The 107,559-nt window shown below is 42.6% G+C and overlaps 3 protein-coding genes across 3 annotated transcripts in view; 1 reads left to right on the top strand and 2 right to left on the bottom strand.

Moving 5' to 3' along the window:
- Nucleotides 1–12,259, bottom strand: part of ak5 (adenylate kinase 5) — a 57,251-nt gene extending 44,992 nt beyond the window's left edge. Inside the window, exons 1-5 of the mRNA XM_061084231.1 lie at nt 12,200–12,259; nt 10,852–11,038; nt 8,565–8,732; nt 4,678–4,850; nt 1,485–1,598 (exon numbers count right to left, since the gene is read on the bottom strand). Coding sequence (XP_060940214.1) covers nt 1,485–1,598; nt 4,678–4,850; nt 8,565–8,732; nt 10,852–11,038; nt 12,200–12,259 — 702 coding nt within the window. The remainder of the gene's footprint in view (nt 1–1,484; nt 1,599–4,677; nt 4,851–8,564; nt 8,733–10,851; nt 11,039–12,199) is intronic.
- A 4,141-nt stretch (nt 12,260–16,400) lies between these two features.
- On the top strand, nt 16,401–41,095 carry pigk (phosphatidylinositol glycan anchor biosynthesis, class K). The gene is made up of 11 exons (XM_061084248.1): nt 16,401–16,510; nt 16,707–16,760; nt 16,862–16,953; nt 18,714–18,849; nt 20,047–20,158; nt 20,334–20,430; nt 22,366–22,483; nt 22,684–22,794; nt 24,493–24,668; nt 29,326–29,401; nt 40,948–41,095. Exons 1-11 carry the CDS (start codon nt 16,451–16,453, stop codon nt 41,062–41,064), a joined length of 1,149 nt encoding a protein of 382 aa, XP_060940231.1. The 5' UTR covers nt 16,401–16,450; the 3' UTR covers nt 41,065–41,095.
- A 5,847-nt stretch (nt 41,096–46,942) lies between these two features.
- Nucleotides 46,943–90,621, bottom strand: st6galnac5a (ST6 (alpha-N-acetyl-neuraminyl-2,3-beta-galactosyl-1,3)-N-acetylgalactosaminide alpha-2,6-sialyltransferase 5a). The gene is made up of 5 exons (XM_061084570.1): nt 90,607–90,621; nt 88,971–89,195; nt 61,596–62,008; nt 53,123–53,230; nt 46,943–47,204 (listed from the first exon to the last, which is right to left on the bottom strand). Exons 1-5 carry the CDS (start codon nt 90,619–90,621, stop codon nt 46,943–46,945), a joined length of 1,023 nt encoding a protein of 340 aa, XP_060940553.1.
- Between the last annotated feature and the right edge of the window lie 16,938 nt (nt 90,622–107,559).

Below are 107,559 nucleotides of genomic sequence, written 5' to 3'. Positions count from 1 at the left end.
TAGTGAGACCTTTTCGCTTCCATATAGCTTTATCAAAAGAATGATCATGAAATTACACTTTTCTTCATTATGAATATGAATGAAAAACGTCTAAATTATATATTTACTTTGAATCAGTGGATTTATTTAGTCTGTACACATTTGTTATTTATTATTCGGTGGTGAGAGCAGACTTTCTCTCCAGAGGAGCCATGAATATTTGATTCAGGCTCATTCTGTACTGATAATATTTAAGTGGAGCAATACCTTAGCGGGCTAATCTAAATATAGTTAATATGTACGTACAGTGTGGTGTAATTATAAGACTCCCCTGTGTGTTTTAACAGTCTGGTTATGTCACTACAACATACAGCGAATGTTAAATGTAATAATGGGATAGTTGCTTTGTGGTTTGCTTGTTTAAAACTGGCTTTGGTCTCCAATCAGAACAAAAGTTAACGGTGCAACTTCGATCGTTAAACGTCAGTCGGCTGCTGCCATGGAAACACAAATATGACATGTTTGAAAAATGACAGTGTGCACGATAACTCATGTGTCGCGATGTGATGAGAATTCAAATTTCAAAAATGCAAATTGCATGCAGAAGTATTACATTCTAATTTCTATTAGTCCAGACTTTGATTGGCTCCAATTAGAGAGTAGGAGACAAAGCTTCTAAACTAAACTTGTATAACTGATTAAACATGTATAATTTGTCAAAGAGTCTGAATGACCTCACAATGACCTCCAGACGTTTCTGATATCCAACACCCGGCATCAAACCCCGATCCGACTCAACCAGAGCTGCCATCCTCACATGACACACTGCTGCAGCTGGAGTGTGTGTGTGTGTGTGTGTGTGTTGGATGTACAGATAAGAGCTTTTGCTGCATCACAAAGTAACAACAGTGTCTCTGAGACCGGTTCAGATCCTACAAGAGAAACATCATGTGCTCCAATGTGGGATGGATGTGTTGCCATCATGTTAGCAACGCAACCCGATTGTGACGTTCTTCCGGCCCAGCAGGGACACAGTGGGTGGATGAGATTCTACAGCCAACAAAACAACACGATATCACAAGAATGAGTCAAAAGCCTCTCCTGAACGGCTCCCTCCATCCACCATGTTGTTGTCACCGAGAGAGAAGTTGCATAAGTGATTCACGGCTCTTTTGTGTGTGAAAACAACACAACAGTTGTGACACCCCCTCTGAAATAATTGGACAGACCCTGCGTCTAGAACAAATCTGAAAAATGGGTAAAATGGATGGACTGTATTTTTTAAAAACGACTTTCTAGTGTCATCGCCCGCCCAGAGTGCTCGAGTGACTTCCACCCATACATTCACACGGCGCTTATATAAACTGTGTATCACTCATCCAGCTCAGCCGTCTGCTGCAGCTCGCCTGAGGACCCTTCTGGATGAGACGGGGGGGCGGGGTGGGGGGGTTCAACCACCCGTGAACGACCCGCTCTACCTCCCGAGCCACAGCTGTGCCACTCACCTGGTCCTCGAAGGACAAGGCCTGTCCCACGTCTCGAGGGAAGCCGTCTATGACGATACCGTGAGCGTCCGGGATCTTCATGATCTTCTGCTTGATCTCAGTTATCGTTGTCTCCTGAGGAAACGACAAAACAAAAACAAGGTTCAGGATCAGCGTCGCTTGGTGCCTCGGTTTGTGTTTACATGTTTAAAGGGCAATAAAAAACGATTTTCTCTGCTTGATAAACCACTGTTTACCACATGTGTGATCATTACAATTATCTCGACAATTAGCCAGATGCTTGGAGTTCGGGCTAATTGAGGATTCCACAAATTTAGCATTTTAACTTTGTCACATTGCAATTGCCAAAACCATGGGGGGGCAGTTTGCTTAGAGTTTCTTACAGTCTGCTTATAATAAAGTTGCTTTTCAATCAAAACCATGAGAGACATAATACGTTTGTTTTAATTAAAAAGCCCTTTGGAAATTAAGCTGATTTACAGAAATAAACACTGTGAAAATGATAGAAATCTAAAAGCTTAATTATACATAATAACATAATTCGCCTGTTATCCAGTTGCACTTTAATATTTCTGAACGCAGCAGAAGGATTGTCTGGAGTGCACCCGGGGGCAGAGAGTCTTAGCTTCTTTCATCATCGTTTACTTCCTCGTGGCTGGAGGAGGTCAACGCGTACGGATGTATTTCTCCAGGCAGAACGCATCATGCGATATGGCAGAGATACGTGAGCAGCGCTGCGGTCTAAAAATAACAACCGTGGTCGTGGCCAAACGCTGAGTAACACAGACATTTAATTTCCCTTCTAACCGCAGATCGGGAGCAGCCGGGATTAGAGCCGGTCTCAGCTCCATCAAGAAGATTAATGTACGCAGGTAAAGACAAAATGAGAAAAGCTCATCGAAGAAAAGCCGTGTGGTGTCTGAGCTCTCGCAGGAACACAAGACATCGGAAGATCATCTCCGACTCCGATAGAGACGACTTGTCCACAACAACACGGCAGCAATCACACAGACACACAACAGAGTCGTCGTTAGATCCCAAATCTCTCCCTGGTTCCCACTTCACTTCCCCCCCCCACACGCTGCACACTCAGCACTTTACTTAATACTGAGCTGCAAAATGAGATCTGGGACACTTATGAACCATCATCAGGTTTAATGCAACACTGGCTGGTTTGCAAAAAGAATATGAGCCACATTGCAGTCAGTTGATTTCATTGTTAATAATCTGCCAATATGTTTCTCGAGTAACTATTGTTTTATTAATAAAATGTTAAATTAAAAATACGATTTTGTGTTTGAATTTCCCACAGCCCATGATGACACATTTACTGTCCTAAAACCCCTTAGGACAGTAAATGGAGGAAGTGGACTCTATGGCGGTTGACACAGACTTGACATGACAGCAGGTTTCATTTTTTGTTTTCTGTTTCGAGTTGTCGACGTTGTTGATGACTTGTATTGTTGTACTTATTGTTGAATAAAAAGAAAATGGTAAAAACAAAAAAAATCCATAGGAATCTAAAACGACCAAATATTTGTCATTTTTTATTAAAAGAATTATCTGTTTTATTTCGAGGGAGTTTCTGTTACTGTGCTCTTACGCTAATTGTCCTGGAAATATGATAATCTTAAGCCTCTGGTACGATACTTCTCATTTCCCACGTGGCCACCCTGATCCCAGTTCAACACTACATCTCCCATGATGCAGCTCTTCTAACTGTCTATTGTAATGGAAAGTTCCATTGATCAATGTCTTACCACTGTGAAGAATGTCTTCTACTGTTTTGACTGTTTTCTGAGCACTTAGCTGATACAACATCGATGTCTTCCACCTCCTGTTGACCTATATTTGTCTGGGTTTGATTCCTCTTTGTGTAACAGTGATGCCAGACAGCAGACGGTTTGTGTGTCTGCTTTCTGTTTTGTTTCCTGTTTATCACATTGTATAAGAATCCCTTCCTTTTTACCTTCTCCTGGTTGCACTCTGAGTCATGTTGCTGTCTGGCTGTGTAAACCTCTGCAGAGATAATAATTAAACCTCTAAAGACAACTCCGATCTGACAAACTCATTATTTCAAATCTCCTGATAAATTTCCACGACACTATCACCTGGTCAGCACGTCATGCACTCACTCCATGGAGCTGCACTGTATTAGAGATTAGACGTTTCTAAAGATAGAGACGCAAGAGCACAACCCGTCTTTAATTTGAGACCAGTCAGAAATCCAAACGCCTCTCGTCAGAAGTCGACTGTCGTTGTCTGACAGTCGATGAAATGATGTTGTGTACTTGCTGCACTCAGACTCACAGATGAGCACGGTCACCGTTACTCAGGCTACAAGAGGAAATGCACGGAGGATTTCTCTCCTCGAGTGTTTGCCCTCTTGTTAAGAGGAAGATGGGAAAATGAATGCAGCTCTCATCCTTACATAAGCTTACAGATTTCATAATCAAGCCTATCTTAACAAACAATGGACTGTAACTACTCATTTGGCTCATTCCATCCATATTGAGGTGCAGGGTTATTGTTTGGTCCTTTCTTTGTCCTTGGATATGTCAAGTTGAAATGAGTCTTTACCTGTAAATGTGATGAAGTACAGTATTCGCCTTCGTTCAGTCTTAAATTCAGTAGAGAGCTGAAAAGCACTTCTAGTTCACATTCCTTACAAAGTTACTTTATTTCTGTTTGAGGTATTATTTCGTTTTTACTTGTATGCCCCTGTACATTTCAGGAAGAAAAATCTAAAATGGTGGTACCAGCTACAGTGTAATCTTTTGCCTTGATTTGCCTTTCTTTACCAGGAGACTGAATTTTCCTTTTTTGTTTTTTAATGCGATTTAACTTGCACTCTGTGTGAATTTCAAACCGCAAAAAGGCGCCGGGTGTCAACATCAGACCATTTCTAATCTGATGTTATATATATACGTTGAATTGAGAAACGTGAGGTGTTTACTACGTGTTGGAATCAGCCTCCATCATTGTCTTGCAGGGATTATGCTAATGAGCAGCATCCCTCTCCCAGCATGTGATATGGATGCTGATAATTAGCCCCTTATTACAGTCCCGCTGTGATAATGACCCACGAGTGACTGGACACTCAGCGCTGATCCCTCCACTCATCTCCTCCCCCCCTCTACACACACACACACACACACACTCCCACCCCTCGCCTCCTCTGTTTCTCTGCTACCTGCGGTGCCAGCTCGCCATTGGTGATGATTTTTGCAATCAGGCTCCACTTCCTGTTGCTGGTGGCGTTGTGGATCATCTTCTTCCTCAGCAGCTCGCCCACCGACACGTACACGAAGCCGTAGCGCTCGGCGATCTTCAGGCTCTGTGTTCCCTTGCCGCTGCCAGGGCCACCTGGGCACAGAGGGAGAGCTGTTGATGTTTTGGGAGAGAGAGTACGTGTGTGTGTGTGTGTGTGTGTATGTGTGTGTGTGTGTGTGTGTGTGTGTGTGTGTGTGTGTGTGTGTGTGTGGGAATGTGTGAGTGTGAAACGTTAGGCGTGTGGGTGTGTTAGCGGAGGCGCTGGTGTGTATGACTGAGAGAAAGTCAGACTGTTCCTGTGTGTGTGTGTGTGTTGATGAGAGGAACAGGTACGTGTGAACCTCCTACATTCGCTAACAAATCCTAGTTTTCTCTCTTTTATTCCGGCGATGAAAGCTGATCGTGCAGAGGAGTGATGAACGGGAGGAAGATGAATCGTTTGAGAAATATGAACACGACTCATCTAAATGTCAATTCTTTGCTGTTACACAACAGAATTAAAACAAAATGGTAAGTTTTAAAGTTTAAAAAAACCGAAGCGACATATACGATCATTTTGAAATCACCCTCACCACAGGGAATCCAACTCAATTCAGTATCTTAATGGTGGTGAGCGGTGTGAGGCTGTCACTTAGTGAAAGGCCTGTTCGCAGGTAAGTGCCTCTAAAAGCCATTTGACGACCGGAATGCTGCTTCGCTGATTGACACACGAGTTTCCTTCCAGGATTTCAGAGTTCCTCCTGTCACCATAGAAATGACAACCGCTCGGAAACTGATTCCGGTGGAAAAGCACGGCCAGGCCGAGGTGAGGAGAGAGCCTGGGAACAAGCTGTGCTCATCGGTAATCCAGTCCTCCAGTCCTGGGGCTGCTGTCAGAAATGGATGGATGGATCTAAATGAGAATCTGGAGGTCTCACAGCCAAGTGATGATAATTGTCCTCACAAGATCTGCTGATTTGCAAGTGTTGAGCTGGTGTTTGGCTTCAAGTGCTAAAATCTGTTCAGTCCAAGTCAACCTTTGTGCTATAGACTGTAAATAAAGATGGATGACGCGACTCCTCCTCCTCCAATTATGCCGAAATGAAGCCAAAATATTCCGGATACAAGCGTCGCTATCTAAAGGCTCTTATATACTACTACGTGTCCGTTTCTTGGAGAGGGCTCCACGAGGGGGCAAAGAGTCTTTTTGATTTTTACTTCTCCGACACAGTACGTCGGAAAAAATTCATCGCCAAACCCATAGGTGGCGCAACGGAAGACGAGCTCAGAGAAGCCTACCCCATTTGGGAAGAAGAAGTCCACGTGTGTCTGTTTACATGTTAGCCTGCCTCCCACACACTGAACCATGGCAACTAACAGAACTAAATAAAGTGACACCCAGCGGGTCAAAATGCTGATGTAATTGTTTCTTAGCGCAGCGGTTCCCAGGTCTTGTTTCCGAACTGTGTTGCTGATTCCACAGCTTGAATCTGCTTGAGGCTACATGTAGCTAGAAGCTAACCGGAGCTAGCTCCCCTCCCAGCTTCCACACACAGTCAGCAGGGACTCCCGACACTAACTACTATCCAGTGTTTGCTTCTAACCTGACGGTATTATAGAAACAGTGTCATGATAGAAGTGGAATTAAAGTCGTGACGGCGGGTTCTTGCACTGTTACCACCGCAGTTAGCATGGTGGCTAGCCTAGCCCGCTAGCCTAGCCTGCTAGCGCTGTTTTGAAAGCTCGTTATAACCGTATGTGACCGTGCACACATGCCGTCAGTGCTCTAACGAGCCACCGTCAGCCGGACAACTCCGCTGGCTTAACACACACGTCACATTAATCGTAGAATCATAGTTGTGTTCGTGTTTGTTGCTACAAGTAAACAGGAAGTTTGAGGTCCGGTAATACGGAAATGACGTCATACGGAAATGATGTCGTTCGCGGACCAATCACAGCCAAGAGCTGTCCGTGGGGTCTCCGAAATAAACACGTACAGTTAGAAAAATCAGACGTGTACGAAAAGCTCTCCGAGGCGCTCGGAGAGGGCGTTCCACGACGGATAGGACGGTCTTATCTGTCCGTAATAGAAAAAACGGAGAGGCATAAATTGGCCTTAAGGAGCCGGTAGAGTAAATCCCAACGTTACACACTCTACCAATCATGAGTCTGTCTCAGCTGTCAGTCATGACGTGTCACCTTGTTTTTAAAGCATCAAATAACTTTCAAAACAAAACAACTTTTCACGAACATCAGTGAGAGAAGAACGACCTGAAATGACAGGAACCATCTTTTAACCTCAACCCTTAAAGGGGGTTTCTGAGATCCGTCTTTCCCCAGAGTGGGACAGATGGACAGGCAGACAGACGGACAGATTGATGGGGGGGGGGGGGCAGATGGATGAACAGCCTGCAGACCAAATATCTGAGGTCTGCTGCTGCTGCTGCTGCAAAACCACCAATAGATCAAATTAAATATTCCAATGTAATGTAATATGTATTTAAAAGCAATTTATCATAGAGCCTGGTGGGTTTTGTTGTTTAGCGTTCGAGCCCATGGGTTAGGGTTAGATGGGAAGTGGCTTCGTGCTGAGAGGAAACAACCGACCTCCACATCACAGAACGTGTGTGAACCATAGATTTATATATAAAGACTAGATGTCTCGTCTGCGTTGCCGGCCAACGGAGCCAGACGTCCGCACATGGCGGCCATCTTGCTAGGGGGCAGCTCGCTCACCCATAACATTGTGTTGGTAGTGGTAAATAACCATAACTTGCTCAATTTTCAACCGATTTTTAAACGGTCTGGTTTGTTATAAACGTCAGAGATGTAGTTACTGCATACTTATGAATAATTATGTTATTTTCTAAAAAAAAAATGAATAATTTATGCAGTGTCATAACTACATCTCTGACGTTTATAACAAACCAGATCGTTTAAAAATCGGTTGTAAATTGAGCAAGTTATGGTTATTTACCACTACCAACACAATGTTATGGGTGAGCGAGATGCCCCCTAGCAAGATGGCCGCCATGTGCGGACGTCTGGCTCCGTCGAACGAGACATCTAGTCTTTATATATAAATCTATGGTGTGACCATCCCAGGTAAACAACATAAAGCCACACACAGAGAACTGATGGAGGTTAAATCGCTCTGAAAAGACTCTGAGGTCATATTCCTGCTTATTTAAAGTATTTTAAAGAGCGTTTATAAATAGCCGCCTCCTCTCTCCAGTGGCATTACTCTTATTATGCAGCTGCCGTGCTTAATTTATGAGTTTAATGAATGTGTCTGACAGGGTAATGCACGGGCGCATGGAGGAAATCAGATTAGGAGAGCGTGAGTGTCACAACACGCAACCAGATCCCCCCCGATGATACTCAGGGAGAGAGGTGAGGCTACGTTCAAATACCAGGAAACATCCTTATCGTAAGCTAACCCTGATCTAACCTTAAACATGTCCTCCCCTTGTAATGTAATGATTTACATCCTTGAGACTTGCTTATGCCGCCTTAATGGGATCGTGTAAACAGCTCTGAGGTCCCCAGAACATGGGTAATACCTGGAACACACACACACACACACACACACACACACACTCCCCCAGCTGTTCCCATCCAGGCTGTGTATTTTTAGATAATCAGTAAAGAAAACATAAACTTCTATTCTGTATTCTTGACCTTTTTACATTCATGTATCAGGCTTCGTTATCTCGTGGAAAACATCCAAGGAATCCAGATGAGGGCTTATCAGTGTTTCCTCATTTGTGTTGTGTGAGGTTGGATACTTGAAGTTGTGATGTTGTGTTGGTTGTGTTGCTGCTTTACCGATGACCAGGATGATTTTGGGCCGTGGTCTCGACGGGTCGAACACCTCGTACTCCTCGATGAGCTCCGCCGTCTCCGACAGGTCCGAGTCGCTCTCGATGGAGAACTGGCTGATGGGGGGGAGGCGGTCGTAGCGTCTGTAGGGGAAGTTGGGACTGTCGGGCAACACTGTGGCACACACACAAACACACAAACACACACACGTACAAAAGGTTTAAATGACAACAAATGGAACCATCATTTAGTTCTGTCAGCTACAGGTGCAGCTGTCAGTGTATTTCAACTGTTGACAATCCCATTTCACAACAAACCCGTTAAAAAAAACAAAAATCCTTCACAGAAATTCTTCACGTGTGATGAATTCAGAGACGATTCATTCTCAGTTACACATCTGTCTCTTGTGAGGAACTCGATTAAAACACGTTCAACAAAGATAGAAATCCTCCGTGCATGTTTTTCCACAGGAGCAGCAATTATCGCGATCCTGTGTAGTTTAATTATAGCGCTGATGCACAATTCCAGCGGTGACACCACACGCATCAGTCACTAGAAATGTGGATTTGTTGAATCGAAAGAAAACAGAGGAGCAATTCAGTGCAAACGATTTGGCAAAACACTTCAAAAACTGTTGCAGAGATGAAAAGTATTTAGTAAAACACTGAAATGTGCTAATTCAATCAATCAATCAAATTTGATTTGTATAGCCCATATTCACAAATCATCATTTGTCTCATAGGGCTTTAACATGGTGTGACATCCTCTGTCCTTAACCCTCAACAAGAGTCAGGAAAAACTACTAAAAAACCCTTTTAACAGGTAAAAATACGTAGAAACCTCAGAGAGACACATGTGAGGATCCCTCTCCCAGGACGGACTGAAGTGCAATAGATGTCAAGTGTAGGAAAACATCATCTAGATTAAAGTTTTTTAGCAGCATTGATAGGGTAAATATTTTGAAGGATAACTTCAATACGGTATTTCAAGCAGTCCTGCTGCAATCCTAGTCTAGCTAGTGCAGCTAATGCCTCCTCCCTCCGTCTTACTTTTATCCCGGAGACATTTCTGACTCAGACAATCAGGAGGATGACTTGCGAGAGAAGAGGCAGCTGCTTTTTCTTCCAGCAGATGTTTTTAAAACTCTGAGCTCGTAGCGCATTGGAAATCTCTCCCCCCCCCCCCCGATGAGGCTGTGGCTCCCAGCAGCTAAACCCTGCAGCTGGCAAACCTCACAGGCATCGTTTGCACAATATAACGAGAAGCAGGATGAGGGTGGATCTCAAAAAACAGGAGTCCTGTGTGTGTGTTGTGAATCCTGTTTGTGAGCCCGGAGGCTTCTGTTGAACAAACAGTATCTCCGTGCAGCTGCATGCTGGGAGAGACACGCCTGTAAACAAGCTTCTTATTAATGCACACATGACTTTATTAGCCCGGCCGAGGAGGTGCTCTCTCTCTCTTCTTCATGCGAAAACAACTGAACGGATTTTCCACAAAACTTGAAGTTATTTTTAGCGACATTGTCTCAAACTTCCCAGAGAATAATTCATGGATCTTGATGAAAACATCTGACATATTTAGGGAACTTATATCTATGAGTGAGTGTAATTTGGTGCATCTTGATTGAAGGAGAATGTTGAAGCCTTGACGGTAAAGCTAAAATCTAAATTACCCCTATCATGTCGCTGAATGAACAAACAATGCCATCAATAAATTATGCAAATAGTTTGTTAGCAAACGGGAGAACTTTGCTTTGCTTTGCAAATTAGAAACCAGTTTTGCATGTGCAGTGCCAGCTACGCCTACTGTACAGATCAGGATCACTGCCAAGATGAATCATTCATTTCGTGGACTCTGAATTTTTCTTTTAACTGTATCATAACAGACGATAAATGCACTGCTCGTCTCAGGCAGCACAGGGATCCGGGAGGTTCCACCTGTGATCTGCACGCTGGATTCTGTCCGCGAACACGAGGAGGTGTTGTGGACATGTTGTGTTTGTGGGCGTTCTGGCTTCTGGCTCTGAATCTGTGTGAGAGAAGTGATGCACGCAGCTGAGCCTCTCGAAAAAAAACAAAAAACTCCAGCCACTGAAGGATGAAATAACAACAACTCTTATCTCGTCTGGCTCTAAAAACTCTGCTGGTGCTTCCAAGATCAACAGTTTTAACAATGCTGCTGCGACTGAGCTCATTCGGCTGCAGCACAAAACCTCAACAGGCGTTTTCCTGTTGAAACAATGAGCTATTATGGTCTTGATACATTACACTTGGGAGATTAGCTTCATGCTCACCGTTTCTGAAGAGGGACCTGCGTGATTGGCCCCCGTTGAGCGGAGGAAGGGACTTCTTCTCCTGGCCCACGAAGGTGTCCCACCGCACCTTGTCCGCCCCCCCCAGCTCCCTGACTTTCTGCAGACAGACCTCCAGGTAGTCGATGGGGTCGTCGGGCCGGTAGTACATCAGACCTGTCAGCAGGCTCTGGAGGAGAGAGAGAGAGAGAGAGAGAGGCAGAGCGAGTGAGAGGGCTGAGTCGTAATGATGTGGTTGTTTCTCCAGCCGCCTTAATGAAGTGCAGAGCTGGTTGCCGTGGCTCGTCTCCGGCCGGGATCAAAACATCTCATCCAGTCAGAAGCCCATGAAATTGGACTGAGCTGTGCAAACAAACCGGTTATTATCATCCTGGAGGAGGAGGACTAAGCAGTGGTGCATGTGAGAGGTCCCCATGACCCAGAATGTTTGAAAATAAAAGCCTCCTCTGGGACTTCATCTCTCCCCCCATCAGACGCAGGCAAAACAAGAAGCTTCTCCCGGCTGATGGAGGATAAAAACGCTTTTATATGAGCAGCACTTCTCTGCAGTTATGATGATAATGTGTCACTTTACTGCTCAGTGTAATAACCAATCAGCAGAACTGGCTCTAATTAAGTGGATGAGCCAATTTAGTTTCCCCTCAGGGAAAAAGAAGATTATATTTCATTATCATATATCTGTAAGTTATTATACTGTGTCGGACTGAGGTTATTAACAGTGACCGGCCTTAAGTACCTTTGATATGCCTTTGATATATAATTATGAATCATTATTATTCATTTTTAAACAACCTCTCGTACTTTATAGCACAGACGCACCATTATTATTAGTGACGAGTCATATGATCACATTTTCTTTTTGGTCTTCATGATAAAATAACAGTTTCTATCTGAGAGCATCTCAGTGGAGAGGCTGCATCATGTCCATCGGAAGATAATAACACAAAAAGGTGGAGATTTGAGTTTGGTTAAAATTCCATCTTTGACTATTGTGATTGTTTAGTCGTATTAAAAACTAGTTAGGAAGTGGTTTATAAAAATGATGATGAATCCATCAATCTATTAAATGCAGAAATCTACCTCCAGGTTTTTCATGATCTAAGTGGCATCTGTGACAAAATCACACAAAAATAATCCCCAGCCTGATTCTGACATGATTTCTGCAAAGCATCGATGCTACACACACACACACACACACACACACACACACACACACACACACACACACACACACACACACACACACACACACACACACACAGACACACACACACTGTGAGACCTGCACCCCCCTGTACCTCCAGCTCATCCCCTCGCCAGCAGCTCTCACCTCAAACAGCTGAGGGATCTCCCGCCGGGCGAGGTACTCCTTGGCATCGTTGGTATTCATCTCCTCCTCCTCTCCTCTCGGATCTTCTCTTCTCCTCCTCTCCTCTCGGATCTTCTCTTCCTCTCCTCTCCTCTCGGATCTTCTCTTCTCCTCCTCTCCTCTCTTCTCTTCTCTTCTCTTCTCTTCTCTTCTGGAATCACAACTTGTCCTCCGCGGGTCTGGTGCTGCTCTCCGGATCCGGTGTGTGCAGGAAACCTCTGGTCATCAACCGGAGCTCCACACGCACGTCCGCTCAGCGCATGTTGCCTGGTGTGTGGTGGACTCGGTGGATTCCTGCAGAGACTCACAACTCTCACACACCTCACACATCTCACACAGCTCCAGCCTCCTCCTCCTCCTCCTCCTCCTCGTCTTTGTGGCTGTTCCGTCCGCCCCCCCACCGCGCTCTTCCTCCAGCACGCGTCGTGTGTGCGCTCCTGACGTTGGCACCAAAGAGGCTGCGCGCAAATACGCACGCAGCCACTCGACTTTACGCGTTTTACTCGTTCACCGTTAGCTTGGAATTAAAAGTAACTAAGTACATTTGCTATAATTTACTATTCAATTAATAATTCTACTGTAATTATGAGGGAAGTAAGCAGCAGTGACGTATTTCATTGAAAACTGACTCAGTTTATCCGCTATGATACATGTCGTGGATTAAACTGCCCAATAGGATGTTATTGAATCAATAATAATGATGTAAAGATAAAACAACACAAGAGAAGAGCCATTCCACTTCATGAGCACTTTTCCAGTTGGTATTTGAACACTTTGAAGCTCATATTTCTTCATATTGTCGTCCACCATCAGATCCAGTGTAAAGTTGCTCTACAACCATTTTTACGCTTAATAAAAAGTCGTCAACACAAGATCCACTTTCTTTGAGTTTCTGCAGCTTTTATTCTGGGGGTTTTGTTCCTGTTTTGTCAGGCAGTTGTTTCCAAGTTAGAATTCAATCTTAAAGTTCATATATACGCACGCAGCAACTTGACTTTACGTGTTTTACTCGTTTACCGTTAGCTTGGAATTAGAAGTTACTAAGTGCATTTGCTATAATTTACTATTCAATTATTAATTAATCTGCCCAACAGGATGTTATTGAGTCAATGATAATGATCTAATAATAAAGCAACTTAAGAGAAGAGCCATTCCACCTCATGCGCAATTTTCCAGTTGGTATTTAAAGGCTCATATTTCTGTGCTTTAACTGAATTAAGTTTTGAATTTGGCACTTTTACTTGTAAATGTATTACATTTTTACATATTATAAGCCGTGCACCATCAGATAACAGTGTAAAGTTGCTCTTCAACCATTTTTACGCTTAATGAAAAGTCGTCAACACAAGATCCACTTTCTTTGAGTTTCTGCAGCTTTTATTCTGAGGGTTTTAATCCTGATTTGTCAGGAAGTTGCTTCCAAGTTAGAATTCAATCTTAAAGTTCACAATTTTGTACTAAATGTACAGTTTTATCATGGATAACATGCATTACATGAAATAAATCGGTTTATTATCTCATCTTTAAGTCTGCAGCGCCAACCAAAATCTCACAGACTGTATTGCAAAAGGTGATTATATATATACACGTGTTTAGTAGGTCAGGTCATATGACTTGCACAACAATGTACATCTTTATTTTTGGTTATACATAAACAGTTCAGCAGAAGGTGACCTCTGTTTGACACAATCAAGATCTCCAGAAATACACCAATTTGAGTTCCAGCTTTGTTCCACAGGATTTGCTCCTTATTGGCCACTAATCCCCTCGACAACTGGACAGCTGACTTTGAGTCTCCTTGTTGGTTTCATCTCAGGACAGCATTAGATCAGTTGAGAGACACGAGTGTGTTAGAGAGCCAAGATCGTTGTATCTGAATCACGTTTCATGCACAACAGAGGATCAGTCACTTGCGAGGATAGAACAGCCTGGGAGTAAAATGCTAATTTGAAAATGGAAAGATGATTACATTAATGCGATTGAGATCTGTTACGTTGGCGCACCATCCTTGCTTTTTCTATTTTCTAATGCATTGCATTAAGAGGAGGACATTACAGTGATGAGCTCTGTGATGCTGCAGGTCAAAAGATCAAGAGGCAGCCGCAAAATTAAAGTGGTTGACAAACTTGTTCGTGCTCCCTGTGGTGTATCAAACCTGCTGCTGCTTTTCCAGGAGACCTTCTGCTCCCTTTGCTGCAATGTTGCATTAGAATTGCATGAAGGATATGTTTTTTTCATTGCTTCGCTGTATGACAGGACTCTCAGGCACTCAGGATACAGCAGCAGCACAACATGCATTTTGACATCGGCTGCCTGTCACTTCTCGTTACTGACGATCTCACCAATTAGCCGAAGAGGGAATTTGAATGTGAAGCTGTCAGCCGCATTTCATGTCCAGTCTGTGTTTTCTTCTTCTCTTGTCAGTGTATCAGTCGTATCTGACCAAATGGTGGTTTGCCTAATTGGACAGGCAGTCGAATGTTGCCCTTGAAGAATCATACTTTCAAATTTATAGTAAAATCATGCAGCAGTAAACCCGTCTGTTGAAGCACCAGAATGACACATACAGGGGAGAAGCCATTTTCTGTCCTTTCAATAGCAGCAGCACAGAAATAAAATGCTGCAGAACAGATTCCCTTTCCTATTAACTTTGTAATAAACAGTTCAGAAAATATCTAAAAACTAGTGAGTCTATAGGGAACTGGATGCTGACCTTGGTTGAACATAAACACATTTGCTACAGTTGAAATCGAATAACACGCTGCAAAAAAAACCAACCCTATATAAAATAATGATATTCCACAGAGTATCTCCAAACTACAGCATCTGCAGTAACCGACATTTATCATAGTTTAACTACTGGTTCTCTCTCTCTCTGGTTTTTAACTTTGAAATTGATTGGTTCACCCCCAGAAGAAATCTATGTCTGCCCCTGGAATAACAAGCCCCTCAAGCACAGGCTGCATCGTATGATAAACAGAGATATTCTAATATTTAAAATATACAATATTTTCCCACACTTTTCAAAAGAAGTATATAATTAATTATAAGAAAACAATTCAGTGCCATGATGGTAACAGATCACTACTTTCTTCAAAAATAATTATATTAAGAATAATGTGCATTAAAAATTGTGCCCATTGGTGTGCAAAGGGGTAAATGATTACTAGAATTATGCCCTCATAAGTGTTTTGCATCTTCATTTTTTACATTTTTTATTTCACCTGTAACTATCATTTATATGGGCCACAGGTATTTATGTTTATCGTAAATCTATCTGTCATTTGTTTTTGCTTCTCTTTTGTACAGGGACGTAGCAGGATTTTATTATATGTAGATGTAGAGGTTATACATCCCCTGTATGAAATAAAATATTCACTTTTATTATAAATCAGGGACAAACTGACAGTGTTTTATGATCCACAGTGACATCTTTAAATAGGGATGATTTACCCCCTCGTCCTCAAAATGTCACATGACCCTGAGGAGGAGAAGCTCGGTCGCACACTTTCCTCAACTTTAAAATAAATCAAGGCGCTCAAATCTAGTGATGGCGAGATGAAGCTTCATGAAGCTTTGACGCTTTCCATCCAATCGGTTCACTCATGGGCCGAAGCTTCATGGTGCGATCATCTGCTCTACTGTCTCGTCAAGTGGACAATAAATGTTAAAACAGTGATTATAATGACACCTGTGCAACGCTTTGAATTGATTAAATGAATGAATGATGTTTGTGATGCCAATACATAAAGTATGAGCTTATTAATATGGTTTCTGCTTTTATGATACAATGGCGGGGTCAAAAGGCAAAGTGGAAACAAATTGGGCAGAGGGTTGTGATGTGAATGTGCTTGTGTGACCAGGGACAACATGTTACAGGTAAAATATGGAAAACATTTTATTCATTTTTATTTAAAAATAACAACTTTTCCACAACTTTTTCTTTTTTTTTGCAGACAAACGCGAGATAAAGTCCACAAAATGTGTGCGTGTGTGTGTGTGTGTGTGTGTGTGTGGGGGGGGGGGTCGTCACCTCATACGTCATCAACACAAGCCTTCGATATGCGCTTCCTGGATCCCTCGACACGGAAACACACATCACTACCACTCAAACCTTTTATTTTGAAATTCCTCTCACCGGAAGAACTCGCCTGGGCGGATCCGCCGGTTTCCACTTCCTGGTTGTAGCTCGTCAGCTGCTGCTCAGCGAACATGTTGATTTTAATGACTTTATTCTCGTCGTTTCTGTTCGTGAGCAGCTCGAACATCGAGGTCAGTGTTTTAGTCTTCAAACCAGACTCTAAACATCTCGACCTTTATTGTGTTTAACGTTTTAAATTAACCCGAAATGTCGTTCCCACGTTAGCATGCTAAGCTAGCTTGTCACCTGCAGCCTGTGTTGTTGTTAATTGTGTAATTGTGTTGCTTTGAAAACGTCAGTGTGTTTTGTTTCTTCGTGTTTTCTCAGGATAATGTGGGAAACTTCTTCAGCAGCGGACACACGAACAACTGGGCTGTTCTGGTGAGGAGCTACCGATGCTACCTCTTTGCTAATTGACGTGCTAATTGATTTATTCTCATTATTAATGAACTGACCCTTTCCCCCTTTTGTTTCCTCCTCAGGTGTGCACGTCCAGATTCTGGTTTAATTACCGTCATGTGGCCAATACTCTGTCTGTGTACCGGAGTGTGAAGAGGCTGGGGATCCCTGACAGGTAGCTCAGCAACACTTCCTTATTTTGAATAATCATAATAACAATAATCATAATAATAGTTCTTTAATTGGTAAATGGTTGATTTGTAGAATATTGACCAGCCATTATTTTTCTCCAGTGGCATGTTAGAGGTTGTGAAACATTAGTTTGAACACACACTGCTATTGTCTACTCTGATTTATTCTTTCTTTTACTTTTAACTAGTTCTTCTGGTTTTAATAAATGATCTGACGTAGTTTTTGAAAGTTAGTAAAGCTGAAAGAAGGACACAACTAATCAATTATTTAAGCAATTTCCTGAAAAATTGACAATTTCAGTTATTTTAAACTAGCTTATAATGTGTGATTATGATATGTGTTTTACTTATATATTTTACATTATTATACATTATTAAGAGCTCTAAAATGTGAAATTGTTATTATTAACGTTGTTATGCAAAAACATTGAAACGATGACACATTTTCTCTTAAGTTAGATTCTATTTTTAAACTTTTTGTTGAACAAGACGTTCAGAGAGTTTGTTTCTGAGATAAAAATCTGAATCAAAGAGCAGATTATGCATTCAAAATAATTGTTTATTGCTTCTGTACAGAAAATAGCAAGATGCTTTCAGATATGCACTGAACTCTGGAGACTCTTTCTCTTATCTCGTATCGTTCTCTGAGCACAGTCACACACATTGTGAAGTGCAGAACATGTAAATTACGAGCGATAAATGTCCATCAATAAATGAACAAACATTTGCCTACATCTCCCTCCTGTGTTGTATTGACCATTTAAGGCAACATTGTGGTTAAATGACTAATGGATTATATATAACAAAAGTACCAGCTCCTCTTGAAGCAGGGACGCTACAGTCAGTGCGTGATGCTGCTCGGCAACCAGGTAAATTATGTTAGTCCTTTTTATGACTTCATCAAAGAGCCAAATTTAACTTCAAATAAAGTTTCTCCTGCCGTGGGGTTACTTCATTTCTGGTTTGTACGTGTGTCTCCAGAAGCTGTCGTCACTGAACAGATTCACACTGGTGAACTTTATTGTCTCATGAAGTACTAACTTATTTTTCGATTGGCTTTTCACCTCTGACGAGATTACAGTTGAAATGACAACATTCAGCAGCTTCTCATGGGAAATATTAGATTTGTTATTACTTTCCAAGCCTATAATGGTCAAATGCCACAGATTTTTACTTCATGTTTTTTGGGGGAAATGAATGCTTGCAATAGAGGCCCCGTGACAGATTTCGGTGAAATTCTATTATTATTATTATTTTTTTAACTTGTTTTTTATTTAGTTTTCAACAAAACGATATGCATTTTCAGACAGTTACTTTCTTTGTCCATTTTTCAACTGTATACAATATTGTTATACATGGTATTCAAGTACAGTGTACAATGCATAGAAAGAACAACAAACATCAAACAGTGCTCACTCCAAGAGAAAAAGAGGGGGGATAAGAATAAGAATAAATGGTTGATTCCATACATAATTTATTAAATTCAATTCTATTATTTTTTAAATTACTGTTTGTTTATGTTATGATAAGGTGACACATTTCCAAGATGCTTCACATTATTATTATTAATTCTGAAAAGTTACAGTCCAACATTAACAGCAGCTGTTATTTAGGTGGTGGAGGTGATTGCTCTTTTATTGTTTGTCTCCTTCTGTCCACCCATCAAAGTGTCCTTGAGCAAAAACACTGAACCCTTAATTTAGGCTTCACTGGTTTTCTAACATCCTTGTTTCTTTTCCTCCAGCCACATAGTTCTGATGCTGGCTGATGACATGGCCTGTAACCATAGAAACCCCAAACCTGCCACAGTGTTCAGCCACAAGAACATGGAGCTGAATGTGTATGGGGACGATGTGGAGGTGGATTACAGAGGATACGAGGTTGGTTCTCATCTCACACACAGCCATATTATACTCGGAGGTGAATGATATCTCAAAAAAGTTATATTTGGATTATTTCGAAAGATATTGTGATATATAAATATAATTACCAAGCAAACAAATGTCTCCATACCTCTGGAGAATGATTTGCAGTCTGGGGTGTCTCTGTGGCACAATGATAATATATAATTTAAATTTATATGACTTGTGGCCTTTTACCTTTATCAAAAAATGTGCACCATCTGTGCTTTGAATATTACATTCAGCAATATTTCAATAATATTCTGATAAATTGTTCAAGGCGTTAATACTAAATAAATGAACAATGCACAGTAAATGGGAAACCTATTCTTTCTAGAACCTTTTCTTCTGCCTTAAGTAATGTTCACTATAATTTCTAAGCGTCAGGATCTTGACAGCTGAAAAAAGAGGCTTGTTTCATGAAAATGAAAAGATATCAGAACTACAGTCACCTTAATGTAAGGCAATATATTCTAAGTGCTTTAAACATGTAGATGTGAATATAAGGAAATAAAAGCCAAAATTATGAACTATTGTCTCATATCTGTCTTTTGATCCTAAACCTAAATATCCTCTTCTTTATAAATGCTTAGTATATAAAGCACAACTTACACAGGTGGACATTATATCTAGGTGTAGTAAGCTATTGGATGGGGTATAGTCAACTCTTTTTGCCCGGTGTTTGCTCTCTGTCTGTTTACCAGGAAATAATTTGATATCATATTAATCCTTAAATAGAGGAGCAGCCACATGTTGCAGAGTCATGCTGGGGTTCTCCTCTTTATCTGTAGTTTGGTTTGGTTATTGACTCTGCCCTGTGCTGGTTATTTAAAAATGAATAAACACAGCGTTTTCAATTCTGTGTTTGGTAAACGTCTGTAAGAAAAGCTGATAAAGTTGAAGAGAAGAAAATAATGAGTAGATTCTTTTTCCCAGTTTCATTAAAAGATAAGTAGAGCGAACCAAAAATATTTGGCTGTTACCCTGTAGTGACCCCAATGATGCCAATGAAATATTTAAGAATGTTCCTCTTTTGACTGTTCCAATCTTCTCATTAATACAGTTTAAAGGTTTAATTATGTTCAGCTTTATTAATTATGGGTTTTGAATTGGAAGATTTACATTTTATTATTTATCCCTCAATGAAAATAACTGGAATTTGACATCCTCTTACAGGTAACGGTGGAGAACTTCCTGCGAGTTTTGACTGGAAGGCTTCCACCCAGCACTCCTCGCTCCAAGCGCCTGCTCTCGGACGATCGAAGCAACATCCTCATATACCTGACAGGTAGTTCAAGGACACATCGACTGTCAGATGCTCCTCTTTCTTTTCCCCTCCTCTGATGTGCCCTGGCATATGGCTGCCAGGGCCTTTTTTTAATGTATATTGTTATTTTTCAGTCTATTTTGGTTCATCAAAAAGATAGGCAATGATTCATTGATAATGTGTGTTTGTTTATCAGGCCATGGCGGGAATGGTTTTCTGAAGTTCCAGGACTCTGAGGAGATTAGTAACGTGGAACTGGCTGATGCTTTTCAGCAGATGTGGCAGAAACGAAGGTAAACATACTGGGAAGTAACAGAATTGATAAAAAGGGCTTCACTTCTCATGCAAGTCCATTTTATTTGGTAATTCTGCATGCAACAGAAATTCAAGATGCAATCTGTGTTTTCAGGTTAAAGAATGTCCTTGGTGAACAAATGTGTACTGAATGATTTGTATGCAAGGCTGAATAAGAGCAATTTAACACCAGGCAGAAAAGTGGTGTAAAGTGTGTTGCATCTCTAAACTTCCACCATCACTGAGGATTGTGGTTGGATGTGATCAACAGTGTGTGCACACCCATCAGCGATGCCACAGGGGAATTGACTCACTGGCCCTGTTTGGCCTTGACTGTGCATTTTTTCGTTGTAAAATGGCAAAAAGTGTGAAACATGAACAACATGGCTGGAAATGCAGCTGATGAGATGGTGAGAGTGAAGCTCAACAGTGACGCTGGAGGCTGTAAAACACAAACAGTGATCTGAAAGTACCTGGAATGCTCCTGAGAGCTGAGGGCAGCTTAAGAATCCAGTGATCAGTCTGTGGGCTCATTTCAACAGCAGAACCTTTTCAAATTAATTATTATATTATTATTATATATAATTAACTTTTTAATGTCCGCCTAAAAAGTACCACAGGGCTGAGGGCAGCTTCAGAATCCAGTGATGAGAGTCCCCGGACTTATTTCAACAGCCGAACCTTTTCAAATTAATTATTCTATTATTATTATATATAATTATAATTAACTATTTAATGTCTGCCTAAAAAGTACCACAGGGCTGAGGGCAGCTTTAGAATCCAGTGATGAGAGTCCCCGGACTTATTTCAACAGCAGAACCTTTTCAAGTTGCACATTTTAACCACTTGTAATAAGAAATAGTGATAGTAACCAAACATAAATAAAATATTTAATGTTTGGCCTGAAAACTAAACTTTTAAAGTACATATCCCCTATGAAATCATGCAGCTGTAGCTCAAAACTTTAGACACATGCTTCTAAACATGACCTGTGCCAAATTCTATTCAATAAAGTTAAGAGGAGCTAAGTTAGGGGTTTTAGTAGAGATACGAAAATACGTAATCTCCTCAGTATAAACTCATTTATTTTTACTTGTGTGTCCTTATAATAAAAACATATATATATTAATAAACCACTGTGAAATCTCCATATTTATAGAAGCGTTCGTACTGTGTTGATTCTGACTCGATTCCACAGACTCGCAGCTCTTCATATACCTCAATAACAGGTGAGGGACTTACTGATCTCCAGCCTCTTCTGAAGGAGAAACCTCATGTTGCTTTTCATTGTGCAGCACAGCAAGAAACTAAAGGAGGTAAAGCCGTTTCACTGGTACCAGCGAGTGTCTGCGCCTCTCAAACCATCAATAGAGTGTCTGGGTTACATCCAGGCAGCTGGATAAAAGCTTAGTGACGCCAGCCTCCATGCTCGTGAGATAATTGCTGGCTTGACTCTGACACCTCTCTCCACTGTTCCCCGACCGCCTCGACTCAGTCACCTGGAATAATAAAAGACTTGTTGTCGGGGAAAAAAAGGTAAAATGAGTTTACAGTGAACAGAGGGAGAGTGAGCGGATGGAGAGATTGTCTGTGTGGGTGAGAGAGAGGGGGGGGGGGCTGAATGGAGCAATTGGGTTTTTTTCTTAGTAACCGTGGCAACCACAGCGTGAAAGGTGGTCAGAAGGTTTGTGTGTTAGCTGAGTTTATTGTGAACAAATGATTGTGATAGCAGCTCATCAGGTTTCTTTAAGAATGTGTACGATCCCGTGTGTGTGTGTGTGTGTGTGTGTGTGTGTGTGTGTGTGTGTGTGTGTGTGTGTGTGTGTGTGTGTGTGTGTGTGTGTGTGTGTGTGTGTGTGTGTGTGTGTGTGTGTGTGTGTGTGTGTGTGTGTGTGTGTGTGTGTGTGTGTGTGTGTGTGTGTGTCTGTCTCCAGGTACAATGAGCTGCTCTTCATCATCGACACTTGTCAGGGAGCCTCCATGTACGAGAGATTCTACACCCCCAACCTCATGGCTCTGGCCAGCAGTCAAGTGGGAGAAGACTCCCTGTCGGTGAGTTACCTGAACCCCATCTGAAATAATGCTTACCAATAACCAATGTGGGTTACGCTTCAGTGTTCATACTCCCCAATAAGACACAAACTCTCTAAACAAGAATATAGTCTAAGAATAGGATCTTTATGGGATCTGAGGGATATATTATCTTTTACTCAACAATATTCTTACGTTTGATTTACCCTGTGTCTTTCCAGCATCAGCCAGATTTGGCCATCGGAGTCCACTTGATGGACCGTTACACCTTCTACCTGCTGGAGTTCCTGGAAGACATTCATCCTGCCAGCAAAACCAACATGAATGACCTGGTGAGGATTAGTGTTATCTATATAAATATATACACAAAAATAGAAATATCTAAATAACCTTTTTATAATATATTTATTTAGTAATACATTTCAGAATTCATCTATGTCTTGAGAGCAATTTATTCATGCTGGATAACACTTTAGTGGCGTCTGGCTTCAGTGCGCTACCTGCACCACTCTCTTCATCTGTCTGGTATTATGATGCTTTGTGGTACTAAGAGAAGGGGGGGGGGCAGATGAAAGTCCCACAGGCCTCTACACTTAAAACAGAATGCCTGATGCTGAGTTAAGGTTGTTGGTCTGTGACAGACGATGGCAGAGATGTTGAGTGCACTCTGCTCCCGGTCACGGCTCAACCTGCCCGGCACCTCTCGCTTTTCATCTTTTACTCTCCTGCAGAGATACCCCGCCCCCCCTCCGCCTCACCTCACCTCCACAGGGGTTAAAAACCCAAACATCTCAAATCCTCACTCAGCGACTCAATCCAGCTTAAATCAATGTACACAGACTGAAGCTTATTATTCTTTCTTCTTCTCCTGTTTCTGAAGATGCACACTTTGTTCTTGTTCTACTTTGTGGAGTTGGGGATCAATGATATGGATTTTCTCTGACAAGCTCAGCAAGTTTTCTCTTTTCTTTTTCTTTTCGATCCAGTGTGCTGAGGCTTTTATTTGATGAAACTGAAATTGACCTTCCCTACAAAATCCTTTAGCAGCCGCGTGTCTCTCCGAGTCTGAGGCTGAGATAATAGAGAGATAATAATAATATTTCTTTTGAAATAAAGAGCCCGGTCGGACAACAAGCGGATGAATCACACACTTAACAGGGATTAACCCACTGGTGGTGACACTGCAGACACCGAATTTTGTGAGTGACGATGACGTGCGCGAATGTCGGGCTCCGCGCCTCTAGTCTAATCGCACTGTCACACATTGTGACACCTCCCACTGCAGCGCCAGCGACGGTTTGATGCAGCTGCCCACAGTTTAACGCTGAGTCGTGTGAAAAGGAGGAGACACAAAATGTTCACTGCTGTCCGAGTATTGAAACAACTCAGACCCTGTGTAACTACAATTAATCAACTTTTACTAATTGTGTATTATTACCAATTAATTAATGGATCTTAACACGGGTGAAAATATTAGACATTCCTCTGTAGACTGATTTCTGTGTAAAGCCCTCCGGTTGGATTTAGTGAGGAAATTCAAAGGATGTGACCTTTCAAGTTCTTTGTCTCAAAGTCTCTCCTCCTCTTTCTGTGCAGCATGAGCTAACATTAGCTTAGAAATGGAGTTTGCTAAAGTCAACAAAAGTCAGATTCCCACCAAAGAGCAAAGCAGCTGATCTTTGGAAACTTTTGTTCTTTGTAGATATACAACATTTCTTATCTCACCTCCATCATCCTGTTTCTGACATTAGGTTTATTATTCCACCGGAGCCATTCAGTGCAGTAACACATGTAAAACTAAACTTAGTATTCAACAGTATATTACAAGTTGCTTAATATCTATGAGCTTAACCTCTCCATACCTCACATGTCTATACAATTGCATATTATTACAAAAACGTATTGTATTGTATTTGCATGGATGGCTCTAATGACAGTGGAGCTAATAACTATTGCAGGGTTTCGCACCATCTACTGCAATTAGCTGCATGTTCCTAATAACACAGTTTGTTATTTATCTGCTCTTCCAGTTCAAGGTGTGTCCCAAGAGCCACTGTGTGTCCACTCCAGGCCACCGTACCGACCTGTTCCTGAGGGACCCGGGCAGCGTCCTCGTCACAGATTTCTTCGGTAGCGTGCGCAAAGTGGAGATCACCATGGAAACCATCAACCTGACCAGTCCCATCCAGCAAACAGAGGAGAAGAGGTGAGTCGAATGAACTTAGTTAAGATATCATCATTAGACTGGTACTTTAATTGAACTCTCCACATCTGCTTTATGTTTACTTCCTCACTTACTTTCCTTTGATTTCTGTTTACAACACCTCATTATTAGTGCTATTGATTTTCCTACTTATGATTTGTTGTGTGGCATTTCTTCCCATAGAGTAAAAAACGCTGTATATTGTTTGAAATAATAATACAGCTAAGAACTACAATCTGTACCAGCGTGTGAAGCTTTATTTTACAGTCTGTAAATCAGTCAGTGACTCTCAGGGAGCTGCAGTGTTTCTGATTCAGTGTCTATAGCGCCGCCTTGTGGCAAACAGGACGACATGCATCCCAATCTATTTTACTGCATTTTTTATTTGCATCTTTTGTGTGATGATTGGACTCGACCACTAGATGGTGGTAGCATTACACCTTTACCCTCCTCAGCACATCGTCTGTGCCTGGGGACGGACTGACTGCTTTCACAGAAATACTCATCCCATAGTAACAACAGGAGCTTGAGGACACACAGCTGATTCTCTGACTGCACACGTTCCTTCACGACTCATTAAATGTTATTCAAGCAAGATTGAAATCAAAAAAGATCTAACTCCTGTTTGTATGTAAAGATATGGTGGAGTAGCTGTGTCCCTGAAAAGAGAATGAAGCCCATGAGAGTTGTATAGCCTGAACCTCTGTGTTGTTAGTTTGGTGTCCGGTCAAGGGTTTCATTCATGTGTGAGTCCCTCCGTGGATTTATAGATAAATGACTCCATCTCCAATTGGCCGTGATGTAAACATGACACCCTGATGGACTCTTTCTCCATCCTGCAGTGTCTCATGGAGGCTCAGTGACAGGAGCCCAAGCTCGGGATGAAAGCAACAGATATATATTTTACTAGCCTGCATAGCATCTTGCTAAATAGTCTCATTGTTGGCTCAGCTGTACACAGGTTACCTTCAATGAGTTGTGCTTCTGGATGAGTGTTCATTGTGATTTGTGACCAGACGGTCGCAGACAAAACATTTGTGTTTGATTCCGAGATGCTGGTGTTAGTGTGACACCTAGTGGCAGCGTACGGCACATCTATAACCTTTTAAGATGTGTGCAAAGAAAAGATTGAAGTGCTCTATAAACAGATGTGGTAGAAATTAAAACTTTATTCACGATTACCCTCCCTTCACTCTTGTTAATTTTATTAAGATGGGCTTTAATTGAACCACTGGGAGGTATAATAGTTAAAGAATCTAATGTGCTCGGTTGCTAATTAGTAATTAGAGGCAATTGCCATACCGATTTTAGTCACTGGCTGTTTTGGCCTCAGGCTAGTTAGTCATTGCACACAACTTCCCCTATTACTTTATTATTGATTAGGGCCAACACATTGTGTTTGCTGATTCCTCAAGCAACACAGAAACACAGCACTCGACTTATCGAGTTGCTTGTTGCCCCATTTCAGTCCTAGAGAGAGACGCTCTTTCTCTAATTCTGATGCAAGAGACCAGCAACCCCCTGATTCATTTGATGTTTAATGGAGCTGAGTTTAGTGATGGTGCAAAGCAGGAGTAGGATCTCTCTCCTTTTAAGAATGATTTCAAAAACCCAAGCTGTTTTGAAAGTTCAAACATATTAGGGAGACTAACGACACATTTCATCATATCACGTGTCCCATTAGTGTTTCTTTAGCCTCTTTCAAACAGAATTAATATTACACAGATGAGGGGAAATTCAGTATTTGCTGTGCTTTTCAAAGGTAAGGTCAACTTTTTAACCATGGGCAAAATGTAAGAATATTTTGCAGGAGAATCATGACCTTCAACTTCACTTCTCTCATCTGAAGGTTGTTGTCAAGAAGGAACAACAAGGTTCTTTTCTCTGAAATTGAACAAGAGAAAATGTTGGTTTATATAAAAAAATACTTCTTCTCTTGGACTTAAAATATATGAAAGACCAACAAATATGCCAATAAACAGAAGGTAATAGGGGCTGGAATTATTATTATTGGAATTTGGGGGGAAATCATAGCAATAGAACAATTAATCAATTAATCCATTGATATGTTGACAAAAAATTAACTGGTATCTTTTGATGATTAATAATTAATCTATCCAGTTTTCTGCTTTTTAAATGTGAGGATTTTTTGCTTGTGTTATTTATTATTTACCTGAAAATGATTTGGTTTAAGACTCATGGTCAGACAAATCAATTTAAAGATTTAAACCCTGTTCCAACACATCTGGATCTTCTCAGAAATCACTAAGACGCGGCAGAAACAGGATCTTTGAGACATCTGCGTAGATGCACTCTTAAAAATTAAATAACAGCATTTCATAAGACCTGAAAATGGGTTGTGGTAGAGAACAGATCACAGATTTCCTCTGAAACAGGCTGTTATTACATAAATTGCTGCTATAATCCACATAACAAGACTTCCTGCTTGAGGAGACTGCTGTTTGGGAAGTTTGGCACATAAGTGTCAAGCCTGTCTCTTTATTCTCTGGTCTTCAGTTGTCTTTCGTTTCTATTCCTCTGTTTTTCTATCTTCTCTTCTCACCCATCTCTAAACAGACAGTTTTTAACGAAAAGTCTTTCCATTAAGTGGATGGCACTTGATGGAGAGGACATTTTAATGGACCCCCTCAATCCTCTTCATTACACGAAGGCTTAACGGTTTAGTGACAATGTGCAGTTACATCCTTGCAGCAGTAGGTGGTTGTTGACAAAAGCTCGTCTACCTGCGGGTCCCACGACTCCCAGGACAATTATAAAAACAAATTAAAGCTGAGTTCATATCCTGTTGAGTTGTGAAGTAATCTTAATCTAATTTGTGACCCGCAGCGCAGGGTAGAGTCCACAGAAACTACTGCGGCCGTTAGTAGGGCAGATGTCAAAAGGAAATTTGTTTGATGTGAAGATGGCAGCTGGAGATAGCAGTGCTCGAGAGGAGTGTGTGTGGGGGGGGGAGGAGGGGGCAGTCGTATCCATTAGAATCAGCTAAGTGGACCGAAATCCTCTCCAAAAATCTCTTCTGAAAAATAAAGTGGAAAGTGGTTGGAATTGAATTAGAGCTCGTCGCTGTGCTAAGTGAAAGGGTGGTCCGGGTGGGGGTGGGGTGGGGGGGGGGGGTGTAGTGGTGAGGAGTGGGTGCCCTCACTGGGAGCTGGGAGCACATGAAGGGCTCAGCAGGAGATCAGCTGCCTATCTGCCAGCTCTGCCTCGATTCTTCAGTCTGTGGTTCTGTCTGTCAGAGCAACTTCGTCCCCCCCACCAGGGTTCAGAAGAAGCAGAGAGAGGAAAAGCAGTTGAATAGTAAGGGGGGGGAGAGAAAGGACAGGACTATAAAGGAGGAAGAGGCTAAAACGCCATGAGAGAAAAGTGTTGAGCGAAAAAGTTACCGAAAAACAAGAAAGGAACGAAAAAGAAGTGGGGGGGAAGTGGCCCACTTTGTCGGCAGCTGTCTGACCTGAACTTTGATTATCAAAAAAACAACCGCCTCCACTCGCCTGTGACCTTTAGCCGAGAATGTTCTTCTGAATTCTGTATCAGACGGATATATTGTTCAGAAAACACCAGTATATACATGGGAACACCCGAGTGTCTCAGAGGCAAGGTGGTGGATCCATTGAACAGTTACCAGGTTTCAGAAGGGTCCCACAGGGTTGTGTTGTTGTTGAATCACCGTTGGACAAAGCCCAACACAATACACGCTCTTTCTTTTCAATATTTTTAAAAAGGTTTTTGCTAACCCACATGTCAGGCTTACTTCCTGTCAACAAACTAAAACACTAGTAAGATACTGCAAGGTTTTGTGTATCTACCCAGTGTTGGTAATGAGGGCGAGTTTGAAGTCAAACGTTTTTTTTTGGGATCTTCCATTAAGTGCACACACCGTCCAACATTAAATTACTCTCCTTATTTCTTTGTGCTGTTCCCTTCTGCTTGGACAACACGTTCTACTTTTATTGATTCAAAGTTGGAAAGCTTCACATTCAAAGGTTTCATAAACTTAACCGAGAGAAGCACAATGAGAGTTCACGTCAACAGCAAACATATCAGACGTTGTTAAACCCGCTCAAGAATTTGAACTCCAGCCCTGTATGAGTATTGAAGTTGACTCTAAAGTTCTTTCTAAGTTTCAGTGATTGCTGCATCGATGTTCACTCCGGTTCTTAGAGAAAGTAAGCTGTCTGGTCTGGGAGTTTGGAGTTCTCCTAACGCCTCAAATAGTTCAATAAAAAGGTAGTCAGTGGGTTGCATGGGGGAAAAAAAGACTGTAAGTGGTCTATAACTTTAAAACTATTTTCTTTTATATCACTTGTGGCTTTTAGAGTCGTGTAGTGACGCTCTGGGATTATCTTTCATTCATTTAGAGGAAGAAATGGGTTAATTTGCTTCGATTCACGCTCCATATCATTGACCAGGCTGTGAAATGATCCGTCAATCACACACACACGTCCTCTACACACACTCTGCCAACTGAGACACTGGAGTCTGTTCCTTCCCCTGTCAGCTTTTCTTCATCACTGAGTAATGGTGTCTCTCATAACAAAAGCCTAATGTTTCAAAGAGCTCTTCACTTACTTCAGATTAATAGCCTGCTGTTGTGTGTGTGTGTGTGTGTGTGTGTGTGTGTGTGTGTTTTGTGTTCCAGTGCTGCGTACGGAGAGCAGCAGAAAGAGACGTACTCGTACTCGGACCAGCTTCCGGTGTCTGAGATCATCCATCAGGTGAGAGAACCATGGAAATAATAGAGGTCACTTGAGAACATTCAAAACCACAGTAACAGACCCATGTTGATATCATCCAGACCATGTTGATTCATTGTAGAACATCAGGCTTTGTTGTTGGTCATTTTTTATGTCCTGTGCAGGCGGCCGCATTACGCCTCCAGTGTTTTGCAGGCTATTTCACCCGCTTGTGTGTGAGTGTGTCTGTGTGAGTGTGTGGGAGGGAGTGTGTGTGGGTAATAACTCGATTCATTCATGGATGGATTTTCCCCAAACTTGATGGGAATATTACTTCCAGATATTCACTTTGCTAGATGATCGTTCAAAGGGAATCGCTGAGGGCAAGAAAATATGATCCGGAAAATACATTTTACAAGATATTACGGACGATTTGAAACTTATATTGATCAGGAAGATGATTCTTCATCATCTGACATCAGGAAGAAGCCGGAAAGAAAATTGGGTTTTGCTAAGGATTTTGTTATTCACCCCTGCAGGTTGGTTTGTTAGTAAGCAAAATTACACAAAAACAACTGGATAGATTAGCACAAAACTAGGTGGAAGGATTCAGTTTGGGTCAGTGAAGAACCTCATTCAATTTTGATGCAGATCCTGAAATATTTAATATCACTTTCTTTAATGTTGTGAGACAGGGCATTGGATATTTCCCTGATTTCTAAGATAATAATTCATGGGAAATCAGGCACATTTAGGGGACTGATATCATAAGTATGTGGAACATGGTGCAGTTTGATTATATTTAAGGGGACTAATGGCCTTGGTGGAAGTATGTTCACTACTCTGTGCCATTAAAGTTCAATTGACATCTTCCCAGGTATTTCTGCGTCCTATAGGAACCTTAAGAATGAAAAAATGAATGGATCGTATGGAAGGAATTACATCGAGATGATGTTATTTACAGACTCTGCATCGCCCCTCTGATGCTTTTCATATTATTTTGAAACGTGTCCATGCTCGCCCTTCAAATTGGACACGGCACAAAGTTATGTACAACGTCCACCAACAGATGTCTTTGTGCCGTTTCCATGGTGACGGCTCTAAGTGTGAAATGCAAGTGCCTCCTGGTGTGGGTGCGGAGGGGCCACTGTGAAATCCATCAGAATGGATAGGCAGTATTGTGGCGAGCAATTGTGCATTCAGCTCATTCTCAAATGGATTGTGGCTTTCAGTCCGACCTTCACAAATGAACGCCTATTCCTTCTCTTTCCGCCTATACAGCATGTGCTCCGCATTCAGAGCAGCAGGTCTCGGCTCCTGTATCATTCTTGTAAGATTTTCCATTATGAGCCCATTAAAAATACCATTTCTATACTCCCACTTCAACTTGAGCCTCAGAAAAATAACAAAGTCCCATTTATCTTTGCCACAGGCAAGAGCCGACATTATTCTTATTTACATCTGGGGTTCAGCTGCCTCTGAGAAATCCATACTCAAAACTGCAGAGAGTGGACGCGTCGATATGAACCACACTGCATTTTCCAATATCCCTGCAATAACTGCCAGGTTTGGGAAGCTGATGGAAAGCGATTGTTGCTGGATCTTATCATGGGATGCTCCTCTCTGCAGCCACCAGGCTGGACTTGATGGGTTCTCTTCCCCAGTGATGCCAAATAGATGTGATAACATTTCTCCATCTCAGCTCAATGTTAAAATGAGCAACTGTTGGCTGATGTATTCACTGAATCAACTCTATAAAGGTTGATAATATTTCAGCGGTTATTAAAACATGCAGGTGTAATTTCTTAGCTGTTGTGGGAATTTAAATGGTTTCCTGTTGTAAACCAGTTAAGCCCCATTCTAAAATATAATGACTGAAACCAGGTTCTGAAGCAGATTAAAATATTAAAGTAAAAAACATTTCACAGCTTAAACCTTTGACTTTTATTTAAGTCATTGCATTTGCCTTGATAACTGGAAACGGCTAAAAAAAAAAAACACAAGAAAATACTTTCAGTTCTGTTATTTATTATTGGTGATTTAACTTTTTAAACATGATGATCATTAAGGAAAAATTACCCATGAACAAGCAACTGAAATACATTTCTCGTAGTACATTTCAACTTCCTGATAAAATCCTGATGCATTTCATTGGTCACGTTTTTAAAACAGCAACATGTGTTTGTTTCATGCGGCTCTAAAGGTAGAGGAATGCAGACACCACACAAAGTTGATTTAATCACAGCTCAAAATCAGTTTTTTTCCAAAGTAAAAGCAAAATTTGTACAATTGTCAATTTCCTACCACACAAAAACAAGTTTTGCACATAAAGTAAATCAGTCTTCACAGTACTCTATGCTCTGATCTTAACCTCATGGGATGTCAACTTCAGAGCCTCATAGGTATTATAATTCTCAATCAAAAGTGTGCTGACTATTTAATGTGATATTTTTGCTGTGTGTTTGCCAGTTGTCTCACTCGCTGAAACCAACGCCAAAGTAATTTCTGTAGCTGAACTAATGCAAAGTGTCAAATCTAGCTTTTTCGATATTTAAAGCCAAAGCAAACAGGATCAAGCAGCAGCTTTGTGGGATTTCAAGAACAATAGATAAACAGCTCCCGGGGGGGGGAAGAGAAAAGAGGTAAACTGAAACCGTGGCTGTTTCTGATTAGTAATCAAACACTGAGACATTAAATGCAACTGCAAAGAAAAGAGTCAGTAATTAGTTGAGTTTGAATCTGTTTGAAATGCTCTTGCTTCACACGGTGGTGAGTTCTGCTGAAGGTTTGATTTTGAATTGATATTTGTCTCCTTTTGTCGTTGGAAACTAAACCATCTTTGTGTTAAAAAGTTGGATCCATTCGAACTGAGTAAGCGGTAAAAATGAGTAAAAACAAAAAAAGGGAAGACTAATCATTTGGCCCCTTGTGGACACATCACCGGCTGATATCGACTTCAGTGTGAAGAAAAAGAGTCTCGGTCATTTGGCAGCGAGAAAATGGAGCTGACCACGGACCGGGCTGCTGTCAGATGCTTATTGAGTAATCGTGAGGGGGGGAAACAGGAGGGGTCCCCACTCCCCGTACCCAGCGGCACTCTGGGAAATTAGCCTCGGCCTCGAATACGGAGCAAAACACCGTCCAATTCCAGATCTGTGCCCGGTGCTCACACGAGAGCGTCCCATCAATACATCTTCAATATGTAGCAATCACACTATTGGAGGCTCCAGGACTCGCTCTCACAAACACCATTAGGCCTCGGCTGTCGGCTACTTGGCTTCATATCTTGGCTCGGTCTTCTGTCTCATCTTTTCTCCCCCTTTCTTGTCTTTCTGGTATTTCTCTCCCTCTCTTTTTAAATGCACACACACGTACACCTCACACCAACACACTCGTCAACCCGACGACCCCTGCCAGAGATTTCGATTATCGGCTCGCTCTCCTGCTGGGCTGCAGATTGGAGTCCTGATAGACTGAGTCATCTCGCCCCCAGCCCCCCCCCACCCTCCATCATAGTAACTCTGCACTGCAGCAGAATGACCAATGTCCATCAGGTGTATTGACAGCTCCTCTGTTTTTGATTAGCTGTCAGATTGGATTCTCCCGGAGACGTCTTTGTCTTCAGTGCCGCTGCAGCCGAGCCTCTTTGTTCCGTCGTGACTGATCTGACTCACTCGTCTGAAGAACTAGATTTGTATCTCGAGAGATTTAAAGTCTCAAATATCCAAGTCCCAAGTTGTGTGATTTCAGCCGAGCCACCGACGAGAAAACAAATCTTTTCACTGTCCAAGGAATCAATTCCTCCATCTGCTGGGAGTCCGGGCGACACCTTGTAACTAGAGAAGTCATCAGAGTGACTGACAGTCGGTATATATTACTGTGCTGTACGGCCTGTGTACAACCCCCCCCTCATTTTGTACGTGTGTGTCTGTGTGTGTGTGTGTGTGTGTGGAGTTGATTAATGCCCCGTCACCGTTAGCGCTTGTCTTGCCAGTGGTGACAGGGTGAGTTCCCTCTTCTGACACGTCTCTTCTCAGCCTCACACATCTCATCACGTTGCTTAATCACAATATGTTCAGTTATGGAAATCTCTCTCTCTCTCTCTCTCTCTCTCTCTCTCTCTCTCTCTCTCTCTCTCTCTCTCTCTCTCTCTCTCTCAATCTTTGTCTATTCTTTCTTTCCCCTCCCTCGCTGCTCTGTGGCGTCAAATTATTATTAGTTCTATTCGCCGGCTTGACGCCAAACCACGGGGCTCCAGAGAATCAAAAATGGAAACAGTGAAAATGAATGCTTTGCCCTTCTCCCCCTCTGCTGCTAACCCCCCCTTGCTGACTTTTGCTCAGAAGTAGTTGTTGGGATTGTGTGTGGACCACGGGACAAACCCACCCTGAGCAGCCGCCCTCTGTTCTATCAAATAACAATTAGCTTTGCTGCTAATTATTGCTGCTCAATAATTACAAATAATATCCTCTGGAAAAGCAGAAACTTTCCTCACGACAGAATAATGCACCGGCTGCTCTGACTGTCCCTGCACTCGCTGGGGGCTGGAATGTAAATTCAATACAGTCAAGTGTCTTGGCAACACACAACGGCTGCTCCGCTGTCATCGGCCTCTGCACAACATAAATCTGCTGCAGTTGTGACCTTGGAGTATCAGTGTTTGGCGTTTCCGACCTCCCTCAACGGCCATTAGCGTCCTGCAGGGCCGTGTTAATTAGCGCCAATCAATTAGATGGGTAGCTGTTAATCGATTTTACCGGTGAGTTGAATACGCAACACAAAGCGTGTGGACTGGAGGCAGCTGCCTGAGTGAGGGTCTCTGTCCTTGACGTCTGAATGGTTCCTCTCGTCCAGATGTTTCTTCCAGCTCCATCATTTCTGTGCTCAATGTTTTTCTCCCTCTGCCTCTTTCAAGTCTGTTTTTCATCGTCCGTCTCAGCAAAAAAATCCTCCTTCAGTCTGTTGAAGCCAATAAATCAAACTTTATATTTAAAGTCGTAAACGATGTGGTGATTAAAATGTGGACCGGTTTTCAACAAATTATGATTTGAATCTCTAGTCATTAATTAAACAGAACTTTTCAAACGTTTGCTTGCTCCAGCTCGTTAAATGTGAGTTTTGAGTTTTACTGTATTTTAGATCAATGTAATTTGAGTTCTTTTAGGTTTGTTACAGTTGCTGCCTTTTTAATCAGAGAAACTTACACATGGAATATTTCACACATACAGTCAGCCTTGCCAAAATGTCAGCCAATAATGACTTATCGGAGACGTGTGACTCGTGGTAGAGCAGCCTTGGGCTTGTTTCAATCAAATGAACATAATAAACGTTGTATTTGTGTTGGTGTAATAACTTAAAAGAAATGTAAATGTGAATCATAGCGTCAGTAGAAAGTAGTAGCGATAGTGGAATCAAGGCGTCAGTCCGAGGTCAGATACAGCCAAATAATGCATCATATGTTTAATATGTTTTATGTTTGTTACTTGGCCCGAGTGCATCTTAACAACTCTAATATTCTAACTCTAACAAAAACATATTTCATAGTGGAGATAAACATTAGCTATTTATATTTCAGGTGGTGAAAATGTGTAATAACAATTTGGACCAAGTGGTGTTGCACATACCACAAGTACTGTTTATTAGGTCCTGTCAGTTATATTAACTTCCGTCTATTAACACGTTAAAAAAAAGGCTTATTTTAATGTCCATTTTTACTACTTTTCAGTTTATGAATCTACAGAACGTGGATTTTGCCCTCGGTGCCCAGACCTTTGAACACAACCTTATCCGCCTGCTTCTCTTCTTCTCTTTCCCTTCCTCTCCTCCCTCTTGACTTTTGCTCCTTTCTCTGCCAGCTGTGCTGACGTGTCCTCCTGTCACAGTCCATCCATCTCCCTCTGCTCCTTTTTACCCGAGGGACACACACACACACAGACACACACACACACACACACACACACAGACACACACACACACACACATGCACACATACACACACACAGTCCCAGTCACGCACACCTCAGCCTACCAACGTCACAGAGGTCAACTGCCCCTGATGGCTTCTCGTAGCCTCTTGTGAACATCCTCTCCAGGGCTCTGCCTCGTCCTCCAAGTCTTTCACCCTCTGCTCTTCTCCTCTCATCTTCCTACCGGCCTGTGTGTCATCAGGGTTTTCAGCTGAAAGTGTCTGAACTGTCCATACTTTATCGCTTTTTTATGTCACACAGATCTGAGGCGTGTAGGGAGCTGCACGAACACGCACGGTGAATTAATAATTCGGCCCAGATTGGTGTTCTGATGTCAGTGTCCATGTGACGGCTGTTTCAACTGTCAGATCGGTATTCATGAGCTCGTGTCAGCGTCTCCATGGGACAGATCACTGTTGTCATCGCGCGGCGTCCGTTTGACCGTAAAACATGGAGCATGACAACTCAAGCATGCTGGCAAATTTAATTTGGGATTTGGGGGCGAAACCTCTGTTTCAAAATAACAAAACAAGAGCAGATCAGGTCAAAATTGACTAAGTGTTTGAAGCCGTGAGGGGATTCTTCTTCTTCTACTGTCGGCAAAAAAAACAAAAAACATCAAGAGCACGAAACACCAGCTGCAAACACTGATGTTCTCTGTGAACCTGAACACACTGTGGGGCATAAATCATTTTTAAAAGGATAGAAATCTGTCTGACACAAATATGGAGCCGTGGCTTTATGAGTTCCGTTATGAGTATAAAGAGCAATTTTAACCCAAAACAGTTAATTGTCATAGTTTCAACCTTTTTATAGCTTGTGACCCATGAAATTAGATTATAGCGTTCCATCAAACCAAACTTAATTATTTCTCCCCTCTTAGAAATATGTATTGGTTTGGTTTATAAGTATATATAAGAAAAAAAAAGTTTATTTAAGAAAAGAAAATGTAATAACACAAAGAAAATACATTTATTTTTAAAATGCCTTTTCAAATACCTTTTTTACATTTCTTCTTTATTCTGTGAGATTTGTCTTAGGACACAGAATGAGTTTAAGTGCCTTAAATTGACCCAGAAAACACAATTATTAGTACATTGCACAGCACATTTCATATATTCATCCTCACAAATGAGTTCTGCTGAAAAGTTGGTGTCTGCTTGTTAGTTCCTTCAGAGGTTAAACGCAGTCGAGATAGTTTGAAATTTGTCAATAGTAATAATAATTTGTTTGTCAGAACTAGGCCAAAGCTCAGGAGCAGATGTTCTTCAGCTTCTTGAGCCAATCTGCCCACGGAGGAGAAACTTTACACAGACACAAATAATGTTATGGAAATTGAATTGATTTTCTAAATGTTCACTTTTTTAAAAGCTGGTGTGTTTAACCTCAGTTGATTGTGAATAACAACGAGCGAAGGTTTTATCCTAACGTTCGTCGATGGACAGTTTTTTTCAAGTCTTGGCAACAAAATGTGAAAAAGGCGAAAGGGTCAGAAAACTTCCTGAACCCCCCAGAGCTCTGCTCAGGCCCCTCCCCTTTCTGCTTCAGCATTCTGCACAGCAGTGGAGCTCTATCGATTCGACGCAGAACTCGACGTAAACCTATTTGACTTTCTGTCCTCTTCCGGTCTTTCTACATTAGAGAATCGGCAGAGACGTGGAGTAACCCGGAGTTTAGATTGCAAAGACGGCGCCCTCCGCTCAGAGGTCACCCAGAGGTCACACAGAGGTCACGCAGCTGACACGCGGATCCTGAAATTAACTTTTTGCCTCAGTTACCAACAGCTGTGGAAATAATGAGAAATTAAAATAAGTTTAACACCGGCCAGAGCGATTAATATTCATTACCCTAAGGGACATGTAAGGGCGCCTGGTCTAAATGCGATTTCATGAATGGGTGCAGTGGGTTATTTTAAGACTCTGTACACTGGGTCGAGTTCATCATCCCCCCCCTCTGCACAAGCTGAGTGCCTCAGTGCAAACACGTGGATTTGATTGGCTAAAAGGACAAAGACGATACAGTGAATAGAGCTGTGGTGGCTCAGTCTCAGCAAGTGGAGATTTAACTGCATAAAACACATTTCACTGACATTCAGTGCTCGTGGGTTTTAACTTCAGACCCTCTACAGTATGTGCAGGTTTCCTTTTATATATATTTGCACAAATAAAGCAAAGAAGTCAACGCACTCGAGCCTTTTCAGCAGTTGTCCTCTTCTGTAAAGAGAAATCCTGCAACATATTAGACGTCCTGTTTTACACATCAATTTATTTATAAATTGAAAGGCAGATTATAAATAAATTAGACACTAAGGCAATTAAACCATTTCAACACTGAAAAGCCACAAGGCATTTGGATTAAATGAAATATTTCTCTCTCTGCACTGCAGTGAGATCACTAACTGATACATGAACGGGTTATTTTATGGTTTCTTGAACCAAATTGTTTCTGTTGATGTTTTTATAACAGAACTAAACTGTGCAGAAATACTAACGTTTGTACATTTAGGAATTAAGGCTGCAATTGGAAAACAGAAGTAAATGAGGAATATGTGTGTGTGTGAGTTTAAGTTGTGTTTTGGAAAACACTTAAACCCGATGTGGTGCAGTGCCAAGTCGGATGCAAGTGTCTTAGCTTGTTGTCGTGTTCCCATCCACCGCCCATGAAGTTTGCTAAGTGCACTTGGGGCCATCAGAGCATCCTTGGGTGTGAGGTCTTGTAATGAAGTGTGTGTCTGTTGGTGTGTTGCCATCTTAAATTGGTGGGAAGTAGGGTTGCAAAATTCCGGGAATATTCAAAGTTGGAAACTTTCCATGGGAATTAACGGGAATATTCGGGAATATATGGGAATTAACAAAATTAACGGGAATAAATTGGAAATGTTGTGGGTAATTTATACTAACTGTATTAACCTTGTCATATACAGACATAAATATAAACATTTAGTTTTGTCATAGGCTGATTTGAGCCCTGAGGAAACTTTGGGCACTTGACAATATGCTTCTGCATTAACATAGGTCTTTGCACAGTATTTGCTAATGTCCACAGCCTTTCCTTCTACATTGGATGGGGTGAAATGTCTCCACACATGAGATAGTGCACGTGGCATTGTTCTGTAGAATAAGATGAGAAAAAAGTTTGTAAAAAAAACAAATGTAATGCCAGAGATATAAATAGTTAGCCAAATAATTGGAATCGATTGTAAAAATAATTTACAATTGATAGATAAATCAATGGAAATATGCTAGATGAACAGATGAACAATCCTCAATTAGCATGCTAATATATTTTCCCCAGTAATATCATGGAGACTTACCTGACTATGCTCGGAATTATCTGTGCATGTGATGGAGAAATGCACAGTGGAGGGTTGAAATTCAACGTGCAGTGTGTGCCTTTTATTGCCCAGCGTTTATTTTGCGTATTTTTTTTTTTTTTCAAAATTCCCAAAATTCCCGAGCTTAACTTCCAATGGAAAGTTTCCGGAAAGTTTCCGCCGCTTTGCAACCCTAGTGGGAAGCGATCACATGATCCGGTCTAATGTCAATGGGGTCGTGTCTCACTGTTATTTTAACGGCACATCACCAGGACAGTAACCTGTGTCTACGAAGGAGAATGATGAATGAAATCTGATGAATATTTGACCAGTGTTGGAAACACACATTCATAACGGACCCGTCAGCAGTTTGCCGAAGTGCAAGCGAGCACACCGGCTCCTCAAGGTAATGTGAGATGGCGTTTTTATCTTTTATCTTCGCCCTCATGCAGGATGATTAATTGGAAGACTAAGCGCCGTGTGCCTGGTGCACTGACCTTTTTCTTCTGCTGTTAAACCTGCAGAAATGGATTTGGACGTTTCCTAAACGCTCTCGCTCCGTGCACCGTGCGCTCCGCTTGTTAAACTCCTGACCTGAAACCGGCCCAGAGATGCAGAGCAAATCACTGACCTCTGATTTTACAGTTTATAATATTAGTTGTTATAAGCTGTATGTCTGCCCTTATAATAAAGATGGTGTTTGAGTAGTTTGGGGAAGTTTTTCCATCGTGATGAAGGTATTTCTGTGTCTTGAGGAAAAGCAACAAGTTGAACTTTAATCTAAATGTGAGTTACTGCACCTGAAAAGTTATGTCCAAGTTAAAATATGATTTTTACATGAGAAACTAAAAAAATAATTCAAAGCTGGTGACAGATATGACCAGATATTAGACAGCAGCTTTACAGTTTTCAACACATGCTGCTACACTACTGTTACTTTTTTTTACTACTGTATTACCCCGCCTATAGTGTATTCATATTTATATATATTTATATTTTTATCCTGCTCATAGTGTATTCATCGTCCTTATATCTTACAATTCCTGTTAATACTGTAATATTCCATCTATATTTCTACTGTACAGATCTTATTTATTTACATTTTCACTTTAATATGCACAATACTCTGCACTTTTACTGCCTTTTTTTGCACTTCTGGTTAGACGCTAAACTGCATTTGGTTGCATATGTACTTGTACTGTGCAATGACAATAAAGTTGAATCTAATCTAATCTATTGACACATTCACACACTCAGCAGTTTTAGGGACAAAGTTTTTGAGACATTGGCTCCTGAGGTTTTCTGCAATTTGGTGAAACTTCCATCATAATTTCAGTGTCTCAATTACCGATTAGTGATAAATAATTACCACAGATTGTAGAGAATACAACACTGCAGGTATTGTATTGTGTCTTTTGTTTGTTGTAAGACTTTACACCAGTGTCTAAACCTCCAGGGCTTCTCGGTCAGGCTCCAGCTCCTGGTGTGTGTGTGTTTGTGTGTGTGTGCGTCTCAAGCCGACGTGTGTGTACTCGAGAAGGAGTTAACGTGCACACTGTAGCAGCGCTGAGCCGAGCCCGAGCGAGACGGATCACTCGAACACTTGTGTAGCAGCTCCACTGTACAACACGTCTTCCTCCCCCTTGTGCGTACAGTGTGTGACTCAGGCAGATTTGGATTGTGTGCTCTGTTGTTCATCCTCTTTGCCAAGTCTCGGGCTCGTGGCTTTAGGGGAACGCTTCTCTGTCTGGTGATTCCCCGACTGGATAAAGACAGCTTGTACATCGAGGGATAACAGAAATCTCTTCAGTGCGTCCTCACAACCCGTCGCTGGCTTTGTCACCAGCCGAGGAGTTAGGGAGACTTTTTTTTTTTTTAGAGGTTAAATCTCATCTCTCTGCAGAATATTGCCGCCGCATTAGCATATAAATGTGGCTCCTTGTGAGATGCATGTTTAATACGGGCGAGATTTAAAAGTATAATCATACACAAAGTGATGATGTGGCAGTGAATGGGACAAACACCAGACAGGGGAGGTGGTGCTGATGAGATTTACCCCCCCCCCCCCTCATCCTCCTCCCCCTTGCTTTTTGTGCGAACCTTTGTGTTTGTATGTGTGCGACAACAGATAGAGTACATAACGTGTTTGTAGAGATAAAGTGTGTGTGTGAGTCTGCGGCTGCTGCTGCCTGTGTGAATGACAGAGCAATCAGCGGTGGCCTCAGCAGGAGAAATACAGACTATTACTAACTGCATCTCTCCCCCCCACCCCCACCTTACCTTACCTTACCCCCCCCCCACCCCCTCAGAAAGCAAAGCAGAAAGACTGGCATCCTCCTGACGGCTTCATCCTGGGCCTGTGGACTCTGATCCTCCTGGTGTTCTTCAAGACGTACGGGATGAAACACCTCAAACACATCTTCTGAGGCCTTCGGGGGGCGTGTCCTCTGCGGGGGGGGGGGGGGGGGGGCATGAGAGCGAGCAGCTGCCCACCAGGAGCTGTCACTGGAGCGATGATGAAGGGAAGGTGCGGTTTGTTTTTCCCTGAAAAATGGAAAGAAGATGTAGTGGCACCACAACCGAATGATGCTACTGGTGCCTTTTCTTTGTATTTCCTTGGGATGATTGCTCACTACTGATGTAAATATATAAAGGTGGTAATTTTGTTTATATTATTTCAGCTGTGAGGAGGAAGAAGGGACAAAATAATTAAAGTGGTGGAGGAGATAGGCAAAGCCCCGGCTGAGCACCAGTGGCTGTGCTTCTGTTTTTTAAACTGCTTTTACTGAGTCTTTTTTCAGAAAGGACTTCAATTTATTTATTTTTTTTGTTAAGCCGTTCCATAATTGCATTGATTTGGTTATAAATGCACTGAATTGAGTCTGCAGATAAGAATTTAATTTATTTTCAAGAGTGCGCTGCTCTGCATTCATCAGCAGCAGCAGGCGCCGGCGGCGTTGCCTTTTTGTTGAAGTGCTGCTCAGAGCGACCGCTCGGCCGGAGGAGGAGGAGGAGCACGTGGGACGAGGGCGTCTGATTGGCCGGGAGTGGGCCGTGGAGAGATGACTCTTTAATGTCTCCCCCTGTCCATAAACATTACACCTCTTGACCGTCACATCACGCTCGTGGAGGATAACAATCGCACATAATCCCATCTCACATGATGGAGCCGTCCACTTTCCCATTCACCAAATTGCCCTCCCTGCGGAAACATCCATTAGCTCCCCAGCCTTGCGCTCGGGCTGATTGCATTCTGGGTAATGGACGGCTATTTCCCCGGCCGTTCTGCGCCTCGCACTACGGCGGCGAGAAGTGAGTGATAACCCGCTGAGCCGCCGGCCGTCCCAAATGAATCTCCTCCTCCTCCTCCGTGCCTGGACCGGTTTTCCTCCTGCTTTTTTCTTTTTTCTCTCGGGCCTTTCTCTCCACGTGTAACCACTGCATCAGACTCATTGTTGAGGAGAGTGACTGATGCTCACGGCACAGGGGTTGAAACAGTGAGGGGGGGGGGTAGGACCCTCCCATCGGATGTCCGCTGTCACTCTCCCTCGCGGCTAAAATGGAAAATAGATGGAGGTGGAAATGAAAGCGAACGCATGGAAGGCAGCTGCTGCGTCAGCCGCCATGTTGCTTCTCCTCTACGTTTATCTGTGGAACTCTAACTGTCTCTTGTTTTCCTTGTTTCTTGTTTCTTGTTTCTTGTTTTCTATCACCTCCTCCTTCCTGCTCTGCTTTCAGAGACGTGCACGTTCATTTCCACTATTTGGATTTTTAATGCTCTGATTAAAGGTTAAACATGGAATAAAAGAATTGTCTTAATTGTCTTGTTCTTCTTCTTCTTTTTCATTCATATATTGATTCAACAAACTTCTTTATTAAGCTCAGTTATGCAGTTTTAAGATAAGATCTTGATTCAATCCGTGAAGGTTGAGCTGATATCTTTATTATTTTAATGATCTCTGTCTGGAAACAGAGGTTTTCTCCTGGATTTGAAAAAGACAGAGGAGCTGATTCCGAGCCTCTTACAGTCTGTGTGTTCCAGGTTAGTTATGAGTAGTTTCCACGTAGCTTCAGACGAATCTGTTTGTTCCTCAACCCTCTTCAGACTCGACTCCATCTCCTCCGAGCCTCTCGTTCCTACTCGAGCTCCGGCAGACGGAGCTGAATAGACTCCGCCTCTCGTCGAGGTGATGCACTCTCCTCTGTCACGATGGTTTCTTTATGCTAATAGAGATCGGTGCCTGTCATCCTTCACACCTGACCTGCTGGGTGAGAAACCAGTGACGGGACAATATAAGAGCTGCCAACTCCCAGGAGGAAGAAGGATCTCGGGCTGAGGATTCACTGAATGTGTCACACGGGTTGTTCAAACGACAGCGAGCGCACACACACACACAGACACACACACATGTTGCCTTTAGAAGTGGAACATCAACATTAGCCCCATGAGGTTTGCTAAATTTAATGATTTATGCACGAACAAGAAGACAGGCTGCTTGGAGGCCGTGTCTGCACCTGACAGGTTGTCCAATTTCCATGGAAACTCTGGATTTCCCAGCGCTCGCCTGTCACCGAGCCTTTGTAATGTCAATCATTCCCAGGAAGCATTTTAGTAATTTTAGCAGTCGCACACTTTGGTTCTGATCTGCAACAATAGCTGCGTAAATCAAGCTCTGCAACGCTCAGCTCCTGTATTTGAGATTTTAGCTTAAACTTAAAGCAAAATAGGAATAAAGGAGAAAGGAGAGAAGCTGACACTGTTATTGTTTCTTCAGGCAGAGGAAGAGCAGAAATAAATATGATCTGCTTAATCTTCTCTGGCCAGATTGTTTAGCTTGAGATTCGTTCCTTCATATGAAGTCCATTGTGAAGAGAACTCCACAGAACAACTGCTTGATACGAGATGTTTGTATTAATAGAACTGGAAATTATGTCTTACTTAAGATCCTGTATTAAAAGAGAGCAAGTTTTTCTTTTACCCCTTTTAGCAACAACATCTTCCTTATGAGCAGCTGCCTCAAAGGTTCAGGATGAATTTTCATGGAGGTAAAAGCGAAAGTTGTTATTGTGTTGGAGGCGGTTTTAATCGTCTTTTGTGGAGTTTAACTCGGCACCAACACAAAGTTATCATGTCATGAGAAAGTCTTGCTTTTTATTAAATTTAAATGAACTCAATTTAATGTATCTTTTAATTGATTAATCCCTTTATCCAGTTCTGGTGCTTATCTGGCTCCAGGTTGCTTTAATTTAATTAACCATATCACACTTTATACTCTGCTGGGAAGTGCTGAGAAACTCTGATAGTAGATTCACAAAACATTCAAGAACTAATGGTCCAAACTTTTTCAATCAGACTTAAATTACATGTTTTTATTCTGTCAGGAATTTAAAAGCTCTTTAAATGTTATATTCCGCTCGGTGAACTCTGCAGAAACTATATTTATAGACCAATTTGTAGATGAATTAAAAACAAAAAAAGATGATAAAAAATAACCTGTGAGTTGCAGCCCTGGTGATAACTTCCATTTTGTATCTTTTAGAGGATTCAAAGAAAAGCTGTCGGGTGATTTTTCAGCCTGTTTCTTAGTTTTTATATTCTGCTTTATGAGCCATCAATCCTCCTAAATGCATTTTAAGTGCATTTTATTGATCTGGTAAAAGCTCGGCTGTCGGATAATTGAAGTGTTCATGACCCTCTGGTGATGCTGAGTCTCCCTCCATCATCTAATCATCTCATACTGGTTCCTTGATCTGTGCTCCTCATCCCCAGGTGATGTGGCAGCTCTGCTCTCCAACACAAGAAGGAAATGTCCTCGTGGTCCTGGATGTGTCTGTAGCTCTGAGGCGTGATGAGGACGCCTTTCTGTGGTTATTATTTCAGTGTGACACATTCTCATGTCAGGAGCACACAGGAGAGAGAGAGAGAGAGAGAGAGAGAGAGACTGAAAGGTTTTAATGAAAGCTGCCGTTAGATGAAAACTACGGAGGAAATACCTGAACTCTATTAGTCACATTTCTATCGTCATTATCTCACTGGTAAATATGGAAAGTGCAGAAGACGAAAGACGACAGATAAAAAGTATTTTATTGAGGGGATTGACATTTTCCATTATGTGCAACAACAACAAAAAGGAGACGAGCACACAAGTGCTGACGTGACATAAGTTAACACAATCGACTGGTGGCTGAATATGATTAGTTGTAAAAAAAGGAATTGTTTTATTTTTTGGGAAAATGTATTTTCTCTTGTTAAATCACTGCAGAGTCTGTACAGTAGATATGAGTTAGTGTCTGGTTTGCTTAGCTTAGCTTAGCATGACAACTAGAGCTGCACCTTTAAGTCTCACCGAAATGTTTCTTTTTATCCAATCAGAGCTGGGAGGTAACTAGACTCCGCCTCCTTCCACGACAGGAAGTATGTCAGTTTGATCAGTTAACGGGCTACAATCTGCAAATACTTTGAAGTTTGATACTTCCAGTATTTTTAAAAGACAAGTACTTACTTTTACTGAAGTATGTAAGTGAAAGTGGTACTTAAACTTGAGAATGTTTGAGTACTTCTTTTATCACTGGTACTTAGCTCATCTATCATGAGCTCTTTCTACATATTTACTGTACAGACGTGAAAGTGAAAAGTTGAACAATTCCTTTTGAAATGATCCATCGAGCAAAATGTCAAACATTCCTCTGGCTTCACTTTGTGACGTGTGAGGATCTGATGCTTCTCTCTGGTTTGGTTTCACTAAATAATTATATTTCTGGGTTAATTTCAGAATATAACATCGATCTCTGGGCGTTTTTTATCACTAATACTCAGTTTCACACACACGAGTCGACTCCTCCGGGAAACAAATGCTGACGTATGGAAAAGCGACGGTGAGCTCATCTCCAACGACCTCCGGTGACCCCCAGCACCTGTCCCCTCATTACTCACATTACAGAGATAAGGAATCGATAGGGACTCTGCACCAGGATGTATCATTAAGAACAAGTGTCTGTGTCTGAGTGACACCTGATTCTTATTCATGGAGGACGAGCAGAGGAGGAGGAGAACTGGAGGAGCTCAGGGCGAGAGAGAGAGAGAGAGAGAGAGAGAGAGGCGGTGCACACGTAGCAGAGACTCCACCAAACGAGAGGAGACGGCACATAAAACACAATGGAAGGAGGAGAGTGACAGATCACACACTCATGAGTTCTACAATAAAACTAAAAATCAAGTGTTCCTCCGAACCGTGGCGTCGTGGAGGAGAAGCGGCGGCAGGTGAGCGTGGCAAGATGGATGCCCCCCCCCCCCCCGAACGTCTCCGCTCTCCATCTTCATCTCCTGCTTGTCTTGTGTGGCACGGCCGTGCGTTTACATGGAAATGCAGCTTGTAGTGATATGAAAATCACATTATTAACTGGTGACAGGAGCTGACAAAGCCTTGTGATACATATGTATGGGGCCAGAGGAGGTGCACACACAGACACACACACACACACACAGACACACACAGGATATACCTCTTAACCATTCCAGTTTCTCAGCCAGAAAATGCACCTTTGCAGAGTTGGACTTGAGGGACACTTCACTGAGCTCACACTGCACACGGCAGAATAAATGAAAGTCAGGCAGGTGATTTCTAAGCCTCGTTCTCCTTCTCCGGGGCCGGGTTCCTTGTTGCATGAAGCCGGAGTCTGAAGACTCTCGTCCACTTGACCTCTTCCGTCTTTTGAAAAGCTGCAGGAGAATATGGCGTCTGAACGGTAATAATAATTCAAAGTCCCTCGAACGGCCTAATCCAAACCAGGCTGTTATTACCATTCAGTCCTCCAGGTTCTCCAGAGCTGCTTTGTTAGATCACAGGCTTTGTGATGGTGTTTCTCTTTCACTGTGAGCAGTGAGTCCTGCACAGAGCCGTTATCCTATAGAGGCTTTGTGGTGAGCTTAAACCCAACTTGTATCCTCTGTTGTACCTCTGTGGTAAACACACACACACACACACACACACACACACACACACACACACACAGTCACACACACACATGTATATGCACAAAGACAGAGAGGACACTGCATGCATTGAGAGAGTGTGATGATGTTTCCCTCGTGTGTGACCTCACTTCACAAGGTTTTCCAAACAGGGACGTATATCTTTGTATCAGTTCACCTCAGTAAACAAAGCTCGGAGCCGGAGAAGTGTTCAGCGGCCTCGGCCTTCATCCTTTCTCTTGCCTACGTCGTGTGTTATCCTCTCTGTGGCGTCTCCTCTGCTCAGTCCCGATTCAGGGTTTCTACCTCGTGCTTCTCCATCGCAGCACCGGTCACGTCTCCAGCAGCGGCCCCCCCGTGGTGGCCGCCTCTCCTCCCTGCAGCGTCCGGTTGGCCGGCAGCGGGGGGGGGCTCCAGTCCGGCTGGTAGAAGTGCATGTCAAACGTCCGTGCCCAGCTGGCGAAGACCCGCTTCTCCGTGATGAAGCGGTGGTGGCTGCCCCTCCGCCCGCGCTCGTGGGAGATGTACATGGCGCACTCGTCCGGACCCCGGGGCTCGTAGTAGTGGTACGGGACCGAGTGGTGCTGAGGCTCCCTGCAGAGAGAGGACAGGGACATGAGAGATAAGAGACATTCAGCCAGGCTCAGTCACTCCAGGTTAATGTGACGCCTCAGAGTGATTTTCACAATCTATACTGTAGAAATGTTTGATCTTCAGTAGGGTTGCAAAAGGGCGGAAAGTTTCCGGTAAATTTCCGTAAACTTTCTGTAAACTTTCCATGGGAAGTTTAGCTTGGGAATTTTGAAAAAAAAAAAAAAAACTAAGCAAATGAAACACTGAGCAATAAAAACATCATTCAAAACTCTATTTTAAAGATGTATGGGACGTTGAGTTTCAACCCTCCACTGTGCATTCTTCCATCACATGCACAGATAACTCCCAGCATGCTTCACTCTACAGCAGGGCTATTGAGGCCTGCTGTAGTGTGCAGGACTAGTCAGGTAAGTTTCGATGATATTACTGGGAAAAATATATTAGCATGCTGATTGAGGATTGTTCATCTGTTCATCTAGCCTATTTCTATTCATTAATCCATCAATTGTAAAATATGTTTACAGACGATTCCAATTGTTTGGCTAACTATTTATATCTCTGGCATTGCATTAGTGTTTTTTTACAAACTTTTTCTCATCTTATTTTACAGAACAATGCCACGTGCACTATCTCATGTGTGGAGACACTTCACCCCATCCAATGTAGAAGGAAAGGCTGTGTACATTTGCAAATACTGTGCAAAGACCTATGTTAAGAATGACACAACGATGCAGAAGCATATAGTCAAGTGCCCAAAGTTTCCTCAGGGCTCAAATGAGCCTGTGACAACACAAAATGTTTATATTTATGTCTGTATATGACAAGGTAAATACAGTTAGTATAAATTACCCACTACATTTCCAGTTTATTCCTGTTAATTCCTGTATATACCCGTTTATTCCCGAATATTCCCGTTAATTCTGGTTAATTCCCATGGAAAGTTTCCAACTTTGAATATTCCCGGAATTTTTCAACCCTAATCTTCAGTATGTAGGTAGTCAGAGAGGTCCTGAACACAGCCTATCAGTCTCTCTCTGAACTTATTGAGCAAAGTGTTTTTACAATACTTATCCTGAAATGATCTATTCAACAGTGAAAATGTTGGACTTTAATTTGAAAAATCTCCAAATCTATACAGGAAAAACGTTTGATATTCAGTATGTAGGTAGTCAGAGAGGTCCTGAACACAAAGCGAGAGGAGGAGGCTGATCTGCGTTCGTTCTGCGGTTTGTCTCTTCCACATTTAGCTCATTTTAATCACCTAGACGTCACCTTTTGAAAACGCTGTCAGCTTTTTGTTTGAGCAATAACAATCGTTTTGTGGGGATTAGACAGCGAAGCCATTTTTATATTTACATGCTCCACACAGGACTCTCCTCCATCATATCAATGGGCTCTGTCACAACCGACAGTTCATTAAACATCATGTGGTAATTCGGTCGCCCATGAAACAAAGCTGAGCTCGGCTTCCTCCTCTTCTGCCAACGTTCAGAAGTCACACTCCCTCCATCACACTCTCCTCTTCACGTATTACTGTGTTTTTCTTTATTTCACATCGTTGGTTTGGTTTTATTTGGTCATAAACACACGAAACGTTTCCAAATGTTGAAAAGGAAAAAGCTCTGATTTGATCCAATTCAACAGAAGGACACAAAACAATAATCCTTCTGTTTTGTCTAAATGTCGTCGTTCAGTTGTGTAGGATTCATGTGGAAACCTCACAGGGACGGTTTGAGTCTCTCTGCAGATATTCAGTGAAATAAAAAAGGCAAAAATGTCACAAAAATAATCCTCAGCCAGAGGAAACATGCACCTCACCGCTGAGCTCAAGCATTTGTTAGAAGTGCAGTAATATAGGCTGGAGATACTGGGCCACTGGATGAAAATTTAAAGAGTCATTGGGAAGTCTGTAAGAAAATCATTAAAAACACTGTTTCATTCTTGCGAGATACATTTTTCTTTAAAGGAAAAGAAAGGATTGGTTCTTTAAGAAATGTAAGCAGCTGTGACAGAGCAGCAGCTTAATAACATGGAAAACTATTCTTTTGAAGCCGAGACAGAGAAGGTAAAAGACAAGGGAGAAAGAAGAAGAGGAGGAGGAGGAGGAGGAGGAGGAGGAGGAGGAAGAGGAGGAGGAGGGTGGCATCAAAACTCTTATTTTATCCAGATATCTGATGATATAACAGTTGTTGCATCGTTTATTGTTTTATTGAGAACATTTAACATGAGATTTGAGCGACAGGAGATTTTCAATTCTACAGACTTCTCTTTTAAACGAAGTAATAAGAATCGTACGAATCAGTTTACACCAACGAGCTGAAAGAATGAATCGACAATTCTTTCCATTATCGTCCGGAATGAATTTAACCCAAAAAACTAATAAAAAATGATCTTGAATCGATCACATCCACACGTGAAGCTAAAATAAAACACTGAGCATTTTTACAGTTTGTTCTTTTTACTGAAAAACCGAACGAGATTTGTTCCTTGTCCAATAAAAGTCCTCGATTAAAGTCTTTAAGAAATGTAAGCAACTGTGACAGAACAGCAGCTTAATAACATGGAAAACTATGCTTTTGAAGCCGAGACAGAGAAGGAAGTGGGAAAAAGGAAAGGGAGAAGAAGAGGAGGAGGAGGAGGAGGAGGAGGAGGAGGAGGAGGAGGAGGAGGAGGAGGAGGAGGAGGAGGAGGAGGAGGAGGAGGAGGAGGAGGAGGAGGAGGAGGAGGAGGAAAGTGGCATCAAAACTCGTATTTTATCCAGATATCTGATAATATAACAGTTGTTGCATCGTTTATTGTTTTATTGAAAACATTTAACTTGAGGTTTGAGCGAGAGGAGTTAAATTCTACAGACTTCTCTTTCTATACGAAGTAAAAATAATCGTACGTATCAGTTTACACCAACGAGCTTAAAGAATGAATCGACAATTCTTTCCATTATTGTCCGGATTGAATTTATCCGAAAAATCTAATAAAAATGATCTTGAATTGATCACATCCACACGTGAAGCATAAATAATACACGGAGCATTTTTACAGTTTGTTCTTTTTACTGAGAAACCGAACGAGATTTGTTCCTTGTCCAATAAAAGTCCTGGATTAAAGTGTTGCTGCTGAAATGTGACGGAGACGTGAGCTGTAATTCAAACCATTAAACTGCTCTAATGAGGCAGGAGCCTCGGTCGCTCGGAGCAAGTTGGAGGCAGAACAGATGATGTATCCCATGGTTCTTTGCATTTCTCTAACATATATCTATTTATTATACATGCACCCACGGTGTCTGCTTATGTTTTTAAAAGTGGGGGAGGATAGTTAGACTGGAACATAATGAGGTGGTGGTGGTGGAGGTGGAGGTGGGAGAGGAAAGAAATTAACCAATTGTAATTCAAAAGCACATTTCCTGCATTTCTAAACCACTGAGCACTGATTGAAGGTGCTATATGAAAGCCAGGAATCCATTAACAGCTGCGTGTATATACATGTGGACGGATCAGGACGGGAAATTATTATTATTTTTTATGAATATAATCTCAAAGTGTGAAATAACCACTTATAAAAAACCATTACTCGGCAGTAGGACATCGTGAAGGTCAAATAAGTAAAGTAAATGGAAGAGTCTTAGAGCCGAGTGTGAGTGGGATAATGAAACTGGCTTGAAAATGATTAACCTGAATGTGTCTGTTCTCACAGTCGAACAACTGCAACACAACACAACAGTTTGTTTGAACTGTTGTGTTGTGTTGTGGATGTTCTCACAGTCCAACATCTGCAGCACAACACAACAGTTTGGAGGAACTGGCTTCACAACGACCACCTAATCCCAATGGGACTTTGCATTGACTTCTAGAACAGCCTGTAACCAAACCCTTATTTCTTACAGGTTTTTACTGTGTGGTTATGACAACTCTTCAGTGTTATAGAAACACTTTGTGTCCTATAAGCTTAAAGCAATGCTCCAATGTACAATAATCAAGTGTTAAACTCTAAATTATTGGAACACAGCTTTAAAATCAGGCAGTTCTATCCAACATTCACTGACACACGTCGATGAAGATTTTTCAAGTTAATGTGCCAATGCTCAATAATCACAGCAGCTACTTTGAGGAGGAAACAAAACGAGCTTCACCAAACCACCTGTCGGGAACCAAAGCCACCGGCTGAAGATCTTTCTCATTAAAAAGTGTTAATCTGTTCAATCGGGACATTTGTTTATGATCTGCTGCACTGAGACCTAAATGGTTTCAGGGGCCAGTCTACAAACAGGAAGTGTGTGGATCGAGTGCACTGACCTGAAACTTGTTCTCTGACAATCTGAGTCGGCATCAGAGCAAATTATCAAAATCCTTTTCTAAGTGGAATCACTCAAACAGCAACAGAGCTGCCTTATGACCACACGTGTGATATTATCCTGCTTTTATTTATGCTCCAGTTCATAGACTGGATCCTCTCAAGTCTGCATTTCCACGTTTTATAATCCATATCACAACAAAATGGACCAAATACAGCAGAGAAACGCAGCAGCTTTCCTCTGCCTGAGTTCCACGTGCGTCATCATCATCTGGTTTTTCAGATGCCACATCTGTGACGTTCGCTGGGAAAGGAAATTGAAAAAGCATCCTGCAATCAAATCCCGAGCAGACTATACCAGTCAGAGGGAGACTGTCTGATTTCCACTGGTTCAGGAGGAGAAGCAGGAAATGAGAACAGATGAGCTGAATTTCCTGACGACCCCGACTCTGAGCTTTGTAAAGAAATAAATAAAAGATAAGAGGAAACAAAAATCTGCCGACTGATTCGCAAAAGTTGTTTCCTTTCAAATGAAAATTACTGTGAAATCTCAGCATCTCGTCTGAGACGGGGGGAGAACGGCACCACTTGCCTTATCTGTGACTTGTTTACTGACTCGTTTCTCACTAACAGGCAATTTGAGAATTCTAAAAACATCTCCAGCTACACTGACATTTTATTTATCAGCTGCCTGAATATATTTACACTTTTAATCTTTCTTATCGGGGGCGGCTGTACTCTGCCTCTATGAGTTTGTTTACATGTGGAGCTACGCGCGTACGGCTCTGTTCTAAAAACTGTTCACTGATGAGTAGGGTTGCAAAATTCCGGGAATATTCAAAGTTGGAAACTTTCGATGGGAATTAACGGGAATTAACGGGAATTAACGGGAATATACGGGAATTAACGGGAATAAACAGGAATTAATTAATCAATAACATTTTGTTTTGTCATAGGCTGATTTGAGCCCTGAGGAAACTTTGGGCACTTGACTATATGCTTCTGCATCGTTGTGTCATTCTTAACATAGGTCTTTGCACAGTATTTGCAGATGTACACAGCCTTTCCTTCTACATTGGATGGGGTGAAATGTCTCCACACATGAGAGAGTGCACGTGGCATTGTTCTGTAGAATAAGATGAGAAAAAAGTTTGTAAAAAAACACTAATGCAATGCCAGAGATATAAATAGTTAGCCAAACAATTGGAATCGTCTGTAAACATATTTTACAATTGATGGATAAATGAATGGAAATAGGCTAGATGAACAGATGAACAATCCTCAATCAGCATGCTAATATATTTCCCCAGTAATATCATCGAAACTTACCTGACTAGTCCTGCACACTACAGCAGGCCTCAATAGCCCTGCTGTAGAGTGAAGGATGCTGGGAGTTATCTGTGCATGTGATGGAAGAATGCACAGTGGAGGGTTGTGCTGCATTCCATACATCAGAGTTTTGAATGATGTTTTTATTGCTCAGCGTTTAATTTGCTTAGTTGTTTTTTTTTCAAAATTCCCCAAATTCCCGAGCTAAACTTCCCATGGAGAGTTTCCGGAAAGTTTACCGGAAACTTTCCACCCTTTTGCAACCCTACTGATGAGCCGATGATGCTGCTCCACTGTCTCACCTGCAGAAGTCCGGGGCGACCATGCCGTACACGTTGATCCTGTCGCACAGCTCCAGGGCGATGGTCATCGTGAACCAGCCGGTGCTCAGCCACGAGTTGGAGATCCTCCTGCAGAGGAAGGGCGGAGAGATGAGAAGAGAAGAGACAGTTAGATGGATTTCACATGTGGGAGAGACCACGACGCTGACAACTCAACCATATTACATTTCTTTTTTTTTGACTGTGATTAACTGGGACGGATAATCAGAAAAGCTCATGTTGGGGTACCACGCCAGAATAAAGATTTCTCTAAATCCAGAGGTCGATATTCCCGGCTGCACGCGAGATCATTCAAATTCCCACACAGCTTCATTAACATGCAGATCCATCCCACATATCGACTGATACAAACGAACCCTGTCAAATAATCAAACCCTTAATCACAAAATAGCCTCGGTCTGCATGTCGAGCACAAAGTCGAAAAGACATATCGAGCTTAAACTTCAGAACCGTCTTCTTCAGCTCAGCAATGTGCTTTAATCAGAGTCTCCTCAGATCTGCATTCAGAAACTTCTCTATCTGTACATGCCCATCAGAGAAGTGGGTCTTATAGCAAAGTTTAAAAAACAAACACTCCAGTCTGAGGCTTTTCCTTGAGAAAGTGTAACATCATTGAAACTTGCATAGTATACTCTTCTCCTCTCATCTCATTATTATATACCAACCCACTGTCCATCCCTTTACTGGCTTTACCCCATGCACAGACTTTGCCACTACATATTCTTATATATTTATATATGTATATATTTTTTGTTTTTTATATATATATATAAATATTTTTTTTTATTGTACTTTCCACTCCAGCAGCACAAGAACACTTTCCTACTGGACACTGACACAATCATATCATTGCATCCCATTCCTGTATCTGTATATATATTCTCCATATGTGATTTATGTATGTATGTCAGTGAGGTGTTTAAGTGTATAAGCTACTGGATGATTTAAATTTCCCTCGGGATTAATGAAGTATCTATCTATCTATCTATCTATCTATCTATCTATCTATCTATCTATCTATCTATCTATCTATCTATCTATCTATCTATCTATCTATCTATCTATCTATCTATCTATCTATCTATCTATCTATCTATCTATCTATCTATCTATCTATCTATCTATCTATCTATCTATCTATCTATCTATCTATCTATCTATCTATCTATCTATCTATCTATCTATCTATCTATCTATCTATCTATCTATCTATCTATCTATCTATCTATCTATCTATCTATCTATCCATCCATCCATCCATCCATCCATCCATCCATCCATCCATCCATCCATCCATCTATCTATCTATCTATCTATCTATCTATCTATCTATCTATCTATCTATCTATCTATCTATCTATCTATCTATCTATTTATCTATCTATCTATCTAGTTTCCAAGGGGCCACACAAAGGTTCTGTGTTGCGATGGAGACGTTTCTGAGACCTTCTCACCACAGCAGGAATCCCTTCTCTCTTTCCGACTGCAGTGTGAAGGATAAGCAGCTAGTGGAAGAATCTTTTCTTAATCAACAACCTCACATTTGTCACATTTCTAGGATCAGTATTTAACTCAAAGCACCAACATGTCGACAAGGCTGCAGAGTCCCATTGAAGAAGAGACAGAAAACCTCCTGAAGCTGCTGATCTGAGGCTCGTTGGCCTGTAGCAGCTCTGATCGCTGCCAGACCCTGTCCAGTGTGTGTGTGTGTGTGTGTGTGTGTGTGTGTGTGTGTGTGTGTAGCTGTTGTGGGCCAAAGCACTTTTAGAACAATCGATATTCATCAAATCAATGTATAAATTAGGAGGTCACACAGCGAGCTAATGCCTCTGGTCTCCCAGCGCTGATTAGACACTTTATCAGCATAAAACTTTCCTCTGTTTCACCTCTTCATAGAGAGAACTTCTCTGCATGTGCCTGAGTTATTCACACAGAGATCTCTCAACCCCCTTAATCCAACTCGCTCCAAGAGCAAATCACCAAGTTTTAAAATAATATCGGTTCAGTGGTATTTTCCGCCAGAGAACAGCCCTGGCGGAGGTGATTAGTGGAAGTGAAAACTGCATTTCAACTGTTTCTCATTTCCCACGGTGTGAGAACATTAAGCGTCCAGCAGGGTACAGATTAGAATCCTTCAGCCGAGTCCCCCTTCCCCCCCCGCTGCACAGCTGAGCCTGGTCTCCAGTGGGATTACGGCTGGTGACCAGTAAATGTTTCCATGCATCAGATATGAGGGCACAAGATGAATGTGTGTAACTCCTGTGACCTTGATTCTAATTGGTCCAACCGGGTCGAGACTGTGACGCTGCAGTTTGCCAACAACCAGCTTCTCACCGCACGGAGAGAGAGATTCAGTGTAGGAGGAAAATAAAAAATCCATAACGCACGGCAATTATATTAAATCATTCATCGTCACGAAACTTAATAATTAAAGATGTAGAAGCACCACAGGCAGTTCTCTAACACCAGTAAATCTCTGCCACATTCATTTAGACGTCCGGAGTTTGACCTTCATGTTGCGTTTTGTACAGAAAACTACACTTTCAGATTATTAGACCTGTCAGACGGCAGAAGAAATAAAGGTTAATGGGGCAGAGGAGAAATAATAATACAAAGATAATTCTGCACCTTGTGAAATGTGTTGTTCGATGAAAGAATCAGAAACTTGAGGCTGGATCTAATGTCAGAGGATCAATTCAGTCTTGTTGTTGAGATACTGGAGTTTGGACCAACGTGGATAACAGTGATGTTTCACTTCCAAGTGGGTGTTCAATACTTAAAACAACACTTTGGTACTTTAGTTCACAATCATAGTTTTCCTTTGGTCCAGGAAATCCACTCATGATCTACAGGGTTTGTCCCTTGATGGTCGCCAGTGGTCAAACTCTCGCTGTTTCATCAAACCAACTCTTTATCCACTGAGAAACAAAAGCCAGGCCTCAGAAGAAACGTCTTGACAGGAAGAAGCAGGCGAGCACGTGGACGCCCGGCTCTCCTCCAGCGGATCAGGATGACACACTGCGAGTGGAGGGGGGGGTTTGCCTGCTTGTTTGAAAACAACAGGGAGAGAGAGCGGAGCAGTGGGGATTCAAATCAGTCCCAAAAAGTCCTGATTAGCATTTGTGTTGTGAACCTTTCCCCCCCGCTCGGGGACGGAGGGATGGAAACACATCTTCCTGCAGCGTCGAAATGTGACCAGACTGTTCAAAAGGATTTCAGTGTAATCAGAGAAATGTACTTTAATGTGCTGGGATGGCAAAGCTTTGTGTTCCCACCTCTGGGTACGTTAAGCCGAACCCCTTTGGTCCAAAGTGAAATATCTGCAAAAACAAGAAGTTGATTTCTATGAGATTTAATTGAATTTAACATTTCTCATGGTCCCTGGTTGAAATAATTATATTTAGCACAGAGGTCGCCACAGGTTCAGACGGTTTCTACATGTGAAACATCGACTCAGATCCAACGTGCATGAATGAACTCTGACAGGAAGGAATCCCGTCCAACAGGAGCACGAGGACATCGAGACCAAATCCAAACGTGACTCACACACACACAGAGAGAGAGAGAGAGAGAACAACCACAGCAGAATCCTCAGCGCTTCACCAGCAGCTGCAGGCGTCAAAGAAGAAAACACATTTTTCTCCTGCAATTATCTTGCCGAGTTCGCATTGACCCAGATATGAGACGTATTGACACACAGACCTCAGACCTGCAGCAGGAGAACAGATCTGGACCTGGAGCCATCAGAGCGATTTAACATCCTGGGCCTGACAGCGCTGGCAGCTGGAGTCCTGGTTACTGGGATGGGAGTGAATCACTGGAATCTCTGGTTTGCTTCTTGACATTTTACATATTCGGCCTAAATCACCGTCAGCTTTCAGACTGAAGAACAAAATGGCTGCTTGGTCTCTAAATTTAGAGTTTCCATTAAAACTCAAAGACTAAATTCTGGTTTGTCTCCTCATCTGTAACATAAATGTCACAATTTACTAAACAATACGTGGTGAATATGAGGATTTATTAGCATTTAGCATAACTTGTCCCACTTGACTCAAATAAAATGGCAGATGTTGATTTATTGGGGTCAGTTAACCGTTCTGGACAGTTTGACTCCAGTGGTTATTAAGTGATTTAAGGAAATAAGCAAACTCCTCCCTCCCTGTGTTACTCCTCCCTGCTCCGACCTTTAATAAAACACCGTCTTTTACTGGATGTGTCAAATTATCTGCTCCTGTTGTTTTGCCAAATCTCGCGAATCAATCACTCCTCACCGGCTGAGTGACGCCCTGATGAATAGTGACAATGCACTTTTGTGCGACTTTCCTCTTTATTAGAGTCTGTTGGTGCAACAAACAGCCGAAGTGATTCTATCGCTGATGACGCACCGGCTTCTCATTTTCATTTAATTAAGACAGGACCCAGGTTGTCTGGAACACGTTGATTTGTTGTGATATGCAAACACTGGACACACACACACAAACACACACACACACGCGCACACACACTTTGCAAATTGGAAAACTTTCAAAGTTCAGAGCACAGCGTTTTGCCATCAGGCAATCAGTGGTGTGTGTGTGGAGGTCTTAGTCTGAGTCATGCAGCTAATCTCACATAAGAAGCCCTCTTCATTTCCTTGTTTATGAACATGCCGGTGAATAATGTGGCGTGAAATGTCGAGCTCCCGGCTCCAGTGGCTGTCGTCTCATAAGCCGGGCCTGGGATCCAGCTGGGAGCCGGAGGACGGGCTGATCCCTGTGAAGGAGGCGGAGCTGCTGCTCATGTTTGCACACTTCTGTTCGGTAAATCTTGCAAAAGTGACGATTTGAAGAGCAGCTCAACTGTGTGAGTCCTTCAAAATCGGATTTTCAATTTGTAAATCAGATCGTTTCAAAAAATCATTTGACACACAAAAGAAGAATCGAGAGTCCTCTCGTCGTCTGGTTCCTCTTTCACAGAAACAAATAGTTCTTGATAATATAACAAATTGAATACTTGATGAAATTAGTGGACTATTTAAGGAATAAAGCTGCAATTAAAAGGAGCAGCTGATTAGAGAGGAGGCTGCTGCTGTGTTTGTAAAGAGCAGGAGAAAAGTCACGGAGCTCATTAGAACGGTTGTTACACGACTGCTGGGAGCTAAAGGTCACATGAGTTCAGGCTGAAACACCTGTTGAACATCATTATCAGTGCACGGGGAAAACACCCACACACACACACACACACATAGAGAGACACACACACACACACACACTCGACTTGTTCAACCTGAGTGACTCCAGCGATTAGAGGTTGTTGGATGATTATTTGATGTTTTTCTGATTTAACGACCTTCACTCTTTCCCAAGGTCGTCTGCATCTGTCACCGTCTGATCCCGGCTCCCGTGTCTGTTGCATCACTTTTGTGTTTTGTTCCTCAGGGTGAGACGGGCGAGAGTGAAGCTGCTTCTCCCTCGTGTGTCTCTCTGAGGCACATTCCTTTCAACCACAGTCCCTTTAACACACATCTCCTCTGAATCCTCCACCGGCTGAAAACTCTCTCCTCTGTAGATTTGGTTTCATTTTGACTCCAATTTGCCCAATTTTCTAGTATTTTCCTTCTCGGGGTTGTTGGCAATTTCAGAGTTTTATTACTTTATTATAAAGCAAGAGATTTTGAGAAAAAAATAAAGAGTGGAGAAGAGGTTTGTGTGCACATTACCATTCAAATAAAGTGCACATTCAATTTCCAATCCAGAGGAATATAATAAGTATTAATTGGTGTTATGTGTATAGATATATATTTGGTTCACATATCAGCCAATTCACCAAAATGAATAAACAGCTGGTGGACCCAATTATCTAGTCCAATTAATTAAGTAAAATTAATTAAAATCCTCCCCACCCCTAGTCCCCTAGTCTATTTTTTTATTGCATGTATTAATATGAGGAGTGATAAAGTCTTCTCATTGGTTTTATTTTCATTTAGTTTTTTTTAAGACTCTACTGTTTTTCAAATCTGCCAAAAGCATGAAAACTTTATTGGTGATATCTTGTTTTCCAAATCACACATTTCTCTTTTTTATTAGTTTATTAAATCGAAATATTAGGGATTTTTTCAGCACAGGTTTGCCGAGCTTCAACCTGAGCAGCGGTGGTATCAGCCAGGGTAAGTGGAGAAAACATGTGCGGGGGGGAAGGGGGGTGTACGACCTTTAAAGGTTACTCTCTTGACTCTCTTCAGATCCTAAATGTAATTCTTGGAGCTCTGATGAACACAAGCCCTGGTGTCAGAGTTTCAAGTTTCAATAAGACGAGACCTGGGCCCTGGTCGCTCTGGACCTTCGGACTTTATACAATATATATAAACTGACCCTGCAATTTATAAATATAACAAATAAAAAAACACATACTCTGGCTCTATTTGCTTTCAGGTCACGGTCAAGGAGAAACCCACACAGCTGTTAGGTGTCATCACAGACGAGTCTCATGGTGACTGTCAAAAAAAAAACCCTGACATGTGTGTGATACATAATTTAGTGTGACCCTCAAAGGATGATCTAACAATTGAAATGTCCCTCGACAGGTCCTTGAAAGGTTCTGCACCACGGCTCTGGATCCGTTTCATCCCCGGTTGATGCTGATGAATCTGTCTCTGAGCTGAGGAGTCTCTTCTTTTACAAACATTAAAGAAAACACCTATATTTAATAGATTTACTGTTTAAGGGATCAACCCTGTGACATGGTGGTGGCAGAATGAGTTGGACCATGTAACTCAAACAGTTTCCTCCTGCAAACCAAACCAGGACTCTGTACCCAGTAAAAACCAGTGCTCCACAGTGGAGCTGCTGGTGATTATCATAATGCATTACACAAACACAAAGCGCTGAATGGAAAAAAGAACATTCCAGAATCTCATTTGCCTTTAATCACCAGCGGAAGCTCATTCCTGCTCGGCAATTTCACACCGGGGATGCGGAGGGCTACCTGCTCTCCATTGCTCCTCCGCCAGCGTGATTAAAATGGGTGGATGTAGCATCACCCCCCCCCCCACCACCATCTTAATTACCTTCACTGAAATGGCATAACCCATAATTACAATTACATGCTTGCAGGGCTGTCGATCACACAGTTGATTGCCCAGGAACTCTACGCTTCTAATGCCGTTCTCCCACAGGATCCCAATCCGTAAAGACAACGGGAGTAGTTTTAGATATTAGGGGAAGAATTCTGTGTTTTCCTGAAGGTGCAGCACATTTTGAACGCTGGTGGCGTATTCTAAACTTTGCTCAAACCTTGGAGAGATACAGATTTAATGGATTTGGGGTCTTATTCCTCTTTTTCTAATAAGCTCCACTGAGCAGAAATGACCAGAAGCTGCTCGCTCACTGTGAACATGTATTCACCATGACCGGAGGGGCAGATTCTGAAGGATGGATTTCTGAGCTTTTCTCCAAATCCTCTATTCTGCAATTCTCCCCCTGACACGTATCTGAAGCTGGAGACAGATTCAGTCACAAAGGCTCCGACGCCACGAGGGAAAGACCGACACTGTGCATGTGTAGATGTGAGGTTGTGTTTTCATCGAGCTCTAATAATGCCGGGGCTGAGAACTCCATCTCTTGAGTCCTTTGACCCTGTTCAGCTCGGAAGACGCTGTTGCAGGAGCAGAAACTTCAAACCTGAGATCACTCTGATTAGGGACGGGAATCAGCAGGGACCTCCCGATACGATACTATCACGATACTTAGGTGGGGATACGATATGTATTGCGATTTCTGTGGGTATTGCGATTCGATATTACGATTTCCTGGGATTTCTTTTGGTTATTTTTTTTTTTTTTAAATACTGGACCATGAAAAAATGTTGAATCATTCCTTCAAATACAACACAGTCAAATTCACTTAGAGCTTTTATTTCAAATATTAACATTAACTTAAAGACTGCCGGGCAGCCAATCGAGAAAATAAATAAAAATGTGCCCTATTATTGTATAGCCCCTGTCAACTGCACACAAACTGACAGATTAAGAAATGTAAGCCACTTAGGCTACTTTTAAACGATAAGTAAAAGGTAAATTAAATAGAATGAATAAAAGTTTACTTAAAATATACACTTTGAAATAAACAAGAAGTAGGCTATTGTTGTCTGCATGTAGGCGATGCAAAGCTAGTGCTTGGGTATGTTTAGATTCTTGTGCAAAAACAAGAGCTGGTCAACATGCTCTGGGGTGATGTTGCTCCCCCAATACATCCTAATCCCAATCCCAATATATCCCAATCCCCAATTTATCCCCCCGTATAAACCAATAAATATGTTGGGAGGCAGCATATCGATTTAAAATCGTCATTCACAAGAATCGCGATTTGTAACTGAATCGATTTTCCCCCCATCCCTAAATCTGATCCTAGAACCACTGAATTCCCAGTATTACAAAGCATCGGAGCAGCCACTTCACCTGTCTTTGCCCGTCTCCTTCTTGAAGAGCTCGTCAAACTGCAGCATCTTCTGCCAGGAGATGATGTAGACCTTGAGCTTGGGCAGCACCTGGTTCATCAGCCGCAGGTTGTTGTACACCAGGCCCTTCCCGTCCCGCCTCATGTAGCTGCTCGGGCCCCAGAAGACGAACACCGTGTCCTGGCTGGCGTTGAGCAGCTCGTGGCGGCTCCGCAGCACCCTCTGCATGCTGGAGTGAGCGATGACACGCAGGGAGGTGCGGCGGCCCACGTCGCGGGCGAACCCCCGGGCGGTGGGGGCGTCGTTCATACGGATGACGCACTCGGCCCGGTCGATCTCTTCACCCCTCCCGCCTCCCAGGAGGTGACCGGAGCTGGTCACCAGGGCGCAGGTCCGGCAGTGCATCTGCAGAGGCTGATCGAAGCAGCAGGGGAGAGAGAAACAAGGAATAAGTCAACACAGAAGAAAAATACACTTAAATATAGCTTCTGCACATCCAAATATTTGCCTGCCTGATCCCTGGAGGAGGCACCGGCAGCGCTGCCAGGAGGATTTCTATGTTGGCTTTGCTTCATATTCATAATAAAAAACCCACAGACTTTTTTTTTTTCAGAAGTCAAAAATGCTCAGAAAGTTGTGTTTATCCCCGGTTTATACAGAATATGCAAAGGCAGACAGAAACGCACACCTGAGGGAACTTTGGGGGAAAAGCTTCACTGTGTGTTTGAGGCAGAAAATGCTTTGCTGACAAATGGAACCCGACGGAGCCTCCTGGGTGCGTGTAGCTTGTCATATCGCTTTGTGATTGGTAGAAACCCCGAGGTCTTCCAAAAAATTCACCTTAAATCTTTCTCCAGCTCGCACACAACAGAGGAGAGTGTGTGTGTGTGTGTGTGTGTGTGTTTACCTCCAGAACTACAGCTTACATTTCATCTGGATGCTTATTAAATATGAAGCTATAAAGTATTTAGCATAGAATTTACTGCCCGATGCATCAGGAACATCACACTGATTCCAAAGAGCCTCTGTTTGCTCAGTTCTCTGTAGCATGATGGTGAAAACTGGTCAACACATCACATCTTCTCTGCAGATTTGTCTGCTGCACATTCAGGTCGTCCATCTCCTGTTGCACCAGATTCAAAGCTATGTTTTTGGAATCAGATCTGGTGACTGGGAAGTTCACCGATCTCATTCTGAAATGCCTTTCTGCTCACAGCTCCCAGTTGTAAAACATTGCTTATCTGAGTTACCGTAGTTTTTCTATCAGCCCTGGCCAGTCTGGTCATTCTCCCCTGACCTCTATTACTAACTCTACGTCTCCATCTGCACAGCTGCTGCTGCTCAGGATGGATTTATATATTTATGTTCTGCACCGTTCTGAGTCAAACCTCTGGAGCCTGATGTGAATGGAGAAGATCGGTTTCAGAAATAGTCGAATCAGCACAAACATCCCATGAAAAATCCATCATGAGGTTTGAACTGAACATTAACTGAAGCTGCTGATCGGATCATGTTATACTGATAATACTATAACACTGGATATATGATGAATATAAGAATTAAATCCCTGCAAATCCTTTCCTATAAAATAGACGTACTATCATGTATGGTGATTAGAAAGGAATAATCAATGCATCAAAATTTATTTGAAATAATAAAAACAACATGAGATAATCCCAGAAGATGAATATGACATCCTCACTGATTACCCAGGGAGTTATTCATTGATCTTCATGAAATAAATCAGGCATATTTAGGGGACTGATTTCTGTGATAATGTTTATTTTGTGCAGCTTTTCTGCTTTAACTTAGTTGGATAGGCGATTGTATGCTATTCTAGTTGAGTTATAATTTATCATTTTATGCAAAAAAGCCAAAAAGTCCTCTGAGAAAACAATCGTTAAAGGAAAACCAGACCCGTAGAGTCAGATTTGTGGCTGTTGTTGTTTATTCAGTTGTATTTTAGGTCTCACATTTGTACATCCGAGTTGTGGTTCATTAAGTTTGTGACCTCCTTTGCAGCAGGATCATTAACACAGACCTATTTGTGTTGTGTTAAACTGCTCTGTTTGTTTGTGTGTGTGTGTGTGTTTGTGTGAGGCTCCTGCACACAAACATGGTTGTGTGTGCATCATGTGGGTGTGTCTGGGTTTTTCCGTGCCTGCACACAAACCCCTGCACTGAAAAATCAATGACACACAAACCAGGACTGCAGAACTCCGTAATGTGCCTTGAAATCCCCCCCAGCAGAAATATGCTGGTTATTTATGGTCTTATAGCAAAAACAAATTTACATTTTCATGGCATTAACAAGAACAAATGATTATAGCAGCATGTGTGTGTGTGTGTATGTGTGTGTTTGTGTGTGTGGAGTTGGAAGTTGTGTCATTATCATTCTCATCTGCTGACTTTGACTTAGTGGCAGATTACCAGCAGAACAGCCTCATCTGGTTAATGAGTCTTCAAGGAGCAGGAGGGGAGGAGACGGGAGGGAGGGAGGGAGAGAGAGGGAGACAGACTGAAGAAAAGGAGGAGTGACAGAAGTGATACAAACAATACAAAAGAAAGGATGGAGAGAGAGATATTTATATATATATATAAAGGCGGTGAGAGCCACCTCTGTGCCACAGTGTTTGATGAAATGTTGCGCTAATGAGGTCCTGGCGGTTTACACCATCACCAGCAGCAGCGGTATCATCCATTCCTCCGCTCTCCCCCTCTCTCCCCCTGCCTCTCCCCCCGGTCTCCCTCTCCCTCTCCCACCTGGCAGCGCCTTGACAGCCAATCTGGCAGCAGAGCTACGGCACCAGTGGAGCAGGTCAGAAATCCCATTTTCTCACAGGGGCTTTTAAGTGGCTCCACAGACCCTGTTCTCTCTTCCTCTGTCTCACGGAGAATTTAAGTGGGTCTTTGCCGGCCAGAATTGGCCTCTTCAGGCAGCTCGGTCAGGCTATTACCAAGGAACGGGCCGGATGGTCTGGAGAAGGCTCTCCATTCCAGACAGAATGATGTGACCCGTCCAACATGGCGGCTCGGGTCGAGGCGATGGAGTCGAGGTCGAGGCCGTTCGAGAGAAGCCAGCGTTTCCTCAGCAGCGGCTCGGAGAGAGATTCCTAAAAACTCACATTTGTCCTCAACAAACCTCCCAGGAAAACCGTGCTCTGCTCAATGATTCATGCAATAAATGGTTCATAAGACACATCTATCATTTATGTGTTTGGAACCGCTGGCTTTGTTCTTTCCAAAAACGGAGGAAAAATACCTTTGATCAAAATGAAAAGATCTTCCACATCTAAACTGTGAGTGTTGAGTCTTTTTATTTTGGATTTAATTTATATTTAATTCAGCAGTTTGTCTCGTTACGTCACACGAGCTTTGAACTAGATGATTTCTCCAGATAAATAATAGAGTGTGATTACTGCTGGGCTTCTTCTTTTCTTACTGGAGGTTTTAAAAATAGATATAAGGAGGAAAATAAAATTACAGTTATCAGGAAATGTTCTTAAGGAGCAATTTTCCGTGGTGTTGTAAACCAATTATCACCAGGGAACAGGATTCTGTGTTTCTTCTACAGATGGAGTGAAGCATGGATTCATAGACAGAGTGAGAGGGAGATTTATCTATTACTTTCCTCTCTTGCAGTTGTTGTGTGTGTACAGTGGTGAAAAGTAACTGAATACATTTACTCAAGTAATATACAATGTTTATCAAGTACAGTATTTATGCTACACTTGATGATTCTACTCCACTACACTTCAGAGGTTAATAGTATCAAGTAAAACATATTAAAACAAAAAAAAATGACTAGCCAAAAAGTTTGTGAGCTGTTTGTCGACTTTGTTGCAGATTATTTCAAATAACTAATCAAAGAACTAAATGCTTTAGTTCTAGATTCTTGTTTGAAGATGTCTTTTAAATGTTTTGCCCCAGTATTGATGAACATATAAACTTAACCCCTTGTAGACGAATGTCGCGAATTCGCCTCAAACCCCATTCCTGTCTCTTTATCCCACTAATGCCTGATGGTGCAAATTCTACACACACCAAGAACGTATTGGAAGTACTCTGCCGCCATCTAAGGGTCGGAGTGGAAAATACTCACTAGCCTCTTGGGACTGTGCAGCAAAGTTATTTTGAGATCTTAAGCTGTATTTGAAATAGTGTGATGATGGAATAGAAATGATTGTACAGAAACATATGTTGTGATTCATTTTAAAGCAAAAACAGCATCAATATAATAATCTACATACCAGAGACTGGAAAATTTGTTAAATTACGGTTATACCCCATTATCCCTAATGTCTCTAATTTGCCTCATACCCTGAATTTATATCTATTGTATATGCTATGTTGAAATTAACAATCTCCACATAATTTAGCGTCAGTATGACAGCCAAAATCACAAATTTTTTTTTTTTATATAATTGGAAATTAATTCAGGCAATAAGGGGTTACAATGAGCTCAACTTCATTTTCCCGTTTCCCAGTGAGATCCTCGGCCTCAGAGAGATGAAGAGTAACCTTGTCCCACTTGTGGCAAACACCAGGAGCCTGCCCTGGTTCCATTAGGCCCGTCCATCCATCCACCGTGGCCTAGTAAAGAACAAAACCTCCAACACGCCGACAGGAAACCGCCGGTCGCATCTGCCCTGACATTGAGGTCCCGCCCTCTTTCTGTTTCCTCATTCCGTCGGCACCTGAAGCTTCCTCTGCGTGAGCTCGTCCTTCATCATCGAGCGTCATGAACCATCGCCGCCCGCCTGACTCCCTGACCCGGGGAACACATGGCTGTCTGAGCCGAGGGGATTAACCTTGAGAGATAGTGGGAGGCGGTATCCTTGAGAGAGGAGGGCAACAGGGTGGGCGGGGGTGACAAGATGGACTCTGGGTTTGTCTATTCAAGTGGAGAGTAAAGATGGTGTTTTGCCATTTAAATAGTTTCTCCAGTGTCATGAGGCTGTTTGGGAGAAATCAGAAGCCCGTGATTACTGAGCGGCGCCCGGAGCCTGTGTGGTCGAGTGTGTAATTAAACCACAGGGGAGGAGTCAAAGCCCTGGAGGAACTCACACATAATCACACCTCGTTACCATGGGATCCTAATTGGGAAAGGTCGTGCAGTTCGGCTTCGGCTTGATTGGCTTCGTGGTCAGACCTCTTCACCGCCCATGGGTGACACGGGCAATAATTGGTGGTTAAAATGAAATCAGCTTCACTTCCTCACCCTGCACCACCCCCCCCCCTCTCCCCCCTCCCTCCTTCCCTTCTCGCCCCCCTGAGGAAGAAGCCATACTTACGCTGCAGTGAACCTTTACGCTCGATGCCATACTCCTCCTGAGTGGAGAAATAGCGATTGCGTGTTGTTATTGATTTCGTGTGGACCAATGCAGAGGGATGGAGTAGGGGGGGGGAGTGAGGGGGGGGCTTAGTGAGGACGCTGGGTCTCTTCAAGGAAGCGAAATGGAGGATCTGGCTGGTAAACGTGAGCGTGGAGAGGCGGCGATCCTCCGGCCCAGCAGGTCGTTGTCTGGCTGTCTCGTATCGCCCCGGAGATACCACAACCCCCCCCCCCCCCCCAGGACGACCTTTAGGCTTGTCAAAGAAATCGTTGTTTTCTATATCCTCCTCGGAGAGACGGCTTCCAGCCACGGTCAGAGAGCAACAGAGGCTGGAGGCACCTTGCAGGGTTTTAAAAAAAAAAAAAAACGAAAAAACAAGGGGAAACTCTGACCTTATGTATATTTAAACTCTCTGCTGCTGAATGCCAAATGTTATGAATTCAGCTTTTGTCCTTCATGGGCCATCGGTGACTGATGGGTCATATGTTCTCGTGTTCTACATGGGTGAGAAAAGCAGAGCAGCAGCACAGACACAGCCTGTAGAACTGCAACATAAACACAAACGATAGAATCGAGACCAAAGCTCGATGTTTATTTGACGCCAGGTTTTGATAGATCCGTATCAACGTTAATGGTAATTCATCCGATATCAATCCATTATCTGTACTGACTAGATATTTAGGGTCTTGGAAAGTGGCGGGGTTCACCCTGGACACGTCACCAGTCCATGACAGATCAGAAATACAGAGAGATGGTCACTACGCACCAATAGAAGAAGAGTCACTGGATCACCATAGTCATGAAGTGTTCTCTGGAAACCATGAATTTCTGCAAATATCTTAGAGTTTTCCCACAAGGTTCACTTTATCTATGGAAGGAGCTGATCTACCCACAGTAGAAGCGATCTATCGATGTTATGCCGAGTTCTGCCGCCTGCAGAGGATGGTAAAGACTTTATGGATGTTTTGATTGGCTTTGAAAGTGGAGAGAGAGAGGGACAAAGATCGCTGCACACAACTCTACAATGAAGCAAACGGTCAAAACAGATATTTCACATTTTAATGAGAAGTGGATCATTATGAAACTGTGGTAAATTTTGAGCTGGACCAAAGCAACTGACAGAGCAACTGACCATGATCCATGACCCCTTGCCACAGTGTTTGATGAAATGTTGCGCTAATAAGGTCCTGGCGGTTTACACCATCAATGTCAATGGTCCCAATAGAAGAAGAGTCACTGGATCACCATAGTCAGGACTTGTTCTCTGGAAACCTTGAATTTCTGCACAAAATGTACAGTTCTACTGTGGTGTTACCCACAGTAGAAGCAATCTACCGATATTATGCCGAGTTCTGCTGCCTGAAGAGCTCGGTAAAGACTTAATGGATGTTTTGATTGGCTTTGAAAGTGGAGAGAGAGAGTGACAAAGATCGCTGCACACAACTCTACGATGAAGCAAACGGTCAAAACAGATATTTCACATTTTAATGAGAAGTGGATCATTATGAAACTGTGGTAAATTTGAGACTGGACCAAAGCAACTCCCCTTGCACGGCTAAAGATCTTCAACAGCAAATGAAAGCTGGAGCCACAAATACAACAATCTGTTTAATAAGCAAATAAATCGAACCACAATCTTCTGACAAGCTTCATGGTTCTAATTGTGTTGTAAAGTTAAAACCCATCTCACTGGGACTCAGCGACTGTATCTGCTGCGCCGCTGAGTTATTTCTCCACTCGTTATATTTGCATGTAAAAAAGAACCATTAAAAAAACACTCTACAATCAGATAAAGGGACAAAAATGCCCCGTGGAAAAAGTTAATTTCTTCGGCTGCTCCCTGCTGCGAGAGCCCAAATGTGCAATTTATGATATGAGATGATTAAAAGAGAGAAAGGAGAGGTGGCGTAGTAAGGGGGGGTGGGGGTGGTGGAAGGAGAAATACAGGGATATAAAGAGTGAAAGAGCGAATGAATAGAAAATAAAAAAGAAACAAATTTAAGGTCGATGGCGGCGGAGGGAGAATGGGAACGAGCTGAAAGAGCACGGTGAGCAATTAGAGATAAAAACTCAACTGCGGTGGTGGAAGAATCAAACCTGTTCTATTGGGCTGATGAGCATTAGGGACACACACACACACACACACACACACACACACACTTACACACAATGACTCACACACTGACTCACACACACTGGCAGTTGAGTGCTGCAGGGCAGAGTCAGTGGAGGAAGTCTTGTTTGGAGCTGTGTGTCCTGCAGGCACGTTTGACCAGTCATTAGAGAGAGCTGCTGAGGACTAATGAAGACAAGGAGACGAGAAGGAGGACAAGGAGGACGAGGAGGAGGGAGAGAGAGGGAGTGGATCTGGAAACACTGGCCATTAGGGACTGGAGCGGTCAGCAGTCCTGCACCAGGTCCTGCTGCTCCGAGGCTCTGGTCTTAATTAGGGCAGAGTTTCCTCTGAGCACCTGGAGCAGACGGGGTTTTTGATGGAGGGCAATTATCTAAAAACCACATCTGACCCAAAAAGAAGTGAATGAAAGGTCATTGACGGAGGTTGATAGTCTGTGTTTTGTTGGGGGGGGACGATGGAGTTAGGAGGACACTGGTCGAAACAAGAGCTGATATCATCAAGTGCGTTTGAAGAAGAGGAGGAGAGATAGGCAGCGGAGCTCTGATCTTCAAAGCCGGCAGGAGTGTAAAGAGGGCTCTTCACTCTGTGTGTGTCTGTCTGTGTGTGTCTGTCTGTGTGTGTGTCTGTCTGTCTGTGTGTGTGTGTCTGTGTGTGAGTGTGTCTGCACGTTTATGATCAAAGTAAAAGTGCACAGCCATTGGAGATGGATGCAACAGTTTAGAGGACATCACACTGAGTCTCTCTCTCACAGACCCACACACCCACACACACACACACACCCACCCACCCACACACACACACACACACACACACACACACACACACACACACACACACACTGCAGCAAAATACCATCTGCAACTTTTGAGGAACAACTGCATTGACAATTAAATTCACAACCAGAAGAATTCAAAGACAAATAATTAGAGCTTCCTGACAAGAGTGTTTTTGTTCGTTTAAGGATGATGACAGATGAGGAAAGATGTTCACACCTAGTGACAAAAACATTGACGAGTCTAAAAGCTGAATAAAAATTACGTGTAAAACAAAAGCAGCTTGGATACAGCTCTCACCGTTAGCTCTTTAAAACCAGGTTGACAAATTGACGTCTCTCCAGTCAAATCAATGTCTAAAGGAGACAGAGTTCTCTTTGCAGTGAGTCGTCCACAGAGACAGGAACAGTGATGCATTCGCTAATGGATCTTGAACCTTGTTTTTAATTTCCAATGGGAGAAATCAATGGTCACAGAGCTGAACTACAACCGATCGCAGCAGTGAAATGTGAGACGCAGATTACAGAGTGCAAACAGAACACAGAGAGTAGCTCTTGCTCTCAGCAGCAAAAGTTGATCTAACACAATCAGACTGATTGATGGATGGAAACCCAAGGGGAAGTAAAAGAGAGAGGCAGCCGTCAGTTAATTAAGAAGTTACACTAGAAAGAGCAGTCAGTGAAGCACAAAGCAACAGTTCCCTTGAATTCAATCAAGCACCAAACTGCACCAACTCATCCTGTAAATATGACTCTTCTTTTAATTTCATTAAAATCCCACAAATTGTTCAGTCAAAATGTTCCAAAAAAAAGGCCCTTGTACTGTTAACGAAAGTGAAAGAGAAATCATCCCACCGAAATGTAATTAGTTCTGTCTTGGAAATCCATTTAGTAATTTTTGCGTGATCCTGCTGCCAAAAGAAACAACCACCAGGACCAAGGGTGAACACATAACTCCTCTGGCAGAGATAAAACTGGAATTCAACAGTCGAGCTTCGTGAATGTTTTACACAAACAACAGTCGTTTCTATCTGTGGCCTCATGGGGTCAAATACTGCTTCTGATCATTTGTTCATGTAACAAGCGGCTTCCCCTGGTCGCAGGAATCACACTAAACTACATCACCGTCCTTAAAATAAAACATATGATCATTGCACCTCCAAAAACACAAACTTTTCACGAGCTCATAATAGACTGTCCTATTTATGTTAAGCAGTAAAGACCTGGGGCGATGTTATTCCACTGCAAGAAGAATTAATGAGTACGACTGAACCACCAGTGCATTCATCATCTTTACCGCTGATCTTTATCTTCTCCCTGCTGACATCGGGCGAGAGCAGAGAACCCACAGAGACACAGGGAGGAGGAGTTCAAACCCAGAACCTGAACAGATCCAACAGATCTTATATCTCTTCATCAGGAGCAGCTTCAGCCACAGACTCATTCAACCCCCCCGCTGCTCTAAGGAACGATACAGGAAATCATTCCTTCCAACCGCAATGAGACTGTACAACTCCTCTCCCTCTGTCAGAGCCACCATCACAGAACTGCACTAAATAGACCTGTCTCCTTGCACTGTGTACCCTGTACAACACTCCAATCCATATACACTTACTTCACATCATATGTGATATGTGTTAATATAAACCATATTGATATTATATATCATTTTATACAATAATATTGTCTTTTGCACACTGTCTAACAATAACATTACCATCATATCATCAGTACTATTACCATCATCTTGCCACTGCACCTTATCTACCTATTTATCTTGTGTTTCTGTTTTTATTCTTTCTACCTCAATATTTTTTATTTTATTCTATTGTATTGCATTTTATTTTATTCAAATATACCGGCTGCTATGACGACTTAATTTCCCTTCGGGGATGAATAAAGAAATCTATCTATCCATCTATCTATCTATCTATCTATCTATCTATCTATCTATCTATCTATCTATCTATCTATCTATCTATCTATCTATCTATCTATCTATCTATCTATCTATCTATCTATCTATCTATCTATCTATCTATCTATCTATCTATCTATCTATCTATCTATCTATCTATCTATCTATCTATCTTCATTCTTATTTTTGTAACTGGGAAAAAACCCAAGAGAAAAACCAGAGAACATCAGAAATCGAGTTGTATGATCATCTCCGTGCTTGAACACACGGACTGCACTTCAGATACAGGTGTTGTTATTATTGTGTCCACCCTCATTGAATCCCCGGCTTGTTTTCTGTCTCTCATTCATCTCCTATAATCAGAAATGCCCTCGACTCCCAAACCTCTGCAGCTGGTGTGCAGCCCTGAGGCCGAGACTCTGCGTCATTAAACCAGAACTCTCCTCACCGCCTGCAGAGGAAAGGTGAAAGGAAACCGTGCTTCACCTTGTTCCTTTCACCCCTCTCTCTTTCCTCCTGGATTAAACCTGAACCTCATCCTCCTCTTCTTCCTCCTCACCTTCGCCCGGTGTGGGTGACCCGGAGAAAAGAACAAAACAAAAGCTCCTCTCGCTGTGAGTTTTCTATTAGTATGAGAAGCTGGAAGGATCGGACCCGACAGGCCGACGTGTCAGAGAGCGTGGAGACAATGGGGGTTTCAGCTTGTTGCAACACAAACTTCTTTGGTTTAATTGGCTCCAGATCTGACTCGGAGTCGCAGGTTCAGCTTCTGAAAGACGAAGCCGCTGCTTGTCCCTGAAACCTCCGTCCACACAGAGGAGGAGGAGGGCTCCGTGGGAGACGAGCGGAGGAGATAAGAGGAGGAAAGAGCCGGGAGGAAATGACAGGGGGACATTAGGAAGAGAGGAGGAGGAGGGGGTGGTGGGGAGGACGATGGGAGAAAAAGGAAAAAAGAGATAGAGGAGCTGGAGGGAGTGAGAGACAGAGGCGGGTCGAGGGGAATGAAAGGCAATCTGATGTGAAAGAGAGGAGTAAAGAGATGGAGGGCGGGACCTTCACAGAGACAAGCTGCTCTGATGAGGGAGAACTTCGACTCGAACACTTTTCTTCTTCACGGCCTCGCAGCGACCCGATGGGATCTGATTGGCTCATTCTGAGAAACACAAAGCCGCCGCCGCCGCGAAACATCATTAGAACATCTGCTCGCTCTCTGCGTCCACACGCCCAGAGTCGATTCTGTGTTCCACATCTCCAAGGCAGCTCAGGGCAGGTCTTCATCAGGGCAGGTCTCTTATCGATCTGCACGGCCTGATAGGTTCACGTTATCCTCTCCGATCAGTTGTCGGGGGCGATAGGCACGGTTAGCGCTCGGCCGCGGCGTGCTAAACAATGGTGTGAATCGATAACCAGCAGATGATCTTGTTAAAGAGAGATGGGAGTAATGACTCAGGAGGAGACGTGTGAGCGGGAGGTGTGAGCCACCGTTTCATTTTTCACATCACGTCCACGGCTGCTCTGCAAAAGTCTCTTTCTCTGCACAAGACACAGGCGGTGGATAGAGAAGCTGGAAGATAGAAGGTGAAGCAAGATCCCGACGAATATATGCATGGGTAGGGACAGCGGGGGGGGGGAATCTGAACGTGGCATTCAGACGTACTGCTAACCGTCAAAACTCCAGATGACAAGTTCACCACGAACAAGGGCAAACAAGCAATTTTCACACCAACGCAAGAACTCCCGTCTCCCAGGCTGGAGACGGCCTGTTAAATCCTGGAGTGTGAGTGTAATAAATCCCGTCGAACCGAAATCCCAGAGGAGCAATTACTGTCGTGTTCTCGCAATATCACAACAAGCCCGAGCAAAAACAGAAAGAAGACATCAATAAAACATCAATAATACTACGCTCTCTGTGCTTCCCTCGGAAAACATTTTCCATAGTGAAATTCTATTTGGAGTGTGTCCATTATGTGTTGGAACAGAGGATAATGAGAAACACTAACCAAAAGGGTGTGTGTGTGTGTGTGTGTGTGTGTGTGTGTGTGTGTGTGTGTGTACAACACACCAGCTGGCAGTGACAACACTCGTCGAGCAGAGAGAATCTCCTGGGAGGAGAAAGTTTTCATTTTTGGCGAGCAGGACACGTGAGTGATGCTTTCAATCTGTGCTCGTGCTCATTGTTTTGGGACATTTATTAGTCTGTGAAAGGAATGTGAATTAAATAATTACAATTACTAAATATAACTTTCCCCCAAGTTCAGATAGGAGTGTTTCCATTTTTACCTCCTCAAAGGTGGTTATGTTTTCAGTGTCAGCAGGAAACTACTCATAGATTTTGTTTCCGATCAGTTTTGGAGTTGATCCGGGTCAACATGTGGATTCTGGATTTTTCTTTGTACTTTTAAACTCTCGTTGGAACCTTCTAATCTTCTGTTTTGGGAATAAAACGTAGTGCACCCTGTCAATAACAACAAAAGAGTATTGTCCCTCATATCATCATGCAGTATAATTAAATAGCACCTGACTCAAACATCTGCTGCACCAGTTGTTTATCCCGATGTTCCTCTCTCCTAATATTTATACACAGATATTCTTTTTCAGTTAAAGTTGGCTCCACACTTGGATGGAAACTTGACTAATGAGCTGCTGTTGTTGTTGTTGTTGTTGTTTCAAACTGTGATTTCCCGAAACTTCAAAGAGGTAAATTATCCGATACTTCACAAAAAAAGCAAAGAGTAAAAGTCCAGAAAATGCAGCAGAACTTTGTTTTTCGTTAATCATCTCCACCTCTCAGATTCATCATGTGACGTCTGAACCTTGGGAACCGACTGAGTTCAGAAACTAACGACAATTCAACTAACGACAGAATTAAAGTTCTGCTTTGATACGTCGGCATTAACTATCTAAAAAAGGCCATTTACACATATATATCAGATTGATGGGTTAATTTCTGCAGAGCAAACACTTCCAACACACTGAGCACATTTACTTTTAAGGGAACATCTTTACACCGTGGTTACTTTTATTTAAGTAATGGATCTGAGTTTCTCTCCGCGCTGACTGTGCAAACTCCAACGACTAATTATTAACAATAATGTGTAGAAGCCCGTTTGCATGACAGAGCTTTCTGAGTCCGGCCCAATTCCCCTCAGGTGAAACTCAGGGAGAGGAGGAGAAGCTGGTTTATGCTTTTTCTCTTTAACGCTGCAGTCCCACCGACACAGACTTTCGTTAGAAGGGCGCTAATGAATGAATCACAACGCTAATGTTTAGTGCCAAGGTAATGCCTATTCATTTACTTAATGGATCCACACCTGAGATGCGATAATAGCCCAACTGGTGATTAGCAACATGCATGTGAGAATCCCACAGACCGAGCTTCACGGAGAGAGAAAGGATTCCTGCCAGCAGCTCTGGATATGAATCACATCAGAAAACGGCTGTTTGGGGGGTGTTGTTGTTGTTATTGTTGTTGTTGTTGTTGGTAGTTTTTTCCCAGCTTTTCTCCAAGGTGATAAACCTCCCCCACAAACACAGGGCTCATTAGTCTAATCCTGAGTGGATTCTGTCTAGCAGGGATGCATAGAGACACAAACAAGGCCCACATGCCTGCTAACGGCTTCCTGTCGGGGGGGCGCTCCCACACTGTTTTATCACTTAATGAGACCAGACCCGTTCACGTTATCTCCCGATGAAGAGGAGGTGAGAGTCTCACGGCTGCAGCGGCAGAGGAAGAGTTCAGAGCCTTTTACTGAGCAGAAGCTTCAGTGCAGCCACGGAGAAATACTTCACTACAATAAAACATCCTGCAGTTTAATACAAATGTATTATATATTACATTATTCCATCGCTTTCCCTGATAAATACTCTTGTAGAGATTAAAAGATTAGTTCAATGGTTCCCATCATGGGATCGAACCCTATGAGCTCCCAGTATTATTCTTTTAAATGTCAATGATTCCTGAGATGTTGTTATTTTTAAACATTATCACAAATAAATGGAATTAAAGGCGAAATATTTAACAGTTTATTCTTAAACTTAATGAGAAATAACTGTAAATCTGATAAAATCTGATAAAATGTAAATAATTGCACATCTTTTCAACACAGAAACTGATGTGTGTGTGTGTGTGCGTGTGTGTGTGTGTGTGTGTGTGTGTGTGTGTGTGTGTGTGTGTGTGTGTGTGTGTGTGTGTGTGTGTGTGTGTGTGTGTGAAAGGCTCGCACAAGTTTTATTAAACAACCGATAAATCAGACCGGCTCACCTTTCTGTAACTGGGAAAGTTTGGATGTACTACTAACTGTTATTATCCTCCTCCTCCTCCTCCTCCTCCTCCTCCTCCTCCTCCTCCTCCTCCTCCTCCTCCTCCTCCTCCTCCTCCTCCTCCTCCTCCTCCTCCTCCTCCTCCTCCTCCTCCTAATCATCATCATCGTAAGGCGGTTTGTTGCATTATTAATGAGGTGATGATGGAACACGGAATTAACATTGTGATTACACGCGGAGGAAATCTTCAGCTCATAAAAGACACACTGGAATCCTCCACATTTTTATAGGAGCCTCTGCATCTGTTCATTTTCTCAGCTGTAGCCAATGCTCTTCATGCCGTTCTGCTTCTTCTTCTGTGTAAAAAGTACCAGATCATTTTTTTTTTAATACAAAACTTTCTTCTCAGCTCAGAGTTTGGAAACTAACTTTTGTGGAGTTTCAACGTGACCACGAGTAAATGTGGTTATTCGGGGACGTCTCGGTGGCGTATTAAAGGAAGAGTCAGCAATTTGAATCCAATCCACTTTGTCATATTCAGTTAATGTCTATTGGTCCGTTAGCTTTCCTCTCAGTGTGTTCATACCCCTCACACCCCCCCCCCGTCTCTGCAGAAGGGAAACAAACAAAGTGGCTCCACACATTAATCTTACAGCCAATCAGCCGCAGAGGGCATTCGTGTTCATGCATAGGACGAAGGAGAGAAGAGGAGGAGAGGCGACGGGGGGGAAAGGGGACAGGGATGGAGGAAGGAGGAAGTGGTCTTTCCTTAAAATCGCTGCCATTGGTCGACTCCTCAGGTCCCTACAGTCGACATGTGGATATCACAGATTTCTGCTCTTTTTCCAATTGAGAAGTTGACTCATGACCTCAATCACAAATCAGTCAAGTTTTGGAGGATCTGGGAACCGGTGCATTCCTTCTTACAGAAACCATAACTCATAATCTTATTCTGGAAGGGAAGGCCTGACTGCTTTTTTATTTTATTTTGTTTCATTCTCTTTATTTTATACACGCTACTCCCTTGCCTGTCTCCTGTCATCCTGCTGATTGTGTATGTATGTATGTTTGTGTATACATGGATGTATGTGTGTATGTATGTATGTATATATGTATATATTTATATATATATGTATGTGTGTATATGTGTGTATGTATGTGTGTGTATATATATGTGTATATATATGTATATATATGTGTAAGGATATATATTGCAGTTCTCATTGTTAGTTTGGGTTGGGACTTTTTTTGTTGTTGTTGTTTTGTTTGTTTTGTTGTCTGTTTTGTTTTTCTAATGTTTGTCCTATAAAACGGTTAAAAACAAATAAAAAGAATATTAAAACAAAAACCAAAAAAAACGCTGCCAGACCGTGTGGAGTCTGAGTGGGATTGACTGGACGCAGATATAGACAGTGATGTTAAGGCGAGTATGACATCAAACTCCACAAAGTGATGAACATGTGGTTTAGCTCCGGGGAACCTGCAGAACTTCCACCGGTGAGGACGCACAATAAAAAGCATTGACGTCACTGGACGATACAACACAAAGACAAACCAGGGGATCGTTTTGACTCCGCGCTGTCGAGCCGTTGCCCTGGCAACACCCGTCCATGAACATGGCGGGGGGGCAGCGACGGGAGGTGCTGTTTGTTTTGCTGGTGAGTTGAAATAACAGTGTTTCCACGGAACCACTTGCTTCCTCAAAGTAAGACGACTTCATCCGTCTGTTGATCTTGACATAAACAACTGCAGTTTGACTCCAGTTGGTTTCACTCAGAAGAATCCTCAAACAAGTCGAGCTGCTTCCGGAAACAAATAGTTAATCCCCGCTGACATGATCGGGAAGATAAACGAGTGCCGATAAGAATATTTAATAAGGATTTAATATCTGCTGCTTTTGTGTTGCTGGGAAATAATGCATTTGGTTTTTATTTTATCGTTTAAAACAAATTAAAGTGGCTCCTTTTATATTCAAGTAAACGCCCTGCGGACTCGTAATGAACATGAATAAATTATCTCAAAACACAATCCATTGATTCTACAAAGAAGATGTAATTTACTGGATCTGATCTCTTTCCAACAAAGGTTCACTTTGCTTTTTGCAGTAGCTCAACAGAACAATACTTAACTTTACGTGATAGAACATTTTGAGCAGTCCTGAAATCACTGATTCAAATGTATTCTGAGTGTTTGTTTAGTTTCTTTCTATGTCAGTTTGGAAAGTTTACGTTAATCTCACAAACTTTTCATTGCACATCAGGAAAGAAGTGAGAGAGGCTGTGGTGGGCTTCTTCTGTAGGATGGTAAAGGAGCTGGATGAGAGGAAGCTTTAGTCCGACCATCTCTAAATACTTTTCCATTCCATCTTGTAGAGATTAAAAGATTTGTTCAATGGTTCCCATCATGGGATTGAACCCTATGAGCTCCCAGTATTATTCTTTTAAATGTCAATGATTCCCTGAGATGTTGTTATTAAACCATTATCACAAATAAATGGAATTAAAGGCGTAATATTTTACAGTTTATTCATAAACTAAATTATAAATAACTATAAATCCTATCAAATCTGATAAAAATGTTAATATTTGGGAATTTTTTCTTGATGGTAAGAAGCCGGATGAGAGTAAGCTTTAGTCTGAACCATCTCTGGGACTTCCTGAAGATCCAACATTCACTGATGTCCCACCCTGACCTGAAGCTGGGTGCAGATGAGAGAGGATCCTGTGTTTGAACTCCTCTCTTTGACTAAGCATCTATTTCTGTATATTTTTGTGATGGAAGTGATCAAAACTCGTTGGATCCGCATCAAAATTGAACAGGTTTTTTCTTGGCCGATGTCCCATCCATCCACCAAGTTTTGAGGAAACTTGTTCGGTAGTTTTTGTTTAAACCTCTCTACCAACCAACCTACCTACCTCAAAGTGTTCTCTTACAAATTGAACCAAAGTCTACCTTTGGTATTGAGTTAACTTCACGAGATCTTGAGTCCATACTGAGTGATTTGCTCATGTCCTGCACCCCCGCATTGCTTTCACCACTCATTTATTCAGCTTTTTCCTTTTACCAGTCATTTGTTGTCCGTGTGAACAACTTGGCTCAAGTATCAACACTGTTCCCGATGCCTCATCTGAATATAATTCTCAGACAGACCCTTCTGTTGATATAACCTGAATTAATGTGTCGTCTCAAGCGGAGAGGAAGAAAAAGAAAAGTGGCAGCGGCTCTGTATGCGCTCGGGAAGAAAAATGCTTACTCCTGTGGAAGGTGTAATCAGTAGGCCTGTCAGTGAGAGCGGGAGACCAGAGAACCTTCCACAGATTTCCATGACACTGTCTCCTCCTGGGTGGGAGGTGATGGGATACACATCAAAGTCCGCTCTGTAATTGGGAGTGTTTTTCGGCTGAGGACAGACGACGTGGGTACAGGCAACGATTTTATGTCACGTCAGCAAAACACAACAAGGCTACATGTTTCCAAAGTTTCTTTCCCCGTGAGTCTGCACTTCTCCGGCAACTTTAGCTTTGTCATATCTTATTTTACACCAAAACTTTAACACAACTGCTCCATTGCCCCTTTTCTGGCCAAGAGGAATATTGTTTTCGTACCTCCGGTCTACATAATTAATAACCTTGGCATTCCAATATGTTTCTAATCTTTGTGTGTGGGTATGTGGGTGGGAGGGTGTTCACGGCACACAGAAAATACAAATAACAGTATGATCATTCCTCTCTCCCAGCATGGAGGACGTGCTCATTAATCACGCCTAAGGAGCTGAGTAATGCAGCCTTGTAGCCGAGTGCGTCCGAGCAGCCAGAGGACGAGAAGCAAAGGAATCGGGTTTTATTGCGATGCTTCCTGTTGGCTGTCTCATTGTGTTCCCTCTCGGTGACGTGGAAGGCGACCATCATCTATCTGCCAAAAGGTTTCATCCATTTCTCCTGGTTTAACCTTTTCAGATCCTTCACAGTTTCTCTAAGGGGCTGAACAAGGAGAGCGCCCCACAGGCTCAGACTCACCGAGCACCAAAGGTTAAAACACGGAGAAGCGTGAAATCATCATTCGGCTTCAAGGAATCTCCCTCCACTTCCTTTATGTTCTGAATGTATGACTCCAGCGGTGATTCCCCAGAACCACAGAATGCCAAAAGGGAACCGAGTGTGAGATTACTCCGTCGAGGGAATGCTTATCGAGAGGCAGCGCCCCGCCCCCCCCCCCCCCTACCTTCCTCATCCATAATTGCTTTCCAGGCGTGCGCCGGACAGAGCCGGGAGCTGTTATGTTTGGCGGGAGCAGAATGCACCGGAGGAGATAAGTTGAAATCCAAGACTATGACCCAATTGGGACCACTGTGGCATAACCACGCCAATATTCTCTTCTCTTCAGTCAAAAAAAGGTAATTTTAAGCATTCTAACAAGGTCTCTGTCTGAAAGTAGCCGTTATCTGTCGTTATGTTTTATAATTTAAAAAGTCCTAATGGTGCAAAACACGAGGAGGGACTCACACACACATGCACAGCTTCACGCACGTAGACACACAGCCCTGCAGACTTCACAAACAATGACAGTTCGCATAAAATGACTTCAGAGTCCTTGGCCATCACGGCCTAATTGGAGAGTTTTCTGTCTGGCTCTCCAGCTGGCTGACTGCATCACAAAACCCTAATGAACGGTGAAAAATGTCTTTGTTGCTCGGAGAGAGAGAACCCGTGGAAGATGTGTCTGCCTGAGATGAAATATTAAACATCTCACTTCTCCAGCTGTCACTGAAGCTGCGGCTGGGAAGAAGGATGCCTTGTCATGTCTCCGTGGCACAGATGGCTTCCTTCTCCTCGGCTCATGCCTTCAAGCAGAGTGAACCGAGTCGGGGAATATCTCTCCAGCCCCGGATACGTCTCCAACTGATCCTGAGTCTGTGCAGGAGAAGCTGCTTTGTACATTTCCTCTGACAGCTCGTCTCCAGCTGCACAACAGCTTCTGGCTTTTTTCCTTTGGCCATGATAGCAACGTTTGCTCCAACATGATCTCCTGACTTTTCTGTCGTGTCACGATGATGCTTCCGGCCGGCTGGATCCTGATCACTTTGGCGATTCTCTGACTTTTCATCTGGTGCCTGAATCAGAACTAGGGTTGCAAAATTCTGGGAATAATCAAAGTTGGAAACTTTCCATGGGAATTAACGGGAATATACGGGAATAAACTGGAAATGTTGTGGGTAATTTATACTAACTGTATTTACCTTGTCATATACAGACATAAATATAAACATTTTGTTTTGTCATAGGCTGATTTGAGCCCTGAGGAAACTTTGGGCACTTGACTATATGCTTCTGCATCGTTGTGTCATTCTTAACATAGGTCTTTGCACAGTATTTGCAAATGTACACAGCCTTTCCTTCTACATTGGATGGGGTGAAATGTCTCCACACATGAGAGAGTGCACGTGGCATTGTTCTGTAGAATAAGATGAGAAAAAAGTTTGTAAAAAAAACACTAATGCAATGCCAGAGATATAAATAGTTAGCCAAACAATTGGAATCGTTTGTAAAAATGATTTACATGATGGATAAATTAATGGAAATAGGCTAGATGAACAGATGAACAATCCTCAATCAGCATGCTAATATATTTTCCCCAGTAATATCATCGAAACTTACCTGACTCGTCCTGCACTCTACAGCAGGTCTCAATAGCCCTGCTGTAGAGTGAAGGATGCTGGGAGTTATCTGTGCATGTGATGGAAGAATGCACAGTGGAGGGTTGAAACTCAACGTGCAGTGTGTGCTGCATTCCATACATCTTTAAAATAGAGTTTTGAATGAGGTTTTTATTGCTCAGCGTTTAATTTGCGTATTTTTTTTTTTTTTTCAAAATTCCGAAAATTCCCGAGCTAAACTTCCCATGGAAAGTTTCCGCCCCTTTGCAACCCTAATCAGAACTCAAAAAGTAGAATGAAGCTGTTTGTGGCTTCAGAGGGAGGAGAGTCAGATCTGTGCAGTTTGATCTACAAAGACTACAAGTTTTAAAATGAAAAGAAGTCTAATGATGGTGAAAGAAGCGAGCTTGTCAGACCTCTGTAGCTGCCTCTTCATCTCTGATCGAAGACACACAAGGCTACACTACAAAGACGACTAGTATAACACACTTCTCAGGGCCCTCATCCTTCGGAGGCTGCATCTAAAGACCATTTGCGTCTCAGCTGCCCACCGGGACCTCAGCACTTAGCCTGGTTTCCACTCATGTTTTGGAATCACAATAAATCTCCTTCAATCTTGATTCTCGAATCTCGAGCTGTGATGCTTAAGTGGTTCAAGCCCGGTCTGAGCGATCTGCCAGTGGGACTGAGGACTCTTGTCTGTTCAGAAGTCAAATGTGGATTTGACATGGAAATATCTGAAGAGGAATGGGATAAGATGTGGGAAAAACATAAAACAACAACCTGTTCGCGAGCCTGGAGAGAGTTTTCCTGGAAAAATCTGATCGGGTTCTTTATCACACCTAAAGTATCAAATAACTATTCTGAAACAAGAAAGTCATGTTGGAGGAATTGTGGGTCATCTGAGGCCAACCATGCCCATATATTCTGGAATTGTCACAAAATAATAGGGTTTTGGGGAATGGTCCATAGGATAACACAAGGTATTCTGGGATACGAATTTCAAATGAATCACGAGCTGATGTATCTATGTATGTTCACAGAGAATGATGTTCATGATGGGGACTTGTATCTATTCAAGATACTCATGGTTGCAGGTAAAAAGGCCATTACAAGGAAATGGGGGACGGAAGATCTACCCACTCAGACCCAGTGGGTGGACACAGTGGGGGAAATAAATATTATGGAAAGACCGACACACAGGCTACGGCTGACAGGACTACAGATGGACAGTAAACGGAGGAAGGGGACTCTGTGGCAGTTGACACAGACTTGACATGGATTTGTATTTATATAGCGCTTTTCTAGTCTGATGAAGACCACTCAAAGCGCTTTACAGTACAGTTTCACATTCACCCATTCACACACACATTCATACAGTGCATCTACTTGCAGCACTTTGTTATTCTATGGGGGGCTATTTAGTGTTCAGTATCTTGCCCAAGGACACTTCGGCATGCAGATGGTTCAGACTGGGGGTCGAACCCCCGACCTTCAGGTTGGAGGACGACCACTCTACCCCTCAGCCACAGCCGCCATGACAGCAGGTTTTTCATTTTTTGGTTTTCTGTTTCGAGTTGTCGATGTTGTTGATGACTTGTATTGTTGTACTTATTGTTGAATAAAAAGAAAATGGTAAAAAAAAAGAAGTCAAATGTTGGACTTTTAATCATTTTAAAAAGCATCTGGTATCTTGTTAAAACAGGAAAAATTCTGCCTGGTTCCTTCCTCTCCTCCCTGACACCAGGCTGCTCCTCCTGTTTGATAAGGCTGCTCGCTCTTCGTCTCCTCCATCACCTCTCCTCCACCTGGCTGCAGGAGATCAGTCAGGGATCTGCAGGGTTCTGGTGTCAGAGAGGCAATCAGAAGCAGACGGCTCGGCTGCCTCAGAGAGAGACAAGGGGAGTGAGGTTTCCTCTCCTCCTTACCGAGAAAATACAAAGCAGGAGAGTTTCGAGAAGAAAGGAAATCCTCTGGGATTTCATTCATCTCTCACTCTCGTGTCTGTTCCTGGCTTCTCCTTCCTCCCTCTCTTGTCTCGCTCTCTCAGGCTGAACCTTCCCTGGGTCCTCTATTCTCTTTTATCACTCTCTCCATCCTCCTCACCCTTTCCGAGTTTTGTCCTCTTCCCTCATTTTCTTTGCCCTTACTGTGCAAGAGTTTCTTTCCCTTTTCATCTCTGTCCTATGATTTTTCTTTGCTTCCTTATCTCGCCCCCCCCCCCCCCCCCTCCACAGTCTTCACAGACCTAGTCCAGGCCAACCAGTGGTGCTGCATAGATAGAAATACATTTGCCTTTATTCCCACCTAAATCAAGCACGCTGCTCTGAAAATGCTTGATTTAACTAGATTTAATATATTTTCAGATGCGTAAATACAGTTTGTAAACCACAGAAGACTTTTTAAAATGTTGCTTTATCACCCAACAGGGATGAGTCAAGAAATGATTGTGAAATTGTTTTAGTATCTTGGCTCAATCACTCTGTAGAAAACTTTACAATGTTTTTCTGGGTTGTAGTGAGCTGAACACTGGTGGAAGATGAAGTGAGACGGTCAAAGGCCGCCTGGCCCTGGCCCCGCCCCCTGCTGCCAGGCGGCTGATATCTCACACAGATCAATACGGCCGAGAGGTCAGCAAGAAACGATGAAGGAGACAAATGCTCGAGTCAGAGTATTTTTTCCCCGAGCAGCGATCACTCAGCGCTGCAGGAGAACAACTGCCGGGCAAAGGCAACAACTTTGGACACTTCTCCACACACACGCACACACAGAGATCATCCGAGCTGTCGGGGCCGCGGGGACGACACAATGGCCCAGAAAACTGAAAGCAAACCATCTGAAGGTTGCTCTGCATTATGCACCCGCACATGCTGTAGTGGCAAAGAGCATTCAAATCATAAAGTATTGATTGCCCGCTTGCCGAGGCGGAATGTGAAGGCTGACATAATAGCAGGTTTGAAGAGGCATAAAGGATGTTCAGTGGAGCCGCGGCCCCTAATTGATGTCCCTTGTCACCGAAATGTCAATAAGTTTATTGCCAAGAGAAAAAAAAATAAATTGGCGGTTTAGTTACGATGCTCGACTGCTCCCGTCAGTGGGAGAAAAATCAATTCCCATCCATAGCTGGGTTTACTGATGCATTACAGACAAATCCTCGTGAAATCAAAACGCACACGGTCACTGAATATTGGCATTTTAGGCTGTGAGGGGGGGGGATGCTGCTCCTGCTGCTGCTGCTGCTTCTACTGCTGCATGGCCCATCAGCTGTCTTAAAATATGACTCATTTCATATTTATTTGTGCTCCACTCATCTTCTGAGAGAGAGCTGCGTGACTCTGTTGTGTAATATCCACAAACCACAAACTGACCGTCCGGCACATTGACCACAGCTCCTGAGACGTCTCGGATTGTGATATTCTGTACAACATCACCCCCATCCAACACAAATCCACATTAGGGCTGAACGATTAATTGCATTTGAGATAAAATGAGGAGTGGGACCATTTCATTAGCTTCAGGAAACTGTTCATACATGCAGTTGTACTGTTTGACTCTGAGGCCTGTGCATTTCTCCGTTTTTCATTTATAACTTTATTTACTTTGATTTTACAAAATATTTTCAAAGTATAGTAGAGGCAAATTCTATGGTTCAGTTGTGTGAAATGTTACTAACTTGGGAGCAGTAAGACACCTATAATTTTAAAGAATATTTAACACTAAATGCATCTAATATTGTGTTGGTCATATTTAAATCATTCATTACGAAAAAAATCGCATATTAAATCGCAATCGCAATATTGGGGGGGGGGAAATCGCAATTAGATTATTTTCCCAAATCGTCCAGCCCTAATTCACATCATTAGAAATGTTCGTTCTTACAAGGAAAACACATTTGTACCATCATATTTTATCATTTTGGTCACGATTTCCAATTGTTACCACAAACATCTTTGCTAAATCATCACTAAATGACTGAGTTCTGGGGAAAGCAGCTACACTTCACACAGTTCCACAATTAAGTCCATTTATGCAACTCGAGTGACAAATGGCCTGTGAGAATCTCCGGCTTAAACCAATTATCTCAAACCCAATTATCTGGAAGTAAAAACACAAAGTTGCGTGCGTGTAAAAAATGTCCACTGTTCTCCCTGAAGCATGTTTATCCCAAAATGTGTGCTTGTGCTTCTAAAATGTCAAAAACGACAAAACAACATAAATGCATTTTTTCCCCCAAGAGCCTGAAGGCCGGAGCTGATGCTGATCCACATAATGCACAAGAGGACAAATTCACACATGGTTGTCAGCACATACTGTCGGCACAGTCATTCCTTTTTTTTTTGGAGGCATGCGAATGGTTCATGTTGATGCTTCCAGCCGTGAACGAGTGGAAAGTTTGATTTGTGCCTCATCTCAACCATTAGAACCCAAACTCTAAACCTAACCTGAACCCACGAGTTAACCCTTAAACAGCAGTTTTCATGTCGTCTCTTTCTCGTCTAATTCAAAGAATCTTACTCACATTCACGTAAAATTCCCACAGCTACATGCACCAGCTCAGCCCAGTAGATCAAGATCACCAGCAACCGGCTCACGGGCGGGCCGGTGCTGCCGATGAGCCTCAAACATTGTTATTTTCAGAACTGCCTCGTACCGCTAGATACTGATGCAACATATCATTAGAAAGCTAAGATTCCTCCGATTAGACTGATGTAAACCATTTCGAGATCCGAACACCACAGCCGGTACAATTAACGTCTCAGTCAAGACACTAACACAGATCGATAACATTCCAACGAAAACAGTCTTGGTACAAAGGTCCAGACGATCCAATCCAGTAACATAATCAGTCCAAAACACACTATTACATCAAAGAATAGCCACAGTCAGCTGTTGCGTAACCTCAGCGCAGCCAGCATCGAGATGTAAACAACATTAAAGATGTTTATTTGTATACATTTTAAACCATATGACCGGTTTTGCCTCCTTTATATAAAAGTATGATTTTGAGTGTAAAAGTTGCCTTTTTAGCCTAGTTGGTTACCATAGTTCCAAATGGCCTTTGTGGAAAACGCCTAGACATGCCCTTAGGAAAAAATCTGTGAAATAGTCATTTTCTGTGGTATTGTTATCAAATTTGAACCTGGGCTAGTCAAGGCTTCATGCTCGGGTCCCACTGTGTTTTCCAGCTAGAGTCATCTGCAGGCATCTGTTTAACAAAAAATATTCAGGCGGAAATAAAAACCTTCTACTTCACTGTGTTCCAACTGCTATTTGTCAATGCCAGTAGCACTTAGACTGATTCTGACTGTTGGGGGGGGGGGGGGGGGGAGTTCAGAATGTTACCTTTCAAAGAGACCAAGATCATGCATGTACTCCAAATGGTTCAAGAACAGCTTTCAATTTACTTTCGGTATTCCTCAGACAGGCGTTTTAGGCGAATCTCACCCGCTGCTTAAGAGGTTACAGAATTAACAGTGTTTCTCCCACGAAGACTCTACCAGCTGAACTTTTCACAGTCGTCAGCAAACAGCCGAATATGTTCCCACACTTGTTCTCTGCACCCGTGAGATTTCTCTTAATGAATAATAGCTTCACCTTCTGTTGCCACCTTGCATTGCTTTGCCGTTAAGATGAAGCGACTCTCCAGAGTTCCCCGGTGTTTCATTTAGCAGAAGTTCATTTACCAAAGCAGGCGACGATTCCTGACGCTCGAGAGCAATGTGTTGATTCCCAAACTGTTCGAACTGATTCACGTTCACGCTGCACATTCGTCTCGTCCACACAGGAACAGGTGGGAGGCGGACGACAGATTACTCATATGCAAACAACCAATCATATAATCTGAGGATTTAAAGAGTGTTTTCCGAGAGATATTTTCCAAGAAAGTGAGATGGAAGTTTTGATTGCGCTGCCATTGTTTTAACTACCGTATTATCCCGCCTATAGTGTATTCATATTTATATATTTTATATTTTTATCCTGCTTATAGTGTATTCATCGTCCCTATATCTTACAATTCCTGTTAATACTGTAATATTCCATATATATTTATACTGTACAGATCTTATTTATTACATTTTCACTTTAATATGCACAATACTCATATACTTCTTATTGCCACACACCCTCCTCCAACCACTGATCATTTGAACATTTGTACATTTGCACTACTGTTACTTTTTATTTACTACTGTATTACCCCGCCTACAGTGTATTCATATTTATATATATTTTTATTTTTATGCTGCTCATAGTGTATTAATCTTCCTTATATCTTACAATTCCTGTTAATACTGTCATATTCCATATATATTTCTACCGTACAGATCTTATTTATTTACATTTTCACTTTAATATGCACAATACTCTGCACTTTTACTGCCTTTTTTGAACTTCTGGTTAGACGCTAAACTGCATTTCGTTGTGTATGTACTTGTACTGTGCAATGACAATAAAGTTGAATCTAATCTAATCTAATCTAATCTAAAATTCAAAGATTCTTGTCATGTGTGAATTACTGAAAACGCTTACTTGGCACAAACTGTGTTTAGGGTTTACTGTCCCAAAGTTAAACATGTATTTAGGAGGAGTGAAGGACCTGTCCATGTTGTCTCATAATCTCCAAACTTCCCACAACTCTAAATTTTAAACTTCTTCCACACAATTGTATAGAGAAGTGTCAGATCTGTTATTTGGGTCAGTTGTACCCACAGCTTCACAAACTCTCCTCAACATGCAGAGAATCCAGCTGCTGTTGTTTGTTGCCTAAAAAGAATAAACCTTTACCGGGTGATTAGCTCTGCATTAACTTGCAGCGCCTTCGCTCCCCAGTCCTCCCATTGATTGTTTTCTCCTGCCTTGGTAAATCGATGGAAGTCGATTCCCCCCCACCCCCCCCCCCCCCCCCACCCCCACGGTGACGTCAGGCTTCACCTGGCTGCACGGCTCCTGGGCTTATCAATTAGAGAGTAAGAATGCAGCCAAGGGTTCCATTCGTAGCCTAAGCTGTTATTGGTAACGACAGGTGGGCAGCGAGACCCGTGCTGGAGAAAATTGTGATAAATGACGGGAGGCTCTTTCTCTCTCTCTCTCTCTCTCTCTCTCTCTCTCCTCTCTCTCTCTCTACTCCCTGTATGAAGAGCTGAGCAGGTAGAGGACTGCTGCTCGGTCCACAGGAGGAAATGTGTTTATGTGCCTCAGGTGCTGAGTTAAGATGTAGCAGATGTATAGTCCTTAATGAAAAAAAAACACCCTTCCCTTTCCAAGGCTCTCCTGCCTGCTGTGAGATGCATGCTCTTACCTTATGGTCGATGATGCCGCTGTATCCCTGCAGCACGGGGGGGTGAGGCTTGAGGGCCACGGCGGCGGCTGCGGGGGGGGCTTCGGTGGGCCGCCGCAGCTGCTCGTGCTGTCGGGTGCGAGTGTCGTTAGCGTCCCTGGTAGCGACGGTGATGAAGCCTCCGTTGTACACGAGCAACAAGCTGGCGCACAGAAGAAGCACGAGAAGCACGGTTACCCCATGGCGCTGACGCAGAAGACACAAGCAGACGCTGACAGATTAGTCCGGTTGCAGAGAACTGGGTTCGATGCTGAAACCCAGAGGCTCAGTCACAGAGGAGAAGCAGCCTGCTTGTGAGTAGAGAAAAGACAACATCCTGTAAAGATTAAGATACATTTATTTGTCCCACACACACGCACAGACATGCACAAGCACACTCATGCAAGGAGGGAAATGTAACCTCTGCTTTTAACCCATCTGGTGCAGGACACACAGAGCAGTGAGCAGCCATGTACGGCGCCCGGGGAGCAGATGTTGGGGGAGTAAGGTGCCTTGCTCAGGGGCACTAGACAGGGTAGGGAGAGTCCTCTTGGATGTTTGGACAGATCAATCCAGGTTCGTCTTTTTGTTGTTTCTCCGTGGAGTCGAACCAGAGACGAACCAGAGACCTTTTCTGCCCATAGTCCAAGTTTCTGCCACTAGTCCACCGCCTCTCCAAATCATGGTACATTTATCTAACAACTGCAGAAATCTCTCTCTGGCTGTATACCTAACACATATATTTCGAGTGAAACTTGTATGATTAAGCGCCCGGGGGGTGCAGGGTCGAATTGGGTTCACGAGAACGACAAAGGATTCTCCAGTTTGTTGTTCTGATGAGTCGAGCTTCACCGGACTTTGAATGAACAGGTGAGCAGCTCTGTGTGCTCCAGGGTTCTGTGGTTCCTCTGGTCACTCTTTACTTTCCACTGCTCATTTACCACAGGTCACTTTCCCAGTGACAGAAAGGAAAAGCAGCAACCAGCATCACCTCAGGGGAAGTAAACCTCCCTTTCCAAACAGCCAGGGTTTAAAACCCACCACTGCACTGAGCAAAACTCTCATCCACTTAACTGTGGATGTGTGTATTCATGACATTGACAACATGTCAGAGTGCTAACGATCCCCCTCTGCCTGCTCTCTCTGCATGCATGTGTCTCACTGCTGGACAGGAGAACATCTGCAGGAGAACATCTGCAGGAGAACATCTGCAGGAGAACATCTGCAGGGAGCTGCCACACCTCGGGAGGACGCACGGAGCTCCAGGGGAAAAGTTCGGATCGATATCCTGACCTTGGAAGTCGAGATGAGAATCAGTGCGAGTCTCCACGTTTTAAAATCCATTTTAAAATGAAAGATAAGCAGCTCCCGGCACTTGTTATTTTTAAATTTTAACACACAACTGCTGCTCAAATATAAAGTGTTATTAAAGCGATGGAGCTTCGCCTGTGCATTTACGCGCAGGGGTGAAACCATGAGAGGAGCCGGAGCCTCCGCGGCACAGGGGGCACAGCGGGAGGTCCACTGTTCAGGCGCTAATCTCCTGATCCGTCACTTCTCAGAACAATGCAACATTTCAAAAGGAGAAGAAACAGTTTGTCCGCAGAACGCGTTTTACCATGGGGGTCTTCATGGTGCTGCGCGGGGTCTTCACGGCTCAACGCGGGTCCGCATCCTCCAGCATCCCGGGTCCAGTGGTTCCGCTGGTTCCACTGGTTCCAGCCCTATGGTTCCAGCCTGGTTCCAGTCTGGTTCCAGTGTCTCCAGTCTCTCCAGTGTGTCCAGACCCGGAGCTCTGGCTCGACTCATCCGGAGGAGAGCGAGCGACAGATGTTCACATCCCGGATCTCTGCTGGGTCTTAACGCCCCCCCCTGCTCATGAGCCAGTTCACTCAAGAGCCTGGAGACCTGCATGTGATGGGGATCCGCTTAATGAGATATGAGAAGGCATATATGTGGTTATATCCTGTTTAATATTCTGGTACTGTATATATTTTTATTCTATTTTGTTATATATTGTTGTTTTTATATTGTTGTTTTATGTTCAGTGCACCAATGACACCAAGGCAATTTCCTGGATGTGAAAACATACTTGGCAAATAAAAGAATTCTGATTCTGATTCTGATATCAAATTTGAGCCCATATTCATGAATTATAATTTGTCTCATAAGGCTGGAAGGGATAGTTCACCCAAAAATGAAAATCCTCTCATTATCTACTCACCACTATGTCGATTGAGGAATGGGGCTGAAGTGTTTTAGTCCACAAAACGCTTCTGGACTTTTAAATTCATTTACTTAAAGTGTTGCAGCCAAATCTAATACAATTGAAGTAAATAGTGACTGTTTCTTCAGCCCCAAAATTCTAAATTGGACTGGAACTCTATTGGATGATAATGATGAAATTTAGGCTGAAGAATTGGTGTAAATGGAGCCTTTTCTAAAGTAAATTTACTATAGTAAATACTTTGATTTACAATACTATAGTATAACACTCAGGGGCTAAGCTTGTACTCAATACTTTTAATTTATTTTCCAGATAACCATAACCCTTACCCTATATTTTTACATAATGATCATTTTCATTGGATGTCTTCTACCTGCAGTGGTTCACAATTGTATAATATCTGAAAGTTTCCATCACAGCTGCTGGTTTAAAAGCACCAGAGCAGAGATTTAACACCGGATTAATGTCATTTAATCCTCTTTCTCTTTATTGTGACTGGTTTTCCAGTTTCCTCCTCTCGTACATTTAGTCCCCTCGTTTTTAATCTCTCATTGTCTTACATTCTGAAGAGTGTTATATAAATATGGTCGCCTGCTTGCAGTACTGAAACCACCAAGCATTAAAAACCACTGAGGGATGGTTTCATTTCTTTAATTAATCATTTTAATGTAAGAGTTTCATTAATGCTAATTGATTACAAAAAGCTATAAATGTCTTTTTGGGTTGAGTTGACTTTTTTAGCTGCAGCCACATCAACATGAAATTAAACAGGGATTAGACCAAACGTGTGTGTGTGTGTGTGTTTGTGTGTGTGTGTGTGTGTAGTGTGCAGCTGTAGCCAACTGTGCATGTTATGAATGATGCAGCACAAAAGCATCACAGTCACTTTGTTGCCTTTAAATGTGCGACTCTGATCTTGAACGTCCTGAAAGTGATGTTTTATGTTTCAGTTTCCCACAGATTTTAATAATTTTATGTTCAGAGCACTTTTCAAAGCAAAGGGAGAGCATAAAAGGGCCGAGCGGGTCAATTGAAAACAAAATCCAATTCATCTTTCATTTATTCAGTTCACTGTACCAGTTCACTGTATCATTGCTGGATTTACAACATCTAACACATCATTTGTACAATTTTACATTATTTTTTAACGATTTCTCCAAAGGTTACCAGGAAGAATTATGTGATTTGGCACAAACTGGTATTTTGAGCTAAAGCTGTTTCCAACATAACAGCCCCTTTGAAAGCAAAGGACAAATTAATTCCTCCTCAAATACATCAAGTACACATTTCATATTGTTCAACTCGTGAGATATTTATCGTTGACATTGACTATTGATAATCGTGCATCTATGTACAAAAGCAGCAAGTATTTCACAGTATGATATTCCAAGGTGGAAGTAAAACTTGAGTTCTCTTCAGCACGTTGGCCGTGTGGATCTGAAGTCTTTAGAAACACTTGGGTGACTAATCTTGCGCAAACAAGTTAATATCTGGTGCTCAAAAGTAAATCAATGAATCAATACTAATTATTTTGTTATTTGTAGGTTTAATTTCCACATAATTACTGTCAGATTTTACCGATTTTTCCAGGCCACTTATAGGAAATTATCAGACAATGATCAACAATTTATGAATCAATACAATAAACAGCTCACTAGAAAACATATTTCTACAACAGCTGAAAACAGAGGAAAAATACCTTTAATGTTGAGCAACATAGACACTTTATATTAACTCATTCACTCACTGTTTAAAACCTGTTTGAACCTTGTGGTGGACAAGCTTTTTGTTCATCTTATCTCAGACAGGAGGAGGACTCAGAGTGACAGAGACTCACCAGCGCTGGACGGATGAAGACTGAACTCACGGCTCCGATGAGTCTGGATTTCCGCTGAGGCTGCAGATGGTCGGGTCACAATCTGGCATCGGCTGCACGAGACCATGAACCCAACCTGCCTGGTGTCAACAGTCCAGACTGCTGCTGCTGCTGCTGCTGCTGCTGCTGCTGCTGGGGGGGTAATGAGGTGAGGAATGTTGTCTTGGCACACTTTGGGTTCTATAATAACCTAACTGAGTATTGTTCCTCTGCAACACGGCCACAGTTAACTAATAGAAACCTCCAACGTGATTATACACCTCATCACAAGGAGGAAATGGTTTCAAGAACAACACATTAAATCTTTAATCTTCTAAAAACATATACGTTTACAGTTTCAGTAAATCCCTGGACAGTGCAGTTGTTTCAGCATAAACAGGAGTTAATAGTGTTTTATTTGTTGGGGACTGTTTTCACACTGGTTGGTTGTTGAATATTAATCAGCCCAGTATCATTATAAATTGTGTTGATCCTCTCAGTTGGCAGCAGCCCCCCCATTCAAAGCCAAAGTAAGAATTTCTTTCCACTGTGTATTTTAGAGGTGAGGTTGTTGGATGACTTTCAGGTAGGAGACTGGAATAAGCTTCCAATCAGCTGCCTGTGGTTAATTTCCCTTTAATATTTCCACAACTTTAATCAAATCTTTTGCTTCCCATCTAATCGTGATTGCGGTTTGGCACGGTGGTAGAGCGCCGAGTCACCTCACAGCGAGAAGGAGTCACGGTTTGAACCCTGGATGAGCTGAGGACTTTAATGTGTCTCTGCAGAATCTGTTCTACTAGTTTATTATTCATTTAATGAGTTTTATTAAGGATAGGAAAAGAGCACTAAATATATATACATTAGGGCTGGGCAAGTTACTGCCCAGTGATGAGTTAACTCGATTGTTTATCCGCCAATTATTTTCTTTTTTCCTGTTCTGCAGCAGTCAGCAACAGACTTTCACAAAATAAAAGCCTGACTTTCACAATAAAACAATAAATAATCAAACCTGAGTTAATGCGAGATAAAATAATTAATCGAGTTAACTCATCACTTGAGTTAACTCGATTAAACGAGTTAACTTGCCCAGCCCTAATAAACATGTATCAAATCTGAAATGAAGCTGCTGCATGTTTCAGCCCCACTTTCCAGTGATTGTGTTTAATCTGCTTATGAAAAATAAAGCCCAGGTCCTCATGGGACGAGGGACAGAGGGAGACTTCCCAGGAGTAATAATCCAGATCACTGTCTCCATCAGAGTGTCACTGGGGAATAATGTCTGATAACACAGGCTGAGGTTGGACGGCTTAGCGACGACAATAACAACGACAACAACAGCAGCATATCACAAAAGCAATTTCAAATAACGGCCATCTTTGAAGTGTGCACTTAGCGGAGGGCAGTGAGAGAGCTGCACCTGGAACATTTAGACAATCTGCAATAACAGACCTCTTCAGGTAACTGCTGCATGAATCTTTATGTAGTTATGTATTTGCACTGGTACTGGAAGGATTTATACACTTTAGTTGAAACCCAATACAACAGAATGCCCCCCCGACGACCCAGTCAGCTGGCCGTTCAGAGAAACCTCCGAGGGTTTGAAGGAGAACACAGAGTCTGTTTAATGTTCCACAGCTTCTCTCTGGAAACAGGACGAGAGTTTAACAGAAGTTCAACAAGCGCAGAGAAGAGAACGTGGTTACACCTGAACTCTGATTCCCCCCCCGAGTAGATACACTGCTGGTTTTTATCTCTCGGTCCCTCGACGGGAAAGGAGAATACAATTGGAAAAATAGAAAAAAGCAATCAAACTTTGCAGAATATAATATTGGAAATAAGGAAGAGGGGCCTGATACCTTCTCTGATTCTCCTGTTTCTACGTGTGGTTTTTTGATGACACAGAATCTGACTCAAAAGAAAGGATCACACCAAACCATGGAAGCAAATTCAAAAGTTCCAAAGTGTACTGGCAAGAAATCCAACTTTTTACATCACCATCTTGTCTCTTACCTCCGTCGCCAAGCAACATGTGACCGTTGAGTACTTCTGATGTTCTCGCCTCCTTTTTGAAGCCATTAAATGGTAAATGGTTGTGTATTTATATAACGCTTTTCTAGTCTGATGAAGACCACTCAAAGCTCTTTACAGTACAGTTTTACATTCACCCATTCACACACACATTCACACAGTGCATCTATTAGCAGCACTTTGTTATTCTATGGGGGGTTGTTCAGGGTTCAGCATCTTTCCCAAGGACACTTCGGCATGCAGATGGGTCAGACTGGGGATTGAACTGTCGACCTTCAGGTTGGAGGACGGCCACTCTACCCCTCAGCCACAGCCGCCCCTGTTACCTTTTTAAAAAACAGTTTGTCACGTCTGCAGAATGAATCATGGGATATATTCCGGGCCAGGAAGGATCCACCTGGTAGAGCCTCCGTTGCTTAGTGGTAGAAAACCAAATTTGTTAGCTGCATTCGGAGGAAGCAAGTCATCACTGGTATATTGTTGGGCGGCACGGTGGTGTGCTGTTTTGCACGATGGTTTCCGGTTCGAATCCCTGCTCCTTGGTCTTTTCTGTGTGAAGCCCCTCCCACAGCTCAAAGACATGGAGACTGGGGTTAGTTAGAGATTCTAAATTAACCGTTTGTTTGTCTCTCGCCAAATGTCGGCTAGGATCGGCTCCACCTTCCCTGTGACCCTCGAGGTGTAAGCACTATAGAGAATGGATGGATGATATATTGTTCAACACTTCAAACAGGATTTTAATGAAAGGATTTTTTTCCACCACTTTGTAGATACAGACATACGGTAACTCCAGCTCGTGTGAAACACTGGTGTTAATACATTATGGATGACACGCTTGTGAGATAAAACGATCCCACCCTTCAGTGTGGGTTCCTATGAGCTGCTGTAAACACAGAGACAGAGTGGTCAGTAGTTTTCTATGTGCTACTTAAAGTCTGTGCTTGTAATTCAGCCGGAGTGATGTCTCTTTACCGCTGCTGCTATACCAACACCCGGAGACCCAAGGCACTTTGCACAAAAACTCAGGATAACAGCCGGCGTGTAGCAGACCTGAACTCGGGTTGTTTTAAAAGCAGGCTTCAGTGTGAGGGGCCGCGAGGGGCCGGTGCTGATCACAGCTGCGTGGGCTTCTCATCTCTGTGCAATCTCTTACCATGACGACTGGGCCACGAGCCGTCATACAAGTTTAAAATGCAATCACCATGCAGGCAGCTGGGGGGGGGGGGCACGTGGATCGATGTAAACGGATCCTGTGACACTGAGACGTCTCTCGGTGCAGCGGCTGATCGTCAGAGCCGACGTGACGATCATGATGATAGGGTTGCAAAGGGGCGGAAAGTTTCCGGTAAATTTCCGTAAACTTTCCAGAAAACTTTCCATGGGAAGTTAAGCTCAGGAATTTTGGGAATTTTGAAAAAAAAAAAAAAACTACGCAAAATAAACGCTGGGCGATAAAAAGCATACACTGCACGTTGAGTTTCAACCCTCCACTGTGCATTCTTCCATCACATGCACAGATAATTCCCAGCATAGTCAGGTAACTTTCGATGATTACTGGGGAAAATATATTAGCATGCTGATTGAGGATTGTTCATCTGATCATCTAGCCTATTTCCATTCATTTATCCATCAATTGTAAATTATGTTTACAGACGATTCCAATTGTTTGGCTAACTATTTATATCTCTGGCATTGCATTAGTGTTTTTTTACAAACTTTTTTCTCATCTTATTCTACAGAACAATGCCACGTGCACTCTCTCATGTGTGGAGACATTTCACCTCATCCAATGTAGAAGAAAAGGCTGTGGACATTAGCAAATACTGTGCAAAGACCTATGTTAAGAATGACACAACGATGCAGAAGCATATAGTCAAGTGCCCGAAGTTTCCTCAGGGCTCAAATCAGCCTATGACAAAACAAATAGTTTATATTTATGTCTGTATATGACAAGGTAAATACAGTTAGTATAAATTACCCACAACATTTCCAGTTTATTCCCGTTAATTTCGTTAAATCCCGTATATTCCCGAATATTCCCGTTAATTCCCATGGAAAGTTTCCAACTTTGAATATTCCCGGATTTTTGCAGCCCTAGTGATGACGACGGCTGCCTAGCATGTGGCCGGTGTCGGGTGCTGATCAGCAGGTGTTTACGATGCCTGTAACACGCAGGAGGGCCCGGACCCCCACTTATCTCCTGTCCTAGGCCGTTACATGGTTGATTGTCTCGTTTCCGCACGGGGACGATCTCTCTCTCTCTTTTATGTTCTCTCTAATCTGCAGCAGATCTGTTTCCCACCTCTGATTTATGAGTGAGAGCTGCTCCCTGTGGTGCTGCCGGAACGAGACCTTGACAAGGGAGTCTCACCGGCTCTTTGTCCTCTCCATAATTAGAGAGTACATCTAATTCCCCCCCGCTCATTACCCTTGGGCCCGGAGACAGATGATGAGGACGTCTGTTTTTAACACTGCCTGTCCCGTCCGGGTCGACAGCTTTCACACGAATCTGGAGACAGAAATCACAAGGAGGTTTAATCATCAAACCATCTTGGAAAAATGTGGCAGAGATTTTTTATTTCTCCCTGGCACATCCCACTTTGAACACATCTGCATGTTTCACCAGTGGATTGAACATGAAGGGAGGATTTAAAGGACTGGAGTCACTTTGCATTATGCATTATCCCACTTGTCATAAATCATGCATATTTCATACAAGTCTTCTAAACATTTTGCAAACCATTATAGTTTCTTTGGGATTTTTTACTGATTAAATTTCATTCCTTTTATTTAAATCTCTTAGTTTGAATTATTTATCAGACGCTGGGAACTTGATTGAATTCATCACAGTGAACCTCCAGTCGGCATTTATCCACAAACACAACCCTACACTCAACAATACATTTATCTTTCACAATGGGTCAAGAGATTAATCTAAAGAGCTGAAGGGACAAATCAAGTTCACTCCCGATCCCGAAGTAGAGATATTCATTTATTATTATTAACCTTCTGTTTGTTTCACACCAGAGGGAGAGTTAGCAACTAGATTATGAAGGAAATGAAACATGAATAGGGTTGCAAAATTCCGGGAATATTCATAGTTGGAAAACTTTCCAACTTTCCAATATACGGGAATATACGGGAATTAACGGGAATAAACGGGAATATACGGAAATTAACGGGAATAAACTGGAAATGTTGGAGATAATTTATACTAACTGTATTTACCTTGTCATATACAGACATAAATATAAACATTTTGTTTTGTCATAGGCTGATTTGAGCCCTGAGGAAACTTTGGGCACTTGACTATATGCTTCTGCATCGTTGTGTCATTCTTAACATAGGTCTTTGCAAAGTATTTGCTAATGAACACAGCCTTTCCTTCTACATTGGATGGGGTGAAATGTCTCCACACATGAGATAGTGCACGTGGCATTGTTCTGTAGAATAAGATGAGAAAAAAGTTTGTAAACAAACACTAATGCAATGCCAGAGATATAAATAGTTAGCCAAACAATTGGAATCGTCTGTAAACATATTTTACAATTGATGGATAAATGAATGGAAATAGGCTAGATGAACAGATGAACAATCCTCAATCAGCATGCAAATATATTGTCCCCAGTAATATCATTGAAACTTACCTGACTAGTCCTGCACTCTACAGCAGGCCTCCATAGCCCTGCTGTAGAGTGAAGGATGCTGGGAGTTATCTGTGCATGTGATGGAAGAATGCACAGTGGAGGGTTGAAATTCAACATGTAGTGGGTGCTGCATTCCATACATCTTTAAAATAGAGTTTTGAATGATGTTTTTATTGCTCAGCGTTTAATTTGCTTATTTTTTTAAATTCCCCAAATTCCCGAGCTAAATTTCCGGAAAGTTTCCGGAAATTCAGCGGAAACTTTCCGCCCCTTTGCAACCCTAAACATGAATGCAGCTAAAGAGCCCAGATTCGACCAGGGATTGGACACACACACACACACACACACACACCCCGGTTTGGCCCTTGTCTCTCGGCTGGACACAGTCTCCATTGAGTTGAAACAGAGGTTGACCCCTCTCGTCTCGGCAGGAATGTGACAGACTGTTGTGTCTTTGTCTGACACACACATTGTTAACATGATGAAAACAGCTGACACATAATTAGAGGGGAAATTCATGTATTGTATTACCGCATTGTAGGAAAGAATGAAGCCCATTCAGGTCGGGAAAGTAGAAAAACAGAACCGGATTCAATTAAACGACGTCATTGAGCCGAAGGATTCTTGTGAAAATAACTCTTCCTCTTCACCGTGTGAATTAAAGTCTTCACTCCACAATCTCCTGGTGTGTGTTTACAGTTAGTGTAGCAGCGCCGGGTCCAACACGACGTTTATGTGCTCTCCATATTTGTTGACTGTGGACATGTCAGGAATAGGCTGATGGGTGTGCTGGCCTTTTAATTAGATTGTTCCCTCAGGCATGATGGAAGAGGGAATCTAGTTTCAGGGGTGACTGGGCCACGGATCCAAGGGGGGGGGGGAAACCGACGCTTTGTGAGGCGCCGTCTCTCCTGCGATTCTCTGCTGGAGGTGAGACTAACACTCCGAGTGTGACATCGGCAAATGGGATCGCAGCTCGGTGGTGATGCATCAGTGTCCCCCCCCCACCCCTAATGCCAGCAGCCTACCGACCTCAAGGTAAACCTAAGTGGTTTATATGACGTTGTGAGGCCAGTGTTTCACAACCTGGAGACAAGAGGGAGGAAACAGATCAGTTTAAAACATCATGAAAGTATTCATCACATTTTGAAGACGTGCTTGTTCCACAGGTTTCTGTTCTCGGCCCACCTCTGTTCTTGTTTATATGAATTATTCACCAGGACCATGTAGAGAAGCAGGTTTTCACATAGATGTCGATGATACTATTGTAGCATTTACCTCTAATGGGCCAAATACTGGACTAGTTCTAGGTTCTGGGTTTTAAGGAGTGGGGTGAAAGCATCAATAATAAGCCACAGATCAGGTACTTTAAATTCAAATACATTTTTATATGTATTTATTTCACATTTATCTATATTATTTATCTATATTATAACTATTTAAAGAGGGCAACATTAATGTGGACTATTTATTTATTTAGTATACATTTTAATGCATATTTATATAATTCAAGTATATCTATTTTATAACTTTTATAATATGGGAGATATTAATATGGGTTACACTATTGATTACACTATTGATATCGATTGATTTGAGTTTACATCAACATGGTTTGAAAACAAATTTCTGATCATTTATTGGGCAACTTCTTGGTAAAAAATTGTCAAACTTGAAGATTTGGGATAAGGTAGCTGAAATCCAATGATAATATATAATGTTTTGGGATTCTAGTTTCTATTATAAGTCTTGTATCGTGGTACATAAATTATCTTTTTCTAATAGATCGATTAACAAACCTCTTATACGAGCAGAAGATAAAATTGATTATGTCTATATTTTGTGGGGTTGTGGTATTATAAATGTGTGTACATATATAGACACACTAAACATATATAGAAACACTAAGTGTAAAACTTGAAGATTTGGGATAAGGTAGCTGGAATCCAATAATATAATAAAGATAATAAATAATGTTTGGGGATTTTAGTTTCTGATATTAGTCTTGTATGTTGGTACATAAATGGTCTTTTTCAAATCAGATCGATTAACAAACTTCTTACGAGCAGAAGACAAAATAGATTATCTATAAATTTTTGTGGGGTTGTGTAACTATATGAAAAGCCCATTACATTATAAATGTGTGTACATATATCTACACATACATATATAGATATATGGAAACGCTATGGTGTGTAGGAAGGAACAAGAATGCAGAAAGGTCAGGAGGTCGTATTCTATAACATCCAGTCTTTCTCCTTCTGCTTTGGAAAATATTGTTCTACGTTTTGCTGCTCGGGCTGAATCGTGGGAAGTGATAAATGCTTATTGATGCTACTTTTATTGCTTATTTCAGCGATAGTGCCCGGCCATTTTTAACCCGATTCACCTAAAGAACTGCATTATTCCTCCTCTCTGTTACATCACATCTAGGTGTAATGCAACCTTTCCCAAATCGTTTCTGTGCTCACCCCCACTCTCCTTCTCTGCTAATGGAAATTCACATTCGCGGCTCTAATGTCCCATTCTCATCCCCCTCCATTTGAATCTTTATTGAAAGTCGTGCTGAAATCCAAAAGGAACCCCCCCCTCGATGGTCAGTGGTCGGGTGGCAGATTGTGTTCAGAGCAGTTTCCACACAGAATGAGTTTTTCCTCCAACCTAATTTCCCTCTGAACAGAAACAACCTGGTCTCCTTGCCGCCGGAGCCAAGAGCCTGAAGTTCCAGACTCCGTTAAATGAAGCCGTCCCTTCTCCTCTCTCATGTCTCTGCCCGGTTCGAACCAACTGAGGCTCGGGCCAGGAGCCTGTCTCCCTCTTTGGCTGATAAATGCTTTGGCTGAACGAGTAATGGCTAATTAACTCCCTGAATATGATTGTTTATCTGACTTTATGATCTGTCTGTGTGCCAGTGTGTCTGCCCGCCCGCCCGCGCCTCGTCGGTGAGTCTGTCTGAAGGCGAAACCGGAGGGGGGGGGGGGGGCTCCTGCATTAGCACAAACTCACCAGATGCTCCGGCTGCTTGCTCCACGCTCCGGCGCTGGCAGCGAGCCACTGCTGCTGCCTCACTGGGCTGATGTAAATGCACCATCTCATCATCCGGTGCCCGGAGGGAGGCCCAGGCGTCTGCACCGACATGCCTTACTCTTGTGGCGGGGGGGGCGAGAGAGAGAGAGAGATAGAGAAAGTGGGCCAGATGCTCGGGAAGGTTTCCTGCAGGTGACGAGGGAGCTACCAGAGGTCAGGAGTGAAGGAACCATTTGTAAAACTGTCAGGAGAGCGAGAAAAACCCCCAAGGTGGTTAAACGTGCAGTCGTTCTTTCAGGAAACGTATCAAACTGAAACGTGCTTTTTCAGGGTTTCTGAAAATGTTCAAATCTGGTTTGTATATGTTTTCCTCACTTGGCGCTCATCGCTAATAGCAAACGCTGTAATGTGACCTCAGTGAACAGAGCCGCTCTCGTCTCCTTCCACTCGTTTCCTCCTCTAAACGGCAGCAGATTGATGAAACCAGCTTCGCTCGGATGGAGTCCTTGATCTCTGCTGAGGAGACGCTACAGGAGGAATGATTCTGTTCAGTGATAGTTCCTCTTAGTCGGGAGGGGTGTGTCTGTGTGAAATGAAGTATCACAACCCATGAAGGCCTTAAAAGTGCAGAGGACAACATTGTCACTGCGAGCTAAACACTCATCAAAATCACGACTGTTTGCTGTCCTGGCTCCTTAATGGTAGATGAGCTCCCCATGGACAGCCGGACTTTTTTTACACAAAAAGCTTACAATTAGAAATAAAACATGAAGGATAATTTGAGATTTGTAAGTATAATGAAATAAAGAAAAGAAAATGTAAATTGGATGAAGAAATCTCATTTAGGTTGGATTTTTAAGAAGAACATTTTTAACAGATGGTAAGCTTTTGTCAAAGCTAACACAAAAAGCTTTTGAAAGTTTACACATCTTCCGCTGCAAACTAAAAACACACCTCTTCAGACTATACCTTGAATACAAAATAAATACAAATAAATAAATTACTTACAATTTTTGAAACTAACAATTTATTAGCACTTAAATGGCACTTACTGATAGCATTTTGTAGTTTTGCTTTATTTTTGAAGAATTTGTACTTTCTTGATTCTTGTTGTTCTTGGTTTGTTCCCTCGGGGTTGAATGCACTTATTGTAAGTCGCTTTGGATAAATGAAATGTAATGTAATAATGTAATGTAAATTGTTTTGCATTAAATCAGTGACAAACAGAATTAATCAAGTGTCCCCTGGGATGATGAGGTTCTGAAAAATGACAGAATCAGTTCTTTCCCTTCAGAAACCAAGCTGTTCAAATTGTGATGATGAGAATAAATTTGGACGTCTCTATTTGTTTCCTGTTTCCAACCGACACTCAACATCGAGTTTCTTATGCTCAAGGCCAAGTGTGTGTTTGTTTTTTTATCGTTACCATAGCGACAAAATGTTTCCTAAAAGCTTATTTATCTGAACAAAGTAGTAAATTTCACCCGATATGTTCAGTCTTTAATAAACCACTCTACTAGAGAACAACCATTCACAGTTTTATTTGTTTCAACGTAACAAGGGCGTCTCTCATTGTCCCTGTTACTCTTTATTAGACTGTTGTGTTTTTTCATAGGTGATTTATTTTCTCAAAAACAAGTAATTCTGCTCTCGGATCTGTCAATGCTTTGCTGATGCAGGTGAAAGTAAAACAAGCTGAATTAAGACAAGTGAGGAAAATATGTTTTGTAATGTGGGCGAAAACACGAAGAAAACAATCAATCATCACAAAGGTGCTGTTCACTTTTTAACTGAGTCGTCACATTCGGTTGTTTCCTGTTGTTCAGCTTCACAGTTGAGATGATCAGATACATACACAGGCACAATGCTGAGGAACCTCGGATCCTGCACAGACTTTACATATTCTCTTTTATACTTATATATATATATATTTTAGTTTTCTTGTTTGTTTTTAATATATATCTTTTTTAGAAACTATCCACTCCAGCAGCACAAGAACACTTTCATACTGACACTGAGACAATCACTGTTTTCTGTACCAAAGGGTCAGACCCATTCATGTATCTGTAATATGTTCTCCCTATGTTTCTGTGATTTATGTATGTATGTCAGTGAGGTGTATAAGTGTATAAATGTATAAGCTACTGGATGACCAAAATTTTCCCACAGGATTAATAAAGTATCCATCTATCTATCTATCTTCTCTCAGGATGCTTGGTGATTGGTTCGGACAGATCTAATGTTTCAGGAGGCTTTTTAAAGCTTCTCTGTTTCTGTAGTGTGAGAATCTCCCGTAGAGATCAGAGCTGTCTCAGAGGACGGGACAGACAAAGACAACTGCTCAGCGTCTCTCACTCAGGGATGATAACTCTGCTCCAGTCGAGTTCGGTTAGAAGGACGACGGCTGTATGTGGCTGCGGTGTAATTTTGTTACCTTGCTCTAGGGCTGGAAAAGCTGCTGCAGCTGGGAGGATATTTCCAGCAGAGCAGGGATTCATCAAACTGTCAGTGGGCTCCAGCGTTTCCCCACGTTGGCGAGCACAGTGGGTGGAATCCTTTATGTCTTCAGCTGCCGGGCGCACTGTGAACATTTCCTCTCAGCGCCTGTAGAATCGTCACTCAGATAATTGGAGGCAGCTCTTATCTGATTTCAGACAGACCGTGACCAGGCTGTGGTAGAGCGGCTGGCAGAGCTGGTTTGGGAAACTGGAGCGGTGCCCGTGGATGTACAGTATGTGGAGTGGTCTGGAAAATGAACAAGTCTTTCATTAAAAGGAGCGGAATCCCTGAACTCAACCGGAGACAGAGACGTTCAAAGTCTACATTCAAAGTCCGATGAGGGTTTGAAGAATTCAGAATTCTCTTTCGATTCAATTTGATTGTTTCTCAGCTTCTCAGGGTTGTGGCTTTGAAATCTGTTGTCAATAATGAGCGTCCATCACTTCAGCACTGGTTACTATATGTCCATCTGTCTGTCTGTCTGTCTGTCCATCATCTTCTGTTTATCCTTTGAGAGACTCAGGAGGGCTGGAGCCAACATTGAGTCTAGTTCTACACCCTGGACAGGTCAGATTAACCTGTGCTGCGTATGGAGGGAAGCTGTCATCATGTAGAACCCTCCTGCCGGGGGGGCGACAGTGATAACCCATGCACTGTTGTGTTGCTCTAACCCTTCAGGTGCTGTGTGTGCTTGTCTGACTCCAACTACAGTCCACATGCTCGAGTGCCCTTGATTAAAACACTGAACTTGGTGACTGATGCACAGTCGACCGAGTAATTGGTCAAATCACGGAGTCGAGAGCTTTTCCAATTAGGGAGAACATTACCTCCAATCAAATGGCTCAACACCTTGGTTTTCAGTGTGTGTACTTGTTACCTTTTGAGGACCCTTCCCAGTGACCTTGTCCTGATCAGTCGACCTCGTGGGATTCTGTTCTAATGAGGTGAAGCACAACATCTGAGATCTTGGTTAAGGTTTAGTGATAAGATGAGAACCGTGGTTGGGTTAAGCTCGGGGTTAGGTATGAACCGGTCATGGTTAAGGTTAAGGATAAGGTTTTGGTAAGGCTGTCTACAATGAATGGAAGTCAATGCAAAGGGGTACCTGCACAAACCTGTGTGTGTGTTTGTGTGTGTGTGATTTCTGGAAAGCGGGACATAAAAATCAGTGAGCACAAACATAACACGAACAATTAAACCCAGTAATCATAGCAGTTTAATGATTAGCAGGTTGCCTGGATACCAGAGAATGATCTCCTCTTTTCTAAACGTCTGCAGAGGAAACACTTCATGCATTCGAAAGATGCTTTTCTCCAGAGCGACTTGAAAGAACTGCAAACACCGGATCGCTCACAGCTCCGCTTTCAATAAGTTTAATCGAAACTGAAACTTATGAGCAAGTAGCAGCCGAAGATATATTTTGTGGATTTAAACCAAAACAAAATGTGAAGGACTTGTGAACTCTGTCAAACAGCGGCAACTGAATGTTCCTACTGTTCTGAGTCTGCTCTACACAGAGAGAATATGCACTGCAGGGTTTTCAGCTTTTAGTACTTAAGCATTAAAAGATGGTTCTGATATTGAACGATGGCCCTTGAGCAAGTAGCAGCCGAAGATAGTTTTTTTTTCAGGAGTTGATTTAAACCAAAACAAAATGAGAATAACTCGTGACCTCTGTCAAACAGCAGCAGGACTCCAACTGAACATTCCTACTGTTCTGAGTCGGCTCTACACAGAGAGAATGTGCACTGCAGTGATTTCAGCTTTTACACGTTTGCAAAAGATATAAATTAACTTCAGCTTTTAGTACTTAAGCATTAAAAGATCGTTCTGATAATGAACGATGGCCCTTTTCAGAGGTTTATAATATTTATTTAACAATTGAAATAAAATGGTACAGCATAAAAACCACATTTAAATTCACTACATCCAGATTTTGGTTTGGATGTGCACCAAATTTCCCAAACTCATAGATACCAGTGCTGCACTTACTTGATTCTTGCTGCTCTGGGTTTGTACCCTCATGCTTGAATGCACTTGTAAGTTCTTTGGATAAAAGCTTCAGCTACAACTACTTCCTGTAGTTTCTGAATAAATATAATGACGTAATAAAATACTTTATTTCCATTAAACCGTGAAGAAGTGCCTCAGATCTGTGCTTATAGTAAGTGGCGACCCCCTGCTGGGCCTCCTGGTGCTGCTCAGCCTCCGGCAGCAGCAGATTGGAGGTGAACTGCAGCTCCCGGGGGGGGGGATGTGTGTAGAAAGTAGGAATGTGAGATACGCTGTGTTAAGAGGGAAAAAGTGTTTAACTTCCACCAAACTTTCCCTGTCACCGAGCGCTCCCCTTGATCCTCATGCAGCCTGAGAGCAGCCGACGCCTGGCAGCGGCGTGTGTGACAGAGCAGTCGATCACTCGCCCACACCGAGGAGACAGCCGCATCAAACTGCAAATGAATAAGGAAAACCTGTAGCTAATGTATTTGGAGGAATATAAATAGGCATCAGAAGGGGGGGGGGGGGGGGTGATTGATTGAGATGAGAGCAGAGGAGGCTTTCCTCCAGATGAGACCTTTCAGAGCAATTCAATTACCTGCAGCCTCACACAGAAAAATGCAGGATGCTCTCAACTTTGATCACATCAGACTTGATGAAAGGATGTAAACAGGCTCGTTGAGGGAAACATTATTTCGCTGGTGGTCATATTTTACCGGATCCTTTCTCGAGTGGATGTGCAAAACACTCAGTTCTGCTGTTTAACCGCCTGAATTATCCAGGAACATTTTCCAGACGCGGACTCGGTAGAAGAATAAAACCCTCGGCCGTCCGTGACAGAGCCGGGATTTATTCAGTCAAAAAAACCCACCGATGCAATTAGTCACGCTCGAATGTTTTCCTGTTGCCTCAGATAATATGAAAAGTGTTGACATTCACTGTCTGTGTGTTCACTTCATCCTTCCACTGCTCCCGACTCCTGACAGGCTCAATATGCTCAGAGAGAGTGAGGATGGGGAGGGGGGGAGGGGGGGGGGGGGGATGAGTGACGACCAGAGGAGGCGGATGTAATCAATATAAACATGAAGCAATTACTAAAGCACTCATATTTCTTCGGGGAGGTTGGCGTAAGAACGTGGCGATCAAAGCGATGTCTGCTCCACGCGAGTCGTTAACGAGGCGCCGGAGCAGCTGAGGGATCTACTGTTAAACAGCCTCGGAGAAACCTGACTGGAATTCATCAAATCATCTTTCGTGCACTTTACAACGTGAGAGAATGGGTTTAAAACA

The sequence above is a fragment of the Limanda limanda genome, chromosome 13 (assembly GCF_963576545.1).
Source record: "Limanda limanda chromosome 13, fLimLim1.1, whole genome shotgun sequence".
Taxonomy (NCBI): domain Eukaryota; kingdom Metazoa; phylum Chordata; class Actinopteri; order Pleuronectiformes; family Pleuronectidae; genus Limanda; species Limanda limanda.
Note: the sequence above shows the minus strand (reverse complement) of the source record. Positions and strands in the feature narration are given on the sequence as shown.

Bases quoted from the DNA above. Each gene is read 5' to 3' on its own strand.
- pigk (XM_061084248.1), top strand. From the start codon at position 16,451: ATGTTGATTTTAATGACTTTATTCTCGTCGTTTCTGTTCGTGAGCAGC. The intron at 18,850-20,046 runs GTTGGTTCTCAT...ATCCTCTTACAG, and splicing joins TGGATTACAGAGGATACGAG to GTAACGGTGGAGAACTTCCT. The intron at 20,431-22,365 runs GTAAACATACTG...GTCTGTCTCCAG, and splicing joins CAGATGTGGCAGAAACGAAG to GTACAATGAGCTGCTCTTCA.
- st6galnac5a (XM_061084570.1), bottom strand. The intron at 53,231-61,595 runs GTGAAGTGGCTG...CTTCCTCTGCAG, and splicing joins AAGGAGACGGGCAAAGACAG to GAGGATCTCCAACTCGTGGC. The intron at 47,205-53,122 runs GTGAGACAGTGG...CTCTCTCTGCAG, and splicing joins GTCGCCCCGGACTTCTGCAG to GGAGCCTCAGCACCACTCGG.